The following is a 139,468-nucleotide window of genomic DNA, read 5'->3' as shown; positions in this document are numbered from 1 at the left end:
GGAAGCACTGTAGGCTGGAGACCAGCTCAGGGGAAGGAGAGGAGGTACTGGGAGGCTAGAGGAGAGAAGCTCATGCCTGGAGTCTAACCCTCAGGAGGTGGGAAGTCCTTTTAAGGTGGCTTCTCTATCAGTCTGGGGGCTTTTCTCCTGCAATTTCCCATTCATTGCCTACAAAAGTTACACCACTCTCCCTGAGGCCCTCTCTGCCTGTCAACAGATGACCTTACCTGCTTGCCTCCCATCTCCCATAACTTACCTGTGACAGTCCACTTCTTTGCTTTTTCCCTTCTCGCTGGAGGTGAAGCTCTCTGCCAGGGTTTTCTGTCTCCTTCCTTCAGTTTCCGAGACCTCTTGCCACCAACCATCTTCTCTTTCTTCAAGATCTTCAATCTATTCCTTCTTTGGCATCTTTTTGTCCTCTCAGCAAACAAGTTCCCTCAATATAAGACAATTTTCCTTTTGTCCTGTCATCCACCAAAGCAAATGTTTTCTTTCTTTTCCCAACAATAGACCTTTTTTTGGGGGGTGGGGGGTTACTGGGAATTACCCAGGGGCACTCAACCACTGAGCCACATCCCCAGCCACACACCCCCCCTTTTTTTTAGTTGAACATGGACACAATATCTTTGTTTTACTTATTTATTTATTTTATGTGGTGCTGAGGATTGAACCCAGTGCCTCATGTGTGCAAGGCAAACAAGCACTCTACCACTGAGCCACAACCCCAGCCCCTCCCCAGCCCCTTTTTATGTTTTATTTTGAGGCAGGGTCTTGCTAAATTGCTTCAGGCCTCCCTAAGTTGCTAAGGCTGGCTTTGAACTTGCTAACCTCCTGCCTGAGCCTCTGGGATTACAGCCATGTGCTACCTCACCTGGCCCAACAACAGACTTTTGAAATAGTAATCACAGGCCAGGCATGTAGCTCAGTGTTAGCTTGCCTAGCATGTGTGAGGCCCAGGGTATAATCTCTGCAAAGAAGAAGAACAACAAAACCCCACAGTAATCAGCATTTATTATGTCCAGGTTTTTTTTAAGGTCCCAGCGATTGAACTCAGGGGCACTCAACTACTGAGCCACATCTCCAGCCCTATTTTGTATTTTATTTAGAGACAGGGTCTCACTGAGTTGCTTAGGGCCTCGCTATTGTTGAGGTTGGCTTTGAACTCATGATCCTCCTGCCTCAGCCTCCCGAGTTGCTGAGATTAGAGGCCTGCGCCACCATGCCTGGCTTATATCCAGTTTTTAAATTATTCTTCCTCCTTATCATCTGACTTTTGTCTCCTGCCACTTTATTTAAAACTGAAGTTGCCCTATCTTCACTCCCTCCCACCTTGTAAACCTATTGCTCTTGAGCTTGCCTAGCATGCAAGAAGCCCTGGGTTCATTCTGCAGCCCTGCAAAGACAAAACAAAACTAAAAAACCGGCCAACAACAACTACAGAACTCATTGCTTTTTACAAAGAGCTACAGCTGTAAGCATTCAATTATCCTTTCTTCTCAAGGCAGGAGTTCAGCTCCCTGGTTCTTTTGCAGATTTTTGTCCGTTCCTGATCACTGCTTCTTGTCTCCTTCACAATCTTCCTCCACCCATCTCTGAAATATCCATGAGGCAGAATCCATTCTGGCACCACCTCTCTTGTTCCTCTCAGCTCCTCCTTTGGCAAGCTGACCTTGTCCTGGGGAGCCAAGTCCTGTCTGGGTTCTGAATCAGACTGTCTCCTGAATCCAAGCTTTGAACGCTGCCCATCTAATCATGGTGCCACATCTGATCGTGCTCCTGATGCTACATCCATAATCTTTCAAACAGGGAGTCAGAGTCATCCACAGAGACTCCCGCTGTCTAACTGGTATGCAAGTACTGTTGGCTACAAGTACTGTTAATTCTCTCCCTCAGATGCCAACCCCTTCTCCTTCTCTGTCTCTCTTTCCCTTTCTTTCTGGTCTCATCCCCCACCATTGCCTTTACTCCAGCCACACCGTCCTCTGTGTGCCATGTCTGCCCACATCCCTGTTTTCCTGCTGCACTTTTTAAACCGGCACCGACTTCACGTTAGGTACTCTGCTAGATAATGCAAGTATGGTGACAGGACTCCCTCCGAGCTTGTAGACTGAGTGTATAGGCAATTACCCAATTGCCGTGTGTGGTATGCTATAGACTATACAGGTAAAGGGAGAAAGCAGAGCATTTGTTTGTTTGTTTGTTTTGCAAATACTTATGGAGCACCCACCTTGTTCCAGACACTGCTCTGGGAGTTGAGAATACAGCAGTGAACAAGAGAGATCCCCCACCAACAACCACAAAAAAGAAAGAAAGAAATTCCTGGGGCTGGAGATGTGGCTCAAGCGGTAGCGCGCTCGCCTGGCATGCATGCGTGCGGCCCGGGTTCGATCCTCAGCACCACATACAAAGATGTTGTGTCTGCCAAATATTAAAAAAAATAAATAAATAAAGTCAATTGTTTAAAAAAATAAAAAAAAAAAATAAAAGTATTTAAAAAAAAAAGAAATTCCTAATTTAACCACCAGGAAGCTGGGGAAGCTCCAGTGCTTCTTGGGGCAGAGACAGGGCAGGTGCAACAAACCCAGACCTGAGGGAGTCAGATCAGAGTAGTGTCTCAACCCTGGCTGCCCATCCTCATCACATGGGGCTTTATAACACCCTGAGGCTGGTTCCCCCCACCTCCCCAGTACTTAAATCTGAATCTCTGGTAGTGACGGGCCGTGGGGTGCCCCCCTGACCCCCTCCAGTGCCTGGAATGGAACCCAGGGCCCTGCACAGGCCAGGCAAATGCTCTACTACTGAGCTGCATCCCTAGCATATCAGTATTTTTTAAAGCTCCCCGGGTAGTTGTAAGCTGCCATGCTAGAGGAACTGAAGCGTATCAAAGCTGAAAGTGGAGATCATAGATAAGGTTTGAGAGGTGATCAGAGGCCCGCCCACCAAGGGCCTAATAAATCCTGTAGGACATTTGGCTTAATCTTGAAGGCACTGGAACTCCTGAAGGATTTAATGTGACAGCATCACATTAGTGTGCCTTTTCCCCCCTTTAACACAGGATCAGCCCAGATGCTGTGTGCAGTGTGTTCACAGGGAGCAAAAGCAAACCGATGCCAGGTAGAGGCCGTTGCAGGAGCCAGGGAGAAATGGCAGGAGCTGGCTACAGTGAGGGAAGCCAGGAGAGAGAAGGGAGGGGGGATGTCTGAGATTTGGAAGGAGACTAGACAGGACTCAGTGTTTAATTGGGTGTAAGAGGCGAACAAGGCCCAGGCTGTGGTGCCTGCTAGGAGAAGCTGGTGGATCTGTTTTGAAGTGCTACCTGGTCCCTTATTCTTCTTCCTGTGATTCCATTCCTCATATCCACATGATAAGACTTATTATATACATCTCCTTTTCTAGTGAGCTTTTCTGGGTTCTGCCCTCTATTAGCTCAGGTATTATCAGTGGTAAAGTCAGTGTCTGTTTACAGATATTATTAATGCAATTGGGTTGCTCTAATCCAGGGATATATTTTATTTTATTTTTATTTATTTGGGTTGTTTGTTTTGGTATAAGAGCTTAATCCCAAGAATATTTGACCACTGAGCTATATCCTTAGCCCATTTTATTTTTATTTTGAAGCAGGATCTTTCTAAGTTACTGAGGCTAGCCTAAAACTTGCACTCTTCCTGCTTCAGCCCCCCAAATCACTGGGATTTGTTTTAGTCTATTCTGTATCACTCACACAGCACCTGGGATGCAGCGAGTACACCAGTGCTTGTTAAATAGATGTGTTAATGGATGAAGAGCTGGCCCAGAACCAAGATCTTTCCTCAGAGGGAGATAAGAAGTGGGTTGAGGGCTTATTCCCATTTCTAGGGTAAGGACAGGAAGAGTCAGAGCAGGGAAGGTGTTTGTTGAGGCCTAGTTAAAGACCTTTTAATCCTGTTACAGTGAAATACATTCAGCTATGTAAATTTGTTTCAAATTCCTTTCATGTTAAAAAACATAAATTTCTTAAAATGTTTCTGCACCTGTTCTTTCTCTCAAATCTCTCCTGATCAGTGAGGTATGGTGATGGTAATAAATGGACAGACCTGAGCTTAAATTCTGATTAGTTGTGTGACACTGGGAAGCAGGATCTTTCTAAGTTGCTAGGCTGGCTGTATGACATTGGGCATGATACTTAACCTCATTGAGCTAGTTTCCTCCAGCTTTTAAGTGCGTACAAAGAAACATGTTTTTCCCCCCAGGTTATTGTGATGTTGAATAAAGTACCATGTGGAAAAGTACCAGCTGTTGAGCCAGAACTATCCTAAGCCCTTGGTAATCACCAGGTTCCTCTGCCTTCAGTAACTTTGATCTTCATTCCTTTGCCCTTCCCATCCCTCAAGGTCAGTTGTAGAGCCAGAATTTGGTCTGGGCTCAATACCTTCTCAGAAATGGCCTTTGAAGGATTGATTCTCCTATGACAGGTCCCCAGGCTTTCTGTAATTCTGGCAGAATTTATATGTAAAGAGTGCTGCAAAAGAAAAACCAGACAATCCTGAAATGTAGAGCTGGGTAAACCCTGAAATTCCTTAATACCAGGAAGAAAATTAATTAGTATATAATAGAAGGAAAAAATGAGAACATGCAGTGACTGTGTGTGTGTGTGTGTGTGTGTGTGTGTGTGTGTGTGTTGAATGCAAGGACGCTTTACTGCTGAGCCACACCCTCAGCCCTTTTTATTTTTAAAAAATTTTTAAAAATATTTTTTAGTTATAGTTGGAAGTAATACTTGATTTTGTTTATTTTTATGTGGTGCTGAGGATTGAACCCAGTACCCCATACCTGGGAGGCAAGCACTCCACCACTGAGCCACAACCCTAGTCCTCAGCCCTTTTTATTTTTTATTTTGAGATAGATTATTTAAAAGAAACAGCCAAACTTTAATTACCAAACACATTAGTTTTTAATACAGATTAGGAGGAGGATTACTTTTTGTTTCAGTTTCTTAATATAAAAGGAAAAATGACCTACAAGGTTTTTAAATACTTTAAAAGCTTTTGTATAAATGCTCATTCACAGAGATTAAATGATTTTTAAAGTGTCCTGGCAGTTGAATGTTAAATAAGAAGCAAAAATATAATTAGTCCTCTTCAACTTTTCTGCCTAGAAGTTTTAAGTTTCTTTAGGTAGGATTTCATTGTTTGATGTGAGATGTCACTTTTCTTTGAAATTCCATAAACTGGTGTTTCTAAATTTGCAGATACCAGCTCAGTGACATCATGAAATCCATTTAGTGATGCAGTTTGCATTTAAAAAAAAATCATCCAGGGCTGGGGGTGTGGCTCAAGCATGCGCGCTCGCCTGGCATGCGTGTGGCCCGGGTTCGATCCTCAGCACCACATACAAACAAAATGTTGTGTCCGCCAAAAACTAAAAAAAAAAAAAAAAAAAAAAATCATACAGGGCTGGAGTTATAGCTCAGTAGTAGACTAATTGCCTAGAACACATGAGGCAGTGGGTTTGATCCTCAGCATCACATTAAAAAAGTAACTAAATAAAAGTATTGTGTCCATCTACAACCAAAAAAAAAAAAAAAAATCATCTGAGTGTGGTGTGGCATATACCTGTTTTTACAGCAGCTCAGGAGGCTGATGCAGGAGGACCCACGTTTGAGGCCAGCCTCAGCAACTTAGTAAGGCCTTAAGTAACATAGTGAGACCCTGTCTCAAAAATAAAAAATAAAAAGGGATAGTGATGTAATTCAATGATAAAGCACTCATGAGTTCAATCCCCAATACAATATATATATATATATATATATATATATATATATATATATATATATATATTTCATCTATAATCCCAGCTACTTCAGAGACTGAGACAGGAGAATCATTGAGCCCAGGAGTTTGGGAATAGCATAGCAACATATTGAGATCCCATGTCAAAACCAAAAAATCTTAAAAGCCACGTTCGTATGTGTGTGTATATGATGTGTGTATGTTATTTATATTATAAAATATAAATGTATTTTACTTGTGGATTTTTTTTTTTTTCTGTTTTTGAAATGGAGTCTCATTAAGTTTGGCCTCAAATTCCTGGGCCCAAGTGATGTTCTGCCTCAGTCTCTGAGTGTAGCTAGGTCTACCACACCTGACTCTGTATGTCTTTTTTAGGTTATAATTTAAAAAGTTTGGAGCTGGTTGTGTAGCTTAGTGGTACCACATCCTTACTGCATTTATTATGTGTAAGACCCTGGATTTTTTTTTTTTAATGGTTGAAAAGCAGTGTTGTGAATGTAATGCAATATGCCTTGGATATTATAGAGTGCAAAAGGTTTGTCAAATGGATAAAGAGATACCTTTTATGTCCTTTTGGCTTGATAGCAATAAGGAAATATGGATGGTAAGCCAATTCCTGTAAAATATCTTGTTAAGTGGTAGCCTGTTTGTGCTGCTGAGATTCTTCCCTCTTTTGGTTTGAGAGAATAATGAATGTTTGCTTATAAAAAGTGAAAGATGCTGACTTGGAGTGGGGGACAATGGGACATAAAGTTCAAGAATGTGAGTATGCAACAGACCTATGGTCTAAGCACTTGTGGCTCTAACAATTGTGTGCTCTCTCTGAGGGGATCCCAGTGTTCATGATGTGTAGAAATTTGAAATTTGCTGAGGCACAAATTCAAGCATATCCTAGGAGGCCTGTGGAGAGGGAGATGGTTATTTAGCTAGTGAGCAAGCTGGGCCCCCCGTCCTTCATCTGCATTGAATTATGGCATGCTATTTTTCCATTCTTTTTATTTTTTAAAAATTTTTTTTGGAGTTGTAGATGGACAGCTTGCCTTTATTTTATTTGTTTATTTGGGATTAAGTATCGAATCTATTACCTCACATGTGCTAAGCAAGTGCTCTGCCCCAGTCCCTGTTTTTCTATTCTTTGTGTTAGAAGCTTAGGTCCCTTAAAGTAATTCTCGTTCTGTCTAAAGAATAACTGAAATGAAAAGTGGAGCAAGTAAAACTTGTAATGGGAAGATAAACTAAGGAAGGGAGTCTCTCAGCTGGGGTCTTCCTGAATCCTGCAGGTGGGTGGTGCCCGCAGCTCTCCTGCAGGTAACTCTAGAGGTGGTCAGAGCTCTGTGCCATATTCTTTGCTGCTTTTTTAGAACCTGTGGAGGAGGCGAGCATTGATTTGAGGCAGTATTGATTTATTGTGTAGCCTCTGCTTAGTCTCTAGAAATTGTGTTTGTATAAAAAGAGGAGAAAACAAATATTGGGAAGGGTTGCTTTTTTTTGTTAATTGCAACACTTGTGTGTGTGTGTGTGTGTGTGTGTGTGTGTGTGTGGCTGGGGATTGAACCCAGGGCCTTGTGCATGTGAGGCAAGTGCTCTATCAACTGAGCTATATCCCCAGCAATACTTTTGATCAACTGCTTTAGGAATGACTTTGTACAATTCTCTGATATCTGATTGGTCACACTCTTTAGAATTCTGTGTGTGTGTGTGTGTGTGTGTGTGTGTGTGTGTGAGAGAGAGAGAGAGAGAGAGAGAGAGAGAGAGAGTCTAGCGACTGACCTCAGGGTCTCACATGCTAGGCAAGCATTCTACTACTGAGCCACATCCCCAGCCCTTTTTATATTTTTTTAGAGACAAAGTTTCACTAAGTTACTTAGGGTCTTGGTAAATTGCTGAGGATGGCTTTGAACTCACAATCCTCCTGCCCCCATCCTCTAAGTAGCCAGGATTACAGGTGTCTGCCATTGCACCATATGTCCTCTGCCTGAGATTTGCCCAGAGCTAGGACCTTTTCACAAGTCAGTGGGATAGGAAGGGAGAAGAATTGCCAGGACAAGAATTGCCAGTGGACGAATCGGGACCAAATTTTACTGCTATCCGCCCATGTTGGCTGTTTTCAGAGAACTACTCACTTGTGAATTGAGCCACATGCCCATTTTCTAGAACATATAAACTAGTTATGGGAAGCTTACCCCATCCCATTCTTCAGTATTTGTTTCCCTAAAGCTAGCATTATTGTAATTATAGAAAGAGGGAGAAAGAGAGAACCAGGTTGGTTTTCAGGATGTGAGAAATTATGCCTCCTGTTTTTGTTTGGGGGCGGGGGAAGTTATGCTGAGAGATTCATGTGTTGCTGCATCATGGACGGCACCATGAACTTGATTCAGTGCCCTCTTGGCACCACACACACATAGAGGCTCAGGTGGGTGTCTCACCTGAATATCCCTGGGTCCCGGGAGCACTTCTCTGGGCTATCCCTGCTGCCTGTAACTAAGTCAATGTCCATTTGTTGAGTATCCTCCATCCATTGCCAGCCAGGTGCCTTGACATAGTACGACTTAGTAAACACTCGTTTAACATACTGATACAAGATGCTGAAGTTGGCTTTGGGGTAAGGGGATTTAAAAATAAGCCAAATATGGTCCTTATCTCCTGGGGACTCACAATCTAGGGACAGATATGAAGACAACTAATTATTAGTCACAGTGATAGTGATGTGTATTATCAAGGAGGAAGTTCTACGGAAGTACAAGGGGCAGGAGAGAGAAGAAAATGAGCAGTGGGGAGAGGTGCTCAGAGGAAAGAAATGGCAGGCAATGAGAAAAATAGGACAGAGCGGGACAGCACTGGTTGCCTTTGAGAAGCTTGGAGGAGTATCACCTGGCAGTAGTGGAGTGTGGAGGAGGTGTGCTGGAGGGTGGAACTGGAGCCTGCCGTCATTTTGAGGCTCTGGGGACCCATCAGATTTGTGTTTTAGGACAAGGTGAAGAGGATGGATTAGAGTAGGGGCAGTACCATTAAGAGGCTGTTGTCATGGTTCATTGGATAAGTGACAGGGCTTGGCTGAGGGCAGTGGAAATGAAATGGAGGTTACTCTAGAATGATTTGTAGTCTAAGGCCAATCTGTGAATTTATAATAGGCATGAATTTAACCAACCACTGAAATGATTAGGTCATCTGGCCAGAACACAACTTTTAAAATTGAAGTGCATTAATAATCAAAGGATTAGTCAGTGAAAATGGCATTAAGGTGAAAGAAGCTGGATGATCTGAAAGGACCTTTACTCACTCTATAGCAGTTTTGCATAGCACTAATAATAAAGCATGGTCTCTGGTGAGCTGTTAGTCTCCTCCAGAGAGATACTTGGCCTACAGGAGGTCTGCTTCCTTGGCCAGCACTGGAGAGAAGCTGGCTGGCATGTTTGGGTTGTAAGAAAGGAAACTCACCCAGATGAGCAGGTGAAATGAGGGACAATTACAGGGAAAGGGAATTTCACAACCCCAAAGTTAGAGAGGCAGTCGAGTCTCAGGGAGCCTAGAATATCATCATCACCCTCCTCCCCCTCCCCCTCCCCCTCCCCTCCCCTCCCCCCCTCCTCCTCCCCCTCCCCCTCCCCCTCCTCCCCCTCCCCCTTCTCCCCCTCCCCCTTCTCCCCCTACCCCTCCTCCTCCTCCTCCTCCTCCTCCTCCTCCTTTCTATTTATTTATTTATTTGGTACTAAGGATTGAGCCCAGAGGTGCTTTACCACTGAGCTATACCCCCTAGCTCTTGTATTTATTTATTTTTTATTTTGAGGCAGGATCTCACTAAGTTGCTGAGGCTGGCCCTGAAATTGCAGGGAATTACTGGCAGTTCAGGCTACATGAGCCACTATGCCTGACATGGGGCTTAGAATATCATCAGTTGTTTTCTCCTCCCTCCCTCCTTTCTCCACATCCAAAGGATCTGCTTTCCTCTCCCTCCCAGGATAGCTCCTCTGAGTCCATGAACTTGCCAGGGCCCCAGTATAGCTCCTCCGAAACAGTAGCTTTGAGCCCTAGTCTTCCCAGTCTTACAGTCTGCTCCTCACAGCTGCCCCAGTTTCTGTGTCCCAAGTACTAATGTCCAGAAGAGTGGATCTGATCCGTTCAGGTTGGGGCAGATGCCATGTCCTAATCTGGATAGACTGAAAATGTAACAGATTCTTTGAGAAAAAAACAAAATAGTAGTAAATGGTGGGTACCTCCAGTGTACTTTAAACTCTTCTAGAATTCATGTTGACTCAGTGTATTGGCTAACTGTTGCTATATAACAAAGTGCTCCAACATGTAGCAGCTGAAAACAACAAGCATTTATCATCTCACAGTTTTGTGGGTCAATAATCCAGGAACAGCTTAGTTGAGTGTTTCTGCCTCAGGGTCTCTTGTGAGGTTACCATGGAGTTGTTCCCTGGGTCTGTGGCCATGTGAGACTGGGAGATGGTCACCATCCAAGCTCACCTATCTCATGGTCTGGTGGTCAGCAGGAAGCAGTTTTCTCACTGGTTATTGGCTAGAGACCTCAGGTCCTTACCTTGTGGGTCTCTCCACAGACTGAGTGTCCTCACTACATGGCAACCAGCTTCCCCAAAGCAGGTGAACCAGTGAGCACCCAGGATGGAAACTGAAGCCTTTTGTTATCTAATCTGAAAGAAAATACAACCACTTCTGTCCTGTTCTGTTGGTTGCATAGACCAACTTTGGTGCATTGTGGGAAAGGGGATGCACATTGGTGAGGAAACCAGGAGGTGAAGCTCAGTGGGGTCATCTGTACCCACATTCAGTCAACAAACATTTATTTAGTGCCTACTGCAAGTTCCAGGTGTCAAGCGCAAGTTGTACAGCACAGTTTGTGCCCTTGAGGAGCTCCTCCCTCGATGGTGTGGGGAAGCCTTAAACAAGCACAGTACCCTGTGTCCTCAGCCTTCACCGCTGTCCAGTCACCCATTGTTCACATTATGGCCATGTGTGTCCTCATGAAGTTTAGATATGTGGGTAGGACTATCTTTTTGGATCCTTTTTGCCTTGACTTATTTTGTTTGAATTTTTTTTTTTTAATATTTAGTTGTAGATGAACACATAGTATCTTTATTTATTTTTATATGGTGCTAGGGCTTGAACCAGGTGCCTCACACATGGAAGGCAAGCACTTTACCACTGAGCTACAGCCTCAGCCCTGTTTGAAAATTTTTTAATCACCACCACATAAGAAATATGTTTTTGCAACTTAGTGGTAGAGCATTGCCTAGCATGCAACTGCTGTACCACTGAGCTATACAGCTACACCCCTCGGCCCAAGAGATGAATTTTCTATCCCACAAATCAGCACATGCACAAATAGACGAATTCACAACTGAAACAAACTTCACAAGGGTTACAACCATCTCTATCTGTGGTGTATTCTGATATTTTCTAATCTAGGCTATTTCTTTTCTTTCTTTCTTTTTAAATAAAAGTTGGTTAGTCTCTTGAACTTCACACCCTGTAGCATTGTTATCTGCCCTGTGGCAAGCTGCAGCCCCAGGATCATCCATTTCCTGCGACAATCTAGGAAACCTTTCACCTTCTCCTTGGCCTTAGTTACCCTGCTGTTTAGGACATCCAGCCTGCACTCTTAGGCTCCTCTTCCTGAAGCTCTCTCCCATAATTCTTAGAGAACTCTTACTCATCCCTAAAAACCCAGCTTTAAAGTCTCTGCCCTTCCTTCTCTCCTCGAACTCCCAGAGCATTTCACTGACTCTTAGTGACAGTCCAGTCCCCGCTCCTAGCCAGCTGTGCAATGTCTTTCCATTGAATCATTCACTCATTTAAGAACGTTTACAAGGACGTTGAGCAAATGAGCATCACACAAATGATGATGCTGCAAATGAGCGGTGTGCAGAGTTAGGGGGTGTTGCAGGCAGGTTTCCTGTTGGAGCCACGTGCTGCAGAAAAAGGATCTCCCCCCCCCCCCCCCCTCGCGCCGCGGCAGTGCTCTCGCGCCGCGGCAGTGCTCTCGCGCATCCTTCCATCACAGGTACCCTTCTCTCCGGAACTTGCCGCCCGGGTTCATTGCCGCGGTTCTTTTGGCTGCTCTGGTTTCCTTTTGCTTTTCCTACTTTTTGCATCTGTGTGTGGTGATGGGGACAGCCTAGTGAGAAGTGGAGCTTTAGGCATGAGGGATAGAGAGGCCTCTGTCTGCACCCACCCAGCAGGGGCTTTCCTCTCTGAAGTGGTACGGAAGCAGGAGGGTTTTGAGGTTTTTAAATATTTGCTTCTAAGTATCTAAGTGAGAGATTTGTTTGCCCACATTTGCACTATCTTGTCAAACTAGCAACCCCACGAGATATTTCCTGGTTGGTTTTGTGTGTGTGTGTGTGTGGTTTTTATTTTTGAAAAGGAAAATAATTTACACCTTAGTGATATTGTGCTGAAATATGATGACTTTTCTTCTTCTTCTTCTTCTTTTTTAATTGCTGTTAACTTCAGGGTTGAAACTAAGTAATTCCCAGGCCTAGCCTCTGGGGAGTTGCCAATAGATTATGCTGTGAACTGCAAGCAGATACAAGGGGGGAGGAGATTGGACCTGAGCAAAAGCAATTAAAATATTACTTCCTCAATATCCTCATTTCTGCATTTGTCAACAGCTGTGCAACTGCCAAAGATGTGCTGACTTAATTGTGGCATGTGTAGATTTCCAGGAGGGAGGTGGAGGTGAAAACAGACCATAAAGGGATCATTACTGTAGAGTGTGATAAATGGGATAATGGAGGTGTGTCTGTATCAGATGTGAAGAGAAAGGAGTCATTCACTCATTTTAAGCAGTGTTTCAAGTGGGAGTCACCTCCATCAGCAGATCATGAAACCCTTTTACAAGGTGTCTTTAAAACATTTGTAAAACTGAGATAGCATGGAATGAAACTATCCAATTGTGTCCTCCAGAGTAAATTTGGACATTGTTTTTGAAGGCCTTTGTTTCAGTTACATATCTATTGCATTGCAACATGAAATATTTTTTTTTTGGGGGGGGGTGGAATCTCAGGCAAGGATGTTGGAAAACCACTGATGTGGGAGTGGAAGAAGGCTTCCCAAGGAGCAGTGTTGGACCTGGGACTTGGAGAATGGAAGATTTGCCCTGAGGAAGAAGGGTATATCAGGCATAGGGAAAGGGAAGCCTAAAATGGGACATGTTTGTTCAGGACACAGTATACTAGGAGAGGTGTGGCCAGAGATACATCTGGGGCAGCAGGAAGGGCCAGTTAATGAACCAGTTGAAAGTACTCTTCAGGGCTGAGGGTGTAGCTCAGTGGTAGAGGGTATACTTAGCATTCATGAGACATTGGGTTCAATCCCCAGCACCAAAACAATAAAATTAAGTTTAAAAACAGGAAAGTATATATGGTTGAGCCTTACTTTTCCCAGAAAGTCTCATTTTCTGGTTATGGGTTTTGGGCTTGGGAATCTGTGTTTTATTTTATTTTGTAGTGCTGGGGATGAAAACTCATCTATGCTAAGCATGAGTTTTACCACTGAGCTACACCCCAAGCCAAGAAATCTATATTTTTAATAAGCTTCCCCAGGCAGTGAGGTGCTGATGGAGGTATGACTCAACTAACTTTGGGATTTACAAAAATGTTTTTTGCAGTTGTTTAAAGAGAAGATTGATGGATGGCCAGGCAAGGGAGAGGACTTGAGAGTGGTGGTGGGTAAATGGTGGCAAAGAGAGACTGGGTTTGAGGGAGATTTTAGAGGTTGGTTATGTGGTTTGAGGGATAAGAAGGAATGAAGAGGAATCATAGACAATCCTAAAATATCCAGGGGGATAATCTAGGGGAAAGGTAGGTGCTACAAACAGTGGAGAGAAAGCAAATTCAGAAGAGATAATCCATTATGAGTTTCAGTGTATGGGACAGGAATAACTCATCAAGTTTTGACCAGGCCTATACTAGAACTATTACTCCAAAGCACCTATGTCCTTTGCTCTGTCGATCTCTGAACAACCTCCTGATTGTCTTAGATCTGACTCAAGTCAACTTAACTCCCAAGAGACTGAATAAATATGCCCAACTGGTTGATTGGTATGATTCATACTGAGAGAAACGTATAAACATTTTGAGGTGTGAGAGTATTTGTCTTTTTGCTCATGGCGTCAACTATACAATATTAGGGTACCTGGGGACTAGTAATTGGAAGATTTAGGAAAGAGAGAATTATATAGTCTGAGGGCTCTAAAAGTACCTAACAACAATAATTATTAAATATCTTTTAACTATTCTGTGCTCAAATAAGAATGTGACTTTTTAGTGATTAAAATACTTGTGGAAGCTGAGCACAGTGGTGCATGCCTGTAATCCCAGAAGCTCTGGAGGCCGAAGCAGGAGAATAGCAAATTCAAAGCCAGACTCAGCAACTTAGTGAGGCCCTTAAGCAACTGAGAACCAGTCACAAAATAAAAAATGGGATATGCATGTGGCTCAGTGGTTGAACCCCCCTGGGTTCAATCTCTGCTTTTAAAAAAAAGCTATATAGTGTCTCCACTCCACTCCCTCAGTTTTTTCTTCAGTGTGGAGAATTTCCTGGTGTTTTCTTAGCCAACTATTTTCCTTGTCTTCAACTTATCTTTATAAGTCATCTATTGGGGGTGGTTCTTTCTAAAGCTGTTTTAGCTCTCAATAGTTTCATTTTCAGAAAGGACATGACATTTGTTGAGCAAGACCCCTCACATATCAATCCTATCTTCAAGGCTGGCCGTCTCACCAGGTGGTCCCCCAAAGCCTGATTATGTGACCTCCATTCTGTTTTCCTCTACAATCCGCCACTCTCCTGGATGTGTCACCTGGAAGGACGTTGTGTTTAGGAGAGTCCTGGTGGAAGACCAGGGTCCCTGGGAGGAGTAATGCTACAGAGCCCCGCCTTCCAGCAGCAAGTGGTGCCCTCCTAACCAGAGGGCTGATGGTTGTCCTCCCCCTCACTTCTCTGTCGGGAAACAGGCGAGATGTGTAAGACAGGAAGGCCAGTGGGAGTGCTGAATGTCTTTTTTTTTTTTCTCTCCCAACAGTTCTGCTGTGTTGTATTAACTCCTTATCCTTGTACTGGAAACTTGTAGGAGTTCAGATTTTTTTTTTTTTTTTAAATGTCTGTCAGAGAAAATAACCAGCTTAAAATATGTTATGACTGGAATAGCCTTAGTCTATACAAAGATGACTTAAAGCATTCATAGTCATATATCAAACAAAATAATAACACAGGCAAGATATTGAAAACATTTGTAATCACTCCAATATAGTGATATTGGAAAACAGATATTTGAAAACAGTTCCACATTCCTTTTAATAATGGCAACAACCACAACAGCAATGGGAACTATTATTGAATATTTACTACATGCCAGGCACAGGTTGGATGTAGGGCAGTGGCATTTGGTAGGGCACTTGCCTAGCATGTGTGAGCCCCTATTTTTTTTTAATATCTTTATTTTGTTTATTTATTTTTATGTGCTGTTGAGGATTGAACCCAGTGCCTCACATGTGCAAGGCAAGCACTCTACCTCTGAGCCACAACCCCAGCCCCGAGCCCCTGGGTTTAATTCCCAGTACCATCAAAAATTTTTTTAAATAAAAAATACACTTTAAAAAAGTTATATAATAAATACAAAAGGATTTTGTAGACCTATTATTTGATCCTCCCTTGATATATGGGTCTCAAGATAGAGATATAATCATTATTTCTTCTCCTCCTTCCTTCTTCATATACTCTGTAGCATGACTTTTTCCACTTGGGGCTAAGAATTGAATGCAGGATCTCATATGTACTATGCATGTGTTTTATCACTAGCTATACTCCAGCCACACCTCCTTTTTTTAAATCAGGGGTTCAATGGGTCACTTAACCACTCTACACATACCTAGTCCCTTTTTATGTTTTTTTTTTTTTTTTTTACTTTTTTTTTTTAAGTTGTAGAGGGCACGATACCTTTATTTTCTTTATTTATGTAGTGCTGAGAATTGAACCCACTGCCTCAAGCATGTGAGACAAGCGCTCTACCACTGAGTCACAACCCCAGCCCCTTATGTTTTCTTTTGAGACAGGGTCTCTCTAAGCTGTTGAGGCTGGCCTTGAAATTGTGATCCTCCTGCCTCAGACTTCAAATCACTAGGATGACAGGCCATGGTGCCTAGGCCCTAGCCCTTTGTTAAATTTTATTTTGAGACAAGATCTCCCTAAATTGCCCAGGCTAGCCTCAAACTTGAAATCCTCAATCCTCCTGCCTCAGCCTCTCTAATAGCTGGGATTACAGATATGTGCCCTTGAGTCAGCCCCAGCTCTCATTTCTTGTATTCTTATAGATGTCATGAAGTGGGCTGTTTCTCCTTTAACCCAAAAATATTGATTGTGAGCTAATTATATACAAAGTATGCTGCTAGGCCCTTTGAGAATCTAAAGCTGGAGATGATGACTCATTGCCCTGGAGGAGCTCCCTAGCCAGGAAGGAAGTAAGGGAGATATATTAGACTCAATCATAGGAGGTGGCCATTTGTTATTCATATGGGGAGATTTCACAGGACTCAACCTGAAATGTATCTAAAATAAGGTAATACAATGTTAGCTGAATGTATGGGACTGTTATTATGTTTCAGGTACCATGCTAAACATTGTACATGCACTAGTTCCTGAATCCTTAAAATATCTCTGGGAGCTGGGCACTATAATTATCCCCATTTTGTAGATGAGGAAGTTGAGATTCCAAGGGGCAAAATGACTTGTTCAAAACCAGAAGCCTGTGAGAAAGAAAGGTGGAATTTGAACCTAAATTAGACTGATTACAGAGCAGTAAGCTTAAGCCCCAGAATCTAAGTGCCTCTAAAGATAAAAGTAAAGGTATGTCCCTGGTGCATATTGAATTTTTCATTTTTTATCCCACAAACACTGTGTAGAACACTTACTAACTCATTGGTATATTTTGGTATTTCTGTGGTGGACACATCTGATCATGCATATCACTATTTAATCTCTACTATGCATTTTTTTCTAACAAGAATGTTCTAACAACCAATGGAACATTTGGAAAAACGGCGGGAAGTAAACCACTTTAAATATGACCCTCAGATTTAGGGGATCAGTTCTAGGGTCTTGAGCATGCTAGGCAAGAGTTGTACATTGAGCTATATTCCCAGCCTCTTTTTTTTTTTTTTTTTTTCTTTTTTGTACCAGAGATTGAACCCAAAGGCGCTTAGCTACTGAGCCACATCTCCAGTCCTTTTAAAATTTTTAAATTTTGAGACAGGGTCTTGCTAAACTGCTTAGGCCTTACTATGTTGCTAAGGTTGGCTTTGAACTGGGATCATCCTGCCTTAGCCTCCTGAGCCACTGGCATTACAGGCATGCACCACTGTGCCCAGCTCCCAGTCCCACTTTCATTTTTCATTGTATGTGGACATTGAGCCTGTTTATTCAGAGGCCCAAACACATGCTAGAACATTTCAGTTGTAATTACATCGTGTATGTGTGTGTGTGTGTGTGTGTGTGTGTGTGTGTGTGTCCAGTTGACCTTTCTAGGTCACAGACATGGGTGGGAGTCATAGGAATGACCACTTAGTTGTATATAATTAAATCATAGACAATACAATTGAATAGGAATGACCACTTAGTTGTATATAATTAAATCATAGACAATACAATTGAAATAATCTGCATACAGGAAAGCTATTTTAAGAACTTTTCTCTTAAAAAATTTTCTAATCTTATTCAATACCAAATCCTGTGTATCTACAAGACTGTTGTAAATTTTACATAGAAAATCACCCCTCTTATTTAAAATATTAAATTTTGGGAGCCAGAGAAATGGCTTAGGTGCAGAGTGCTTGCCTAGTATGTGCAACACCCCAAGTTCCATCTGTAGAACAAATAAAATCAAATTAAAATTAAATGTTAAATTTTGTAATCTTATGGGGGAAATTAAGAAGTTGTTTTTGTTTTGCCATATTATAAATTGATTATAATTTTGGTGATACCTGAGAAAGCTGAGATTCTCCACTGCTGTTTCACTATTTTTCAAACCATTCCTCCAGATTTAAAATTAGATTTGACAACTGGCATTCTCAAAGTAGGTCTTGACTAATAACAAGGTTGTCTCCTCTGCCTGTGCCTCACCACTAGACTCTAAGGTTTACAGTGACGCAGCCAGACGGCTTGTTCCCAAGATACTTTTTACTGACAGAGGGCAAGTTTGGGAATTCATCAGACCAGGATCCTCACATCAGCCCTTATTAGACTGATGACCTTTGGCAGATTACTTGAAACCATTGGCAGCTTCATCTGAAAAATAACAGGATAACCAGACCTTATTCTATAGTTTTGAGTGAAGGCTCCTGGTAACATATGGAAGTATTTAGTATAATGCTTTGTGACACTTAGTAGGCTCCTGGTAAAAGTCAATGCTCTTATTATTTTCTAAAAAGACTGCAGTGTGCCAGGACCCATTTTATGAGTATACAGATTCAGCTTTGTTAGGTCATCCTTTTTTCCCCTTTTAAGAAATAATTATACATATTTATGGGGTACAATATGATTTCAGTACATGTAACATTGTGTAATAATCAAATCAGGAAGACAGTAGAATAAATCTAACAATTTTCTTATGTTTGCATATGAAATTATCTAAGTGAACCCCACCATCATGCCCACCCACAAGAATGGGGTTCTGATTAGAATAAGCTATATCCTATGCATGTATAATTTTATCAAAAGGGATTCTACTGTCATGTATTAACTAAGAAGAACCAATAAAATAAAATTAAAAAAAAAAAAACAGGGTCATTTTTAAAGTCAGATTTCTGGTTTCTGGGGGTTTTGGACAACCAAAGAGGATATTTTTCTGAAATCCATTAATATTTCATTGAAACTTTGGAACAACTTGCTTGGTGGGTCCTAATTGCAATGAATAATCCATGGACTCTTGAAATGTAATTCTTCCAAATGAGTATTATAATTAAATTCCAGCCAATCCAGAGGCACTTTTTAAAACATGCTTAAAATTTCCCCAAGCCACTGAGAAAACTGGTTGGTCCAATCATGGAGTGTAAAGGAATATGCTAATTTATGCAAAGACTACTGTTTTAGGAAGGCCTTGCCTGAATTTGAAGCAAACCATCTTCTGAGAAAAACACTTCAGTGATACTGTGGTACTAAGTCATTGAATTTTAAGGAGCTTTTAAATACAAAACATACATTGTGAATGATAAAGTGGCAGTTACTTGAACAAGATTATTTTTTTTTTTCAAAAGGATCTTCTGTGTTGAATATGACAACATTGTATGTCAGCCTTGACACATTTATTTTTGTGAAATTTAGTCTAGCAACAGTATCCTTATACAAGCAAGCAAAGAGGTGCACTACCATTGCTTTTTGTTTGTTTGTTTGTTTTGGTGCTGGGGATGGAACCCACCACATATTGCATGTAAACACATCTACCATGAGCTCTGCCCCTATCTGCACCATTAAGTTTTTTTAATACTAAGGGATTTAGAAACCAATTTTATTTAAACAATTTAAATCTAGGATAATTTTATCCTTTCTCTTTATTGACAGGACTCCTTCGGAACTCACAAACTAATTTAAAATAATTTTAGAACATTTTTGAGACTTACATATGTACTTTTAAAAATAATTGTTCTAATTATACATGAAAGCAGAATGCATTTTGATTCATTATACACAAATGGAGCACCACTTTTCATTTCTCTGGTTTTACACACTGTAGAGTCGCACCATTTGTGCAATTGTACATGTACCTAGGGTAATGATGTCCATCTCATTTCACCATCTTTCCTACTCCCATTTCCCCTCCTCTCCCCTCTATATGTATTATTTGAAGAGTTAGTTACATTCTTGGACATCCTTTACCTATCTTAGATTTTTTTTTTTTTTATATAAAGACAACAAAACTTGGGGCTGGGGATGTGGCTCAAGCTGTAGCGCAGCGCGCTCGCTTGGAATGTGTGCGGCCTGGATTCCATCCTTAGCACCACATACAAACAAAGATGTTGTGTCCGCCAAAAACTAAAAAATAAATAAATAAATATTAAAAATTAAACAAAAAACAACAACAAATGCCTACAAATGTGGGCATTTGTAGTTAATTTAGACTATAGGAACTCTATATATACTAACATAATTAACATTTACTTAAATGCTTTGGATACTAAATGGTTTAGAGAGAAGGTGCAACAATTTGAAATTTAAAACAGGTGGTAATTATACTTGGATCAAAGAGTTTTAAAAGGTTTTGTAGCTTCCTTTTTAAGAATGGGGGTTAAGACAAATTCCACAAATAGAAAAGTAAAAGCTATCTACATAAAGAGAAGACATAAGAGTTGGAGTGTGATTTACTCAGCTCCTCACCTTCATCTTAGTCGCTAGTTTTGTTTTCCTTTTTAATGTTGACATAAAAGTTTCACAGCATTTTGGAATGAAAAAAGGATGTTGCAAAGGAAAGTTTAGTACATTTAAAAGTTAGTATGTTATTTGCCAAATAACTAAGTTAAAAGCTGTGTTGTAGTTTTTAAAAGGTATATGCAAATAAGCATTTTTTTTTTGTCTTTACCCCCTCAACCGAATCAACTAAAACTATAGTGTGTGTGTGTGTGTGTGTGTGTGTGTGTCTGCGCGCGCGCGCGCGCGCAAGGCGCCTGCGGAGAATTAGTACGCATCTTGTACATCTTTAGGGGAAAAAAAAAAAAAAAAGACCAAATAACCTGTTTCTTAAATAAACCCCAATACCTTCCAAAGTTATAATCTCAAAGGAAACAGGAATTGGCAGTCTTGGAGCTTGATTTAAAAAAAATTTTTTTTTAATTAAAAAATTGTAATCTCCACATTTTTTGCCAGGCGAGAACCGAAGTTTGGAGGTAGACGAGCAGGCGAGCCGTTTGCCCGGGCGCAGAGCATGAAGGCCGGGCGGGCGCGGGGAGCGGGCGCCCGCCGCCCGGCGCGGGGGTGAGCGAGAGAGAGAGCGGAGCGCGTGTGGCCGGCGCCGCTCGGCCGGGAGCTCCCGCGCCCGCGCCCCGCGCCCCGCGCCTGCCGCCGCCGCCGCCGCCGCCCCTGGTGCGATGGCGCAGAAACCCCGTTGACAAGGCACTGCTTTTTCATGACGGTGAGTTTCCCTTTGAGTGTATTATAATTTTGTGATAAAAATTTCAAGGAGAAAAAAAAAAACACACAACCTCCTTCCTCTGCCTCTTTCCTTCGGGGAGGGAAAAAGCGAGAGAGGGGGGGCTGGAGATCTATCTCCAGACAGAAAAGAAAGAGGAGCAAATTAAACACCGAGTTGCCAAAACCAGGATATTAGGTTTCAGCCCAGAGAGCTATTGGCTAAGGCTGTGTTTTTTTTTTGGGGGGGGGGTGGGTTTGTGGGTGGGTGATGGTGGTGGTGGGTGGATGTTTAATGGACACGGAGAAAAGGGGAATCGAGTGTTTATGCCTTTCCCAGCGCCGGCGGGGCCCCGGGAAGACCAAGTTCAGTGTCGCGGGCGGGGGCGCAGGCGGGCAGGGGGCGGCGGGGCCGGGCCGGGGGCGCCTCGGCGGGGTGGGGGCCTCGGCGCTTTTTTCTTTTTTTTTTTCTCTCCTTTTCCGCGGATGCAAATTTCTGGATTGGGGAGAGGGAGAGGCCGGGAAGGGGGTGGCGTGGCGGTTGGTGGTGGGGAGGGGAGGGGAAGGAAGCCTTTTAATGACTCATTGATTGAGCCGGTTTAAAATTAGTTGTGTGCGCGAGTGTGAGTGTGTTTTCCGCCCCCCGGAGCCGCCGGGAGCTGGGAAGGAGGGAGCGGGGCTCGGAGAGGGGAGGACAGCGCGGCGGGGCCGCAAGCAGGGGGCAGGGAGGGCCTGGAGTGACGGCAGGCGAGCAAGAAAAATAAGCTTTTCCAATCTCCTCCCCTCGGTTTTTCCCCCCCTCGTTTCTTTTCTCTCTCGGAAGCTCTTGGGTGTGAATCGCATTTTCTTTCTTCTCAGCAAAATGGACCCCGCGTCGGGGGAGGGGAGAGAAGAGGGTGGGGAGGGAGGCGGCGGCGGCGGCTGGAACCGGGTTTATTTTTCATTCTGGCTTCCTCCTTCCCGCCGCATCTGAGGGCGGCCGCGGCACGGAGAGCAGGAGGGCCTCAGTCGGGCCGCGGCGTGGAGAGCTCAGGCCGGCCAACCACCCGGCCCCAGCCCGCGGCGCGCACCTGCCGGCGGGACTGCCCCTTCCCGGTCGCCTTGCTGCTTGGCCCCGAAGCACCGCCGAGACCCTGAGCCGGGCCGGGCCGGGCCGAGCCCCCGCGCCGCGCGGAGGACCCGCGGCCGACCCGCGGCCCAGGCAGGCGCCTCCTGCGCGGCCCACGCTGTCCGGCCGGCTGAAAGAGACCAGAGGCAGTGGCGGCGATTTTTTGGCCGAGAGTGCGCGAACCCGATGCCGCTCGCGCCTCGGAGTGGCCCAGAATGCGGGATCTTGGGGGTGGGGGGTGGGGGGTTGGAAGGCGCTAAGATGGCGCTGAGCCTGGCCTGTCGCCAGGGCTGGTGGCGCAGTTGCTCGGCGGGCGCCATCTTCCCTCGCGGCGCGGGCGGCGCCCTCCGTGGTCGCCTCACCTGCCCGGGCGCCGCGACGTCCGGGGCCAGGCGGAGCGGAGCTGCGCGCGGGGCGCTGAGTTCTGTAGATGGGACCGGGGCCACGCAGCCCTCGCCGTCCCCACACCCCTAGACCCAAAATACCAGGCCGCCTGCTGGCTGTGGGAAGGGGCTGGGGCGGCGACTTGCTCGATCCCACAGGTTCCTGAGGGGAAAAGTGACCCGAGGGCGACTTCGCGGCTGATGGGTTTCCTCCCTAATCTCCGCATCCCCCTGGTCAAATTGGAGGTGAAGAGTTCCTGCCTTCTCTCCTAAGGCCAGACACGGCGGCTTTGTTTTCTCTGGCCGGGCTGGAGGGCCGGGTATTAAAGCTTTTCCTTCATCCTTTTCCAGTTATTGAGAGTAGGCAAAGCCGGTTACAAAATTAAAAACAAACAGCAACAAAAGGACAGTTGGAGACAGTGCCTATCTGCTTTCCAGTAACACGCTGCTCATAGGTACCCTGTGTTTTCTTTTTTGGGTGATTGTAAAAATCCTGGAGATATATTTATTTGGTCAAAATATGGGAAGGTGATGGGTTTTATGATTTTAAACATGGTTTGCTTTGGTATTACTTCAAGTGATAGTGAATTAAAAGTTTCTTAGAACTCCCATCTGAAAACGTTAACTTGCTTTAAACCACTTTTTTCCTTTCCCTTTAAAAGAAGACTGTACCTGAAAGCATCCAAAAATAAGTATCCTTGGGGTAGTAGCTCTATAGTAAAAGGGGTGTATTTGAAGGTCTTAAATTGTTACTGAAAGCCTATAAAGCTCTTATCTCTGTAGAAGTCCGAAGAGTGAATAGTTAAATTCTCATGGAGAAAAGTAATAGTGGCACCAGTAGATGTGTCCATGAACAAGTAGTGAATGTTAGATACCCTTTAACAAAACCCACCATATATTAAACAATCTACTCTATGCCAGGAACTGTGTTTGGTGCTTTATATAATTCTGTTTATTACATCATCCCTGAAATATTGATCTTATTATCTGCTTATTAGGAAAGAAATTAATGTTCATAGAAATGGCCTGATTGTTCAAGTTCTTGCCATTTTAAGTGCTAAAATCCACATTGAATTCCAAAAGCTTTTGATTTACACCCATGATTTCCTAGTCTGACAGAATCAACTGGGGAGATGTTTTTAAAATATAGATTTGTATCATTATTTGCTAGGATCAGTTGTGTCCTTTTAATAATGTGTTAGGCAATCTCAGTTTTAACCTCTGACTCCCAACTTCATTACAACCCTAACCCCCTCCAGGACTGAAATTCTGCTCAGGACCCTCTAATTTGAATAGGAGCCTATTATCCAAAGCTTTTCAAGTGATTTCACTTGAAATGTATTTGTAATATACTGTATTGACTGTGTTCCTTTTTGAATTGGAACATGGGAATTAAGGTCTATATCATTTTGAGTTTTGCACAGTATACTTCACATTATTCTCATTTTTATTTTTCTCCTGGCTGTTTGTCAAGTCTTGAAATTATTATCTTGTAGAATAAGGCTTAGGTATTCTGCGATTTTAAAGTCAGTACATTTTAAAAAGTAGATTTTCTCATTCTTTTGAGAAGTTATATAACATATGGGTGTCTTGAGTCTAGCCAAACTATCTAGTCAAGACAACTGTGTAACTAAAATAGACTTGCATCCAAGATTTATACAGGAATTAGGAATAGAGTAGAAAAGACACTGAAATAAAGACCTAGAGATAAATCCTTATAGGAAAGGATTGTTTCCTGAATTTTGAATTGTAGACATATCTTTTGGGTTTTGGAAAGTAGGATGGGCAAATCATTCTAAACATGAAACCGAATAACAGTATGAATAAAAACAGTTCAGGAAGAAACACCTAGAACAGGTGATGACCTGACTAAAATGAGAACCTGGTCAAGTAATGGGGTCTAACTCCAGAGCAAAGATCATGTGTTTCCTTCTTTTGTGCTAGCTCTTCTTTTTTGTTCTCAAATTACAGTTACGTTTTATAATCATTAAGGAGAATGGATTTTCATTAGGGTAGTAGAATGTTTTGTTTTGGTTTGGGGTACTAGGGATTGAACCCAGTACCTCACATACATGCTAAGCAGCACAATACTGCTGAGTTACACTCCCAGCTCTTGTTTTTTCTTTTTTTCCCCTTCTCATTTGTTTAGACAGGGTGTTGCTATGTTACCTAGACTGATCTTGAACTCTTAAAATTAAAGTGATCCCCTACATTTTGGGGGTGTGGTGGCAGATCAGAAGTTCCAGGTCAGCTTGGGCAATTTAGGGAGGTCCTGGCTCAAAATAAAAAGATTTAAAATGGTGGAGGGAAATGGGAGTGTAATAGTGGTATAGTGCTTACCTAGCATGTGCAAGGTCTTGTATTTAATTCCCAATATGATAGAAATGGAAAAACCAACCTAAATTTTTCATGTAGATGTCAGAATTACACCATCTTAGTAGGTAGTATGTCCACATTGCTCTTTCCTGTTTGAAAATTTTTGTAAGGCACAACTGTTGAATGCCTATGTGCAGTCTACATCAGTCTGATCACTGAGTGGGTGGAGTGCCAGGTTTTTTTTAATTTTCTGGCATTTCCTCCCTTGTTTTTCATGGAAAATGCCAAAGTAATTGCAACCTTTGACTAAAATCCAATAAAGCTTGAAATAAGGCAGTGTAGAGGGGAAAAGCTGTATTTAAAAGTAGGCTTTAGAGGAATTCAAGACAGGATATCTGCACTTGGGATTTACAGCATAATTGGGAAGAGAGAAAACACAACCGAGGTAATTACAGATTAAGAAAAACTTAAGAAGTGCCTGGTGGATCTAAAAGAGTGTATTAGAACAGACCATTTTGGCTAGTAAGGGTCAAGAACAGTTTCTTAGAAGAGGTGACATTGGAGCTGAGACTTGAAACACAAGCTTGTGCTAACCATGTGAAAAACTGGGGCTGTCTTTCAGGCTCAGGCCTGTGAAAAGTGTAAAGACCTGAAGGCAGGGCATTAGACTGAAGGGAAGGCTCCTGGGAACAAGGGGAGAATGGAATGAGATGACTTTGGAAAGCTTCTGCAGGGTCTCTTGTATTAGGCCATAGAGGGATTTTTAGATTTTACTGGGATGACAATGAGATGCTATTGAAGGATTTTAATTAGGGTAGTGGTATGTTTTGTTTTGGTTTTGGGTACTAGGGATTGAACCCAGTACCTCACACACATGCTAAGCATCACAATACTGCTGAGTTACACTCCCAGCCCTTGTTTGTTTTCTTTCTTTTCTTCTCCTTCTCATTTGTTTAGACAGGGTGGTATTATGTCACCCAGGCTGATCTTAAACTCTTAAGAAGTTAAAGTGATCCCTGGCTTCAGCTTCCCTGGTGCTATGGGCAGGCACCACCTGTGGGCAAGCATCACCCACCCTGCTCCTGTTTTTGTTTTTCAAGTTTTAAGCTCCTGTTTTGCTCCTGTCTGCTGTGTGGAGGAAGAGAAGAAGCAGAGAGGGAAGTTAGGTTATTGCAACATTCAACCCCAAACCAATGGTATCTTAGGCAAGTAGAGTGGCAATGAAGATAGAGAAGAGTAGATGGCAGGTTTCAAATATACTTTAGAGATGGAATCAAAAGGCTTTACATAATGAGTTGGCTCTGGAAAAGAGGAAGAGGAATCAAGGATGCCTTTAGGCTTTTGTCTAAATCTAAGGTGACTGATGGTTCCATTTGCTGGTTGGAGAAAACTGGAAGAGGAATAGGTGGTTGGAGGTAGGTAAAAAGTTCTTGTGGAATCTGTTGTTTCAAATATTCTTGTGAATATCCAAAGGGAGAGTCAGGTGGACAGCGAATACTTGAGTTGAGCTGAGAGGAGAGGTCTAGACTGGACATAATGTTGGGAGTCTCTAGTGCGCAGATGGTATGATATGGAACTAGCTGAGATCACTTGTGAACATAGAGGCCTTAAGATCAAGCCCTAAACACTTTTAATGACTATAGGTTAAGTCAAGGAGATTGAAAAGGCTCAACCATTAAAGTGGGAGAATAAGTATTTTATCCTTCAAGAAAGAGGGAATAGTTACCTTCATAAAATGCTGCTGAAAAGTAAGGATAGGGAAATGTCCATTTGGCTTTGGCAATGTTGGGTGACTGTTTTAATAAATAGTGGTATATGAGGATGGAAGCCAGATTGGGATGTGTTAAAGAGAGAATGGGAAGTGAGGTGAATGCTGTGAGGAGAGAAATAGCACAGCAGTGATGAGGGATGGGTACAAAGAGATGGCTTTTTGTTGTTGTTTCCTTGTTTCTTTTTGTGGTGTTGGAGGATTGAACCCTGGCCTTGTGCATGCTAGGCATAGATAAGTGCTCTACCATTGAGCTATTCTTTCAACCCAAGGAAGAATACTTAAAAAAAAAAAATGGTGGGAGATAAAGGAACATTTTCAAATAGGCTAAGAATACCTAATAGGGAGATTAATGCAGAAGAGAGAGGAAAGTACCAAAATGCACAGAATTATTTCTTTTTAAATATTTATTTTTTAGTTATAGGTGGATACAATATCGTTATTTTTAAAAATTTTTATGTGGTGCTGAGGATCAAACCCAGTGCCTCACACATACTAGGCTCTACCTCTGAGCTACAACCCCAGCCCCAAATGCACAGAATTCTTAAGAAAGTGGAAAGAATTCAGAACGTAAGAAGAGGTTTTGCCTATGGTGGGTACAAGATGACTTACTGCATAGTAGGGGAGAAGGCAGAGAAATATGGGCAAAGTGCAAGGAGATCTATAAATGGAGGCAGAATATAGGACTTTACATTCTGATGGCTTCTGTTTTCTCAGTGAAGCTGGAGGCAAGGCCAGCAACTTAAAGTAAAGGAAGAAGGGGTAGTGACTGGTTTCAGGAGAAATGGACACCTCACCTTGGGCAGCAGGACAAGGAACTCAGTGGGAAGCAAGAAGGTAGGATTGTTGGGTGGTGTTGAATGTCTGGCTGTGTCTTGGAGTCATGAATTTGAAGTGGAACTAATCAGCCAAGCTATGTGTATAATTTTCCGTGAGCAATGTTCAGCTGTTGAAAAGGGCAGCAAAGAGCAGGCAGTTGATGGGTTTAACTAAGATTGGAGATTTTCCCTGCAGATGTGACAGAGGTAGGGAGGTGCTAGGGAATTGAGAGAGTTGCAGGAGGGTGACTTCAATGATGAGTCCTGGAATGTTAGGTGGGCAGCAAAACAGGAAGATATTGGGGATGGGGGCATTTGACCATGAAAATCACTGTGGTTAAAAATGAATTACTGGAGGGCTGGGGATGTGGCTCAAGTGGTATCGCACTTGCCTAGCATGCGCGAGGCACTGGGTTCGATTCTCAGCACACTTAAAAAAAATAAATTAAAAAAAAGAGTTACTGGATTTAACTCATTATTTTAGAGGTTTAATTTGGGATAATGAAAAAATTCTGGAGCTGGATAGTAGGTTACACAGCACAGTCAATGTACTTAATGCCTCTGAACTGTATGTTAAAGATGGTTAAAACAGTATTTTTTTTTTAGTTGTCAATGGACCTTTATTTTTTTTATATGCAGTGCTGAGAATCAATGTCTCAATGATTTTTGTTGTTGTTGTTGTTGTTACCATGTACTTCACACATGGTAGGCAAGAGCTATACTACTGAACCAAACCCCAGCCCCCACAGTAGTAGATTTTATGATATATTTTGTCACAATAAAAAGGAATTTACATTTTGTTTATTTTTGATGCTGGGGATTGAATCGAGGAGTGTTATACACTGAGCTATGTCCTCAACCTTTTTGGAAAAAAAAATTTTTTTTGGTACTGTAGATTGATCCCAGCAGTGCTTAATCACTGAGCCACATCCCCAGCCTTTTTTTATTTTTTTATTTTGAGACAGAGTCTTGCTAAGTTGCTTAGGGCCTCACTGAGTTGCTGTGGCTAGCTTTGAACTTGTGTTCCTACTGCTCAGTCTCCCACACTGCTGGGATTACAGGTGTGTGCCCACTATGCCTGGCCCTTTTTTTAAATTTTTTTTTTCGAATTTTGATAACAGGGTTTCATAAAGTTCTGAGACTTGCCTTGAACTTACTTCCTTTCTTTTTTTTTTTTTTCCTATACTAGGGATTGAACCCAGGAGTTTTCTACCTCTGAGCTACATCCCTAGTTAGGGTATTTTTGTTTTTTCAGGTTTTATTTTGAGACAGGGTCTCACTGAATTGCCAGGGCTGGGATTACGGGCATGTGCCACCATACCTGGTTATGAATTACCTTTTAAGAATTTAGCACTTGCACTTTTATGGCAGATACAGATATTATTGCATAATACTTCATACTCATTATATAATACTGTATTTTCCACAGAAGACAGTTCATTTAGGAATCAAATCTCATAAACTACTGAGATGAAAGAGAAAGTGTCTCCTCTTATTATTTTACCAAACTTGAATGTGCTCTACAGTCATCTATAAACAGATTCTGGAATAGGGTGTGAACATCTTATATTATTTGTTTTCCTGTTTACTGATTTGTCTAAGCCTTTAGCATAGCATTTAAAACAAGCTGGGCACTCAGTAAACATTTGTGGACTGAATACCCTAGGGAACCTAGGTAGAGAAAAATGATGAGAACCAAAAGAAAAACAGTTTGTCTAGATAGGTGGAGATCAGCAATGCCTTCAATTAAAGGGATCTGTGAGGAAAAAAACTAGGAAGACCATTGGATGTGGCAGCTATTGTTAGTGTTTGACATTCTGACCTCTGCATATGATGGGGGAAAAAATCAGATTATAGGGCACAGAGGAAGTATGTTGAGAATTTTTTAAAAATTTGAGACAGGGTCCCATTAAATTGCTGAGACTGACCTTGAATTTGTAATCTTTCCAGAAGCCTCAGTCTCCTGAGTCTCTGGAATCACAGATATGTACCACCACACCCAGTTGAGAAAATAATTTTTTAAAGATCTGAATAATGCCAGGTGAAAGTGTCTAGTATTTGCCTTAGCTAACTTTCTCTTTCTTTCCTCTTTGAATCTGCAATTCACTTTTTCATGAAGTTCCTGTTCCCAGAATTGGCTACAAACTAATTGTAAAGTGAAATTAGGAGAATGGAGTAGCTGATAGAATTCAAAATAAATGTCTACAATGCTCACTGAAAAGATCCATTGTCATTTTAAAAGCAATTGTTTAAGGAGAGAGGAGCAAATCTGTGGAAAGTATCATATAGGTGTGGGTGGAATCGGGTAAAAGAAATGGTGCTTGGCTCAGTGAGGCAGCATGATTTAAGCACATTCCAAATCCATCTGCATGGCATGCTTCTCTCGATGGATAATGTTCTGTAGTAGAAGTGGGAAAGATGGAGAGTGAGGAAGCTGGCAAAAAGGTGATGGGGTTGGGGATGAGCATGAGAAGGGAGAGCTGACAGAAGAGGAGTGCCATTGTGAACTTGACCAGAGCCTCAAGGTGGAAGCACTGCAGCGGCACCTGGCTGGTTGGGGTGGAGCCCAGGGTGCGCTGTGCTGAGGTGGCTTGCCCCTGTAGTGTGTTTCAAGAGAGTTGCTGCTGTAGACAGAGGCTGCATAGGAAGGTGGAAGAAACCTGGAGCAACTAACTGGCTTTGGTCTGTTTTTCCCTCCCTGCCTCTTGTATTTTCATTCCCAGTACTGAGACTTCACTGTACCGCATCTACTTAATTATACCCAGATTCTCCTAAATCCTAACCAACTTTATAAAGTTGTGGCTTGTTTAATTATAAATTTCTGTTTAATAAAGCTGTGAAATTGAACATTTTCTGTTTTTGTGGGTTCTTTGACTCTCTCATTTGCAAACACATTAAATGCTTATATTATCTGAAATTAAAGTCCTGAACCTGAGTATACAAGGAAATAAGGAAATACATGTTCCCTTTCTAGAAATGGCTTTTATTGCAGTTCAACCAAAATTCAGATTGCTCTCTTGTATCATCAGGAATTAAACTTTGTGTCCTGACCTGCAATTGAAGCATTATCACAAGGAAGAAAGTGGAAGGAAAGAGAAATACTATCATTAAACTTTTACACTGTTTCAGAACCTGGTGGATATTTAATAAATAATTCTCACTGTTACCCTATAGAGTAAGTTTTAGCTTTAGTTTTATACATTAAGTAATAAGCTTAGAAAAAATAGGTTAATTTGTCTGAGGTCACATTACTAAAGGGCATACTTGGCATAAACCCAAAAAGCTTTTTTTTTTTTTGTTCGGGGGTGGCGGGGATACCAAGGATTGAATCCAGGGGCACTCAACCACTTAGCAACATCCCCAGCCATTTTAAAATAGTTTATTTAGAGACAGGGTCTCACCAAGTTGTTTAGGACCTCACTATGAGAATTTTATGATTTTAGAAATTGTGAAATTTCTCCAGGTGTGATTGCACAGACATGTACCACTACATATTTTCTATGGATTCTTTTTTAATATTTATTGTTTAGTTGTAACTGGACACAATAGGTTCATTTTTTATTTATTTTTATGTAATGCTGAGGATAGAACCCAGGGCCCCCGCACATGCTAGTCGAGCGCTCTACCAATGAGCCACAATCTTAAGCCCTCTATGGATTCTTGAATATACTGATGCTGACCACAGCTCTTGAGCATTATATGCTCCCTGAACTGTTGGAGGTAGTTCGTGAATGGTCCATGCACCACCACAAGAACTAACTTTAAGTTTACCTCCTTGCCAGATGAGGTCCAACTTTCTTTATTAGTTATTGCTAATAACTCTAATTTGGGAAGATGAGGAATTTCAAAATCTGGTGGGAAGCATAATATGGGAGAGAATTTAAATTTTTTTTATATAAATACAAACATTTTGGACATAGCCAAGGAGTATTGAGACTGCTATTTTATGTATTAAAGTGGACTATCCTGTGCCAGGCACAGTGGTGCATGCTTGTAATTCTATCTGCCCAGGAGAAGGATTGCAAGTTCAACGCTATCCTGGGTAATTAAGTTGAGACCCTGTCTCAATGATTTTTTGTTTGTTTTCCTTCACGGTGCTAGGGATCAAACACAGAGCCTCATACTTGGTAGAAAATCACATACCAATGAGGCCACATCCCCAGTCCAAGAGACCCTGTCTCAAAATAAAAAATAAAAATGTAGTTTAGTGGTAGAGTTGCCCCTGGATTTAATCCCCAATACAGGGGGTGGGGGGAATTTACTGCACTTTGTCATAGCTGGCTGGTATTCTACCAACTGAACATATTTGTGCATTAAAGTTGATTTCTTATGAGTTAGCTTGCTGTCCATACTGAATTTTAACCATTTTGAGCATGGTAAAAGATCTACAGTATCATACAATGATGATTTTAGATTACTTAATAAAAATGAATACTTATAAGAAAATATATGAATGTTCAAGTGAGAAAATAAAATGAACTACCTTTAAAAGCTGCCTGCAATACATTTCATATATGATCCCTTTTATTATAACTTAAAAAGATCAATTGGTCTATTTTCTTGGTAAAGTAAAAGTTGTTTTTGATTTTGTGTGTTTTGATTTAAAAGTACTTCTTGGATTTAAAATAAATGCTGCTATTCTAGATTTTTTAAAACTTTGATGTTTCCTAAGGAAACATATACTTAGAATATATATATATACTTAGTATATTGGAACTAAATATACTTAGAAATAGATTGATTTATTCTTATTTCCTATTTGTATTCTGATTCTCCAGATCTATGAGAATTTTATGATTTTAGAAATTGTGAAAGTCCAACCCCTTTTCTCAAGGTGTGATTGCACTTAAGATTTATAAATGGGACATGTTTAGAGCTGCTTATAGTAATCGGCTTAAAGGTAGCTTTTTTTTTTTTTTTTTAACTATTTTACTTTAGAAGCCTATGTCTGAAACAAAGTCTGACTTTTGTTTTTAGTTGTTGATGAACCTTTATTCATTTATTTATATTCGGTGCTGAGAATCGAACCCAGTGACTCACACATGCTAGGCAAGCATTCTACCCCTGAGCCACACCCCAGCACCCCCACACCTTTTTTTTTTTTTTTAAGTATTTTATTAGTTGTTGATGAACTTATTTTATTTGTTTGTATGTGGTGCTGAGAATCGAACCCAGTGCTAGGCAAGAGCTCTATCAGTGAGCCACAACCCCAGCCCCACCTTTTTTTTTTTTTTTTTTTTTTTTGACACAGGATTTTACAGAGTTGCCAAGGCTGGCTTAAACTTGTCATCCTCCTGCCTCCGTCTCCCAAGTGACTGGGATTACAGGCATGTGCCACCATACATGGATAACCATATTATTTGTAAAAGGCAGGGAGGGCCATAAGTAAATGTAAAATAGCATATTATATAAAATATGTAGAATGTATCACAGAAAATTTGATTATCTTTGTTATGTGATAAATTTTGAGTATAGTCAACCCTTCATATCTGTGGGTTCTGTGTCTGTGGATTCAGCCACAGCCCCAGCCCTTATTTTGAAGTTAATTTAGATGCATAATCAATTAAGAAAATGCATAAATCTTGGGGCTGGGGTTGTGGCTGTGTGGCAGAGCACTCGCCTAGCATGTGTGAGGCACTGGGTTCCATCCTCAGTACCACATATAAATAAATAAATAAATAATAAAGGTAATCAACAACTAAAAAAAATTTAAAAAAAAGAAAATGCATAAATCTTAAAGAGATATGCTTATTTATCTTTCCCTCACATAATTACTAAGAAAATAATGTATGAACTATAGACCAATGACTGAGAAGATTTGCATTTAATGTTACAATATTGACCAGTGTATTTTCTTTTTCTTTTTTTTTTAGTTGTAGGTGGACACAATCCCTTTATTTTATTTTTATGTAGTGCTGAGGATCAAACCCAGTGCTTCATGCATGCTAGGTGAGTGCTCTTCCACTGAGCCACAGCTCCAGCCCCTAGCCAGTATATTTTTTAAAAATATGCACTTTAGCCAGGAACAGTGGTGTGCAACTACACCCCCATCTACTTGGGAGGCTGATGCAGGAGGATCACTTGAACCCAGGAATTCAAAGCCTGTCTGGGCAACATAGTGAGACCTTGTCTCAAAACAACAACAACAACAACCACTTTGGTTATGCAGAACAAAATAAATATTAAAGAGATAAGCCAATGCCTTAATGTAAACAAAATAATCTTGTTTTATAAGTATGTGTGTAATATGAATTTAGAACAATTGTTTATTGGCACATAATTTCTCCAGTACAGTATATTTTCTCTGTTATAGTTAGAAGCGTCCCCACTAAACTTTATCTTATTTTGTTTTATTTTTTATTTACTTTTGTAATATTGGGGATTAAACTTACTGATGCCCTCTATCCCTGAGCTACATCCCAGCCCTTTTTATTATTTTGAGACAGTCTCACTAAGTTCCCAGGATGGCCTCAAATTTGTGATCTTCCTGCCTCAAAATCCCAAGTTGTTGGGATTACAAGTGTGCACCACCATGCCCAACTGAAGTTTATGCTATTTTAGATTAAAAAGTGACATAAAATCTATTTGATATTAACCTTATTTTTGTCATGCTACATAAATCTCCAATTCATAATTGTTATTTAATATATAGTCTGTGTTTCAAATGTTCTAATTTTTCTGAATGTTATACTGCTTCCCAGAATACTTCTTTGCTGGTTTTTGATTTTGCTCTTGGTGCTGGGGATCAAACTCAGAGCTGCATGCATGCAAGGCATACACTCTACCACTGAATTATACCTGAGCTCAGAATGCTGCTTTTCTAAGTGGAGTGTCTCATTTTGAAACAGTATTACTGTAGCTGTCAGTTCTGAAAGAAAAAGGCGCTGAACTGATATTTCATCATCAAATATATATTTATCTATTTTGTGGTGCTGGAGCTGGAACCCAGGGTATCACATATACTAAGCAAGTACTGTACCATTGAACCATACTACCATTTTCATCAAATATTTATTCAATATTAATTTTTTTTAATATTTAAGGTGGACACAGTATCTTTATTTTATTTTTATGTGGCGCTGAGAATCGAACCCAGTGCCTCATGCATACTAGGTGATCGCGCTACCACTTGAGCCACATCCCCAGCCCCTTCAATATTAATTTTATGCACAGCACTTAGTACAGGGGTACATAATCTAGGTAGGCGGATAACATGTACCCAGAAAACTCAATATATAATGAGTACTAAATGAATGATACAGGTGAAAACAAAAGAGAAAGACTTGACTGAAGTGGTGTTAGGGCATCCATCCATCCATCCCCTCAGCAAATATTATTAAGTAACTCATGTGTGCCACATGTCTCTACAGATAAGCCTCCCAGGATACACTACCCTGCTCTCATGGGGAAAACAGAGTAAACCTAAGTAAACCTTGTAATATGCTATAGGTTTGAAAATAAAGCAAAAAAACCAACAACAACAAAAAAAAAAAACAGGGAACTCTAGTAGTTAAGAAGATAGTCACAGTAGATCTTTCAGCAGAGTGTTAAAGGAAGTCATGGGCAAGCCTGAGAATATCTGGAAGAATGACATTCCAGGCAGAGAGCAACCAGTAAAAGGTTGGAAACTTGCCAGGCGTGGTGGCGCATGCCTGTTAATCCCAGTGGTTAGGGAGTCTGAGGCAGGAGGTTTGGGAGTTCAAAGTCAGCCCCAGCAAAAGTGAGGCACTAAGCAACTCAATGAGACCCTGTCTTTAAAAAAAAATACAAAATAGTGCTGGGGATGTGGCTCAGTGGTTGAGTGCCCCTGAGTTCAATCCCCGGTAATCCTGCCCCCATAAAAAGAACTGGAAACTTGATCAAGTCTAGTAAGTTCTGGGTGTGACAACTCAGAATGGCTGGAAAAGGGCAGACAGCATTTATGTAGGCTGATACAGGTACTCACAGTTGAGCATAGAAAAGGAATTTGCCTTTTTACAATGAGGGACATGTTGATTCATTAAAAGGTTTTGATTATGTTTTAAAAGGTCACGCTGTAGATTGGGTTGAGGATAGATTGTAGGAAAAAAGAACAAAAGCAGGGACCCCAAGTAAGAAATGACAATGACTTGAACTAGAGAGGTCAGATACTGGTTGGATATGTGGTTGGATATTGGTTCTATTTTGAAAGGCCAGCCAGTGGCATTTCCTGATGAGCTGCTGCAGGATATAAGGGAATGAGCCATTGAGATAGATTACATATAGGGAATGGAATAGGAACTGAGTCCAAAGGAGAAAGAGGGTGTATTGACCAGAAGAAGATGGCAGAAGCAGAAGAATTTAGATGAGAAAGACCACAGTTAGGTGATGATTATATGAGAGGGGATGACAATGAGAAAGTTTCTTAGCATTCAGTGAAGTTCATTAAAAAAAAAAAAGGGGGGGGGGGAGCAGGGAAAGTAAGCCAGGCATAGTGGAAGCACACCTGGGTTTAATTCTCAGTGGAAGAGAGGGGTGGGGTTGGGGGGAGGCCAGGAAGGGAGGGATATTGGAATTAGTTTGTGAAATGCCTTGAACATAAACAGATTTGAAATTTTCCTCATGTATTAAAAAAAATCATGAAGATTTCCAATTGAGGCAATGATTTGACTTAAAAAAACACATTTGTAGTTAATAGTAGCTTTGAAGTTGGTTATAGTAGTTTGAGACTACTCTGCTAAGGAGGCTGAGGTTAGAGGATTATTTGAGCCCAGGAGTTTGAGGTCAGCCTGGGCAATGTGGCAAAACTCCATGTCTTAAAAAACAAGAAAGATTTTTAGATAGAGTAGTGAGGTTTTTCACTATATAAGAAAGTGTTTTAGGATTCATAGTTGCTATCTTTGGGCATGGGAAATGTTTATAGAAATCAAACTTCCAAAAATTATGTTCCTACCTCAGAAATGGGAATTAGCCTGGGCTCAGAGCCTTAAGTTCATACCTGTATCTTGCTACTTATAAACTCTGCAGTGTTGAACAAGAGTCTTACATTCTCCACAAAATAGGAGTAATGATATATGCTTAGCAAAGTTGCATTAGAAGGATTTGGACTGTGTAAAGGGCTTGGTAGCAGGTGAATACTTAGTAATGTTAACTGCTGTTAACAGTGTTTATCACCTCATGTATGTTAATATATCAATTAATAGCAAAAGGGCCTTAATATTACTCTAAGTATCCATATTAGTGTGTATTTATTTTCATGCACATTAATAAAGCTTTCTGCAGCTTAGAAAACCGTTTCAGATGCATCTCTTGTCTTTCTATGATGATAACCAGATATTTGAGAGCAGTGATGTATTTTATACTTTTGTATGTTTTTGTGGTTCTTTTAATCCTTTAAACTGTCCTTCTAACACAGACATAATAAATAATCATTTGGTAGAGTTCACACTATCATTAGTGTGATAAATTATGATGGTACTGCTTTCATGCTATTTTAATGTATTAAAAATTATAATGCAAATGTTAAGAAAGTTAACAAAAGATGTAAGCTATCATTAAAGAAAAAGTTAATGATAAGAAATCTAATTCTTATTAGATTTCTAATCATAGAAAAATAGAAAAATAATTTTACCAAGTGAAGCAAAAATCTAAGAATTTGAATATTTAGAGAGGGAAATAAGGTGTTCTTACAGTGACACTATGAAATCATAATGAAACGAGAGAATTACCTTAATTTGTTCAGAAAGGTGTTACTCAATAACAGTGATAGTGGAACTACCAGTCTGTTCTATTTAAATGACCCAAAAGTGATAGAAGATAAAGTTGCACTAAATGAAAAGTCTTTATCTCCTTCCCAAGGGATCAACATTTTGGTGTAGATAAGATCTCAGAAGATGGGATTGTGTTCTAAAACAGGTATATGTTTCCCCTAATTGCATTGCCAAAAGGACATCAAAACTATTGAAATGACCACTGTGTGCTTAGAGTATAAAAATATCTTGGAAATTATATTCAAATGTTTAGAATTCCATTATGTTTTTTAATGGATTGAGTTTATTCACTTCATGTTTAACAATCACCTTGGACCCCAGTAGCATAAGCGTTCCTTGGACTTAACTCTTAAAAGATCTGTAGATAGAATTTGGGAAAGGGGGATTCTGTACATTTGGATTTTTTAAAAAAAATGTATTTTTTGTAGTTGTAATAACTTTATTTATTTATATGTGTACTGAGGATCAAACCCAGGGCCTTACATCTGTGAGGTGAGTATTCTACCACTGAGCCATAACCCCAGCCCCCATAAATTTGGATTTTTAAAACATTTTTTTGCATCTTTATTTTTTTCCTTCGTGGTGCTGGGGATTGAACCTAGGGCCTGTGCATGCGAGGCAAGCACTCTACCAACTGAGCTATATTTCCAGCCCTACATCTTTATTTTCTCAAGACTATAACTGAAATTTATCAATTCCTAAAGCGATGGAAGAAGGTCACAAAGAGAATAGTATATAATGCCTGGGAATTCATTACAGAATAAAAAGATTCTTAAAATTTTTGAAATTTTTGTAGTTGTATTTAAAATTAATGTAGTTGTATTAATTTTTGTAGTTGTATTATTTTATTTGTTTTATTTTCTTGAGGTCCTAAGGCTCGAACCCATGCTAGGAAGATGCTCTGCAAATGAGCGATAGCCCCATACCTAGAAAGATATTTTTATATCACATTATAATTGCATATATCTTGAGAGATTACTCTCTTCCAAATGTTAGTGGTTACTAGATATTCCATTAAATCTTCTATTTTAATGCATCCATGAAAAATCACATACATAACAGAATTACAATTTTAAAAGGCTTTATAACTGTATTTCAATAAAATCCTATATTCATCTTAAAAATGTCATTCTGAGAAGGGATATGTGCCAGACTATAAAAGACACAGAAAGAGTTAAGAATACTTCTCAGTCATCAGGAATATTTCTTTTTCTTTTTTCTTTGTTTTTTTTTTTTGGTACCAGGGTTTGAACCCAAGGGTACATAACCACTGAGCCACATCTCCAGCCCTTTTTTATATTTTATTCTGAGACCAGGTATCTCTGAGTTGCTTAGGGCCTTGCTAAGTCACTGAGGCTGCCTTAGCCTCCTGAACTGCTGGGATTAAGTGTGTGCCCACCATGCCTGGCGTCATAGCTTCTGAACACAGCTGCATGTGGTGCTTTTCTCTGAGTTGCAAAGTGAACTGTCTCAACCTCTTTCCCCCATTGCTTGCTGGGGTTGATGGTCATTCCCTTCAGTGACCATCTACCCTAAAGCTTGTTGAAGGAAAAGTATACTTTTCCAGAAATATATTTTTTGAGGGAAGATGTAGGACTAGTTATATGCAAACAAGTTCTGATGAACTTTGTACAAAAATAAGAATATTCATAAATGCTTTAATTTTTATTGTGTTAAAATATACATAACATAAAAGTTACAATTTTGCCCATTTTTAATTTGAAAAGTAAATATATTTGCAACAATATAGATTAAACTTATATTAGGTGACATTTCACAATATTTTCTCTATTTAATGATTATAATGTCTTCTACTTTGTCTAACTTACTGTAGGTTCCACAGAGAATTTTTTCTGGTCTGGTCCTTTCTTATTCTCAGGATTTTCACTATGATAGCTGTGTTTCCTGGTTTAATCTCAAGTTATACCTATTCTCCTGGCATCTAGAGCAGATTAGTGCCTTTCTTGAAATTATTATAATTGTTTCTTACAGTATTATTTGAATAGAATTATTTTATATGTTTATTTTTTAAATTTATTTTTATTAGGTATATATATGACAGCAGAATGCATTTGATTCATTGTACATAGTTGCGGCACTTTTCATATCTGACTGTACATGATGTAGCTGATTGTACACGATGTATCGATGTATTGTGCACTCATACATGTACCTAGGATAATGATGTCCATTGCATTCCACCATCTTTCCTGCCCCCATACCCCTCCCCTTTTCTCCCTGTCTATTACCCAAAGTTCCTCCATTTTTCCCATGCCCTACCCCCCACATTATGGATTAGCATCCACTTACCAGAGAGATCATTTGGCCTTTGTTTTTTGGGGGATTGGCTTACTTCACATAGCATGATGTTCTCCAACTCTATCCAGTTACCTGCGAATGCCATAATTCTATTCTCTTTTAATGCTGAGTAATATTCCATTGTGTATATATACCACAGTTTCTTTATCCAGTCATCTATTGAAGGGCATCTAGGTTGGTTTAGCTATTGTGAATTGAGCTGCTGTAAACATTGATGTGGCCTTGTCACTGTAGTATACTGATTTTAAATCCTTTGGATAGAGACCAAGGAGTGGAATAGCTGGGTCAAATGGTGGTTCCATCCCAAGTTTTCTAAGGAATCTCCATACTGCTTTCCGCATTAGTTGCACAAATTTGCAGTCCCACTAGCAATGTATAAATGTACCTTTTCCCCAACATCCTTGCCAACTCTTATTGTTGTTTGTATTCTTGATAATTGCCATTCTGACTGGCATGAAATGAAATCTTTTGATTTGTATTTCTCTAATTACTGGAGATGTTGAACATTTTGTCATATTTATTTATTGATTGTACATCTTCTGATAAGTATCTGTTTAAACTCCTTAGCCTATTTATTGATTGGGTTGTTTGGTTTTTTGGTGTTAAGTTTTTTTTTGAGTTCTTTATATAGTGTTCTATCTGCCATGCATGTGGCAAAAATTTGCTTCTAAAATGTAGGCTCTCTCTTCACCTCATTGTTTCTTTTGCTGAGAAGAAACTTTTTAGTTTGAATCCACTCCATTTACTAATTCTTGATTTTATTTCTTGTGCTTTAGGAGACTTGTTAAGGAAGTTGGAGCCTAATCTGACACGATGAAAATTTGGGCCCACTTTTTTTTGCCCATTTTTTAAAAAATATTTTTTGTAGTTGTAGATATACAGCATGCCTTTATTTCATTTGTTTATTTTTATGTGGTGCTAAGGATTGAATCCAGTGTCTCACATGTGCCAGGCAAGCACTCTGCCACTGGCTACAGTCCCAGCCCCCGATTTTCCCATTTTTAAGTATACAGTTTTGTAGCATTAAGTACATTAACATAGTTTTTCAACCACCACAATCATCTTTTTCTAAAATTTTTTCATCTTCTCCAGCTAAAACTCTGTTACCTTATGGTCTTTTGGTAGCAATAACCACAAAAACAAATTCCAGCTCACATAACATTTATGAGAGTTTATAAAAGATGTTTACAATAGATAGTCTGTCTCGAAAAGAGAGTTTTGAGAAATAATTCAGTATCTTTAAAATCTTTGTAGAAACCTATTGTGAAATCTTTGCTTACAGTAGCAGTCTACTTTATGTATTGGTTTATATTCTTTGTTAAATCATTTTTAAGCTTAAAAAACAGTCTTCTTATTTTTCCTCCTTAAAAAGTTGATTTTATCACAGATCCTCCTTTTGAGTCTGGCTTTTGAGTCTGGGAATCCCCAGCATCTCCTCCTTGATAATGTCACTGCCTTTGCAAATGGAATTTTGTTTGTTTACATTGTTGGTTGTTTCCAAAGGACTCATTTTTCTTGAAACATGCTGCAAAACCAAAATATTTTGAATGTTACTCATTGACAGAACAGTAGAGTCAAGAGTTTGCATAATTACTTTAACTAGACCCCTGATAATAACACTAGAAAAAATATACGTATATTTATAATTACTATCATTTCCAAACATTTTAAAAACATTTTCATATATGGGGACAATGCCACATATAAAATACACTGAGCAATGGTAGAGAAAGATTAGCAGTTTTTATTTTAATCATTTAATTTTTACAGTACTGTATTTCAGTTAATTTGTGACTATGGGGTAGAAATGCAAATAAGTTTTCCCTTTTATAAGTAGAAAAGGTCACATTGGTAGCATTATGGCTTTTGCTTCATTTAAAATGTTCTCTAGCCAGGCACAGTAGACATGCCTGTGATCCCAGCGACTAGGGGAAGCTGAGGCAAGAAGATCACAAATTTTAAGTCAGCCTGGGCTATTAAGCTGAACTCTGTCTCAAAATAAAAAAATTTAAAAAGGGATATAGCTCAGTGGCAAAGCGTCTCTGGGTTCAATCAATCCCCAGAACTGCCAAAAAAAAAATTCTCTATAATAAGTAAATAAATTAATCCCTTTTAGAGACAGACATTATATGCGTATATGATTACACTGAACTATGTACAGCCAGAGGAATGAGAAGTTGTGTTCCATTTGTGTACAGTATGTCAAAATATATTCTAGCTGTGTGCGGTGGCGCACGCCTGTATTCCCAGTGGCTTGGGAGGCTGAGACAGGAAAATCATTAGTTCAAAGCCAGGCTTAGCAACTTCGAGGCACTAAGCAACTCAGTGAGACCTTGTCTCTAAATAAAATACAAAATAGGGCTGGGATGTGGTTCAGTGTTAAGTACCCCTGAGTTCAATCCCTGGTACCAAAATAAATAAATAAATGACTTAGATAAATCTCCATTTCATTGAATAAAATATATCATTTTTCTGAATAAACCTAGAAATCAGAAAAGTGTCAAAGCAGCTCTTTAGTATTCAGGTCATTTGAAGATAAAAGTTAAGTTTGCTGTTGTACTTATTTATTTTTATTTCTAAAATTTTTACTAGTGTGCTATTGGTTGATACATGAGCAGACTCATCTTTATGAATGGCTAGTTTCAGTATTGGCATACTGTTGACTTTTGTGGCTTAAGTCAGCTTATCATTGAGAAGTGATTCTCTTAACTGGTTAATTTTTTTTTAAGTTGTTGATAGACCTTTAGTTTTTATTTATTTATATATGGTACTGAGAATCAAACCCAGTGCCTCACACATGCCAGGCAAGTGTGCTACCATTGAACCACAGCCTCAGCCCTGGTTAATTCTTGGAAAAAAATAATTAATGTGGCAATCAATGATTAAGACAGGAATTCAACTTCTATTTGGAAGTATAATACAAAAATTCTTTAATAGAAATTTGATATTATAAGTGAAGAATTGACATTCTGTGTACCAAAGAATTATGAATTATCATAAAAATAGTTTCAGCTTAATTTTGCTTAACATTTAAAGGAAATCAGCTGGTTACAGTGGGGTACACCTGTAGTCCCTGCTACTTGGGAGGCTGGGAGGATTGCTTAAGTTCACACGTTCAAGTCCAGCATGAGCAACAAAGCAAGGTCCAATTGCAAAAAGCAAAAATGAAATTGGGATAGTAACATTTTTTTGTATCATTTCTCAATAATTTTCCATGTATTGTTTTTAAACATAGTCATTAAAATGCCCTCTATTTCTTAGAAGACACAATAAAGAAACTATAAAAATATTTTTGTTGGGACATCTGTTTTTTTTTTCCTATAAAGTTGTGTATTTCTTTTTAACATCTAATGTTGGTGCCCTCAAAAAGCCATATATGGCTGTGTCAGATATTCTTCAACTTAGATATTTACTTCTAAACATTTTAATGAACATAACTATTATTAATAAATTACTATGCTAAACACTTGGTAACTTAAATGAATTATAATTATGTTCAGTATATAAAATCCCTGTTTTCAGGTGGTTTATTAAGTATTAAATGGTTTATCTTATCTTTTGTCCTGTGGATCTTACAAAATTATTATTTCCTTATACTTGAAAGAGTTGGACTCTCTGATCGGGAGCAGAGATGGGAAATCTGTGGCTCCTCATGGCTTTTCTTACACGACAAGGATCCTGTTAGACAATAAGAATCCAGAATAAGCCAATGTGGAACTGTGAAATGGTGAGCAGCATTAGGCGTTACATATGTAAAAAATCTGTAATATGTCTCCTAGCTGAATATTCTTAGAAACTAAATGAAAAGCAACTGACATTACCCTTGATAAAGTTAGTCCTTTGGAGACCAAAATCTTATGAAAGCAATTCAAAAGAATAAACATTTAGTGGTCACGTACATATCAAGTATTGCACAGAGATGAAGCAAAACTGACCTAGCTTTCATGGAACTTGTAAACTGATGGGGGAATCAGAAAAACAAGCATTTTCATCTGTGTCAGGCCTTGCTGGTGTGTCAGGCATGCTCTAGGGATGCAGTTAAGAGAGCAATTAATTTTGTTTGGGAAGTTAAAAAAAAAAAAAAGCTACAGAAGGACAATATCATTTTACTCCAGGCCTTAAAGAATAAGTAGGTATTGTCACTTGACCACTAGGAGACATGTGGGAAGGTCTTTTATCTTCTAAGTAGAAGGACAAGTACAAAGAATTGTTTAAAATGATAAATATTCTATCAAGGTGGCCAAGCCAAGGATTCCTTATAGGGACAGTGGGCTGGAAAGAGGCACAAAATGAAGACTTACTGTAAGAGGCCAGTGTATTCAATTTGCAGATGCAAAATACCATAGAGACTAAAAGTTGCCTGGCTTTGAGATGGGAAATATTATTGCTCCCGTAAGTACTCTCATAACACTTGATGATGTATTTATTTAAATTTGGGCTCTGCCTTAGTTGGAAGAAAGGCATGATAACAAAGATAAACTGGGCACAGTAGCAAAAGCCTATAATCCCTGTAGCTTGGGAGGCTGAGGAAGGAGGATCACAAGTTCAAAGCCAGCCTCAGCAAGTTGGCAAGGCTCTGAGCAACTTAGCAAGACCCTGTCTCAAAATAAATAAAAAGGGATGGGAAAGTGGTAAAGCACTCCTTCGTTCAATACCCAGTACCGAAAAGAAACCCCCAAAAAACAAAAAGATGTTACTGCAAAGCAGGATCTAAGCAGTGTTCAAAGACATCATTGTTGCTTTTGGCATTCTTGTTTAGAATTCTAAAGATAGCCCATCTGAGAAGAACTCACAGAGGTGGGCTTCAGGCTGGGTTGGAATAATAGTTGGAATTTCGGTAGGTGTAGAATAAGAGGAAGAACATTTTAGATATGGAAATTATCACCTGGGCAAGGGCAGTTACTAGAAATAATGCCTTGTGTCTAGGGGCTAGGTGGGTGGCATTGACCAGTGTAGGGAATAGTGGGGAATAATTTGCTCCATTCCACACTTTTTTTTTTTTAATATTCTTTTAGTTTTTTCTAAATATTCTTTTAGGTGGACACAATACCTTTATTTTATTTTTATGGGGTGCTGAGGATCAAACCCAGTGCCTTCCACATGCAAGGCAAGCACTCTACTGCTGAGCTACAACCCAGCCCTCCATTACACATTCTTTACTTGTTCTCCCATAGGAATAATCTGGTCTCCAAAGAAAATACATATGTTCTTGAAAAACTGAAGTAGGTTTCAAGGAAAAGGGAATAAGCACACTCTCCCTGGCATGGCTGATTTTGTGGCAGGTTTGCCATTTTGTGGTCCACCTTGGAAAGGGTGATAAGCTCATTTTTAAAAATGTTCACTGAGCTTCAATTTTATGTCAGGTACTGTTCTTGGCCAACATTCATCAGTAAATAGACATAAACTTCAACCTGGTGGAGCTAAGGTTCTAATGTAAATATAGTAAAGAGGAAAAAGGAGAAACAGAGGGATTATTAGTGGGAAAGGGTGAAAAGAGAACAATCCTGAAGGTAGTCTAGGACAACACATCCCAAATAAGATTTCAACCACAGCATCTTCTTCAGTCAGATGCCCAAGCTTGAGTTTGGAGAGGTGGAGCCTCAATTTGTATTTCTGAGCCAACCAGAGGTTCTTGTTGGCAGGTCCCACCTGACTCTATTCCACTTAGGACAGGTTTCCTAATTTGCCTGAAATTTTCCCAAGGGTAACGAATAACTTCACATTCCTGGTAAATCAAAATATCCAAGGAATGGGTTTGGGGGTAGACAGGATTTTATGTTTTGTTTTATTTTGTTTTTAACATTTTTTTAGTTGTAGATGGACACTATCTTTGTTTATTTATTTTTTTATGTGGTGCTGAGAATCGAACCCAGTGCCTCACGCATGCGAGGTAAGCACTCAACCATTGAGCTACAACCCCAGCCCAGGATTCCATGTTTTTAATAATCAACTCCTGTATCTATTATCTTGAAACAAATCTCAACCATTATGTTTTTTCATTTATACCTATTTCAGTGTGGATCTCTAAAAGATAAAGGTTCTTATTAAAAATATAAACCCAACTTCATTATTACATCTAAAAACATTAGCAGAATGTAATATACTTACAATTCATCAGAAATTGCAACATTTCAATGCCAAAAGATTGTAAGAAATCATATGTTTCGGGGGGCTGGGGTTATGACTAAGTGGTAGGGCGCGCGCCTTGCACGTGTGAGGTACTGGGTTTGATCCTTAGTACCACATAAAAATAAAGGTGTTGTGTCCATCTACAACTAAAAAAAATATTTTTAAAAAACAATTTGTACATTTTTGTGTCAGAATTAGAATTATATGAGTCTAGTTACATGAAGTCTTTGGGAGCACACACTACATAAAATGCAGCTGGCCTACATTTAAGCCCTAGATATTTGTTCAGAATTTATTGTACCTGTTTATATGTTATTTACTGAGGACATAAAGATGAATATGACAAGATTCCTGCTTATGAGTATAGCACTATAATATTGTTTTTAACTGTTAATGTCTAGATGATAGTCTATTAGTAATATTTGTTTTGTTTTGGTACTGGAGATTGAACCCAGGGACACTTAACCAATAAGCCATATCCTTAGCCCTTTTTTAAAATTTTATTTTGAAACAGATTCTTGTGAAGTCACTTAGAATCTTGCTAAGTTGCTGAGGCTGGTTTTGAACTCAAGATCTTCCTGCCTCAGCTTCTTGAGTAGCTGGGATTACAGGTGTGCACCACTGTGCCTGGCTTTCTATTAGTAATATTTGAAGTCAGTTCTATTAGTAATATTTGAAGTCAGTGTTTTAATCTGTTATAATCGAGCTTTGCTCAGTTCTTTCCACTCTCAGCTGTGTGGTATGGGAGAGTGGGCAGTAAAAAGCATTCTGCAATGCTGAGGGCTTTAGAACTTTCAGTTTTGTATCTCTTGAACCATCTTAAATGTATATCCAGATCCACTCAAGACTTGAGATTCAACCAATAGTTTCTTTTGATACCCTCCTTCATTGAGAGTTGAGGCCACCCCTCCACCCAAACTGGTACAGAATTAGCGGTTGAAATATGTTCACTCCAGGGCCATCTTTGCATCAGTCAGAAGATGTGTACACAGATCTTCTGTCAGTAGATTCTTAGTGACTTTCAAAATTTTGAGGAACTGAGGTGTAGCTCAAAGATAGGACACTTGCTTAGCATGTACAAGACCCTGGATTCAATTCCCAGCATCACAAAGTTTTTAAAAGATCAAAATTTAAAATAAATAAATAAATATATATATATATATATATATATATATATATATATATATATATGTATGTTTTGAGTAGTCTAGCAAACATGTTAAGCAGAATTTATTTTACTTTTTAATTGTACACCGACACAATATCTTTATTTTGTATATTTATTTTTATGTGGTGCTGAGGATCGAACCCAGTGCCTCACATGTGCTAGGCAAGCACTCTGCCACTAAGGCACAACTTAGTCCCTTAAGCAGAATTTTTATCGGCTCCAAAGTTTATTTATTTATTTTAGTCAATGGACCTTTATTTTATTTATAGTAGTGCTGAGAATCGAACCCAGTGATTCACATATGCTAAGCAAGCGCTCTACCACTGAGCCACAACCCCAGCCCTAAAGTTTTTTAGCATGTGTATTTCTAGATAATTTTAGAATCTGTTGTTTCTCAAACATAACTTAGGGCACCTAAGATTATTTCCTCAGACACCAGAGTTTGAGAAACAATGATTTGTGTGGTTAATGATTCTTATAGTCATTAAACTCAAGATCATTAGTACTATGTTGGAGTGAGTTTATCTTCTTTCTTTTCTTTTGTACAGTAGAATGAACCCAGGGGTGCTTAACTATTGAGCCACATCCCCAGACTTTTCTATTTTTGAGACCGGGACTCACCAAGTTGCTTAGGGCCTTGCCAAGACGCGGAGGCTGGCTTTGAACTTGCAATCCTCCTGCCTCTGCTTTCCAAGTTGCTGGAATTACAGACATGCCCACCATACCTGGCTGGAATTTATCTTAATTAGGTTTGGGCCCTATATTTATTATTATTCTCTTGCTGAAATAATAATAAATTCTTGAATTTCATGGATTCCTGTGTTTCCATTTTTAGTTAATCACTGTTGTTAGTCCATTCCTTGCAAACCATTGAGTTCTGGTGGTCCTAGATGCTGAAGAACTTAAATGGTTTTCAAACTTTTTTCTTCCAGTTAAGTAAGAGTTTAACCACTCAGTTGAAGGATATGTATGATTACAAGTGAGGTGTCAGAGTGCCTCCACCAACAACCTTTGTAGGCTTCCAGAACAGCTCCTGGATGCCTCAAAGAATCCTAGGCCCTGGGAACAAAGTTTAAAATTTACTAATGTGGTCTATTAACTTCATTTAGAGATGGGAATAAAGGGGCCCCAAGAGGTTGGGGCTTGTTAATCACAAGTGTTCATCTAAAACAACTCCTAAGACTTCCAAATTCATCATTTCCCCCATGTCCCTAGCCTCTGTGAAGCCTTGGCAGATTTTGTCCCCAGACCTCTAGCATTGTTGCTGTGCTGCCCCACATTACAGCCCATTGTGTTTGCCAACTGGAATGCTTGATATTAGGCACATTTATTTTTTTTCTTTTTTTTTCTTTAGAGAGAGAGAGAGAGAGGGAGAGAGAGAGAGAGAATTTTTAATATTTATTTTTTAGTTATCGGCGGACACAACATCTTTGTTTGTATGTGGTGCTGAGGATCGAACCCGGGCTGCACGCATGCCAGGTGAGCGCACTACCACTTGAGCCACATCCCCAGCCCATTCAGGCGCATTTCTACTCACATCATTCTAAGTTGGAATTAAAGTTTAAAGCGGGGAGGTATTTATTAGAGACTGAAATTGATCAAGTTATGTTATATGCATGTATAAATATGCCACAATTAAGCCCATTATTCTGTATAATTAAGATGCACCAATTAAAAAGGAAAAAACCCCAAAAGTTTAAAGGTCTTCAAATTTTGCATTTCTTGAGATGCATCAAGGTTTTAGTACATTAATAGTCATCTTTTCTGACTTTGAGGGAAGTTTTTAATAGCTGAATTTTTCTCCTAGTAATTTTTCTTCGTCTTTCCTACCTTCCCTTTGCTACTAGAAACCCTTGGTGACAAAACAAATGAAGTTTTTTGTTGAAAAATAACTGAAAAACTCAGAACCAGTCATGTTGCTTTTGATACCTTCTTTTTATTGCAAATCAATACAATCAGGAAAATAGTCATGTTTTCTTCTAGCACAAGGTCATTTATTTCACAAAAAGTACTCTTCTATGCTGCCTGATATTCAGTGTCTAAAGCCCATTGTTTCATAAAATTTATCCAATTGTTAATCTTTTATCCAATTGTTAATCTTTTTTAAAGAATATAATGTAAGAAGATAAAAGTAGTCCCAATTATTCTATCATGACCTTATAATCATTTTAATTTTTTTGAAATCACTTTAAGAAATAAGAACAATTTAATGAGTTCAACAGCCTGAATTATATAGACTCAATGTACCCTGTAAGAGGGAAGAAAAGCAAAAAGGAGGAGGAAGGAGGACAGACATTTAAATCGTACAGTTTTCTCCTGTGCCTCCTTTGTTTTCTACCCTGAAGAACAGCTTAGGAAAGAGGAGCCAGCTTTTTACTTCTATTTTTAATCAAGTTTACCTGAAGAAGCTTGGGAACCCCTGCAAAAATTTCTATCACTTCTCACTTTGCAGGTGTGATAAATTTTTTTCACATCCTTCTTCCAAAAGAGTAAGTTCTCTTATAAGCAGAAACCATGCCAGAAATTGAGGTCTTAGAATTATAAAATTTAACAGCCCAGAACAATTACACCCTGGTAAAAGGAATAAGATAACAGTACTTTATATCCTGAATGACATAAATAATTACTTAGCCTGAGTAAATGGTTATTCGTGACAAATTTTTTTGATCATGACACTCCTTGGAAAATTGTCTACATACGTTAGTTCATTTTTTTTTTTTTTTTTTTTTGTTATCAGGGATTGAACCCAGGACACTTAACCACTGAGTCACATCCCCAGCCCTTTTTTTTTTTTTTTTTTAAAGAATCTTTTTTTTTTTTTTTTTTTTTTTTTTTTTTAGAGAGAGAGAGAGAGAGGAGAGAGAGAGAAATTTTTAATATTTTATTTTTTAGTTCTTGGCGGACACAACATCTTTGTATGTGGTACTGAGGATCGAACCCAGGCCCCACGCATGCCAGGCAAGCGCGCTACTGCTTGAGCCACATCCTCAGCCCCCCAGCCCTTTTTATATTTTATTTAGAGACAGGGTCTTGCTAAGTTACTTAGGACCTCACTAAGTTGCTGAGGCTGACCTTGAACTCACAATCCTCCTGCCTTAGCCTTCTGAGCCACTAGGCTTAGAGGTGTGGGCCACCACACTTAGTCTCATTAGTTCACTTTTCAGCCTTGCTTTTCTGATGTTCAGGGTATTTACATTTGTTATTACTCTGTATGTGTGTGTGTGTGTGTGTGTGTGTGTGTGTGTGTGTTTGTGTGTGTGTGTTGGGGATTGAACCCAGGGAATAATCTACCACTGAACTATAGCTCCAGTCCTTTATGTTTTTTCTTTTGAGACAGGGTCTCACTGGGTTGCCCAGGTTGGCCTCAAACTTGTGAGATCTTCTCCTATCTCAGCCTCCTGAGTAGCTGGGATTACATGGGGCGCCATCTTGTCCTGCTTATTATTATATTTTATGTAACATTCACTTGATATCCCCAGTCCCTATCATAGTACCTTGCATATAATATGTGCAAGGTACTGATATTCTTTATACTCCCTAAACTTGATTAAAGACAAATAAAGAAGCAGGCTCTCCCATTTTCTAAGCTGTTCTTCAGTGTAGAAAACAAAAGGAAGCACAGGAGAAAATTGAACAAACAATTTAAATTTCTGCTCTTCCTTCTCCCTTTCTCTTCTTCCTCTTATAGGGCACTTTAACCCTGTAAGTCGTACTGATGAACTCTTAATTGAAACAAAAACTTAGAATTAATTCTTGTAAGGCTATGGTGGAATAATTTACATTTGAACAAAATATATGAAATAGTAGGGGTTAGACATTGGATATCAGGCAGCACTGAATAATGACTCTTCACCCATCTCCCCACACACATACACACACCAAAAGAAAACAAACAACATGAGCTATATCAGTGTCCCTGCCCACTGGAAGGTCATAGCAGAGGGAGTCGACCCAGATGGAGTCTGGCAGTCTTACTTAGTTGAGCTAATAAAGCTGGAAGGTGAAAATGGCTAAAGTTCACAGGTGGGGCGAGAAGAGAGGTGCACAAAGAGAACACTCTTGAAACCTACACACCTTCCTCAAGATAATTGATCAGTCCATGTGTATGAGGAAACTACCAAGTCCTAGAAAAGGACCACCTGAAAGGATTAGAGGAAAGAAGACTTGGAACTCGTACAAAAGTTTGTTCCCACCTATAAGTGTGCAAAGCTCCTTGTAATTCATGGGACATCAAGTGGAGTAACCAGAAGGATACTGCCTCAGTACAGGGCAAAATTGACCCTCTACTGAAGATTGACAAAGTTTAAAAGAATCAAACCGTAGCTGGGTGTGGTGGCCCACACCTGTAATTCCAGTGAGTTGGGAGGCTGAGTCAGGAGGATCATACAAGTTTTAGGCCAGCCTGGACAACCTAGTGAGAATCTGTCTCAAAATAAAAAATAAAAGGGGTAGGGTTGTAGCTTAGTGGTAGTATCCCTCGGCTCAATCCCTAGGATCACACTTATCAAATGGCCAATGAGGTGTGATGGTGCATACCTCAGTCTGGAGACTGAGGCAGGAGAATCACTTGAGCCTAGAAGTTTGAGGCCAGCTTGGGCAAACTTAGCAAGACCCCATTCTCCCTACACATATACACACCCCAAAAGAAGGAAATGTCTGGCATCCAATGAAAAATGACCAGAAAAATATCACTCATAATAAAGAGTGGGAAAAAAATGAATAAAGGCCCAACAATGACAGAGGAAGCATTAAAATGTTAACCTTTTTCAGCTTATGCAAAATAGTGATAAGGAAACATAGGGCATATTAAATGAAGACATGAAAGATATAAAAAAGACCTAAATTGAACTCTAGAGAAGAAAATAGTGTTTGAAAATAACACACTGGCGGGATTACCAATTAAAAGCAAATTAGACTCTACAGAAGAGAAGAATACAAGTAAGCTTTAAGATACAGCAATAGAGTCTATCCAAATGAAAACCAGAGAGATAAAAAGACTGAAACCTCCCTACCCCCAAAAAAGAAATACACACGCACACCAATTAGCAGCCTAATAATGCACTTATAATTGGGTTCTCAGAAGGAGAGGGAAGAGCATAAAATATTTGAAAACATTATAACTGAGATTTTTCTAAATTGAAGGAAAACTGGAAACCTGCATCCTATATGCCTAATGAACCCCAAGCACAAAAGTATGAAGAAAACTATATCAAGGCATATTATAATCATATAGCCTAAAACTAGTGGTAAAGATAAAATTACAGAATTCAAATGGAAAAGATATTATGAATAAAAGAAACAAAGAAAGAAAACAGATTTCTCTTTGGAAATAATGAGTAACAATGCAGCAATACCTTTAAAAACGCGGGGGGCTCTAATCTTGAACAATATGCCCAATGAAAATATATTTCAAAGATAAAGGTAGGAGCCAGACATAGTGGTGCACTTCTATAATCCCAGTGAGTGGTAGCTCAGGCAGGGTAATTGCAAATTGGAAGCCAGCCTTGGCAACTGAGTGAAACACTGTCTTCAAATAAAAAAATAAGAAGGGCTGGGGTATTTATTTTTTTCTAAATGTCAATACAGATATAAAATAATTTTTTTTTGAAAAAAAAAAAAGGCTGGGGATGTAGATCAGTAGTAGAGTATCCCTGGGTTCAGTCCCTAGGACTGTAAAATAAAATAAAATAATAATAATAATTGAGTTGGGATGTAACTCTGTGGCAGAATACTTGCCTACCGTGTGTGAGGCCCTGGGTTTAATCCTCATCACTGCAAAAAATAACTATTTGTTTTTTAAGGCATAATAAATACTTTTTAAAGACATGAAAGTGCTGGGCATGGTGGCACATATCTGTATTCTCAGTTATTTGGGAGGCTGAGGGAGAAGGATTGCAAGTTCAAAGCCAATATTAGCAAAACACTGTCTCCAAAAAAATAAGGTGGCAGGTAACTGGAGATGTAGCTCAGTAGTAAAACACTGCTGGATTCAATCTCTAGTAAAAAGTATTTATCACTAGAAGACCTGTTATAAAAATAAAAAGAACCTCAGGAGGGGGCTGGGCTGGGATTGTGCTCAGCGGTAGAGCGCTTGCCTAGCATGGGCGGGACCCGGGTTTGATCCTCAGCACCACATAAAAATAAAATGCATTGTGTTGTGTCCATCTACACCAAAAAATAAATAATTAAAAAAAAAAAAAAAAAAAGAACCTCAGGAGGCTGAGGCAGGAGAATTGAGAGTTCAAAGCCAGCCTCAGCAATGGTGAGTTGCTAAGCAACTCAGTGAGACTCTGTCTCTAAATAAAATACAAAATAGGACTGGGGATGTGGCACAGTAGTCAAGTACCCCCAAGTTCAATTTCCAGTCCAAAATAATAATGATAATAATAATAATAAAGAAAATACTTTAGGAGAAGGAAAATAATGCCAGATGAAACCTGAGTTTACTCAAAGAAATAAAGAACACTAGAAATGGTATGTATGTGAATAAAAATAAAAATGACTATAGCTCGAAAAAAACATTCTGAAGACTGCAATCATTCCTAGTTCATGATTCCTTAAAGTCCCAATGTGATTCTGTGCTACCCTTGAACACCTTTTAGAGGTGGATTTGTAAGTGACTGGGAAATTATGTCATGTACTGATGCTATACTATAATTAATTCAGATAAAGAAAATGTCAGTCATTTTTCATACTTTAGTAAGTCCTTGATAGCCTTTTAAAATTTCAGTTTCTTGGCCATCATCTTCAGTATGCCATATTTTTGGAAGAATAAGAAGTCAAGAAAACACTAAACTAGTGCTCACATGCCAAAGTTCAGTTTGTGAAGGATTTGAAATCCTGTTTTCTGGCTCTCAAAAGTCAAGCTTAGTTTTTTCCCATTGCCACTATCTTAGAGCATCTTAAAGAACCAGAGCTCAGCTGGCTTTGCTGAAATACATCTTCCTGATACCAATAGGTTTCTTGTTACTAGAGCTTTCCTTCATGTGAAAATAATTTAAATAGTCATTTTTTTCATATCTCTGTGTGAGAACTCTTTGATATTCTTCCTGACCCTAACGAAAATCAAATTGTTTTTAAGATATTTCCTTACGAAGCGGATGTAACCATGCACATTGGTGTATACCTGTAATCCCAATGACTTGGGAGACTGAACAGGAGGATTGCAAGTTTGATGTCAGCCTTAGCAACATAGTGAGACACTCAGCAACTTAGTGAGAACCTGTCTTAAAATAAAAAGAATGGGGTGGGGGGAGGTGTGGGGGGGTGCTGGTGTTGTGACTCAGCAGTAGAGTGCTTGCCTAGCACATGCAAGGCCCTGGGTTCTATCCTCAGCACCACATAAAAATAAATAAATAAGATAAAGGTATTGTGTCCAACTACAACTAAAAAATAAATATTAAAAAGAAACAACCGGGGATATAGTTCAGTGGTAAAGCACTCTTGTGTTCAATCCCCAGCTTAAAAAAAAAAAAAGGCTGATACAGAGTATTCTTTGTTTTGCTTTGTTTTGTTTTTGCAGTTCTGGGGATTGAATCCAGAAGTGCTCTGCCACTGAGCTATACCCCAGCCCCCTATATTTTTAAATTTTGAGACTGGGTCTCACTAAGTTGCAGAGGCTGGCCTTGAACTTGCAATCCTTCTGCCTCAGCCTTCCAAGTCACTGGGATTGCAGGTATGCATCACTATGCCAGACTATTGTGCAGAATTTTAAAATGTTTGGCATGAAATTTGTCAATTTTTTGTGACTTCTGTATTATGTGACATACTTGGACTTCCCTGTGCCAGGATTTTTTTCTTTAATTCTCCCATGTGTCATTTAAGGACTTTAAGCTTCTCACTCCCTCATTTAACTCTTAGATCCATTTGGAATTTATTTTTGGGTAAGGTGAGGTATGGGTCCACATATTTTCCATATGATTGCCATTTCTCCACTGTTTTGAAACATCACTTTTACACTGTATCCTCTTGATTAAAAGCTATTATTCAAGATATTTATTGATTCTATTAAGAATAATTTTAAATGTTAGTTTTAATATATTCAAGGATGTTTCTAGTGTCCATGGTAGTGATTCTGAACTTGCGGGGTGACCTAGTTCCCCTTCCCTCCCTGACAAACCTTGCTGTCAAGAGCTGCTGTTTCTGAGTGACTGTGGCTTGGTGATAGCTGTTGCCAAGAAATAGTTTCCAACCATTGATCTAGGGAGTCTCGCCTTGGACAAGGACCATCTTTCACACAGCTGTAGAAAACTCACCTGGTGTCATACATCTATCCAGTGACTCCAGGCTTATTACTTGAATGAAAAAAAAAAAATAGAGCCTTAATTAGAATTTAGAATTGAGTGAGAATCCAAAAAAACTCCTCCTTTTTTAGTCTGATCCTGGAATTGTCTTCCCATTTTAGAATTGTAGTCTTTTTTTTTTTTTTCTTTTTTCTTTTTTTTTTGGTGATACCTAGGATTGAACTCAAGGGCACTCGACCACTGAGCCACATCCCCAGCTCATTGGATTTTATTTAGAGACGGGGTCTCATTGAGTTGCTTAACGCCTCACTTTTGCTGAGGCTGGCTTTGAACTCATGATCCTCCTTTCTCAGCCTCCCAAGCTGCTGGGATTATAGGCATACACCACTGAACCCGGCTAGAATTGTAGTCAAATTTTATAATTTACTTTAATGAGCCATATATCATTCTGGGGAAAGGATTAAACTGCATTTCGGCACAATTTAAAGCCAGGGATGCAGGGGTAAGGTCCATCTCCTGTAATTTGAAACTGTTTAAAGCCAGAAAAGAGTGTGGTCCTTTAAAAAGTAGAATTCTCAGGGTGCCCTTGACTGTGAAGACTCTTAAGAGTTCTATCTGCAGGGGACTGAGGAGGCCGCCTGCCTGGTAGGGTCCCCAATACACTCATAGGCTGGATATCCTCAGGGAGGCTCTTTTAAGTCAAGTGTTTGAGCAGCCTCCTTGGTTTGATAGAGAATGATGCATGTGGCTTTAATTTAATCCAATATTATAAAATTATTTTATTTAGATTATTTAAGGAGTAGCTTTCACTTTGAATTTTGGCACAGCAAACATTCTGTACGCTTGCAAGTCCTCGTGGCAGTGACGCCTCTGGCCTTTGCTGACCTCCTTTCTCGGAGTATCAGAAATAGGGAAAGGGCACCAAGTAGGGAGGAAAGCTGAAAGAGTTGTATAAGTGATTTTCTTTGGTGTAGGCTCTTTTTTTACTTATTTTTTTTAATTAATTAGTTTGTATCAGAGACTGTTAGGTATTTTATTTGCTTGTTTTAGGTATTTTATTTGCTTGTTTATTTTTTATGGAGCTGGGGATCAAACCCCAGGGCCTCCCACATGTTCAGATGTGTCATACTGCTAAACTAAATCCCCAGCCCAGACATTAAAAAAAATAAACTTAGGAAGGATACACTAGAACTCCTTTTTAATGTTCACGATGAAGTAAAGAAATAATATCCACTTTATAGGTTTAACTAGACATCACAATTGACTGATTTATTCCATGCGATTGTGATGTCTGCAGAGCAGGCCCCTGGGATAGTAATACTAAACTCTAGCTAACATGGTTCTACCACAGTAAATATCTTCAGGATTTAAGGGGAGCCCTTCACACAGATTTTTCTATATCCATTTGATGATAGCTTTCCTGATTTCCCTTCCAGTCCCAATTCACTGCTCAAAACTCACACTGTACTAGTACATTCATGCCAGCATGCCTGTGAGTAACTCGGTCTGGGTCCTAAAGGCAGATTTCACTTAGCTGGCTGCTCTTCTTAGTTTCAGCTATAGATGTCACCTTTTGGCAAACTTTTCCCACTTTTTCTTCTTCCTTTCTCACCCATCATTTCTGCTCTCCACTTCGTTCTATCTCAGATGGATTGTAATCACCCAGATCACCCAACAACTGCACAGATTCATCCACCAATGGGAAGGTTCCACATTGGGAGGACTTACCCTTCCAGACTCTTCCTGAGTGCCCTTCCATGTGACAGGAATGAATTTTGTATTTGTTTGGCCTTGTGACTGACAGAATGGCAAATTGGGGGGAACTGGAGAGGAGATGGCAATTTCAACAGTGAAAAAAACATTTAGTAGAGACTATCTCTTCTGCCTTCTTCGGGCGTGTCCCTCTTCTGGGCATCTCTTCAGGATTTCATTCCTCCGTCCAACTGCCGTTCACAACTGCCCTTTCCAACTGCTCCAGAACCCTTGGCCCTGGCATTCCGTGATGTAAATTATTCCACGCATGGTTCAAAATGGGTGCGAAGCAGTGTTGCCAGGTGTCGGATCACTAGTGTAAGTTGACTAGATCTCGGGAGAGAACTGCTCTTGGAATTTGTACAGTTGTTATGGTTTCAGCCAGAGCACAGTCGTTGTGCTGGCTGAGCCTGAAGCTGCCGCTGGTGGGGGAGAGAGGGAGTCAGATCCTGGAGTGGGGTTGAACTTCTGGTTAAGATTTTCTACTTCAAACATTCTAGTATTGGGATATGGATTGTTTGGAATCAAACAGTGGCAGTGCCTCTGCAGGGGGAAGAACCCCAGCCTTGCAGGCCAGAGCCCATAGCAAAGCCTGCGGCCAGAGGGCCTCCTCTTCTGTCTTAAAATGCAGAGAACCTACTTTTTTTATTCCTAAAGATAGCCAAAATATGGCAAGAAATCCAGATTGCTCTCCATGTTTAGAAACATCCAGTCACCAAATGAAAAACTTCTGTATCTATGAGGTCTTTTCTAAAACAAAAATGCTATTTCTCTCCTGTTCATTCTACATTTGAGGAAATGAACTGTTCTTCGTTTATAGTCCCTTTGGGGAATTTGCATGAGGGAGAAGTTGCTGCCAACTATGTTTGTTTTTTTCCCAATCTTTCTTGACTTATAAGTTGAGGGTTTGTTTTCAATAAACACAATTGAAACAATATTTTCTTGAATGGCCACATAATTTTATTTTACTTACTATTTTTATTTATTTATTTTGAGATATGGTCTTGCTGTGTTACACAGGCTGACCTCAAATTTCTGGGCTCAATCTCCTGGGCTCAAGTGATCCTCCTGCCTCAGTCTCCCAAGTAGATGGTACTACAGGTATGCACCACCATGTCCAGAGACCACAAAAAAAATTTAAATCTCATTACTAATAAGCAATTAGAGGGCTATCTCATGAAATACACAGTTATTTATCTAAAAAAGCGTAAGGTATGTTCTTGCATTGCACTGATACCACTGGCTTTTCAATCTGCTTGACTGAAACATGCTTTCCTCTTCCTGTCTTTACAGTTGTCATGGATGATGATGATGACTCGTGTCTCCTTGATCTTATTGGGTAAGGTGCTTATTTTAAACTCAGGATGAATTAAATGTGTGGCATTTACTGAACAAAAACAGCCTAAAAGAATATTGAAACCTGCTCAATTTTTTAGTAAAAATTAAATGATCATCATAGTTATAGCAGGAAGAGAAAGAGATATATCAACATGGGGGTTATAATTTAGTAATTGCTTACTAAACTTTTTTTTTAACAAATCCCAGGAGGAAAGGCTGCAGGTGTAGCTCAATGGTAGAGCGCATGTTGAGCATGCACAGGTCCCAGGGTTCGATCCCCAGTACTATAAAAAAGAAAAGAAAATTCTAGGAGGCAGAAAGGAATGATAATTGGAACTGGAACAACGTAAATAAAAAAAATTAGCCAGGACTGTTGTCACACACCTTTAATCCCAGCAATGCAAAAGGCTGAGGCAGGAGGATTGCAACTTCAAGGCCAGCTTTGGCAATTTAGCAAGAGCTTCAGCAACTTAGTGTCTCAAAAAAAAAAAAAAAAAAAAAAAGAAGAAGAAGTAAAAAGAGCTGCAGATGTAGCTCAATGGTAAAGCACCCTAGGGTCCAATTCCTGGTGCCAATAAACAAACAAAACAAAGAATTTCTAAGAAAATGGCCTTAAAATAAGGAGATTTTCTCAGGCTAATGTCATTTTCTTTTTGCCCTAGTAAATATATAGCTATATACTCATTATATTTAAATTAAGTGAAGGTAATTGTTTATTTGTTGTTCCCCTCTTTCTTTCTTTCTTTTCTAGAGACCCACAAGCATTGAACTATTTTCTACATGGACCTAGTAATAAATCTGTAAGTATTACCTAGAACATCATAGACATAAAAATCTGTTCCTTCTCACAGTTGAAGCAATTTCTTTATTGAATTTCCTCTTTGCAGAGTAATGATGACTTGACTAATGCAGGATATTCTGCAGCCAATTCAAATTCGATTTTCGCCAACTCTACTGTGAGTATTGGAAACAAAATGTAACGCTCAAGTACTTTTGTCTCAAGGATGCCTTGTGAATTGAAGATTTATTTGTTGGGTGTGTGTGGGGGGCTTTTTTGTCTGTTTTTTTGTGGTGCTGGTGATCAAACTCTTATACATTGTAGGAAAATACTACTGAGCTACATCCCCAGCCCCTGTTTGTTTTTGTTTGAGACAGAGGTCTCACTGTGTTGCCCAGGCTGGTCTCAAACTCCTGGTCTCAAGTCATCCTCCTTCCTCAGCCTTGTGAGTAGCTGGGACTATAGGCAGGCACCATTAATTGAAGTTTTTAATAGTCTTTGTATCATGATCAGAATCTTTGTCTTTTGTAATTTATGTGGGAAGAAAATCTATTGAATTATGTTGACATATTTTTTACTTTTAGTCACAGATGACAAGGTATATGAGCCAGGCATTGGTGATACATGCCTATAATCCCAGCAACTCAGGAGGCTGAGGCAAGAGAGTCATAAATTCAAGGCCAGCCTCTGCAACTTAGCAAGACCCTGTCTCAAAAATTTTAACCCTAACCCTAACCCTAACCCTAACCCTAATCCTAACCTAATAAGGACAGAGGATGTAGTGTAGCTCAGTGGTTTAATCCCCAACACCATTAAAAAAAAAAAAAAAAGATTACCATGTTTGTACTATACATAGTTATATGTATAGTTATATGTATAGTATTGTAGGCTGGCCTCAAATTTGTGATCCTCCTACCTCAACCTCCCGAGTAGCTGGGATTATGGACATGTGCCACCAAACCCAGAAATTTTCTTGCTTTCTCCACTTCCTTTCAAATGATTCTCCAAGTCCAAAGATGATGTCCACCTGACTTGGTGGATATGTTAGTCCTATTTCAATTGTTAATTGGATGTGAAATGAATCAGTCAGCTTTTCTATCTAGGTCTTCTCATAATTTAGCACCTAACACCACCTTAGTTTAAGGCAAATTGGCATACTCATTCTTGAATACTTTTAACTTTTCTCTTTACACCCCCCCTTTCTTTTTCAATCTCTCTCTCTCTCTCTAATTGTAGTAAATACATACAACAGAATTTGTCATCTTGGTGCTAGGCATGACATAGCTTAGTTGAAGAGCACTTGCCTAACATACATGAGGCCTAGGTTTGATCCCCAGCACTATAAAAAGCAAAACAAAAACATCTTGCCGGGTACAAAGGCATGTACCTGTAATCCCAGTGGCTCGGAAGGCTGAGGCAGGAAAATTGTAAGTTCAAAGCTTGCCTTAGCAACTTAGTGAGGTCCTAAGCAACTCAGCAAGACCCTGTCTCTAAATAAAATACAAAAAAAAATTGGCTGGAGATGTGGCTCAGTGGTTAAGTACCTCTGGGTTCAATCCCTGGTACCAAAAAAAAAATCTTACCTATTTTCAAGTGTAAGGTTCAGTAGTGTGTACACCCATATTGTCTTCACTTTATTTTAAATGACTGTTGTTGCTTCTTTATTATTTCCTTTTACAATATTTGGCATGTTCCATAAAAGACTACTAGACAGTGGAGTGTGTCTTATTTATCACTGTGTTCAGTTCTCTTCTTACCCTGTGCTATTATCTCTAGTTGAAATGCCTATTTCCTAATAGCTCCTTGAGGACAGAAACTAACCTACAAGTGAGCTTAGTAAATGTTTTACTTGAATAAAATGTTTTACTTTTTTTTAAACATTTTTTTTTTAGATGTTGATGGATTTTTAGTCATTTATTTAAATGCGATGCTGAGAATCGAACCCAGGGCCTCACACATGCTCTACCACTGAGCCACAACCCCAGCCCCAATAAAATGTTTTACTTTTAAAAAGAACACTTAAGTGGAGTTTTCTCAGGTTTTTTTTTTTTTTTTTTTTTAGGTTTTTTTGTTGTTGTCGTTGTTAATTTAAAGAAATGTTGTTAAAAACATTAGTGGTTTTAAAAACATGTTAATATGTTGATTACTTTGAAGAAATTAAATGGCTAGGTATGGTGCATACCTTTTAATCCCAGCTGCTCAGGAGGCTAAGGTAGAAGGATTACAAGTTTGAGGATAGCCTTCACAAACCTATATCAACAAAAATTTAAAAAGTGTCAGGGATGCAGTTCAGTAGAAGAATGCCTCTGGGTTCAATCACCAGTACCACCAAGGAGGAAAAAAAAAAAAAAAATCAATGACCATTCACTCATTTTGTTAGAACCTTGTTTTATCTGGACTGTTCTTGCTGGCACACCTTGTAGACCCCTTGTAGAATAACATCCTTCACTTGGACTTCTGGGGTACAAAGGACTAGAAAGAAAAACTGTCTCCTAATACATAACAACTCTAGATTTGAGTCCCACTCCCTTGGACTGGAAGCCATTTTATTTATATGTGGTGCTGAGAATTGAACCTAGTGCCTCACACATGCTAGATAAACGCTCTACCACTGAGCCACACCCCAGCCCCTGGAAGCCACTTTAAAAAAATAAAATCTTAGGTGCTTGGAGTGTAGCTCAGTGGTAGAGCATGTACTTAGCATGCACAAGGCCTGGGTTCTATCCCCAGCTCCAAAAAATAAAAATAAAAATAACTAAAGTCTATGTCAGTATCTCAAAATCATGGAGCTGAACTACAGGTATTATTCAGCACTCATGTTGTTTATCTGTTCCTTACAAAATAATTTACCAGAGCAATGAAAGTATAGACTTACAGTGTTTAGAAAACAAAGTGAGTAGTTTAAAGACTTGTACCTGAAAAATAGATTGTTATGCTTTATTTGTATTCAAAAGTGAGATTAATTTTTGTACATTTCTTTCAAAGGCTGGATATGCCATATAATACCTTCTTATTTTTTCAGAATGCTGATCCTAAATCATCCCTCAAAGGTGTAAGCAACCAGCTTGGAGAAGGGCCCAGTGATGGACTGCCACTTTCAAGTAGCCTTCAGTTTCTTGAAGATGAACTTGAGTCTTCTCCTCTTCCTGATCTCAGTGAGGACCAACCTTTTGACATTCTTCAGAAATCCTTGCAGGAGGCTAATATCACTGAACAGACATTGGCAGAAGAGGCATATTTAGATGCCAGTATAGGTTCAAGCCAACAGTTTGCACAAGCTCAGCTTCATCCTTCTTCATCAGCATCCTTTACTCAGGCTTCTAATGTTTCTAATTACTCAGGTCAGACGCTGCAGCCTATAGGGGTGACTCACGTGCCTGTTGGTGCATCATTTGCAAGCAATACAGTAGGTGTGCAACATGGCTTTATGCAACACGTGGGGATCAGTGTTCCCAGCCAGCATTTGTCAAATAGCAGTCAGATTAGTGGTTCTGGTCAAATACAATTAATTGGGTCATTTGGTAATCAACCTTCCATGATGACTATTAATAATCTAGATGGATCTCAAATTATATTAAAGGGCAGTGGACAGCAAGCCCCATCAAATGTGAGTGGAGGGCTTCTGGTTCATAGACAGACTCCTAATGGCAACTCTTTGTTTGGGAACTCCAGTTCCAGTCCAGTAGCACAGCCTGTTACCGTTCCATTTAACAGCACAAATTTTCAAACATCTTTACCTGTGCATAACATCATCATACAAAGGGGTCTTGCACCAAACTCAAATAAAGTCCCAATTAATATACAGCCAAAGCCTATCCAGATGGGTCAGCAAAATACATACAATGTGAACAATTTGGGAATTCAGCAGCATCATGTACAACAAGGGATCTCTTTTGCCTCTGCAAGCTCACCCCAGGGCTCAGTAGTTGGTCCACACATGTCTGTGAACATTGTCAACCAACAGAACACAAGAAAGCCCGTCACCTCACAGGCAGTGAGCAGCACTGGGGGTAGTATCGTTATTCATTCCCCCATGGGCCAGCCTCATACACCCCAAAGTCAGTTCCTCATACCTACAAGCCTTTCCGTCAGTTCCAACTCGGTACACCATGTCCAGACCATTAATGGGCAACTTCTTCAGACTCAACCTTCTCAGCTCATTTCTGGCCAAGTGGCCTCGGAGCATGTCATGTTGAATAGGAATTCTTCTAACATGCTCAGGACCAACCAACCATATTCTGGACAGATGATAAACAACCAGAATACTGCCGTCCAGTTAGTGTCGGGGCAGACATTCGCCACCTCTGGAAGTCCAGTGATAGTCAATCATGCCTCTCCTCAGATTGTTGGTGGGCAGATGCCCTTGCAGCAAGCGTCACCAACTGTATTACACCTGTCACCTGGGCAGAGCAGCGTTTCCCAAGGAAGACCAGGCTTCACTACCATGCCCTCTGCAACAAGCATGTCAGGACCTAGTCGGTTCCCTGCTGTTAGTTCAGGCAACACTGCCCATCCTAGCCTTGGGTCTGTGGTTCAATCTGGTGCATCAGGATCAAACTTTACGGGAGACCCGCTGACCCAGCCAAACAGGACTCCAATACCAGTCAGCGTGTCTCATCGTCTTCCAGTTTCTTCTTCCAAATCTACCAGCACCTTCAGTAACACACCTGGAACAGGAACCCAGCAACAGTTCTTCTGTCAGGTAATGCTTTTTTTTTTTTTCTTCAAATAAATGTCTGACAGATTATAGAATGAAAGAATAGAATGCATACTCAAATATAATTTTTATCTTAGGCTCCCAATTTGTTAACTTAAAATGCTCGGTTTATGATCAATTGTGTTTTATCTTCATGATTAAAATATTTTATCCAGCATAACATTTTGGTTTAGAGTTTCTGGAGACAGACTCTGGCATCTGAATCTAGATTTTCTGATGTGGAGTCAGTTAATTAACTTTCTTCTTCAGTGAAATGGGTATATAACCACTTTACCATCCCATGGTGTTATTGGCAGGATTCAATAAGATAATCCCCACAAAGCATTTGCATAGTCTTGGTAGATAGAAGTACTCAGCAGGGGCCAGTATTTATATTTGTACGTACTTGATGAAATGCATTATGGGCATTTAAGAAGAAAGATTATTTTAGATTATTTATATATATCACATAGCAGGCCACTCAGTCTTTGACAATGAACTAGGTAGAATGTTTTAGCTGCTTCTTGGATGCCAACCAGAAAGGCTCAGGGATTCAGTAGGACTCAACAGTGGCCCCACACTAGAGGGAAGCACTTAGAGGGAGAGAATCTGGGCATTCTCATTTGACCAGGTACCTGAGCCTGCTCTTACCATGCCATTGTGCAGGTAAATTACTATGGTAATTGGTGACACCACACAAGGATTAGTTTCTTAAAAGGGACTGATCATCAGCTTCAGTCCTTCATTGTCATTAACTGACCCTTTTACTCCTCTGCTTTCATTTCCCACTCATTTGGAGCATACTCTGTATTTCCAGCTCCTTTCCTTCCCAGCTGGGAGGCCCTTTTCTATACTCCACTTCTACCCTCCTCAGTTCTCCATTTCCACTGCCTTTCTCTTCCACATTCAGAAATTTCAAGAATTTTATATATAATGAATGGATATTATTCAGCAGTAAAAGAGAATAAAATCATGGCATTTGCAGGTAAATGGATGGCATTGGAGAAGATAATGATAAGTGAAGTAAGCCAATCCCAATAGTTCCCAATAGTTCTGCTATAAACATTGATGTGGCTGTGTCCCTGTAATATGCTGGTTTTAAGTCCTTTGAATATAGTACGAGGAGAGGGATAGCTGGGTCAAATGGTGGTTCCATTCCCAGTTTCCAAGGAATCTCCATACTGCTTTCCATATTGGCTTCACCAATTTGCAGTCCCACCAGCAATGTATGAGTATGCCTTTTCCCCCACATCCTTGCCAACACTTATTATTGTTTGTCTTCATAATAGCTGCCATTCTGACTGGAGTGAGATGGTATCTTAGAGTAGTTTTGATTTGCATTTCCTTAATTGCTAGAGATGATGATCATTTTTTCATATATTTCTTGATTGATTGTATATCCTCTTCTGAGAAGTGTCTGTTCAGGTCCTTGGCCCATTTATTAACTGGATTATTTGTTTTCTTGGTGCTTAGCTTTTTGAGTTCTTTATATACCCTAGAGATTAGTGCTGTATCTGATGTGTGAGGGGTAAAAATTTGCTCCCAAGATGTAGGCTTTCTGTTCACTTCACAGATTGTTTCTTTTGCTGAGAAGAAACTTTATACTTTGAATCCATCCCATTTATTGATTCTTGGTTTTAATTCTTGTGCTATAGGGGTCTTATTAAGGAAGTTGGGGCGTAATCCCACAGGATAAAGATTAGGGCCTACTTTTTCTTCTATTAGACGCAGAATCTCTGGTTTAATTCCTAGGTTCTTGATCCACTTTGAGTTGAGTTTTGTGCATGGTGAAAGATAGGGGTTTAATTTCATTTTGTTGCATATGGATTTCCAGTTTTCCTAGCACCATTTGTTGAAGGCTATCTTTTCTCCAATGCATGTTTTTGTCACCTTTATCTAATATAAGATAATTGTAATTTTGTGGGTTAGTCTCTGTGTCCTCTATTCTGTATCATCCATCTACCAGTCTGTTTTGGTGCCAATACCATGCTGTTTTTGTTACTATTGCTCTGTAGTATAGTTTAAGGTCTGGTATAGTGATGCCACCGCTTCACTCTTCCTGCTATGGATTGGTTTAGCTATTCTGGGTCTCTTATTTTTCCAGATGAATTTCATGATTGCTTTTTCTATTTCTATGGGGAATGCCATTGGGATTTTGATCAGAATTAAAAAGTTCCACCAGAAAACTTCTAGAACTAGTAAATGAATTCAGCAAAGTAGCAGGATATAAAATCAACACCCATAAATCAAAGGCATTTCTGTATACAGTGAAAAATCCTCTGAGAGGGAAATGAGGAAAACTACCCCATTTGCAATAGCTCAAAAAAAAAAAAATACTTAAGAATCAACTTAATGAAAGAGGTGAAAGATCTATACAATGAAAACTACAGAACTCTAAAGAAAGAAATCAAAGAAGACCTTAGAAGATGGAAAGATGTACCTTGCTTTTGGATAGGCAGAGTTAATATCATCACTATTCTACTCTAAGGAAGAGATTTTTCCTTCTCTTCCCTTTACATGTTTGTTTGTTTATATCAGTTGAGCACATAGATTCTTACTCATGGATTTTACTCAGTGAGTTATAAACTGTTGTAATCATTTATTTTGAGGCTCAAATTAACCCAAATTTGGCCAAAGGGCACCCCTCCAAATTGGCTGCTGATCTTTCTGACATGTTTCTGTGGTGCTTTGAGCACTTACTTTGATTTCTGGCAAAACAAAATGTTCCCTGTTATCTGGGCATGGTGGTACTTGCCTGCAATCCCAACAACTTGGAAAGCTGAGGCAGGAGGATTGCAAATTTGAGACTAGCCTTAGCAACTTAGCAAGACCCTGTCTCAAAATAAAAAATAAAAAAAAGAAAAAGATGTTCCATATTCATCTTTTAAATTCTGTGACCCTTTCCTAGAATCAACAATTTCTACAAGGAGATTTACTCCTCCTTCTGGAGAATAATATTTAGAAAGCAAGGTCTGAGCACTCTGTAAGTTCAAAGCTACTGAGGTCATCTCAACTGGTAAATACGTTTATTTATACATATGCAATACTCAATATTCATATGTATTTATCAATGTATAATTATTAGCTATGAGTTTATGTTGATACTTCTAATTGTATCCTACAACTACTGGATTCACTCAAGCCTCTTTCTTTTTTGTACTCGTAGCTTCCTTTTCTAAAAGCAATAAAGACAGGTCCACAATATATTTGTTTGCTCAATCCTAGAATTGTAGTAAGTAGCTTTAGAATTGTTATTTTTTTAAAAAAAATATATCTTTTATAACTTTATTTTATTTATTTATTTTGTATGTGGTGCTGAGAGTTAAACTCAGGGCCTCACACTTGCTAAGCAAGCATTCCTACCACTGAGCCACAACCCCAGCCCCTAGAATTGTTAATCCATGTTTTTCATCATTATGAGTATAGATCTACTAATTAGACTTCAATATTGTTTCATAGTGCTGTCTTTAGCTTAAGAATTTATAGTGAAAATACTGTATTCAAAGTTATTTGGGTTCATTGTTTTGGAGTTTTTTTGTTTTGGTTTGTTTTTTTGGGTACTGGGAATTGAACCCAGGGCCTTGCACCATGTGCTAGGCAAAGTGCTGTACCACTGAGCTACATTTCCAGCATATTTTTTTTCTCTTTTTTTTTTTTTTTTGAGACAAAGTCTCACTAAGTTGCATAGGCTGATCTTGAATTTTCAATCTTCCTTCCTCAGCCTCTGGAATAATGGGTTTACAGGAGTGTCCCACCACACCTGGCTACTTAATTCCTTGGAACACATCAGCCATTAGCATGGTGGCACAGTTGGGGCTGCGCAGAACATAGACCTGGACTGAACTCCCTCCTCCCCTATGTTAGTTAGCTTTTTGCCTTTGGGAGAAAAGTCATCGCAGAGGAAGAAAGATTTATTTTGACTCAAAGTCTCTGACATCTGAGTCCATAGTCAGCTGATTCTGTTTGTAGTTTCTAGGCCTGAGGCAAGGCAGAAAAGATTCCAATGAAAGAACTTGGCAGAGCAAAGCTGCTCACCTCAGGGTAGCTGGGAAGCAGAAAGATGAAGGGGCTAGGAACAAGAACTGTCCTTCTTCCTGGGCATACCCCCAGTAACCTACTTCCTCCACTAGACTCCATCTTTTACGGTTTACACCATCTCCCAATAATGCCATCAGCTATGAGACCATGGAAATGATCTATGGATTAGTCCACTAATGAGGTCAGATCCCTCATGATTCAGTCACATCTCGAGACCCTCACCTCTGATTATTGCTGCATTAGGGACCAAACTGTCAATTCATGAGTCTTTAGAGGGCATTTCAGACCTAAACCCTAACATACACCATGCCTGCCTTCCCTGTCACTTTGCACCCTCCCCCGAATTAACTTTTCTTCCTGTTTTCACACACATAAGCAGATCCATATATATCTTTTATTTCCCCTTCTTTCTTATTCAAAATGAAGCATAACATAGATACTCTTAAATTGCAGAAAATTTTCTAAAAATCCCGTATGTCCAATAATAAGGGAATGATTTGAAATGATAAAATACTATGTAGCCATTTAACAGGTTTCCAAATAAATTTGGGTACAGGTTTAAAAATAATTTTCGATGATAAATGCACATGTAATTGTAAAATATTTTTAAAAATGGTTTACTCTTTTAGAAAAATGGTGAAGAAAGCCAGGTGTGGTGGTACACACTTTAATCCCAGAGAATGGGGAGACTGAGGCAGGAGGATGGCAAGTTTGAAGCTAGCTTGGGCAATTTAGTGAGACCCTATTTCAAAATAAAAAAGGCTGAGGATGTGGCTCAGTGGAAGAGTGCCTCTGGGCTCAATCCCTAGTTCCACAAAAAGCAAATAAGAAAATTGATGAGGATAGACAATGTAGTGAACTAGAAAACTGAAAACGCTCTTACTTAAGAAACACTGAGAACTTGATTAGGAGAAAGTATACAAAACCTTAACTGCAATGTCCTGTGGCAGGATATAAGTTAGCTAAATTTCCTTCTAATTTTAAAAACTTATCCCTCACAGAGAAAATGATTCCCAGACAGCATTTATCAAACTTATTTATTTATTTATTTTGGTACCAGGAATTCAGGGGCACTCAACCCACTGAGCCACATCCCCAGCCCTATTTTATATTTTCTTTAGAGATAGGGTCTCACTGAGTTGCTTAAAACCTTGTTGTTGCTGAGGCTGGCTTTGAACTCGTCATCCTCCTGCCTCAGCCTCCAAAGCCCCTGGGATTACAGGCGTGAGCAACCATGCCTGGCGCATTTCTTAAAAATAAGTAAACCATGCAGTTGGTAAAAATGTGAAAAAGTTGCTAAATAGTTCAGTAAAAAAGTAGGTCTTCCCTCCAGTCCCACAGTTTCTTCCTGAAGTCTCCTGGTTTTAGGTTATTTCTATTTTTCCCAGACATAGCCTCTGCTTTTGTTGTACAGAGGACATGGGGGGGGGGAATATATATATATATATAATATAATCTGTAATATACCATAGATATTTTCACTCACTTGAGTATCATTTTCTATCAGTATGTATTGATTTGCTTTATTGTTATTATGATTAATTATACTAATCAGCTACAGTATGGTCCTCCCCCCCCCCCCTTTTTTTTGGCCAGATAATAATGCTTCAAAGGGGAAAAACCTCATACTCACAAAAGTTTCAGTTGTTCAAAGCTAATAAGAAATCTACACAGGCAGCTTCAAAGTAATTTTTTGTGACTTTTTAATACCAAAAAAGTACCAGAAACTAGGCCAGTGGTATTATTTCAAGTGTGCTCCTACTGTCACTTTTGGGGAACAGGTGTATTGATGAAAGGGAAAGCCTTGGAGGTGGCATGAATTGGAAGAGTAGTATGTAGATCACAACCCCCACAGCATCTGAAACACCAATAGGGACTCTTTATAATTTGTGTGTAAATTTTTGTATGAATTATAAGTGTGGCAATGAACTAAAGTACCATTATCAGAGACCTTTGGTGTTTATCTCTTTGAGGAAATTGAATTCAGCAAGTTTTAATACTATAAAGGGCTAATATTAGGGCCAAGTTTTTACATGTAATTATTATTTGTTTTCAATATTAATATATATTAACTTGATTCCAAAAATCGCATGTTATAGAAAAGTGCCTACCCAGCCACCCAGTTACTTGCAGACAACCAGTGTAACCGGTTTCTTGGGGTGTGAACCTAAGTCTCCTCCCTATCTTTGTAATGGGAAAACTTTCAAACACTTGGGAATTTGGAACAATACAGTGAGCCCACTTACCTAGAGTCATTAGTGGTTTATATTAGATTTCTTTGATTTGAGCCAGTAATGTTGTCTATGCCAGTTTTGCACTATAGAATCCAATCAGAGAGCACTGGTTTCATTTAGTTGTCACCTCTCTTTAGTGTATAACAGCCCCATCAATAGTGTAGAGTAGCCCTCAATAGGGAGTTTTCTAATTGTTTCCTCCTCATTAAAGCCCCTCTGGTATAATAGCTTGGGCAAGACACATAATGTCAGTTTGTCCCATTGTTGGTGATGCTGAATATTGGTGATGCCTTGCCCAGTTTCTCCTCAAGGTGCTTGCTCCTTTTGTGAAGAAATGATCTCTAGGATTGTGCTTTGAGACCAAGTGACTATCATGTGTCTTATGTCTCAGGGTAATAAGACATCTTTTTTTTCCTGGTACTGGGGATTGAACTCAGGGGTGCCCTAGCCCTTTTGATTTTTTATTTTAAGACAAGATCTCACTAAATTGATTAGTCTGGCACTGAATTTGCTATTCTCCTGCCCCAGCCTCCCAAGCAGCTAAGCAGTGCCACCATGCCCTCCTTATGTCAACTTTGATGGCCTTCAATAAATATTATAATTGATGGTTTCAAAAATGGTGATTTTTTAAATTGTACTACCCTATCTACATTTATTGACTGAGATTTTACCATAAAGAGAATCTTTTTTTACCAGGTGGCTTGGAATCCCAGTGCCTTGGGAGAATGAGGCAAGAGATCGCAAGTTCAAAGCCAGCCTCAGCAAAAGCAAGGCACTAAGCAACTCAGTGAAACCTGTCTCTAAATAAAATACAAAATAGGGCTGGGGATGTGGCTCAGTGTCAAGTGCCCCTGAATTCAATCCCTTGTACAAAAAAGCTTTTTCTTTTCCTTTCTTTCTTTCTTTTTTTTTAAAAAAAAGTAACATTATGAACTCACACATTTGCTTTTAGGAATTTTGCATTCATTTTAAATTTTTTTTATTATGAAAAATTCTAACATGAACAGAGTAGTTAAAACAGTATAATGAGCCCCACACTCAATCAGCTACAGCACTTACTAGCCCATGGCTGCTCTTGTCTCATCCCTACTCTACCCATTGTCCCCCTGTGCAGTGCTATTTTGAAGCTAATCCTGACATACTGGTTCATCTGTAACAGTTTAATGTGTATTTCTAAAAGTTCATATGTTCTTTTATATATGAATGTCTTGTAATCTATTGCTTTCCTTTTAGATACTCAAATTGTCCCAAATTTGATCATGGAGGCCTGTTGGCTCCTGTACTTTTTCTCTGTACATGACTCCTTCTCTGAGCACTTTCTTGCTTTTTGGCACAAGATATTGTAGGCTTACCTTGAGATCCCCTTGCCTGGAACCTAGAATCACCCATTCTCCAAGGAACCCAGTGAACTTAAGTCTTAATGCTGAGAGTAACTATGTTTTACACTCTCTTATAAATGGATTAAAAATTTAATGTGGGCTGGGGTTGTGGCTCAGCCGTAGAGCACTCGCCTAGCATGTGTGAGGCCCTGGGTTTAATCCTCAGCACTACATAAAGATAAATAAATAAAAACAAAGGTATTGTGTACAACTAAAAGAAATAAATTTTTAAAAAATTTAAAGTCAATGATTAAAGCATAACTTACAAGAATTTAGCCTATCAAACAAAAGTAAACCCATTATTACAGATCCAAAACTCTTTAGATCTATAAATTTAAAATTCTTTGAGATTAGCTGAGCCCGTGTTGCCTACAGCACCTACAGCACAGTGGGTATGGGAGTGCAGGAGGGAGTAAGGCTAAATTCTCTACTCAAGTCTGCAGCCCCGCCTGCGCCTCCCCAATTGCCTGTCTCCCTCCAACCCCACCTGCCTGGCTTACTATGGAATTTCATATATTCAGACATATTTCAAAATTTAAATGTTCTTGTTGGGTGTGATGCACACATCTGTAATCCCAGGTACTTGAGAGGCTGAGGCACAATGATTGCCAAGTTCAAGACCAGCCTTGGCAACTTAGAAAGACTCTGTTTCAAATAAAAATAAAAAGGGCTGGGGATGTAGCTCAGTGGCATCCCTGAATTCAGTCCCCAGCACCACACACACAAAAAATCTAGATGTTCTTATTTTCTTCTCCCACATTTTTTCTTTTTTTGAGGGGGCTAGGTTGGGGGTAGGGACTGCCTGAGATTGGGGGGGGGGGGCTGCCTGAGATTGAACCCAGGGGCACTTAACCACTGAGCCACATCTTCAGTCCTTTTTATTTTTTGAGACAGGATCTCACTAAGTTGCTGAAGCTAGTCTCAAACTTGCAATCCTCTTGCCTTAGCCTCCCAATTTTCTGGGCTTATAGGTATGCACCACCACACCTGACTCTCCTATACTTTTATAAATTACCAAGTCTTATAAAATTCTTTGAAAATATCTCACATCCATTCTTTCCAATAATAGTGAAAATAATCATTTTATTAACAATGACAGAGACAGTGCTGGAGCTGTACATGTTCTTTCTAAACCTTTCCTCTTCTTTCTATAAGTAGTGATGTTAGTCCCATGTCATAAGAGAGAAGGTAGAGGTTCAGAGCATGGATGATTTAAGGAAGTCTTTAAGAGGGAATGAAATGTATTGGAAAAACGAGTTGGCTCAGTAGTCAGAGCTGAGTTGTTGATTCTGCTCTGCCAGTGAGTGGTTCTGTGGGCTAAGCTCTTAAACTTGCTGAGCCCTGATTTTCTCTTCTCTAAAATGAGGAACTCTAGCTGAGCAATAGAATACTCAGGGAGCTTTAAAAATATATGGATCCCAGAACCTCACCCCTGTAACTTCTGATTTAAACAGCCTGGAGGAAAGGTTAATGCCTTTCCTCAGCATTTTCCAAAAGCTTCCCAAGTGATTCTCAGTTGCAGCCAGGGTAGAGAACCAGCAGTCTAGATGATCTCCACAGTCCACTACATTCCTACCATCCCCTAATTAGACAACTGTAGTAATTGTCTAGGTGATAAATCTTCTTTCATGGATTTACACCACATTAGTCTCTTAAAACATTTGCTTGGTGACTGAACCAAATCATCTGGGAGCTTCCTGTTCCTACCTGCAGTCAGATTTCACTGGTCAAAGCCCTCCATTCAGCATGGTCCCCTAAATAGGCCAGGCACATTGTGAGTTCAAACCTTTACTGACTGGTATCCACTGTGTGTTCTTTTCCATCTTATCTCAATTTTTCTTTCCTTCAGGGCCTTACCCCTGACCTTGTGATTGCTTGGCCACAGAGAAATAATAAGGATGACACACAGGATCCTGACAGACACATTCAGGTTCACTGAAGTAAAAAAAATGGGAAGAGATTTTAACTTCAGTGGAAGTTATTGAGTTTGGTTTGGGATGCGGTTGTCAAGTATGAGGTTCCTGAAGGACAACCAGGTTGGATGACAAAAATAGCTATGTATGCTAAAGTTTAAGGACATAAATATGGGCTAAAATGGGATTGATCAGTATATAAATTGTAATCCTGGCAGTGGGAATAGATGAGGTAGACCAGAGTTAGTATATCAATAGATAATATAGTCAACCAGAAGAGAAACCCCAGAACATCTTAACATGTTAGGGGGTGGACACAGAAAGAGAGTGAGGAAGAGTAAAGCCAGTAGGGATCAGACTCTTGGGTGATGAGAAAAAAGAATAGTGCAGGTGGGAGGGAAGAAGAGTAGGGCATCATTGAGATAAGGACTGGAAGGTTTCTAATAGATTTAGCAACTAACTTGGAAACTGCTGGTGTCCTTGGTAAGACAATTTCCAAGGAATTGTAGCCGCAGAAGCCAGACTGCAAGTAATGAGCATAGGCACCTTTCAGAGAAACGGAGGTTACGGATGGTGTAGTAGCTATGAGGATGTGTGGGATCAAGGGGAAAAAAAAATTCAAATGAGAAACACTTGAAGTTTTCTTCAAAGCTGATGGGTAGGAAAACATGCATTCTAGAGCATTGGCAGGATTCTCTGTAGACCATGGGAAGTATGCCTCTTCCATCGTAAAGAGAGGGAAGGAAAAGATGTCTGTGGCCATGCAGTTTATAGTTTGTTAGCAGAAAATCTCATCTTTCTCCTAGGCTTGAAGATAATGAAATAGTATTCAAAGCAAAACTGACTAGGAGGACGAAAAGTTTCCTAGATGGTCATGAGGCTCGGCTAATCCTGAATACCATAATTTTGATACGCTACTGATCCGTTGTTTCAAGGGCCTGTGTGTTTTCTGGATGGTAAATTTTCAGAGGGAAGGGCTGTGATTGGTACCCTTTGGCTGCCTTCCCTGTAATCACCACAATGGTGTGGACACTGTAAATAGTCAGATGTCTTATGAAAGTATTGCAGCTATCAGAAACATACCCTGATGTGTTTATGAGAATATGTTCTATGAATAAGCTCAGGTCCAGGAAATATAGTGCAATTTTTTTTAATATTTATTAGTTGTTGTTGGACCTTTATTTATTTTTATGTGGTGATGAGAATCAAACCCAGTGCCTCACGCATGCTAGGCAAGCACTGTACCACTGAGCCACAACTCCATCCCTAGTACAATTCTTTATAAGGGTCAGAAACCAGACTCTCCTGCTCTCTGGGACCCTTTAGTATAACATGGCCTCTTCTCTGTTCTTTATTATTTTCTCTGACCAATTTCCTAGACCAATTACCACCCAAAGCTGTCTACATTATTTCAAGTAAAGCATTTAACAGTCACTGTCAAGTACAGTGATTTTCAAGACTTAACAATGCATCAGAATCAACTGGAGAGCTTTTAAAAACTGTAAATTCCTAAGCATAACATTGAATTCTGAATCAATTTTTGTGGTTAGAACCCAGAAAGTCCATTTTTTCAGAAGCTCCTTGGGTAATCTTGATGTAACTCACATTTGAGAACCACTGCCCTTTTAAGTCCACCTTTCACCCCAGTTCTCAGAGAGTGTGATGTGACCTTTAGTGTTTTAGTTAGCCATGGCCAGAGGCAGCACAAGGAAGCAGCTTTCTAGGGCCTCTGCTGCTCTTTACAAAGGCCTTTGTATAAGTTAGGGGAAAGTGCCCTTTTGAATTAAAATACAAAAAAGATACCCCTCTGGGTAATAAACTGCTCTATTGGCATGCTTGACAATTTTAGATGGAGACAAGGTATCCCTTCCATAGATTTTAACTCTTAACTACCCTCTGGAGGTAATCAACCGGGTGGGTTTTGTTTTCTTATATTGCATTAGCTAGAACTTCCTGGTTGATGTTGAAAGCAGTGGTAAGAGGGGACATTCTTGCTTTGTTCTTGATCTTAGCAGGAAAGCTTCGTTTCTCACCATTAAATATGTTAGCTGGGCATGGTGGGATGTGCCTGTAGTCACAGCTTCTCTGGATGCTTAGGCAGGAGGATCACTTGAGCCCAGGAGATCAAGGCCAGCCTGGGCAACACATCAAGAGCCATCTCAAAAAACAAACAAGTAAGTCCTGATGGGCTGTGGGTGTAGCTCAGTGGTAAAGCACTTGCCTTGCATGTACAAGGCCCTGGGTTCAGTCCCAAGCACCTAAAAATAATAAGAAGTAGGTTAACTGTAACTTTTATTGTAGATATTTGTATCAAGTTGGAAGAGTTCCCATCTATCCTTAGTTTGCTAACATTTGTTGTTTTTGTTTTCATGAATGAGTGTTGTATTTTGTCAAATACTTTTTCTGCATCTGTTGATACACCTTGTGATTTTTCTTTGTTAGCCTATTGAGATACATACTTTTTGTGTGTGTGTGTGTGTGTGTGTGTGTGTGATACCACAGACCAAGCCCAGGGTCTTACCCTTGCCAGGAAAGTGCTCTACCACTGAACCACATCCCCAGCCCATCTTCCTCCTTCTTCCTTCCTTCCTTCCTTCCTTCCTTCCTTCCTTCCTTCCTTCCTTCCTTTGTTTCTTCCTTCCTTTCTACTTATTTTTGCTACCAGAGATTAAGCCCAGGGACATTTTACTACTGAGCTACATCCCCAGCCCTTTTTTTAATATTCTGTATTTTGACACAGGGTCTTGCTAAGTTGCTTAGGGCCTCACTAAGTTGCTGAGGCTAGTTTTGAACTTGCAATCCTCCTGCCTCAGTCTCTAAAGCCGTTGGGATCACAGGGTGTGCACCACCATACCCAGCTTCTTTAGCCTATTTATATGATAGTTTATATTAATTGAGTCCCTTTTTGTTTGTACTGGAGGTTGAACTCAGGAGTGTTTTACCCCCAGCTCCTTTTTATTTTTTCACCAGGTTGCTAAGACTGACCTTAAACTTGCTATCCTCCTATCTCAGGCTCCCATGTAGCTAGGATTACAGGCCTGCACCACTGTGCTTAGCCATTAAATTGATTCTTAAATAAGCCAACTTTGCATGTCTTGCATAAGTTCCAGTTGGTGATATGTCATTCTTTTTTATATGATACTAAATTTTATTTGCTAACATTTTGTTGAAGATCTTTGCATCTATATTTAAGAGAAATACTGGTCTGTATTTTTATGTTCTTATAAAATCTTTTTCTGGTTTTGGTATTAGGGTAATGCTGACCTCATAAAATAAGTTATGAAGTTTTCCCTTTGTTTCTGGAAGAGATTATAGAGAATTAGATTTCTTCCTTAAATATTTGGTAGAATTCACCTATGAACCCCTTTGAGCATGGTGCTTTCTATTTTAGAGGTTAATTTTGATTAAATTTATTTAATGCATATAAGCCTATTAAAATTATCTTATTTCTTATGTGAGTTTTGGCAGATTATCTCTCTCAAGGAATTAGTCAATTTCATCTTAGTTATCAGATTCATGAATTCGTTTTTTTTTTTTTTTTTTCCTTTTTGTGGTGCTGGGGATTGAACCCAGGACCTCACAGATGTTAGTCAAGCACTCTACCACTAAGCTATACACCCCATCCTATTATTATTTTAATATCCATGGAATATGAGGTGATGTCCCCTCTTTCATTTCTAATGTGATTAATTTGTGTCTTCCGTCTTTTTTCTTAGCTTGGCTAGAGGCCAATTTTATTGACCTTTTCAAAGAATCAGCTTTTAATTTCATTGATTTTCAGTGTCAGTTTCCTTTCTTCAGTTTCATTGATTTTTGCTATAATTTTTATTATTTCTTTTCTGCTACTTTCTTTGGATTTTTTCTCTTCTTTTTATAGTTTCTTAAGGTGACTGATTTTAGATTGTCTTTTCTAATATATACATTAAATGCTATAGCTTTCCATCTAAGTACTGCATTTGCTACATTCTACCAATTTGTTTGTTTGTATGATAGGGGTCTTACCATGTTGTGGAGGCTGGCCTCGAACTTCACATTCTTCCTGTCTCAGCCTCTCAGATAATTGGGATTACAGGCATGTGCCTGCCACTGCATCCAGCTTCACCCCCCAAATTTGTCAAATTGTATTTTCATTTCCAGTACTTAAAAATATTTTAAAATTTCTTTTGAGAAATTGAGGAAGGACAAGAAAATACTCATGAGAAATGGAAGGAGGCCAAAGTCATCCTTTTGTGAAAAATTCACTCTCTCAATAGTGGCATTAATCCATTCATGTAGACAAAGCCCTCATGACCTCATTGCCCTTTGAATGGGAACTTTGACATTCAAACCAAAGAATCCCACCCCATGGCCCCCAGAATTTATGTCCTTCTCACATTTATTCCATCCCAAACAGCCCAAAACTCTTTTAACTTACTCCAGCACCAACTTAAAAGTGAAAAATGCAGAACCTTACCTGAGTCAGATATGCCTGACACTAAAGGCATAATTCATCCTGAGGCAAATTCCTTTCAAGCTGTGAGTCTGTAAAATTAAACAAGTAATATGCTTCCAAAATACAGTGGTACAACGGACATAGAATAAACATTCCCATTCCAAAAGAGAAATAGAAAAGGGAAAAGGGTGACTGGTTACAAGTAAGTCCAGAACCCAACAAGGACGACATTAAACCTTAAAGCTGCAAGAGTCGTAATTACTTTGTATGCTTCTTCCTGTCTCCCTTGAGTAGAAGTTGGGTCATCTAAGGCTTGGGCTGCCCCACCTATAACTTTACAAGGCTCAACCCATGAAGCAGCTCTCAAGGGTTGGAGCCTCTTGTCTTCAACTCTCCTAGCCGGCAGCTTTATAGTTCTGGAATCTTGGAGGGAGGTTTCACCTGGGGCTTCCGGGCTATCCAGTACATCCTTTGAAATCTAGGTGGAGGCTGGCTTGGACCCACAGTCTGTATACTCTGGGTGCCGGAATTAACACCACATAGACACCACCAAAGCTCACCACTTGTGCCTTGTACAGTGGCTACATGAGATATATCCTTCCTGATTGAGCCATTGCTGGGACAACAGAGAAGTACTGCACTGGAAGGCAGGAACAAAGTCCCAAGGTAGCCTTGGGCAGCAAGTCTTTGAGGGCATTCCACGACAACCCCCACCACCACCAAGTCACTACCATCCTAGAACTCTGGGTCTGTGATAGGGAGGGTAGCCTCAGAGATGTCTGAAATGAGGAAGTAGGGTGTGCAGCTCAGTGACAGAGAATGCTTAGTATACAGGAGCCCTGGGTTCCATCTCCAGCACCACCACCAAGAACAAAAAGGTCTCTGAAATTCCTTCAAGTTCATCCTCTATTGATTCAATGACTAGCCTCTGGCCTGGTACCCTTGCACAACAATTTTTTGTTCTTTACAAGGCCAGGCTGAACATTTTCCAAATTTTTACATCATGCTTCCCTTTTAATTATTAATTTAATCTTTTATTTATTTCTTTCTTCTTTCACTTTTGTTATGCACAATTAAAAGAAGCAACATAGATTCTTTAATATTTTTGCTTAGAAACGTCTTCCTCCAAATATCCTAGTTCATTGCTCTTCTCTAAAGAGAACATGCCCTGTTGTACATGTACTCTGCCTTCTCTAAAGCCTTCAGGCATGGACACAATCAGCCAAGTTCTTTTGCTACTTTATTACAACCATGACCTTTATTCTAGTTTCTAGTACCTGGTTTCTCATTTTTGTCCAAGATCTCATGAGACTTGCCCTTGTTGTCCTTGTTTCTACCAGCATTATGGTCCTGACCACTTACATAATCTCTAAGATTCAGAATTTCCTAGAAGGGCCCTTCTTCCTATCTCTCAGCAAAATTGCCCTTAACATCCCCATTATGGCAATAGAGGTTTCTTTTTCTAGTTTGCTCCTCCAAAATCTTCAGCTTCTGTCCCATTATTCAGTTCTAAAGCCACTTTGACATTTTCAGGCACTTTTCACAGTAGTACCCCACTTCTCTGGGTCAATTGTGTGTCTTAGTCCATTTTGGCTACTGTAATAAAATACCAAGAGTGGGTAATTTATAAAGAATAGAAATTTATTTCCTCTCAGTTTTCACGACTAAAAAGTCCAAGGTCAAGGCCACCTTCTGGTGAAGACGTTCTTATTACATCATTCTATAGCAAATGGGTGGGAGGGCAAGAGATTGAATGCATAATTTCAGGAAGGGGACTGACATTCTTTTGTAAAGAACATACTCCTGCAGAATGTTTTCTGAGCTCATATCTTGTTGTGTTGCCAAGGCTGGTCTCAATCTCACTTGGCTCAAGCAATCCTCCCACCTCAGTTTCCCTACTAGGTGGGAGTACAGGTGTGCATTCCCATGCCCAGATAATGGCATTCTTGAGGGCAAAGCCCTTATGACCTAATCACCTCTTAAAGGTCCCAACTGTCAATACTGTTATATTACAGATTAAGATTCCAGTACATGAATATTGGGGGCTAGAATTGGATATTTCTTCTTGTTCTGCATAAAAAGCTAGAAGTTGGTTATTTCTCTTCCTCTGAATTAACCCCATCAGATTAGGCTTTTTAAAAATAGTGTCTCCTAGGGCAGGCCTTGTTAAGAACAGAATGCTCTGGCATATTTCAAAATGCTTCCTTTTCCCTCCCCCTGCAGGAAGCACGAGGAGATTTTTCTCCGATATTCACTATGAGGACCTGGTAGAACTCCTGGAGGTAAAACTCACAAAAGTGTGAGGGTCCCCTCTGACTAGGTCCCCCTGGAGTTTGTATCTCTCAGGCAGGCCACACTGAGCCTCCAGCAGTTTGTTAGTTACAGCCATTTCCCTGGTTTCTGACCTGGTAGATCCTGACTCTCCATCTCTGTCCGCCTGTCTGTTGCCCTGTTGTACATGGCAGTGGTTTGCCCTATGGCCTCACTCCTTTGACAGAATCTAGAATTCTTTTTTTTTTTTTTTTTTGGTGCTGGGGATTGAACCCAGATCCTTGTACATGCAAAACAAGTACTCTACCAACTGAGCTATATCCCCAGCCCTCTGGGGAGAATCCTTGACTTTTCAGTTTGTTTAGCCTTTAGCTGTTAGAATAAAGACCTGTGAAACTTCCTTAAATGTCAGACCAGAAACCTGAAGTCCTTGGGTATTTTCCAATCTTGCTGGCCCCAACCAATTCTTATGGCAGTGGGCAGGTACCAGAGATTTGCTAGGTAAATTCTAGATGGTCTGCTTCATTAATGAAATGCTTGTTGTCTGATGAATATCATCTTGCTAGCGTGTAATTGGCTTTTTTTAAAGTATAGGATGGAGGGAGAGAATTGATAATTTGAGTACATTGGGATATTTCTGTAGATCCACATGTTGCCAAAATCATGGGTCTACAGAGTTAAAATTGTCCATTTATATTAGTAGAACTCTTGGAGCTACATCCTCAACAAAATGCAGATGGTCACCACTTAAAGTGGTTCAGCTGAATGATTTTTTTTTTTTTTTTACTTTAGAAAGGGTTTATCGGGCTGGGGTTGTGGCTCAGAGGTAGAGCATTCACCTAGCACGTACAAGACCCTAGGTTCAATTCTCAGTATCACATAAAAATAAATAAAATAAATAAAGGTATTGTGTCCAACTACAACTAAAAAATAAACATTAAAAAAAAATGTCTTTATTATCCTAAAATGAGGAATATGTATATACTTAAGTAGTTTTTATATTTGTGAAGGGGAAACAAATTCTTTTTTCTTTTTTCTTTTTGAAGTACAGATCAATTCCCACTGAGTTACATCCCCTTTTTACTTTTTATTTTGAGACAGAGTCTCATTAAGTTACTGAGGCTGGCCTCAAACTTGCCAGTAGCCTCAGCCTTCCAAGTAGTTGTGATTACAGGCATGTGCTACCATTCCTGGGGAAGAAATGTATTTCAAGAGCAAGTTTTCTCTAAAAGTTCATGAAATCAAGATGATGACAAATTTTATTTCTGGAAAAGATAGTTCGCTGGGGCAACTTAAAATTTGGGGAAATGGGAAGAAATTGATGGCTTCTGGGGAGGTTGGGGCTGGGAGGAGGCACAGATCCCTGTGACTTATGCCTCAGTGATATTCATTTATTTCTATTTAACAGCCTTTTACTGTGTGCCTACCATGGTGCCAGGGCCTGCTCTGGGATATGGCAGTGAACAAGACAGACCCAAGTCCTGCCTTCATGAGAGGACTGGGGGTGAACAGTTCACCAGTGAAATTCTATAGGCAGTATAGACCTGACAGCAGAACTTTCTAAACATACTGTCCTGGTCCATCAAGGAGATTCCAATGTAGGAGACAGACCAAGATCCCCAGTAGATGATGATTACTGCCACCATATCCCTACTGGAGCCACCCGCAGCCTCTACCTCACAGTGTAACAATTGGAATGAGTATTCTAGTCCCAAGGAAAGGGGTACAGTCCAGCCATGGCAGTAGTTAGAAGATGAAAATGCACCAGTATCGATGTTCAATACCCACACAAGCAGATAAGGAGATTTTAAAAACACTTGTCCTGAAACATACTCCCAGAGGAATCATTCTGGTTTTTTTTGTTGTTGTTGTTGTTGTTGTTAATATTTATTTTTTAGTTGTAGTTGGACACAATAACTTATTTTATTTATTTATTTATGGTGCTGAGGATTGAACCCAGGGCCTCACACATGCTAGGAGGGTGCTCTGCCACTGAGCCACAACCCCAGCCCCTCATCTTGTTTTTTTTTGTTTTGTTTTATTTTGTTTTTTGTACTGGGGATTGAACTTGGGCACTCAACCACTGAGTCACATCCCCAGCCCTATTTTGTATTTTATTTATATCTTTTTTTTTTTTTTAAAGAAAGAGGGAGACAGGCAGAGAGAGGGAGAGAGGAAGAGAGAGAGAAAGAGAATTTTAATATTTATTTTTTAGTTTTTTTGGCGAACACAACATCTTTGTTTGTATGTGGTGCTGAGGATCGAACCCAGGCCGCATGCATGCCAGGCAAGCGCGCTACCGCTTGAGCCACATCCCCAGCCCCTTGTATTTTATTTAGAGACAAGGTCTCACTGAGTTGACTAGAGTCTTGCCACTGCTACAGCTGACTTTGACCTAGCAGTCCTTCAGCCTCCTGAGCCGCTGGGATTATAGGCGTGTGCCACCTCACCAGACTCATCCTATTTTAATAGGCTGTACACTACTGTATAAAAATATCCTCAAATTATAGAAAATTCTTAGGCTTTGATGCTAGATTATTCTTTTGTTTTCTTTTAATCTTTTGTATTCTGAAATAGAAAACACTTAGAAAAATGCATAAAACATAAAGGCATTAGGTTGGGGATGTGGCTATGGCACAGTGGTAGAATGCTTGCCTTGCCCACAGCCTGACCTTGGGTTTGATCCCCAGCACCACAAAAACAACCAAACAAAAAAGCATAAAAGATAGTTAAATACTAGAGCAAATACCCCTGGAAAGCACCACTCAGCTCAAGAAAGTGGATACAGCCAGGCGCAGTGGCACACACCTATAATTCTAGGAACTCGAGAGTTTGGGAAAAAAGGATAGCAAGCTCCCGGGCAGCCTCAGCAATTTAGTGAGACCCTGTCTCAAAATAAAAAATAAAAAGGACTGGGAATATAGTTTAGTGGTAAAGCGTCCCTGAATTTAATTCCAGTACAAAAGGAAGAGAATGAAAGGGGAAGGAAGGATTTTTTTTCTTTCCAGCCTCAGTCCTCCTGGCTTTTGTGGAGATCTTGTGTTTGCTTTTCTTGCAGTTGTACTACATGTTCATGCAGGGGTTTTGTTTCATTTGGTTTTGATAATCAGGAGTCATTCCAGGTTGTATCTGATAAATTAGGTGAGAGATGAAGCTGCCTAATACCATTTTTATCAAAAAATAATGTAATAATATAAGCTAGGCATGGTGTGGTGCACACCTATAATTTCAGCAACTAGGAGGCAGGAGGATTGCAAGTTCAAGGCCAGCCTTAGTAACTTAATAAGACCCTCTCAAAAAAAAAACACACACTAAGGATGTAGCTCAGTGGTACAATACCCCTTGGCTTAATGTCCATTACAAAAGAAGGGAGGAGGTCTTTGCTCTAAAGTCATGAGGATGACTTTCTTCTATTCAATATGAACCAGCCGTTGAAAGAAATTCCTAATCTTTGTGCAATGGCAACACACTGTAAGGACTTTTGGTCATTTGAGCATATTAATTCTGGTTCATTTATTTGTCTTTTGATCTCTTTTTTTTTTTTTTTTTTCAGAATCCCACCAGCCTTGCCCTGGTAAACTTTATTTTTCTACCTTTTACCTGGTTAGGTGTTTCTTCAAGGTGATCCTCAGTGTTCGTGACCTGGACATATTTGTGGGAAGGGCATATGGTTACTGATTGCCCCAGGCCTTCTATAATAGGGGTGTCCTCCAGATGGAGAGATTCCCTGTAGCAAAAGGTGAGGGATCTTCTAGGGGAAATGCAGTGGAAACTGGAAGGTTTTGACATTGACCTTTCCATTTGTGGTTTTCTTCCCAAGAATTTGTTGATTATCTGCTTAGGGTAGTATAGATTTGTCCTTCCTTGTCAATGGAAGAATGAAAAAAGTGATTATTTGTGACTCTTTAATGATCTCCTCTAGTCTTGCTTAGGTAATGTTAGAATCTTTCCCATTTTTATATTAGAAAATAAAACCAAATGAATAATTAATTGTTTGAACAGAAATAATAACACAAGTAGACCACAGCCAGGGTGGCTCTGTGTGAGCGCCCACATGTGAATGGAGAGTGAAAATATTTTGCTTGAGCCAAGATCATTAGTTTAAGCCCCCTGTGGGGATGGTCAGACTAAACTCTAGATCCACTGATAGAATTTATAGAATTTATAATATGAAACCAAAGAAAAGCTCTGAAAAACCAACTGTCCTATGAAGTAGTAGTGTCACAGCTAAGTGAAGTTTGATGGTACTTTTAAAATCTTTTGTCTTCTTATTTAAGAATGCATTATAAACCGAGCTTGGTAGCACATTCCTGTAATCCCAGTTGAGACAGGAGGATCAAAAGTTAGAGACCAGCGTTGGCCCCTTAGCAAGACCCTTTTTCAAAAAGTAAAAAGATCTGGGAGAGGGCTGGGATTGTGGCTCAGTGGCAGAGTGCTTGCCTCACATGTGTGAAGCACTGGATACAACACCACATAAAAATAAATAAATAAATAAAAGTATTGTGCCCATCTACAACTAAAAAAAAAATTAAAAGATCTGGGGAAACGTCCCCTGTGTCCAATCCCAAGTACCCTCAAAAAAATGCATTGTAAAGAAACATACTTTTTTTTTTTTTTTTTAAGAACTAAAAGGAACTTATTAGTTTTTAAATACCATCCAGCTCAGTGGTACAGCACTTACCTAGCATGCATAAGGCCCTGGGTTTGATCTTCAGTACAGGAAAAAAAAAATTTTATTTATACCATCTAGTTCATCTCCCATGAACTTGTTGCCTCCAAACACAACAAACAATAGTCCCAGGTGTAAAAGATAGTCTGGTGTCAACTCAGCATTCTCTCTGAATGGTGTTGAGAAAATTCAGTGTGCCTATAAATTTTATGAGGATGCACTTTGCAAACTTCTCCCAATGTGATAAGAGAATAATGTTTTTAGTTATGTTTTGTTATATAATCTTAAAGTGGTGGCAGGTAGGCATTAAGAGACTTGTTTGGCATCTTAAGTAATCTATTAAAACTTTTAATAATGAAATTAATTTTTCCATCTTGGTTATATGTTTCACAGGCTCAGAAAAAATGTTTGAATCAGACCTCCCCCATGTCCACTTCCAAGACTGCAGACGGCCTGAGACAAACACAGATCCCTGGGCTCTTGAGCACAGCACTGCCAGGTCAGGAGCCTTTTTAAGCTCTCTGCAGGCCGTCCCTGTCCTCCCAACTCCAGGGGACACTCTCCCCTGCCTCGTTCTGCATGAAATCTTTGACTGAATCTCACCTCCACTCTGATTATTTCTTTTTTTCTATATCCATTCCACAACCAAATCTGGTATTATTTGGCACATGTGGCTTTGTGATTATACTCATGTTGCTTATATACATTTAGAATCCTCCCCCTTCCCAAAAGTAAAAATACTGTGGGTTATATCTGCCATTTTTTCTAAGGCTTTGAACACCTGTAACTACTCAATTAATACTAAAAAAGGAATGAAAGTTTGAGTATTCCTAGTCAGTTCCTTCTTTGGGACTCCTTTCCTTAAGTTTTATTTTGGGGTTCTGAAGTACTTAAGGCCTATTTCTCAGATCATAGATAATGTGAAGTTATAATGTTTATAGCTCCTGTTTATTACCGTTAGTTTAATTAGTTAGATTTATTACTTAAATAGGCTTTACCAACCCTAATATCTGCCTCTAAATTTTGTGAATAAATATACCACCCTACTCCCTTCATGAATCCACAATAAAGAAATTCCTTTCAGCCAGGTGTGGTGGTGCACCTATAATCCCAGTGACTCAGGAGGCTGAGGCAAGGGGAGCTCACGTCCAGAGCCAGCCTCAGCAATTTAGCATGACCCTGTGTCAAAATTTGAAAAATAAAAAGGGCTGGGGGTATAGCTCAGTGGTAGAGCACCTCTGAGTTCAATCCCCAGTATAACACACACACACACACACAAACAGGACTCCCTTTCAGAATGTGTGATCACCTGCATATGCTGGGCTGTAGGACTATACAGAGGACCTGACTTAACATTTCTGTTGAACATTATCTTCTGTATTAATTCCAATAGGACAGGATTCTGGAAACAAAGTTATGCCGGCATCTTTAGGAACTGCACAGCCACAACAAGAAAAAGCAGTTGGATCATCTCCTGGCCAGCCAGCTGTGCAGGTAGAAAACTATTTGCATAGCTCCTTCTTCATAATTTGCATAACTGAACATGAGTGTGGTTGTGTCATCTGGTTTGTGGTTACTATCCTGCATTGTGTGCACAGCCAGCCTGCCCCTATATGTCACACAGTGTGGTCACTGAAGACCTTCCTGGTAGGCCATGCTTGGTTACATTTATGTTTCTAACATTAATGTGTCTAGTGTATTTCTGACATGTTCACAATGCTTCATGAATCCATCATCTCCTCATCAATTAATACCAGCGGGGACTTTGGGTGTAGCTCCGGGGTAGAGCACAGGTCAAATGTGTGCAAATCTGTGTTAATACCTAGTAGCACAAAAAGAAAAGAAAACACACATATACCCATCATCAAATCAAAGCAGATCTGTTTTTAGTGTACTGAGAGGGTTTTTTTGTTTGTTTGGTTAGTTAATTTTTCTTTTTTGCAGTATTAAGGATGTAAGCTCTTTCTCCATCCCTTTTTATTTTTTATTTTGAGACAGAGTCTCAGTGAGTTACTCTTCCTGGCCTCAAATTTACAATCCTCCTGCCTCAGCCTCCTAAATCACTGGAATTATAGGTATGCACCACTGCACCCTGCTGAGAGATTTTTTTTTGTAGTAATAAACAGACATGTACGAAGTAGGTAGTCCCTTTAGTCTTTTAAATCTAAAACATTTCAAACCAAAGAAGGGAAAAAAAATGTTTTTTGTCTTCAGCTTTACTATGGCCTTCATTCCATCTGCATGAAGTTTACCAATTAATAGTTTGATAAAACTTGCTGCAGTCTAGGTCTGCCCTGGAATACCCAGTAAAGGATCTGTTCATTTCTCAGGTTCTCACATAAGGTGTCTTTGTTTCCTTAATGATGTAAGAAATGTCTATTATACCTCAACTTCTTGTAACAGGAGCTTCAAAGTGTTTGCTCCCTCGTTTACCACTGAGAAAATGGATTAAGTAGTATCTACTGAGTTTTCAGGTGTTCATGATATTGGCACCCAAACACATTTCTTCCAAAATATAAAGATGCTTTTTGTAGAAGAAGTTTGAGTGTTTAGGCTTTAAAGTACATACCGAGCCAAGCAGGATGGCAGGTGTCTGTAGTCCCAGCTCTACTTGGAAGGCTGAGGAGGAGGATCACTTGAACCCAGAAGTTCAAGGTCTGATTAGGCAACAAAGCAAGACCTCATTTCTTTAAAAAAAAAAAAAAAGTACAAACTGAGTTCTTTTTAAGGAACTGACAGTACAGCTTTCTTTCTATACTCCCAACAGAGTACAGCTTTGCTACATGGAGTTTGTGGACTTGTTTATTTTGTATTGTAGCAGGGCACATTCTGGAGCCTTACAATATGCTCTTCTTCTTCTTCTTTTTTTAATGTTAAATACCATGGGACAGGATTGTAAGGATGAAAAATTCAGTCAACAACTGCCTTGGGATAAGAAAAGTTCTGCCATGATATTAGCAAAGGTAGAGGGAACTTTACACTAAGAGGCACCACTTCCTACAGAACACCTCTTGGCACTTCCTGAATGAGTGGGATTAGCAATCTAAACAAATCATGTTTCCAGAGGCAACAGCAACAGATAAAATTTAAAGGGATTATTAAAATAAGATTTATAAGACTTGTAACTGCCACAGTCTGGTTGGGCACAAAATAATCGAGCCACCACAAAAGCCTTGTAGATTCGAGCAGCAATTCTTTATTTCCGAACTCTCACCTACACTCTTCACGCACGTTCTGGGAAAATACACTCCCTCCACCGGGCTCTTCCGTACCAATACTCTCAGAACCCCGCGAGAACTCAACGGGAACTCAAGGAGCGGGCACCTGAGGCAGCAGGATAGGCCCTATTCCCAGCAGGATCCACCCTAAACCTGGAGCCACCCTAATCCCTGAGCAGGGTCACCTTTCTACCAAAAATGCCATGCATCATTCCTACTTGGCTATGGCTCTCAGCAGTAACAATTCTTAAACTCTTATTAAAACCACAAGAAAAAACAACTCTTTGTTTATGAATTTCATAAAGGACTGCATATGCAACTGACATCTGCTAGTGTTGATCTGGTAATCTGGTATGTGCAATTTGTCCAGTAGCCGAGCAGTTTGTTTTTATTATGTTTTCTAACTGTAAGAGATCATTAAAGGCAAAGCCTATATGATGTTGTACACAGAAAAAAAATGGTCATCGTGGGCCATACTACTACAACATGCTCTTAATAAGTAATTGAAAAATATTTGAGTGCTCGCTTTGGCAGCACATATACTAAAATTGGAACGATACAGAGAGGATTAGCATGGCCCCTGTGCAAGGATGACATGCAAATTCTTGAAGTGTTCCATATGAAAAGAAAAGAAAGATATTTGAAACAGTGAACTTTATGTGTATCTGTATTCTGCTTCTTTTTTCTACAAAAGGGAATAATAAGAGGTGTTTTTTATCTCTAGGTGGACGGTCATTCAGGAGGACAAAAAAGGCCTGCTGCAAAACAGCTAACTAAAGGAGCTTTGTGAGTCACCTTTGGAAATGACAAATTAAATTTTAACATTTCTCCAGGTTCCTAACCTTCAATATATATACCACAGAAGTCAGGTTATTATGATTAGTTTCTTAGCCTTTTGAAAAAGTACTTTGAAAATCTTTTTCTGCACTTTGATTTGTAGCTTGAGCGTACTTACTGTTTGCTCTGTTCTTAAGGAGAAAAGTACTTTGTCTCTTTAGAAATAGGAAGTCTCTGAGGAGAAGCACAATTTGATAAGTTTCTGCATTTAAAAGCATGAGTTTATTTGGTCAGTAGTCAATGTGGCCAAAATCTCTGTGAGTGCCCACATGCAAATGGATGGTGGAGACACTGCTTCTGAGGTCAGGGTCATAGCAGTGATACACAAAGTATAAAACTGAAGAAAAAACCTGCTGAGCTATGAAAATAGTATTCCTGTGTATCTTATTTTCTTTGCATGTAAATAAGCACCATGATTAGATTTGATATTCAGACATGTCTGACATGATATCAACACTGGCATTTCTCTCTTAAAGCATTCTCCAGCAGTTACAGAGGGACCAAGCCCATGCTGTGACACCTGACAAAAGCCAGTTCCGATCACTGAGTGATGCGGTGCAGAGACTGCTCTCCTACCATGTGTGCCAGGGCTCCATGCCCACCGAGGAAGACCTGAGGAAAGGTAAACAGGCTGCAGCCCTTAGAGGGCCACCCTGACACCAGGTGCCCTCCCATGCTACCCACAGAAGAGCAAGAGCTACATCACCCCCAGCTGGTAGACAAGTTGTTATTTTTCATCACAGGCCTACCTGTTCCCTTTGTACTCAATTTCTCAGGCCATGTATAGGGTTGTGACTTATTCTTCCCAATAATCTATGAAGAGGATCCCAAAATACCATAGTATTTTATTGACACACTGGGGAGCAGTGAATTGAAAGCATTGTTTAGGCTGCTGACTACACATGGGATGGCCTTGGACTAAATCTCACTTGAGCTTAGTCCTTGCCCTTAGTTGTGTCACCAGTTCTATTAACTAGATAGCGACTTTAAACCCTACCTGAAGCATTCCCTAAGGCCCCACAGTGACTCTAGAGCATTGGCCAAACTTCAGGAAACTTGACAAAAATGTTAAGGATCAGGGCCCATTCTCCCACCCTAGAACTCAGCCCATTTTGTTGCCTGGCCCTGCTGCCTCTCCCAGTTGTGACTTAGTTCTATCCCTCCTTCCCACCCCCACTGCCAAGCCCTGACTTGTCCTCTACCACTCTAGTTCCTTCCTCAACTGCCACAAGTTTTGCTCTTCCTGGTGGGATCTCTGATAGCAGAGTACAGTGACCTCTGTCAGTCCAGTGAATGCTTCCCTGGGAGATCTAGGGAATAGGATAAAGATCCAGCATTAAACAGAGATGACTCTGAGAAGAAGGGTAAATTAGGAAATGTAAAGCCTTTGGAGACTGAAAGATAAAAGAACAGACCTACAGAGACTATACCTGCAAGGTGTCACGGACTAGATTGTATCTTTGTATTAACCTGGTCTGCCCAGCACAGACAGCTGGATTTCATCTTTCCTATTGTTTTAGTTTTACCCACTGTTGGAAAGGAGTGCAGGTTTAGGTCATCTAAACTAGCAGATCATTATCTATTCACTGATATTTGTTCCTGGTCTCTTATATGATTTTATTTGTAGGTGATATTTAAAGGTATTTTGTTTTGGTTTCCTAATTAAAGTTGAAATAAGCTATATTAATATGAGTTTCCATGACCACGTGGACAGTGAGGGAAAACAGTACAGAAGCATGATGCTTATCAAGGAAAAGTTAATCTAAGGAAAGACTGCCACAGACATGCACTGTTTGAATTATGGAAGAGTAGTGTATTTCAGTCTTAAGAAATAAAAGTCTTAGGGCCTGGGATGTAGTTCAGTGGTAGAGCATTTGCCTAGTATGTGTGAGGCCCTAGGTTCTATCTTCAATACTGCCCAAAAAATAAGTGAAACAAAGACTGAGTGGTGGCAGGTGCAGTGGTACATGCCTATAATCCCACTTGGGTGGCTGAGGCAGGAGGATCACAAGTTTAAGACCAACTGGGGTAACTTGCAAGACCCTGTCTCAAAATTTAAAAATAAAACAAAAAATTAAAAATAAATAAAAAATAAAAAGTTCTGGGTATACAGCTCAGTGGTAGAGTCCCCCTGAATTCAATCCCCAGTACCATTAAAAAAAAAAAAAAAAAAAAAAAAAAAGACCTAGTGGTTGAATTACACTCTCTTACTATTTCCTTTCTCTCTCTCTCTCTCTCTCTCTCTCTCTCTCTCTCTCTCTCATTTCCTCCCTCTCTCTCTTTTTTTTCTCTCTTTTTAAAGTGGACAATGAATTTGAAACAGTTGCCACTCAGCTCCTAAAGAGGACCCAAGCTATGCTTAACAAATACAGATGCCTGCTCCTAGAAGACGCCATGGTAAAAGTTGTGCTATCAAGCACATTTGTTTTTACAGCTCCACAGGTCACAGCTACTAAATCAGAAAATGTTCAAGGAATTACATTTTCAAAACATAGTTTAAAAAACATGGGTATTTAAGATTGTAGAAAAATTCACACTTACCCATTAATACAAATGACAACATCCAATATTTGCTGAACTATACATGGTGGATCAGTACCATTTTCTTGTTTAACAAATAAGGAGTCATTATGTTACGTGAAATAAGTCATGCACAGAAAAACAAGTACTGCGTGGTCCCACTCATATGTGGAATCTAAAAAAGTTGATCTCAGAGCTAAGTTGAGAGTAGAATGGTAGATACCAGAGGCTAGTGAGAATAGTGGGGAAGAAGACAGGGGAAAAGTTGATACATGGGTTCTAAGTTGCAATGAAGAGTATGAAATTCTAGTGTGCTGTTGTATAGTAGGGTGACTAAGAGTGATTACATGCTATATATCTCACAAAGCTAAAAGAGCGGTGTGCAGTGGCACACACCTATGATCCCAGCTACCTTGGAGACTGAGGCATTTTAGCAAGACCTGTCTCTAAATAATAAATAATTAGGGCTGGGATGTGAAGTTTAGTGCACCTGGGTTCAGTCTCCAGTGCCACAAAAAGAGGGAAGAAAATCGAGAATAAAGGATTTTTGAGTATTTTCACCAGAAAGAAGAGATAAATGTTTAAAGAGATAATATTTAATGTGATCACACAATGTATGTATATATTAAGACATCACATAGATTTCAATTAACATGTGATTTTTATTTATGTATCAGTTAAAAATTAATTTGTTTAATTACCAGAAATACAGCTTTGGTAAAGTAACTCCCCCAAGATCACATAGATAGTAAGTTTGCAGAATCATGAGCAGAAGCTGGGCGCAGTGGCATATGCCTGTAATCCCAGCAACTCTGGGGGCTGAGGCAGGAGGATCATGAGTTCAAAGCCAGCCTCAGCAACTTAGCAAGGCCCTAAGCAGCTTAGAAAAACCTTGTCTCAAATTAAAATATTTTTTTAAAAGCGGGGCTTGGGGATGTGGCTTAGAGGTTAAGCATCCTGAGTTCAATTCCCAGTACAAAAAAAACAAAAACAAAAACAGTCATGAGCAGAGCTCAGGCACAGACCAGGACTGTTTCAGAGCAGTCCCTACTCTGCTGCTGTCCACACTCTGCTGCTGTCCACTGCCTTTCACCAATCCAGAGATGTAGGAGGAGGACTAGAAGCACCTGTAGTGACAATTGTTCAGAATAACATTTGGAAAGATTAACTGATGACAAGATGTTAAAATTAGTTTTGTTTTGTTTTAATTTTTTTTTACTACCTTTATTTTGTTTATTTTTATGTGGTGCAGGGATCAAACCCAATGCCTCATGCATGCTAGGCAAGCGCTCTACCACTGAGACACAGCCCCGTCCCTGGTTTTGTTTTTAAGAGATCAGTAACATGCCACAAAGTTCATATTTTAATTTAAAGTGTACACTTGATAGATTTCAATGTATTCACAAAGTTGTGCGACCATCACCACTATCTAATTCCAGAATATTTTCATACCCCAAATGGAAGCTTTTAAATTTAGTTATGAAGCACCAGTTAATTGGAGAAAGGAATAAGACATTTAGGAGCCCAGGGTCAAATGGGACAAATGTCTGGCACTTGTAGACCGTGGTAAGAAATATTGGTGTACGGGCTGGGGATGTGACTCAAGCAGTAGCGCGCTCGCCTGGCATGCGTGCAGCCTGGGTTCAATCCTCAGCACCACATACAGACAAAGATGTTGTGTCCGCCGATAACTAAAAAATAAATATTTTTTTAAAAAAAAGAAAGAAATACTGGTGTACAAGTAAGGGAGGGTTACTGCCATGGTAGCCTATAATCCCACTACTGGGGAGACTGAGGTAGGAGTATCCCAAGTTCAAGGCCAGCCTGGGCAACCTAGCCAGACCTGCCCAAAAAAATTGTACTACCAATGTCTAAAATAGTTGTTCTCATTGACAACCATTTCTGAAATAAAACTCTTTGACACATCAAAAAGAGTAGCTCTAGGGCTGGAGTTGTGGCTCAGTGGTAGAGTGTGAGGTAACATGTGTGAAGCACTGGGTTCGATCTTCAGCGCCGCATATAAATAAATAAAAGTCCATTGACAACTAAAAAAAAAAGGGCATATATATATATATATATATATATATATATATATATATGCCACCAGCTCTATAATTTGTGAGAAAGGGAATACTTATTTGGTTTAATTATCTTATTTATGCCAAAATATGTTAAGATTTGATTTTGAATATCCAAAGCCTTAATAAAAAGGAAAGCCTTCATAAAAACACAAAGCATAACAATATAAAGTAAAAGGTCATTCTAATGAGAAGATTTCTAAGACACATTATTAAGTTAGAGTAAGAAAAGAAAGGTACAGAACAGCATTGCTATCATTTGGTGCAAAAATAAATATATGCTGTGTGTGCCTGAACTATATCTGGAAGAATATTTTTATTTTTAAATGTGTTCTATGGAATTTGGTTTTTTGTTTTTTTTTTGGTACTGGGGATTGAACTCAGGGGCACTCAACCACTGAGCCACATCTCAAGCCCTGTTTTGTTTTTATTTAGAGACAGGGCCTCACTGAGTTGCTTAGCACCTTGCCATTGCTAAGGCTGGCTTTGAACTTTCGATGCTCCTGTCTCAGCCTCCCAAGCTGCTGGGATTACAGGCATGCACCACCATGTCCAGCCTAGAAGAATATTTTAAACTGCTGGGCAATTGATATTTCCAGGGAGAGGTACTTGGTTGTGGTGGGTATGCAGGGGAAACAAAGAAGGAAGGATTATTTTTTATATGCCCTGTAGCATCTTTTGAACTTTGTACCAGTGTGTCAATTACCTTTCCTTAAAAAAAAAAAAAAAAAAATTCTAGCTGGGCACAGTGGCACATGCCTGTAATCCCAGTGGCTTGGATGGCTGAGGCAGGAGGATCAAAAGTTCAAAGCCAACCTCAGCAACTTAGAGAGGCTCTAAACAATTTAGTGAGGCTCTAAGCAACTTAGTGAGACCCTGACTCAAAATTTAAAAATTAAGAAAAGGGCTGGGAATGTGGCTCAATGGTTAAGTGCCCCTGGGTTCAATCGCTGGTAACAAAAAAATTCAGTGTTAAAAAAATTCATCCTATGTGACCAGGGCATGACCAGAACCTAAACACACAATTCTCATTTCTGATTGTTTCATTTGTTCCAAAGATGCAGTGAGTTGTTTGCACTTCATAAAAGGCCTCTAAAATGACTGACTTATCTCATTTTCAGCGGATCAATCCCTCTGCTGAAATGGTGATGATTGATAGAATGTTCAACCAGGAGGAAAGAGCTTCCCTATCCCGGGACAAACGTCTGGCACTTGTAGACCCTGGTAAGAAACGTTGGTGTACAAGTAGGGGAGGGTTACTGCCATGGTCCAGGGACCTAAGAGTCTTTGGGGAATCTGTGTGGATGACCTCTGGGTAAGTCCAGAAGGTATGAATTCTGGGAAGGAAAAAAGAAAAAACAGAACTGAGAGACATATGAATCCTCTTTTTTTTTAATACCTGTATTTTTTTATTATTTATTTTTATGTGGTGCTGAGGATTGAACCTAGTGCCTCACACGCACTAGGCAAGTGCTGTACCACTGAGCCACAATCTCAGCCCCATATATGAATATTCTTAGAAGTCTCTATTCTACGGAATTCAGATTGGAATTCTACATTTAGTTAAATGAGTCTTTTTTTTTTTTTTTTTTGGATACTGGTGATTGAACCCAGGGGTACTTAACCACTGAATTATATCCCTTTTTTGTTTTATTTTTGAGACAGGATCCTTTTTATTTTGAGACAGTCTCCCTAAGGTGCCAAAGCTGGACTGGTACTTACAATCATCTTGCCTCAGCCTCCTGAGCCACTGGGATTACAGGCTGCATTACTGCACCCTGCTAATTGAATGCATATTAGATTTGTTCCATATTCTGCCTTTTGAAAATGAGTCTGGAGCCAGGCATAGTAGCACAAACCTCTAATCCCAGATACTTAGGCAGTTGAGGCAAGAGGATCCCAAGTTCAAGGCCAGCCTCAGCAATTAGCCAGACTCTGTCTCAAAATAAATGAAAAACTATCCCAGTGACTCAGGAGGTTAAAACAGGAGGACCACAATTTCAAGGTCAGCCTTAGCCATTTAGTGAGGTCCTAAGCATCTTAGTGAAACCCTGTCTCAAAATATAAAACCAAAAGGATATAGTTCAGCAGCAAAACGCCCCTGGGTTAATCCCCAGTACCAAAAAAGAAAAAGAAAGAAAGAAAAGAAACTAAAAACAAAGATGTTGACGATGTAGCTCAGTGGTAGATTCCTTGTCTAGCATATGCAAGGTCTTGGGTTCAATTCCCAATACCACTAAAAATAATTTTTAAAAGAATAGTAATGAGTTCTGGGCTGGGAGCGTAACTCTGTGGTAAAACACAGGCTTGGTATGCAGGAGGCCAACACCAAAAAAGAAAGAGTTCTCTTTATTTTTTTCTAACTTCTAAAATTTTGTTTTGTTTTTGTTTGGTTTGGTTTTTTGAGACAGGCTCTCACTATGTTACATAGGCTAGTCTTGAACTTCTATGCTGAAGGAATCCTCCCATATCAGCCTCCCAAGTAACTAGGAGTACAGGCTAAATACTTTTAAATCAAATAACACTGTGATAATACACAGAATGTAAATTTTACCTTTATAATACCACCTATAAAAGAGATGTTTTAGTTCTTTGCTGTTCTTCTAGTTCTGGTTCCCATTTGCATTCTTTATATATAGTTATAACCATTTGTCTTATGCTAGATATTATTTTGTATTCTATATTTTTTCATTTAACACATCTGAAGTTTTATCATGTTATCATTTCAAAAATAATTTTTAATACATTTGAAGACATTAGCATAATGCATTTCCCCTGCTGTTAGACTGTTATCTTCCTATGGCTTTCATTCCACTGATGTCTTTCTGATACTTACATATTAAGGTTCTGCCTTGGGTTTGATGTGACTCAAGAATATTTTACAAATAGAATATATGATCCTCACACTCACACTAATGGGAAAGTCTGAAAGAAACATTATGAACCTAGCAAGAGCCAAAAAGGAAAAGAATAATATAGTATATATTTCTGTCCCTTTTTCTTAGAACTTGATGTCTCCTATTGCCTTTTGGTGAATTTGGCTTGTTCATAAACCCTCATACTTTGTCATAGGACCCTGTCATGAGCACCACTTGTGCTGGACCGTGTTTCCTTGTCTCCTGTGTGGTGTCTGCACAGCCAGTCTTTGTTGGTAGAATCAACTTTTTAGATTTCAAACTACATTCCCTGGATCTCATATTTTGGGCTTCAGTGAACAATTCATGTTCATCGTATACATACTCTTTGTGGTTTTGTAGATGTCATCAAAGCCCTACTTCAGTTTCGTTACTTCCAGAGTTAACACTTTTTGTTTCCTTCCCACCACCAGCTGTACTATTGACACACCAAGTCCTCATTTGTCTTGCCACCCACTGGCTCCTCCAGCCTTGCACAGTTCCGTGCTCACCCACAGACACAGTTCCTCCCCATCCCACTGTTCTTCTAAGCAGATACCATTTTGGATGTGTGTTAGCTATTCATTTGTGATCTTCAAAGTAATTGGTCCCTCATATGTGATCAGAGGGACTGAAGTCCATCCCCTTCCTCACAAAGCCCCATCAGGAAGAAACCAAGCTGATACCAACAAGAAATTTCTGATTTCAGACTGTTTCAAAGCATTCATTAGCAGAAAGCTAATTTAAAACATTGAGAGGTGCTGGCTCAGGGGGACAATGCATGCTTAGCGTACACCAGGCTTGGGTCTCCTCCCGAGTATGGTAAAAAGATGATAACAACGGGGCTGGGGACCATAACTCAGTTTAAAGCACTAGCCTGGCATGTGTGAGGCCCTGAGTTCAATCCCCAGCACCACAAAAACAAACAAACAAATCCTATTAAATTATGCGTATATCTTTGAAATAATAATAATAATGCCACCAAGAAATCTGGATCTAATGGAGCTTTCTGCCCATCAGATTTTCCCATTGATCTCAAGCAGCTGCCTTTTCAAAGAGGCTAGGCTTCCTTCGTGGAATCTGTGACTTCAGAGCCTTGTTACCTTTTTAGGATGCCCTGTCAGTACCACATTGTGCTGAAACATTGACTCAGGGTGGGGCGGGGCTGAGTGGTACAGTCAGGGTCGCCCTCAGCACCCGACCACTGGAGTTGGCTACCTATTCCTTGATCTTCCACTCACTCATTAATGTTCTTTCCATCCCCATTTCCAGAGGGGTTTCAGGCCGATTTCTGTTGTTCCTTCAAACTTGATAAAGCTGCTCATGAGACACAGTTTGGCAGGAATGACCAGCATGGCAGTAAAACAACCAGTTCTCTACATCTGGCAGCCAAGGCCCAAAGCAGAGACCGAGCCAAAGCAGGCGTGACCGAACCAACGAATCATGACCAATTTCATCTAGTGCCTAATCACATCGTGGTCTCTGCAGAGGGAAACATTTCTAAAAAAACGGAATGCCTCGGCAGAGCCCTGAAATTTGACAAAGTGGGCTTAGTTCAATACCGGAGCTCGTCTGAAGAGAAAGGCAACCGGAGAGACCCCATGAAGACCAGTGAGTGCTCTCCGGGCCCTGAAGGCCACCGAAAAACCTTGTCCAGACCAGATCATGGTACTGAGAACAAACTCTCCGGTATCCTAGTAGACTCCCACTTGGAGATGTCATGTAACGATTCCTTCCAGGACAAAACTCGGAGGAATTCTCCAAAGAATGAAGTTTTACACACAGACATCATGAAAGGGTCAGGTGAACCCCAGCAAGATCTCCAGCTCACCAAGAGTTTAGAAACAACATTTAAGAACATCTTGGAACTCAAGAAGGCTGGGCGGCAACCGCAGAGTGACCCCACGGTTAGCGGCTCTGTTGAATTAGATTTCCCCAACTTTTCTCCAATGGCTTCGCAGGAAAACTGCCTAGAAAAGTTTATCCCGGACCACAGTGAAGGCGTTGTAGAAACGGACTCCATTTTAGAAGCAGCTGTAAATAGTATCCTAGAGTGTTAATAGCAGCAGTCCCTCCCCAGCCCCCAGCCCTTGCCCCGGACAAGTTACATTTTCTCCTGGCAAAAGCAAATGGAAACGGTCTCCTGTCTCCAGCCTGCTTGGTCTTTCATCATAGGTTATTCTTTTTAATCTCAGTCCTGTTCTTTGTTTAAGAGCAATACTTGTCGTGGTTACAGGGAGATCCTTTAGTAAAATTCATCCTTGTTAGAGAGCAGTCTGGTAGGCCCTACACATTTCAAGTGTTATGAAAGTGCTTATGGTCATTTTTTGTTTGTTTTACTTTTTCTTTTAACACTGTCTCTCCATGAGCCCACAGTACACTTGACCCTGAGTAAAGTTTTGACAATCATAAGTCATTTGAAAAGAACAGACTTATTAAAGAAAATCAAACAGGACTGATAGAAGCTACTTTTTAAAGAATATCTCACTGCAGCTCCAAATTAGTGTTTTTTCTGTTTTGTTTTTGTTTTGCGGGGGTATTATTCGGGGAAGATCACCTCGTTCCTCCCCGCTCAGCCCTCTCTGAGCAGTAAGTTGCTGACTGCTCTGCCAAGGACTCTACAGCCCTGGTGTCAGAAGTCAGTAGCACATAAGCAGGGCATTTGCAGGCTTCCCTGTTGATCATTCAAGTGCTTTTCCAATGCTCCTGGAGCAAAACCTCATGCTGTTCAGCATATCCATGTCAAATTTCATCTAGGGAATGCTCTGTTCTTAGTTGTAATAGCATGACTTGAAATAATTTCACCAGGCTGAATAAAGGAAAATGGAAACCAGTTAAGTGGCACAGTGTACAGGGGAGGCCGGGATAGAGCCATGAGGATTATAATATGTATATATGTAAAAGCATATATATGTTAACTATGAAAAAAAACAGAGTTTTGCATTTTATAATTGGGTATAGTCAACATACAATGTATGTTTTGTTTGTTGCTGGGTTTGGTTTTATTTAACCTCTCTGTGTACCCTCTCCCACAACAAATAGCCAAGCATCAAAAGCACTTTCATTTGAAAACTAAGTTGCAATTTTTCAGTTCATACTTTAAGGGGACTTTGGCCTTGTTTCTGCTTCTTGTTGTCTGAGAACAGTAGTCACTCCTGTCAGCAATCATTACCAAAACACAGACAAACCAAAGGTAACCAGCCAGCCCATCACTGAAAGGAAAGAGCTGAGACACAGGATTCCCACTTGAGAGCCAAAGGGTATGCCCTGTCATAGTTTGTGTTTGGCCTGTGTTCATATCAGTGAACATGACTTATTGCTTTATTTATTTATATTTCTTTTCAGGGAGCATTCCCCATTTTCCTTTCTTGTATAGCTATCCCAGATCATCCCATTTCTGTTGTTTCTTTCATTTTCCATGTCATTGTAACCACCAATGGGAAGGCTACACACTGGTAGGTTATATGCATTCTTCTCTCACAGGGCATGCACATGTATCTGAGCTGTTGGGATCCAAGGTCATTTTGGTTTCAGTGTGTGCACACTTGCTTACTTATTCTGCTCATCTCCTTGTCCATAGAGATGTACCCATTGGTCTCCACTCTAACATATTCCCAGAGTGGGGATGATCCCCATTGTCATCATGTTGGGCATTTCTTTTGCAGATTGGCCTGCAATGGAAAAGAAGGCTTCTGATCATTCAGTACACAGCAACAGAAGACCTATATCTTCCCTGCCCCTCTGTCCCTCCTTACAAAGAAATCCCATGAGATACCCAGTCTGCATAAGAGCAAAGTACCTTCTCCCTACCCCCAAGCCCTGGCCAATTGAAATAGGAAAATGTGGGCCATCTAGGGTTTCCATTTTTTCCTTATTTGTGCCAATGTCCAAGTTGCAGATTTCCCCTTCTTACTGTATTGTAACATGTTAGAAAGATAAGTTGGTATTGCCAGTTGGACCTTTCTGTTTGGGCAGCCCTGGGTTAACAGCCCACCCTGAACCCATAATTTCAAAGGCTCTTCTTCTGTTAGGGCTCACACTCCCCTAATTCAAGATGGTCCCTCCTGATCAAATTCTTCTCATTGTGGAACTTTATACCTGGAAGCCTTCATGTGGGCTGCTAATGAATTACATTAATTACTGCGAATCAGTGGAATTCTTAAGAGATAAGCTTCATGTACATTCGTCACCTCTCTTTCTGCCCTCTCCTGCCCTCCTACCCCACTTCAAGCTTTTCTATATGCCATCTTCAAGGGTTTTTAAGCCCTAATACTTGTCAGCAAATGGAGAGCCTAATTTACCAAAATGAAACTTGTAAATTTTTGTGTCCTTGTATGTAAATTTACTTTTTATGGAGGAAAGATTCTAGATAATGACAAATGAAGATTACAAAATGTATTTTACTCCTGTGATTAGGTTACGTGCACATGGGTCATGACTCGCATGTCGAGCCCCTCTGGCGAAGGATAAGAGAGCTCAGCCTTGGACGCCAACATTCAGTTGTTCAGGTTCATTAGTCAAAGTTAAGTTTTAGAACTACTTGTACTCAGTAACAAAAATCATTTTCTTTTCTTTTTTTTCTGTTTGTTGTTGTGAAAAAAGTGTGAATTTGTTATTACGCATTTGATTTTCTGTGTCCTTAAGTACTGCCTAAAGATAAAGCAAATTTTAAACTGGCAATTACGAGAAAGAACTATTTTAGCTCTGAAGAATTTAGTAGACTCTGTTAGATTAGGGAGGCCTTACAGACTGACTTGACCTAAAGAGGACGCGTCACTCGCTGTCAGTGTGGTGTGGCTTTATTTGCTTAAATACCTTCATTTGTATAGTATGTCTCACTTGAAATTGCTTTGTATACATTTTGTAAAAATATTTATAAAATGTTTTGTAAAAAAAAGTATAACAAATTGCAGTTTATTTTGTTATGTTGGATAAATACTGTTAAAAGAAACCAGTCAGTAACTATATTGTTAATCCATGGTTAGGAAATGTTTAGTTGGAGATTACAAAATGAAACAACCATTGCAATACAGCCAAAGATTTGGGAAAATGTGCAACTGTGATTGTCTTGATTTTGCAAAGAGGAAAGGCTGCTTTCCACCCAAAAAAGGGTAAGTATTCAGTGGGAGTTCTATTTCAATATTACCATTCCCAAAAATGTAATCTAACCAGCTGAGGAGACAAGATTTGACTTGATTGGCCTTTCCAAACAGTGACAAATGAAAGAAACAAAGTTGGTCAGTGAGGAATTTTAGTCACAAATGTATGAGGCCTCCATCCCTAGTCCCATCACTTGGATCCTTAGTAAGAAAGGGAAAATGGGGGTCATTTGAAAAGTTACATAAGTGAATCATATTCTGCAGGAAGTTTTCTTTAATCTTTGTTTGTTTCTACAAAGACAACAAGAAAGCTAAAGGATAAAGGAAAATATTTTACATAGACTTATTCCAGAATTAATGTTTCTCTTTGGATTCCCATATTTGACCAAGATGTATGGAGAAATACCTCTGTAACCACATCTGTAAAATCAGCCCCAAGAGATCCATTTGTGACTTCCTACCTTCACAAGTGTGACTCAACCCAAAGTGTTTATTGGGGAAACTTCCAGAGGGTAAAATGTGTTTTAGGAAGGAAATTTTTTCTTTTGAGATCCACAATTTATACTTGCACTCCTTTATAGTCTAACTGCTTCTCCTTACCCTAATAGTGGTTGAAAAATCAAGATTCTGTAGTAATTAATGTAAACTAGATGTCATTCTCATAATACTGATAGAAGTTAAAATAATTATATCAGTGGATGAATGGATCCTTTGATGTCATTTGCAGTGTTGCCCTGAGATCACACTTTTCTTCTTGCAAAGGATAAATGTCTGTCCAGCAGGACTTCTTGCCCTGTTCAGGCCACTTGCAATGGAAATGCCCGAGAAATGGAGTTAGAAGGAAGGACTACCTGGCTGCCTGGGTTAGAATCAAGGTCTCTGCATTCCCCACGGGGCATGCACAGAGCAAAGACCAGACATCTTCTCTTAGAACAATGAAAACCCTCAGCCCTGTGTATAGGAGGTCATGTTCCAGGAAAGGGGGCCTAGCTGACACAGAAAAAGCAGTCTGTGGGTTATTGGGGGAAATGTAAGGGAAAAGAAAGAAACCCCCATAGCTGGGGGCACTGAAACAGCATTGCTCAGATTAAGTTCTAGCTGTGCTATCTTCAAGAGGCTAGGACCTGGGCTGTATGGTCTGGCTTGACTCAGCCTCATGTGTCCTCTTCAGCATAGAGAAGACCTCTTGGAATCCAGCATTGACTAGACTACCAAACCGTTCCTGAGGAGTTGACTTTGTGACAAGCACTGTGCTAGACTTTGGGATAGGTGGACAATACAGGAGTGATTTCTTCTCTCAAGGAGCCCACAGTCTTGCCAGGCATGGTGGTACACACCTGTAATCCCAGACAGAGGCCCTGGAAGCTGAGGCAGGAGGACCACAAGCTCAAAACCAGCCTCAGCAACTTAGTGAGGTCTTAAGCAACTTTGCAAGACCCTGTCTCAAAAAATAAAAAGTGCTGGGGATATGGTTCAGTGGTTAAGAACCCATAGTCTAGGGTCTGGGATTGTGGCTCAGTGGTAGAACGCTCGCCTAGCACATGCGAGGCCCTGGGTTCGATCCTCAGAATAAGTGAAATAAAGATAGTGTGACCAACTACAACTAAAAATAAATAAATAAACATTAAAAAGAAGAAGAAGAAACCTTAGTCTTGATAGGGAAGAACAAATACACAAGTACTTTTGAGAACTGCCTAGAGTCCAGGAGAGAGGAAAATGGGATGTTGAAACTCCTTCTGAACTGTCACTTGGTAGAGAGCTGCCATCTATTTCCATGCTCTGGCTCTTCAGAGTTATGTCTGAGAAAAAAGTATGATACTTTCTACAGGAATGAAAAGAATGGATTTTTGTCATTATAATGTTAAATATGCAGAGATCTGATTCAGCATACATACAATTAGTAGGAGCACATTCAGATTATGAAGTGGATTCTTACTTGCCTAGCATGAAGGAGGCCCTGGGTTCCATTCCTAGCATGGTGCTCGCCTGCGTGTGCATACTCACTCACTCACACACACACTGAATTGTGTAAATATAAATAGCCTGTCCACATTGCTGCAGGTGAAAGACCTTTATGAGAAACCCTGATCTGCATTCCTCTGGAGCATGTGCTGGTGTTGCATGGCCTTTGAAAACACTTGTGAAGGTTCAAGATCCTTGGGGGAAAAATCACTTCTTTTCAAGGTCAGAGAAAAGCAGTGCAACTCAAGGGACAGGAAGTGCAGCAGGAATGGGTTCCAGTACCTCATCTAACACATAATCAAATACACCTTTCTATAAGTTACTCTTAATCTAAGTTGCTTTGCTTGTAAAGTAAGAAGATTCATCCTGGCCCTCTACTTATGGGTAAGAAATAACGTTCCATTGTCCCTGAAATAATTCAGAAAAGGTTTGGTGTTTTCTGTATGGCTTTTGGTCCTTCCTGATATGCACTATATTTCTTAAGCTCATTTTCTTTATCTATCTTCAACCCTCAAAAGACTGCTGCCCTCACCTCTTATCTCCCATTTCTTTCCACTTAAGCATGTTTTTCATCAAGATCAAAAGCTGTTTTTCACGTTGTCTTCCCCAACTCCAGGTTTATCTGTTCATCTCTCCTTCCTTCTGTCTAATAACCCCTTGCCACTCTGCAGATGCCCAAGCTGCTCCCTGAGGCAGGAGAACTGCACTTTGAAGGCCACCCTCAACAACTTGGGGAGGCCCTATTCAACTTAGCAAAAAACCTGTCTCAAAGTAAAAAATAAAAAGGACTGGGGATGAGTCTCAATGGTTAAGTGCCTCTGAGTTGAATTCCCAGTATCAAAAACAAAAAGACTGCAAGGAGAGTTATAATCCAAGAAAGAAAATTGGGGCAGAAAAGAACCTGCAGATGGTTCCCCATTTAGGGTATGTCAGGGGTGGCAGTTTTGCCTGTTTGAGAAGGCATTGCTTAACTATCTCAAGTTTAAAAAAAAAAAAAAAAAAAAAAAAAAAGGATTCCAAATAATCCAGAAATGCAGCAATACTGAAATAATTTACTCAGAGATATTAGGAAACGAATCCCTGGAGTTAAATAACTACAAAATACTGGTCCTAAAGAGTAAAAACGCTGGGTGTGGTGGTACATGTCTATAATTCCAGCAACTGGGGAGGCTAAGGCAGAAGGATTGCGAGTTTTGAGGCCAGTCTCAGCAAGTTAATGAGACCCTGTCTCAAAATAAAAATAAAAAAGACTGGGGATGTAGCTCAGTAAAGCACCTCTGGGTTCAATTCCCAGTACAAGGTGGGGAAAAAGTCTAAAAACATCATCACTGGGTATGGTAGGTGCACCTGTAATCCCAACTATTCTGGAGGCTAAAGCAGGAGAATCCCAAGTCAAGGTCAGCCTGGGCAATTTAGCAATTTCTCAAAAAAAAAAAAAAAATTTTTTTTTTTTTTTCAAAAAGGGCTGGGAATGGGGGCTGGGGCTATAGCTCAGTGGCAGAATGCTTGCCTAACATGTGTGAGGCACTGGGTTCAATCTTCAGCAGTACCACATTAAAAAATAAATAAAAAGTTTTTCATCCATCTACAACAACAACAACAAATGTTTTTAAAAAAGGAGTGGGAGTGAGGCTTAGTGGTAGAAGGCTTGTCTAACATACATGAAGCCCTGAGTTCCACCCAAGTACTACAGAAAATAAACAAAAACATAGCCAAGTGATTTCTAAATCTGAAGAATATAATTACTCAACAAGCTTTATCATTCATATGTGATAAACAAAAAGCATACAACAAAATCATGGCTTCCCCTCCATTCTAGATTCAATTCCCACTTCCCCAAATAACAAATAACTTCTATCGGCTCCACTGTATATTGTTCTAAAAGTGTTACATACCAATATAAATAAAAACAAAAAAACCTGGAAAGATTCTGTTCTACCCTATTCTGTATCTCAAGTTTTATAACCAATTATCTGGGACTATTATAGTCAGGTTTCTTTGGCTGTAAGCAACAGAAACCAATTTTGATGATTAGCATAAGGGATTTTATAGGGAAGATAAAGATTGAAAAGAAGGTAGAAGAAACACCAAAAGGTCCTGGTAGGTGGAAATCCTTAAAAAGTCTTTTCCAGAACCTCCTACTTTGTTCTATAATCACTTTGCCCAAGATTCAAAATCTGGGGCTGGGATTTGTGGCTCAGTGGTAGAGCACTTGTCTAGCACATGTGAGGCCCTGGGTTTGAATGCTCAGCACCACATAAAAATAAATAAAATAAAGGTATTGTTTCCAACAACTTCCAAAAAATAAAAAATGTTTAAAAAAAGATTCAAAATCCCAGAGAAGTCTCATACCCCATTCTGGTAAAGTGAAAAAGTTTTAAAAATCTTGCACTGACCCTTTAAAACTTAAGTATTGAGAGGACAAACATTTGGATTTGATATCCCCCACCACTGCCAAGATTGTACTCAGTAAGAGAGAGAAACCATTTCACAAAAGGAATGGGATACTGTTGGAAATGAGAATGGATGTTGGCAAGCCAAAAGGGTAAAAAACAACTACATCATCTGCCACAATTTATTTAGCCATTCTCTAACAATGAACAACTGAAGCAGCTAGAAGAGAACAAAGCCTATGAGGATAGACTAAAAAGAGTTAAGACTTTATTTTATTTTTTCTTTTGTGGTGCTGGGGATCTAACTCAGGGCCTTGCACACGTTACAGGAGTGCTGTCCCACGGAGCTACATCCCAGCCCCAAGAGTAAGGTGCTTAAGGCTGTGGGAAGCCATGCTACATCCATTCATTAACTTCTTAAGGGGAAAAACCTTCCATCTCCCCAGTGCTAAGACACACAGTCAATGCTCAATAAACACAAATGCATTTAGTGAATGACTTTTCCTCTGGGTCAGTCCAGTACAATGATGGCTTTGCACTTTCTCCTAGCACCATCTACTGGCAGGGGTAAGCTACTTCCTGAATCCTGACTCAGAATTCCATTCATAACACTCCTTCCCTTCATATTGTCAGTTATCACAGAATCTACCATTTATCCATACACAAGGGAGGTTACAAAATATTGATTTATCTTTGTCACTTATTTACTATTTAATGGATGTCTTACACTTTGGTGACCCTTCTGTTTTGCCTCTTTACAAAGTAAGACACATGGCAAAATGCTGAGTGAGAATGACCATGACCTTCAGGCTAGTGATTCTGAACATTGTGTTGTCCTTTTACATTTATTTATTGGTTAAGTAGTGAGCAGCTCAGTTCATGGCAATGTTCTTTCTGGTGGACTTACTTAGCACACACTAATATGCCTTGCATTTCTAAATCAACCACTCATTGAATAAGTCCCTGCAGAAACTCATTGTAATAGGTGTTGTAGAAAATAAAGTATGATCAAATCCCCAACTCTCAAAGAGTACTCACCTTAGTTAGAGAAATAATAAGCCAAAGTACAGGATAAAGTCTGTGGTGATATCTTTATGTGTGTGGGGCACGATATGAAGACTGAACCCAGATGTGCTCTACCACTGAAATATGTCCCCCTGATTTATTTATCAGTACTAGAGACTGAACCCGAGGCGCTGAACCACTGAGCCGCCCCTGGTTCAAAATGTTGAAAGTGCCAAGATTGGGAAACTGGGGACTGGGGAATATAGCTCAATTGGCAGAGTGCTTGCCTCTTGTGCACAAGGACTTGGGTTCAACCCCCAGCGCCACAAAAAAGAAAGGAAAAAAAAAAAGATTGAGAAAACTGGTTGGACCCTTAGAATCATGGGGTGAGGGAATAAATACACCTACAACCAAAACATATAAAACACAACTTGGGCCACTCTCTGGTTTTTTGCTTGCCTCATTTTTTGAGACAGGGTTTCACTATGTTGCCTAAGTTGGTTTGGAATTTCTGGACGCAAGCGACCGTCCCAGCAGCTCAGACTACAGGCGTGAGTCACGGAGCCATGCTGGGACTATCCTTTTACACTCTAAAAGAAACTTAGAGAAAGAAAAGAGCCTTGCTAGGTCAAGTGTAGCCAATAGACCAGCAGCACTGATCTGTAGAACTTATTAAAAATGAAAAATATTGATCTACCTCAGCGGCCTCCTGAATAAAAATCGGCATTTTAACAAGATGCTCAAGTGACTCTCACACAAATGAATGTTTGAGAAGGGATTTGATGGTCTCCAGAGATGAATCGACTTGAGTTGATGAATCGACTTGAGTTACTTTTCAGGATTTTATGTAGACAGGGAAAGATGAGAGCATATTCCAGGCGATGAGAGATACACAAGGGAAGGATGAGGTGGCGAGGAGGTACCCGAACTAGAAAGTTCGGGTACTTACAGTAATAAATAATATAATGTTGACTGCTTACTCTTAGGCATTGTGCTATAAACACGTCATCGAGTGCCATAACCCTCACAAGTTATCAGTGTTACCACCCTAGCGCATTTTTCCTTTTTCCCTCATTTGCCTATTTCTTATGCGGGCAGGAGCACGAATCCGGCCAGCCCAGGATCTAGGGAGGGTCCTCACCTCATGAATAAGGAAACCGAAGTACAAAGGGGTTTAATAACTGGCTTAGGGAGTCACTGTGGAACCGAGCTGATGGGAGCTACCTTCTTTAACACTCTACGTCGTCCACAAACAACTCCACCCGTACGTAAGAGCCAAAGCAAGCCCGCCAGCTCTCTGCGGAGGAAAAACACCACCCCCAAACTTCCTTCGCAGAGCCACGCAGAGCCACGCAGAGCCACGCAGACGCCGCTGCACGGCGCAAGTCGGAAGGGCGGGGGCGGCGCCACAGCGGAAGCCGAGTGCATTGTGGGAAGCGCTTTATAATTCACCGCGAAGTTACCGGGAGCCAGGAGAAGTAGCTTAAAGGAGAATGAGTGGACGTTGGAAATGTCATAGACTGTAAAAAGCTTGAGTTCGCACCCAGGCATCACGGGGTTTTTAAGGCTTTGGATACGAGCGAATATTAGGGATACATTTTTGAAGACTGGTGTCAAAAACTTAAGTTTGAGGCAGCAGTGTTCCCCAAAGCCCAAGTTTTGAATTAGTTTAGAAATTTGTTGAACATTTGTCTCCTAAATGTTATTATCGCTGACCTCAATTTTCTGTATCCAGAAAATATATATATATATTATATATATTATTATATATATAAAATCTCCATCCCTTTGGTTCTAGAAAAATTAATTCCTGAAAAAGGAAGTTTATCATACCCTCAAAGCTACCCAGACAAAGCAGGCACTTTGGGGAAAGAAATGGTACTGCTGGGGAAACAGGAGGCTTTGTGCAGCTTTTGGAAGTAACCAGGGTTAGCAAATCTCCATTCGGGCTGCTATGAAGTTCAATCTATCTACTTATTTTCCTTTGTTACTTGTGTTCTTGGCATTCTAAGAACCATTTTCAAATTCAATATCATGAACATTTATTCCTATGTTGTCTTCTAAAAGTTTTTTTAAGACTTTATTTTTTTATAATAGTTCTAGGTTCACAGAAAATTTGGGTGGAATATACAAAAATTTCCTATAAACTCCCTACCTCCACATAGATCTGCTAAAGTGGGCTTTGGCAGCCCGAGTCATCCAGCGTGAGCTAGAAGAGACGTCTCTATGATCAATTAAACATAGAGTGGGTCCTCTCTTCCCCGCCTGGCGGACGTGCACACGAGCTGTAATTGCAGCACTGGAAAGATGGCGGAGGAAGAGTAAGTGTTTGCGTCTTTGAGTTTTTCGAGGGGAGAGGGAACTTGAATATCCGATGCCATCCACGGTGTTTATGCTGTGCTGTTAGGAAGGAAGGCACGTGTGGACTGTAGGAAGAGAAAACAAAAGGCTTCAGATTACAGAGAGTAGGAGTGAGGTCCTGTAGGGCTGGGGCTAGCGGAGGGGGCCGCGTTAGTTCTGGTTACCTAGAACAGCGAGGATTGATTTTCAGGCAGGCGGTTAGGAAACACAGGTATGAAGGGGACAGCAGCTGAAGAGTGCCAGAGTTGAGTTCACCCAGCCTGACTTTCATTATTTGCCCTGTAAGTAGACTTCCACTCGCCCCAACCCCACGGGTTCTTTCTAGGATCTCATCGCTGTGAGTTGATGAAAGCCTATGGTAGTAAAAGTTCTGTTGTAATCGAACCAAGAGGTTCTTGAGATTTTAAGGCTTTGGATACGAGTGAATGTTAGGGCTTCATTTTGAATATTAGTGAGAAACCATCGGTTTTAGGAGAAACTCGGTGCTCAGAAGTTTGAAGGCAGCAGTGTTCCCAGGAGTTTGTAGAGTGGTTTGGAAACCCATTGAACTTTCATTTCCTAAATGTTATTATCACTGATCAATTTTCTCTATTAGGCAAAGAAAAAAGATCCCTTTGGTTCCAGAAAATCTCCTGAAAAAGAGGAAGGCTTATCAGGCCCTCAAAGCTACCCAGGCAAAGCAGGCACTTTTGGCAAAGAAGGAGGTAATATTGGGGAACCAGGAGGACGGTGTTAGAATTTGTATTGCGTGAACTAGATTTGGTATTGTCAAGCCTCTCTCCCAGTTTTGTTTTTAATGTTTTTGTGGTTTGGGGTTTTTTTAGTTGTAGTTGGATACAATACTTTTATGTATTTGTATGTGGTGCTGAGGATGGAACCCAGTGGCTTGCAAGTGCTAGGTAGGCACTCTGAGCCACAACCCCAGCTCCCCCCTCCCCAGTTTTTTAATATACAAGGTATCTGGTTTGTGTCTTCACTTAGCAAAGATTTGTCCAACATCTGTGCAAGCAAAACTCTGGAATGCAGCTTAAGAAAAAAGTGGAGTGTGAAGTGGAAAGTGCTCCTTCTAGATTCATATTGAATGATTTTATTTTAGAGAACAAACCTGGCAAAAAGTGTATACAACAGCTTTTGTTGTTTACTAAATGTGTGGTGTTTTTTGTTTGTTTGGGTACCAGAGCAAAAACCAGGAGCATTTAACCATTGAACAACATCCCCACCCTTTTTTTTTTTTTTTTTTTTTTTGGTGGTGTTGGGAATTGAACCCAGGGCCTTGTGCATGTGAGGCAAGCATTCTAACCAACTAAGCTATATCCCCAGCCCTTTATTTTTATTTTGAGACAGGGTCTTGCTAAGTTGCTGAGGCTGGACTTTAACTTAGGATCTTCCTGCTTCAGCTGGGATTAGAGGCATGTACCACCATGCCCAGCCACTAAATGTCTCTGAATATATGTGTATTTTGGAGACAAGGAAACAAATGCTCAGTTTGTACCTAACATAATGTTGGTAAACATTGGTTAACAGCATGTAAACTAATTTTTTGTTTGAGTATAAGGAACTTCTCTAAATAGCCAGGTGCTGTGGAGCTTCTCTTTCATTCTGTCAATTCAGGAACCTGAGGCAGGAGAATCTCAATTTTAAGAATCAGCCTCAGCAACTTAGCAAGACCCAGTCTCAAGTAAAAAATTTAAAAGGCTGAGGGATGTCACTTTATAGCAAAACACCCCCCAGTGAAATCCCAGTGCCAAAAAAAGAAAGGAACTTCTCCCAGTAATTCTAGAATTTTCTCAACTCCCTGTACTTGGGTTTTTCATTTTTCATTGTATAACAGTCAGCTAGGTGTGGTGGCATATGCCTGAAATCCCAGTCAATTGGGAGACTCAGGCAGGAAGATCACAAGTTTGAGGCTGGCCTGAGCAACATAGCAATACCCTGTTTAAAAAAGATATAGAAATATGCTTATTTGCTTTCCTTTGAAGAACATGAAACTCATGAATTACTGTTTTGGAATTAAAGATGAGTGTAGGCACAGAGTGGTGATGATGGTCTGTCTTCTCTGGAACAGAGAAAAGGAAAAGAATTCAGATTTAAGCGACTGGAATCATTCCTACATGATTCTTGGCGGCAGAAACGTGACGACGTGCGCATCAGACGACTAGAAGTGAAACCTCATGCTTTGGAAGTACCTGATAAACATTCCTTGGCCTTTGTTGTACGCATCCAAAGGTATAGTACTGGTGTCTTTTCAGATTCCCTGAGGTTGGGAGTTCTTTTAGGTCCCTTTCTAGGGAGATACAAAGATAGTAAGGGCCTAAGCCACTATGGAAAATTATGCAAAGAATTCAGGGATGAACCCAACAAATATGGTCTTTGTCTGCAACATTAGGAAAATAGATTTACTAATAGTGTTATTAGAGTAAATTGCAGGATTGGAGATGGTGCTTGAGGACACTTTCTCTAAAGCAAGAACTTAAATCTGCAACTGGAAAGACATGGATGGCATTCACCAGTGTTGGGAAATGGCTTTCCAGCCATATATATAATGTTCTGAAATGAAGGGATTGAGACATCTTTCTAGGAACTAAAGCAAGGCTGAGTGGATGGAGCATATTTGATGCTATAAAGAAACTTATACATTCAATGGTATTTCCCTTATGTCCCTACCCTTACATACAATAGTGTACTTCTTACTGTGGAGTCTGTGAGTTTTAAATATTTACAAGCTCTGTCTTTAACCCTCCTACCATGGCCTATAATCACTTTCATGACTGGATTTCTATGCAATCTCAGATCTGACCTGTAGGCTGCCTCTAGTAATGGTCAGAGATAAAACAGGTCATCTCCTTTTTGCTCAAAATTTTCAGTAGCTTTTGCTGCCCATAGAACAAGTCTAAGTTCCTTAGCCAGACATGCAAAATCCTATGTACTCCTTTCTTCACAAATTCATGGACCATCTCTGTTGTTCCATAGCACCTTAGGCACTGTTCCACATAACAGGAAAACCATCAATTTATAAACCATCTTCCACTAAACTGAACTCTCCCACCAACTTGGAAGGCTGAAGCACGAGCATCACAAGCACAATGCCAGCCTCAGCAACTTAGCAAGGCCCTGTCTCAAAATAAATATAGGGGGCTGGGGTTATGGCTCAGTGGTAGAATGTTAACCTGCAACATGTGAGGCACTGACTTCATGCCTCAGCACCACATTAAAAAAAATAATAACAAAAGTTATAAAAATAAATATAGGGCTGGGGATATAGCCCAGTGGTAAAGTGCCCCTGGATTCAATCCCCAGAACGGACAGACATACGTACATACGTACATACGTACATACATACATACATACATAAGCAAACAAACTGAGAACTTTAAGGCATGGTCTCTTTCCTCTGCCAGTGTGGTGGCACTGATTTCATAAGTGCTTACTGAAGTGACATAAACTGTAGAGGGTCTGATTTCTGTTACCATTTGTTTCAGGATTGATGGGGTGAGTTTACTGGTGCAGAGGACCATTGCAAGACTTCGTCTGAAGAAAATATTTAGTGGTGTCTTTGTTAAAGTCACCCCCAAAAGCCTAAAAATGCTACGGATAGTAGAACCTTACGTGACCTGGGGGTAAGTAAGGTTTTCTCTGTGAATTCACAATAGCTTGTATTTCAGTGTATGAGTGTGCACAAGATATTACTTTCATGTTACTATGTTGGACATTGAGTGTGATCATAGTCACCAGAAATCAAGAACTTTGGCACATAGGACAGGCCGAGGGAGGAGATCAGTGATGCTAATAATGGTCTGACATTACCATATCAGGGCTTAGGCTGAGTAAGATGAATAAAAGAGCTGGATACAGTGGCACATGACAGTAGACAGGGAGGATGATTTCAAATTGAAGCCAGCCTGGGCAAATTAGTGAAATCCTATCACTAATTTTAAAAAGGGGTAGGGATGTTGACTCAGTTGTTAGGCACTTGCCTAGCATGCAGAGGCCCTGGGTTTAATCCCCAGAACCCACCCCCCCGCCAAAAAAAAAAAAAGAGAGACAGAGAGACCACTTGGAGTCTTGAAACTGAACTAGTAGCACTGCTTATAGTATTCCTCAAACATTAAAATCCAACAGAAAGGTAGTGAATACTTTAATTCCAGATACTTGAGAGGATTGTGAGTTTGAGGCCAGCTTGGGAGAACAGTGAGAACTGGTTTCAAAAACAAAATAAGCTGTACGACACTGTACCACCTGTAATCCCAGCAGCTGGGAGGCTGAGAGAGAAAAGAGTCACGAGTTCAAACTAGCCTCAGCAAAAATGAGGTGCTAAACAACCCGGTTAGACCCTATCTCTAATACAAAATAGGGCTGAGGATGTGGCTCAGTGGTCAAGTGCCCCTGAATTCAATCCTGGTACCAATAAAATAAAATAAAACCCCCAAAAGGCTTAGGTTTAATTTCTAACTCTTGCACCATCTTGAGTAAACTGTAAGCCAGGTAGTGGTTTTGTTTTATCTGGGTGTTTTTATCACCCACTCCACTTTCTACCAGGTATACACTACTAGTGAGCTGCACCTACAGCCCTGTAGAGAGAGTGGAGAGAGAGAGAGAATTTTTTTTTAATATTTATTTTTAGTTTTTCGGCAGGCACAACATCTTTGTTTGTATGTGGTGCTGAGGATCGAACCTGGGCTGCACGCATGCCAGGCGAGCGCGCTACCGCTTGAGCCACATCCCCAGCCCAAACCCTGTCTTTTTTTTTTTTTTTTTTTTAATACCTTCATTTCATTTATTTATTTTCATGTGGTGCTGAGAATGAAACCCAGTGCCTCATACATATAAGGCAAGCACTCTGCCACTAAGCCACAATCCTAGCCACCCCGCCCCCTTTATTTTGAGGCAGGATCTTGCTAGGTTGCTCAGGCTGACTTTGTAATGATCCTGCCTCAGCCTCCTGAGTAGCTGGGATTATAGGCATGTGCTGTTGCACCTTGCTGGAAACAATTTTTTTGTTTGATGAACACCTATATCTATAAATTTAAATTTCTGGTTTCCCTTTCCTAGCCAGGGCTACTCTGGTTAGTTGTTTTGTTGTTGTTTTTGTTTATTTGGTTTTACTTTTTTTTTTTTTAATTCTAATTAGTTATACGTGACAATAGAATGCATTTTGACATATTGTACACAAATGGAACACAACTTCTCATTCCACTGGCTATACTTGGTGCAGAGTCACTCCAGTAGTGTAATCATACCTGTATATAGAGTAATAATGTCTCTCATTCTACCGTCCTTCCCATCCCCACAGCCCCATTCCTCCCCTCACTCACCTGCACAAACCAAAGTTCATTCATTCTTCTCTACCCCCTCACCCCCCACCCTGCCCTGCCCCACCCCACTATGGATCAGCATCTGCTTCTCGGAAAACATTAAGCTTTTGTTTTTTGGGGTTTGCCTTGTTTCACTTAGCATGATATTTTCTAGTTCCATCCATTTACTTGCAAATGCTATCATTTCATGTTTTAAGGTGGAGTAATATTCTGTTGTGTATGTGTACCACATTTTCTTTATCCATTCATCTGTTGAAGGGCATCTAGGTTGGTTCCATAGTTTAGCTATTGTGAATTGAGCTGCTGTAAGCATTGATGTGGCTGCATTACTATAGTATGCTGATTTTAAGTCCTTCGGGTATAGACTAAAGAGTGGGATAGCTGGGTCAAATGGTGGTATCATTCCAAGTTTTCTAAGGAATCTCCAAACTGCTTTTCAGATTGGTTGCACCAGTTTGCAGTCCTACCAGCAATGTATGAGTCTACCTTTTTCCCCACATCCTTGCCAACATTTATTATTGCTTGTATTTTTTTTTTAATTCCTTTTTTAAAATTTATTTTTTACATACATGACAATAGTGGAATGTCTTACACTCATTATTACCCATTTACAGCACAATTTTTCAAAGTATATAATATAAAGTATGTTCACACCAAAATTATGCCATTATACATGTACTGCTTGTATTCTTGATAATTGCCATTTTGACTGGAGTGAAATGAAATCTTAAGAGTACTTTTGACTTGCATTTCTGTAATTGCTAGAGATGTTGAACATTTTTTCATACATTTGTTGATTTTGTACTTTTTATATTTCTTCTTCTGTTAAGTATTTGTTCAGTTCCTTAGCCTATTTATTGATTGGGTTATTTGTTTTAAGTTTTTTGAGTTCTTTATTTATCCTGGAGATTAGTGCTCTGCCATTCTGGTTTTTTATCCCCTCCTTCATTTGTGTATTCACAAGCATTTCAGCCTCTGATGATAAAATACTTCCTGGTGAGGGGATAGGCAGGATCACTTCTCCCACCTTTTCTTCTCAGACTGCAGAACTGAGTAGCCACTGTAATGCAGTATGCCAGGTGCCAGTTAAGGCTGTGCTTTATTCTGCCTCACATAGATTTCCAAATCTGAAGTCTGTCCGGGAACTCATCTTGAAACGCGGACAAGCAAGGGTCAAGAATAAGATCATCCCCCTGACAGACAACACAATGATTGAGGAGCATCTGGGTGAGTGCTGCAGTTTAAGGATCAGTGGGAGCAAAAAGCAAGCATCTTCAGTGGCTTTGATTTGGGGGTCCTAACAACATGCCAGGGTGCCCAGCTCTGGCATATAAAAGCTTGGTATATGCTGAACAAATGGTGAATAAAGGAATATATGCCTTTATGTATTTTAGGGAAGTTTGATGTCATTTGTCTGGAAGACCTCATTCATGAAATTGCCTTCCCGGGGAAGCATTTTTGGGAGATCTCTGGATTCTTGTGCCCTTTCCACCTCTCTGTTGCTCGTCATGCTACCAAAAATAGAGTGGGTTTCCTCAAGGAGATGGGCTTACCTGGCTATCGGGGTGAACGCATCAATCAGCTCATCCGCCAGCTGAACTAAACCCAGGTGAGGCAGGGCTGAAAACTGCTCTAGGTCTGACTTTTAGTGAGCCATGCTTTGTCACTTGGTAGAGGTCTTGCCTAGCATGCATAAAGCCTTGGGTTTAGTCCCCAGGGCCACATACACAAAAAATTACAGGCTAGAAAACTTCTCTCTTGCTGTGGTTGTTTAACTGAAGTAGGGAGAAACTAATTCAAAAAAGAACTTTTTCTTTCTAATTATTTTATTGGTGCATTATTATAGTTGTTACCAAAAGATTTTTTAAAATATTTTTATTAGTTGTTCATGGACCTTTATTTTATTTACTTATTTATATGTGGTGCTGAGAATCAAACCCAGTTCCTTGCACATGCTAGACAAGCACTCTACCACTGAGCCACAACCCCGGCCCCCAAAAGATTTTGAAGATTTAAGTCATCTGTTATTGTTTAATCTTTTTTTTTAAGTTGTTGATGGACCTTTATTTTATTCATTTATTAATATTTGGTTCTGAGAATCAAATCCAGTGCCTCACACATGCTAGGCAAGAGCTCTACTACTGAGCCATAACCCCAGCCCAAGTCATTTGTTTTGTGGAAGGAATCTTAACTGTTTGAAAATGCTTTTTATTGCTGCAGATATTACTATTAGGTGTCAGATTTCAGTGAATTTGTATTGATGCAGTTGTATTTTTCTCCCTCAGAATATCTGAAAACAGTGTATCAGAAGCATGTGTTCTGTTGGTTGGAATTGTTGTCAAGTATCTTCACAGAAGATTATTTTCTGCCTTCAGAAACTGGAAGGAAGGAATTGGGGAAGAGACAGTAGGTTATGATCATGGCAGGCACCTCTCATCACAGCCCAGTTCCAAGGAAAATTGTTTTCCACGTTGACCACCTCTGCTCTGCGGTTTAATATTGGTGAATGAATAACCCAGGCATGTGTACAAGTCTCCCTAAGCCTCTTGCAGCAGTGGACCAAGTCCAGGAGCATACTTGAATCTAGAGGTCCCAAGAGCCTTGTTTTGAAAAGACTTAAAATACTTGGGAAGAAAGCACAAAAACCAAGTACTCGTATGTCTCTGTTGTTCTGCCTGACAGTTTTTTGAACTATCATACTTGCCTTGGCTCTAAGGTATGGGGAGCTTTTCTATCCTATCCTGCAACAGACTTAAGTTCCCTTCACTAGCTCAGAGGTTGAGAAAGGAAGAACCTTTCACCCTGAACACAACGTACTCAAAATTTTGCTTAGAATTTCAGGGTGTTCATAGACCCTTCTCTTTCAGGATTTACACATCTTCTCTGAGGAAGTCTTGTTCTTATTAGCATGTGGTCACTCAGGCCGTGATCTTGCTAGTCTTCTGGTTCCATGACTTGCAGAATACCAAAGTTCACCCAGCCAATTGTGTTTCTATAAAGAATACAGTGGCAGGCCAGGTGCAATGGCACACACCTGTAATTTCAACAACTCAGGAGGCTGAGGCAGGAGGATTGCAAATTTGAGGCCAGCCTCAGTAATTTAGTAAGATCCTGTCTCAAAAATGTAAAAAAAGTGTGTGGGGGGATGTAGCTTAGTGATAAAGCACCCCTGGGTTCAATCTTCAGTGCCAAAAAAAGAATAGAGTGACGGATTTTTCATTTTCTATGTCATCTATAATTACATTACTGCCTATTTTCTCCCCTGGGATTTAGGATGCAATTTCCAGGTTTTCCTGATCAGCATTCTGCTTAAAATCCAGATTAGGAAGAAGGGAGCCATTTTCTTGTTTTGGCATGAATGAAATTAGCACTATTTTGACTTTTTTAGGACCCAGGCAGGCAACTCAGTTGGATTTTTTTCCCCCTTATTCTGGACTTAGGAAGTATTGTCCTTTATCTTTCTAGTAATGAGGGAGATCAACAAAGCTTCTAGGGATGCTAATCCTTAAAAAAGTGGATACTATTTATCTTCATCAGTGTCTACCTTAAAAGTGGTACTTCCCTCTATTCCCTCTTGATTGTTTTAGTGTTGCATTCCACAACTAAACACTCAAGGTCACTCCAGGTGAACTGGGCTGACAAATAATCACACAGCAGAAATGCCTTTTTAGGAGTCTGAGGAAAGTGAGCGAGGAGCATGTGCTGAACCCTTTTATTGGGGATAAACAATTCAAATGAGGCAAGGGATCAGGTTTCAGGGAAGGTTAAGTCTAGCTTTGTGATGTCTGCTCTTGGCATATTGACTGACTTTTGGGAAGGCCATGCCCATCTCATGAACTGTGTGGGTGTTTAGAACCACACAAGATAAACAAAACAGCTCCTCAGGGAAAAACCCTCAGAGCCCAACTGCCACCACCGGCTTCCCACAAGCCACAGGCACCAACCCAGCCTCTTCCTCCCACAATCCTCCTGCTCTTGAGGCCAATTGGCTGGGTCGCATGGGCGGAGCCAAAAAAGTCCCCCAATGAGCAGCTCTGTGGTCTGAAAGGGCAGGGAAATGTGGGGATCATGGCAGAACAAGTAAAAAGACCAGAGTGAGGCCCTCCCAGAGAAGCAACATCAGCTCAGTCCACTTTGTGCGCTCAATGCTCAATAGTTCACACACACACAGCCATGGCTGGCTTGCCACATCCCACATTTTTATCACTCAGGGCTAAAGGGCACTTAGTTCCCATATGGCAGCTCCCAACACTTCAGCTTACCATCTAAGAGCCCAGTTAAACTGAGAACATGCTTAACCATGTTCCTTTGGGATCAGCTCTGCAGCAGTTTTGGCTCTTAAAACCCTCGAGTACAGCTATGAAAATTGAGTGAAAGGGATAGGAATGCCTTAAAATGTGCCAGGTTATGAGGTAATTAATTGGGTTTGGTTCCAGAGTTTAACCTGCCAGAAACAGATATTATTATAAATGTTACTTTTTAATATTGGAGAGCATTGTGAAATCGGATTATTTTTAAATAATGTATTGCAAAGTCATGGAGAAATAGGTGTAGGAAGGGAAGCCTTGGATTTATATCCCAGATCTCTTACTAAATATGGAAACAGGCTGGGCTATAGCTCAGTGGTAGAGTGCTTGCCTAATATGCGCGAGGCCCTAGGTTTAGTCTGCAGCACTGCAAAAATAGAGCTGATATCCTCTAGCTTGTTTGCCTCGCATGGTTGTTAAAACAAAAATGTTGTAGTTGTACACAATATCTTTATTTTTATTTTTATGTGGTGCTGAGGATCAAACCCAGGGCCTCACATGTGCACGCAGGCGCTTTACCACTGAGCCCCAGCCCCAACAAAAATGGTTTTAAATTTATAATCCTACATGAATAAACAGTTGTCATAAATTGTGCCCTTACCTCTGTGATTCATGCTGTAACATTACTGAGCAAGTTGTGGGACTATATTTCAGGGAAAACCTGTATTGTCTAACCATGATATGCTACTATGGGCTTTGAGCCCTCCTGTTTCTTTGTTTTGCCCCTTTTGAGACAGTCTCACTAAATTGTCGAGGCCAGCCTCAAATTTTGAATCCTCAGGCTTCCCAAGTTACTGGAATTAGGTTTGTGCCCCACACATGTCCTCTTCAGAAGGTGATTCTGTGAACTTTTCCTCTGCTATAATCCTCTAGCCCCTTACCTGACCCAGCTGGCTCTAAGAACCAAGGTTTTGTTTTTAATGCTTTGGAGTTATATTTAGTATTCTTCAAAGTAATTCTGAGGCCAAGTTTTATCATCAATTTTAATTGCCCTCTGGAAAATGAGTGTCACTTTAATTATTCTGTTACTACAAGAATAACGGGATCAGGTTCTGCACGTTACTAACAGGTCAGACCCATTAGTGTTTTCAGGTGCTGGGATAAGCACCCTGGCCCTTGCAGGAGCTAGGCAGGGGCTCTGCAAGTGAGCTATACAGCCACCCACACCCTACCCCCTTTGGTATTTTGGAACTGAAAACAGCGTCGCAGGTAGTAAAGTAGGAGACTTGAGCCGACAAAATTTTTTAGAACTGATAAACATGGTCCAGAAATACCAATACAGAGCAACCAACCCCTACGAGGCTCCTGAGAGAATCAGGTCCAGCTGAGACAGGTCAGGGCTTTGTTGGGAATCCAGGGTCGCAAGTTCGTGCCAGGCGCAGGCCCCAGCTGCAAAGGACCTCGAGTCACAGACGCCTGCCGAGTCACAGTCTCCGCCGAGCTGGGCTTTTCCGGGGCCGTTCTTCTACCCGAGGGTCTGCGAAGCGGATGGCAGGGGCTCCGGGGCCGCGGTGGCTCTGGTAGAGTTTGCGGAACCCGCGGCTTCCCAGGGCTTGGGCCTCCGCGGGAGCTGGGACGCCGTGGGGTCGCCGTGAGTCGCCGTGATGTGGCGTTTCTCCAGGCCCGGAAGCTCCCGGCCGTTCTGAACCAGATAGAAGAGCTGCGCCAGGGTCACCGAGGCCGGGGCTGCTTCAGCAGGTTGGCGGGGTCTGCCACAGCTGCCCGAACTGCCACGCCGCTCCATCCTCGGCCACGAACCCTGGTTACAGTAACAAGAAAGCACTTCCGGGTGTGGTGGGTGCAACCACCATGGGCGGAAACGAAGGGGAGGACTTCGTAGACCACACCAAGCTGCCAAGACGGGCGGGGTGGGGGCACTGGGGAACGCTGACCAATTCCGCGCAGAAACGTTTCAAACGCAAAATTTTAGCGCACCCCGGAGTCCTCAACGTGTAATGTATTTCAGAATAAAAAGTAAAAGACGCACCAAAATTTGAAGGCTTGCCCAGAATGGAACGTGCAATCGGACACATCCCTGCAAAGATGCAGAGGCACCACGCACACGCAGGCGCGCTTCGCTTCCTTTTCTTTTTGCAGTGGTGATATTTGTTTTGTTTTGCAGAGCTTCTTGCGTGTCTGGCAAGCCTCTACAACTGAGCTACACCTCCAACCCCTAGTGAATTTTTTAATCTGAGGATTGTGGGGACCCCCGAATTTGTAGCAGACGAATGGGTGACTTAGGGACTCTAAATTTACAGCTGGCACCTGAAGTAAAAGCTGCCTTGTTGGGAACAGTGCCTTTTAACTTGCAGGCTCTTCACTAACTGGATGGTGAGTGCCAGGAATTGCCGCACACCATTTGGTATTTAACAGAATACTGAATGAAGTGGGAACTCAGCCCTCTCTCTGTGGCCAGGGTCAGTTGCCTGGGCAAACTCCTGCTGTTCTTGCCTCAGAATTCCTTCCTCACTCAGGTTCACTTTCTTCCTCAGAAGAGGTCATGGCTCCGCTCCCACCACCCTTACTTAGAAGCTCTGGTTTTCTGCTTCCTTATTACCATATGTCTACTAATCGAGTGCAGGATGGTCACATCTCCGTGAGGTTAAAACTAACCTCGGGTGTCCTTGAAGGCACAATAAATATGGAATTTGCTCAAAGATAAGGAGAGTACAATATATGAGTTTGGGAAATGGGAGTCATCTCAGCATTATCATACTTTCATTTTGTCCCCAAGCAGGACAAGGCAACGAATTATGGATTATCAGGAGGGACCTCAAACACCACTAGTGCAACCCCCCTTAATACAATAAACTAAGCCCAGGAAAGGAATAACCGAGCTGGGTTTGGATCATAAGCCTCCTGACTTTTAACCCGGTGCTGTCTCCGTGTAACAGCTGCATCTTCCTTGTTGGGGCCCAGCGGCCCCTGTCCTGTGGACAGTCATCCATGTGCATGAAGAAGGCAGGGAAACAAAACAAATATAATTGAGCTGGGTGCAATGACGCACACCTATAATCCCAGCAGGTCCGGAGGCTGAGGCAGAAGAATCAAGAGTTCAAAGCAAGCCTCAGCAAAAGTGTGGAGCACCCCTGAGTTCAATCCTGGGTGAAAAAAAAAAAAAAAAAAAAAAAACAAGGATAACTGAATAAAGCAAAGACGGAGACACAGATAAACCTCATCCAGGTGTGTCCAGAGCCTTTCTATGTATCAACCAAGACCACAAAGGCTTAGATGTTATTTCAGCAGAAAGTAGCAAGCAGAGGCATCAACCTCCATGATTTAATATTTTTCTTTTTTGGTCCTGGCAATCAAACCCAGAGTTTTGCACATGCTAGACAAGCACTACCACTGAGCTACATCCCCAGTCTCATGATTTATTTATTTTTTATAGACACAATATCATTATTTATTTTTATGTGGTGCTGAAGATTGAACCCAGTGCCTCACACATAGAAGGCAAACGCTCTACTACTGAGCTACAGCCCAGCCCCCCCATGATTTATTTATATTTATTGTTATTATACTTTAAAAAAAATTTTTTTGTAGTTGTAGATGGAAAGCATGCCTCCATTCCATTTGTTTATTTTTATGTGGTGCTGAGGATTGAACCTAGTGCCTCACACATGCCAGGCAAGCACTATGCCACTGAGCCACATCCCCAGCCCCCAGCCCCTATTTTTATTTATTATTATTCTAGGGACTGTGTTCAATGATCCTCAGCACAGGGAGAAAAGGAAAAATCTATCACAGAAGGAAATGCCTTTCTGCTCCCTTGTTGTACCTTAGTTCATCCTTCAAAGGCTTTCCCTCAATGAGCCCGCAATTTCCCACAATCCCTGGCTCATCTCACTATGACCACAAACCTCTAATCTTACTCTAATCTATCTACATGTGCTTAGACCAGCACCTGTAAAGACCTAGGGGTGACTGTCAGCTGAAGTCAGAATGTGTCCTCTAAAGCTCATGTGCTTGAAAATCATCAATGCAACGGTTTTGAGAGATAGGACTTTTAAGATTTGATTAGCCCTCATGAATGGATTTATCCTGTTATCAGGAGAGTGGTTCATTATGCAAGAGTCTTTTTTTATTAATTTATATCTGGATGCTGGTCATGAAAATGAGTTCAGGTCTCTACCCTGTTATGATGCAACAAGAAGACCCTCACAGATGCAGCCCCTTGATCTTGGACTTCCCAGCCTCCAGAATTATTTTTTAATTTATATCTTTATTTTTATGTGGTGCTGAGGATCAAACCCAGGACCTCACGCATGAGAGGCAAGCGCTCTACTACGGAGTTACAACCCCCAGCCTCCAGCTCCCAACCTCCAGAATTATAAGAAGCAATTTTTTTTCTTTATAAATTGCCTAACCTCACCTATAGGTGGTGCTCACCTATAATCCCAGCAGCTCAAGAGGCTGAGACTTGAAGATCACTAGTTCAAAGCAAGCCTCAGCAAAAATGAGGCACTAAGCAACTCAGTGAGACTCTTTCTATAAATAAAATACAAAACAGGGCTAGGGATGTGACTCAGTGGTTGAGTGCCCCTAAGATCAACCCCCAGTAACCCCCCCAAAAAAATTACCTAGTCTCGGAATTCTGTTAAAGCAGCACAAAACAGAATAAGACACTGACTGATTGAGTGGGTTTGTTTTGTTTTGATTTGATTTGCAGTGCTGGGGATTGAACCCAGGGGCATTCTACCACTGAGCTACATCCCCAGCCCTTTTTATTTTCTATTTTGAGACAAGGCCTCTCTAAGTTGCTGAGACTGGCCTTAAACTTGAGATCCTGCCTCTGCCTGAGATGTATCACCATGGCAGGCCAGATATTTTCTTATAATAGATTCAAGTGGGCTGGGGTTGTGGCTCAGTGGTAAAGCACTTGCCTCATATGTGTGAGGCACTGGGTTTGAATCTCAGTATCGCATATAAATAAATGAATAAAATAAAGGTCCTTCAACAACTGAAAAAATGTTTAAAAAATATAATAGATTCAAGTGCAGATTCAAGTCATGACTGAATGCAACTCCAAGCAAGCTTGATGGAGAGCATTTGGCCATACACAGTGCCAAGTGCTGGCATACAGATCCCCAGTCTCAGGGGCTCACAGCCTACCAAGGGAAAACATTACAGAAGTAAGTCATTATGATGATTATGATCTACATACCTCATAGAATTTATTAAATAAATAATACAGTGCAATACTGAGTGTGGTAACAGTGTTATATGCCAAGCGAAATAAGGGGCTCATACATTATACCGGTTTTAAGGTGTATTTGATTTTCTCCACACACAAAATGTTCTTATGGTCACTTCCTAGCCTGTAGGGCTGGCCCAAGTCTGACTTGGAAGCCAGACCAAGCCCCAGTCCTATTCCACTTCTAAGCTGTGAGATTTGGGGCATGTTCTCCCACTTATCTCCGCTTCACTTTTCCTATCTGCAAAATGAGTGGGATAATGGCATCTCCCCCGTAGGACTGTCCGCTGGGTAATTGGGATAATGAGTGATGTTCAACAAAGGCAGTTATTAAGATCCTTCTCAGAGGGGCAATTAAACCAGTCTCCTCCTTGGCCCCCTCAGGCCCTCTCTACCCTTGCCCATTCAGCCTCCTGGATACCAGCATCCTCAGGTGCCTTCAGTAGGCTCATTGCCCCCTGGTTTGGAGGCTTGGGGGGTTGGCCAAGGGGAGGGGGAGAGCAATAGAAGGAGGGAGGAGAAAGATGCCAGTGTATTTCTTCCTCAGTTTCCCTCCCTGCAGGGTCACCATGGGCAGCAGGGTCCTCCGCAGTCACTGCTTCCTCCCCTCACTCCTTCAGGCAAGTTTCTAGACCCAGACATTACACTCTTAGGGTCTCCCTTTGCCCTGTCCACACCTCTGTAAATAGATCCTTTATTAAACTCTCCTCAAATTACCCAATGTCAGTGTATCATCTGTTTCTTGCTCATATTCACCCATAAAGAAGTTGACTCCAGGAGCAGCCCCAGACCAGGTACTGGGATTGTATCAATTATAAATTCAAGGAGTACAGGAGAAGCCTTCCTGTGGACGGGGAAATGCACCCAGGCGACTCATGACATGTGGAGATGATATCATTAGTCAAATTATCTTTGGGGATAGCAGGGACTGATGCATAGGGAAAGTGGGGAGATAGGAGACGAAGTGACTGGTTCTTTTTTTTAAAATATTTTTAGTTGTAGATGGACACAATACCTTTATTGTATTTATTTTTATGCGGTGCTGAGGATTTTTTTAAAGAGAGAGAGAGAGAGAATTTTTTTTTAATATTTATTTTTTAGTTATCGGCGGACACAACATCTTTGTTTGTATGTGGTGCTGAGGATCGAACCCGGGCCGCACGCATGCCAGGCGAGCGCGCTACCACCTGAGCCACATCCCCAGCCCCCGGTGCTGAGGATTGAACCCAGTGCTCCACACATAGTAGGCAAGCGCTCTACCACTGAGCCACAACCCCAGCCCCGTGACTGGTTCTTTGTGGCATGGAGTTAGTCACTGGCTTCTTCTGATGGCCACAGGGAACACAGAGAGGGGAAAGGAGAACCAAAAGTTATTTTACAGAGTTGTGAGCAAGCACCAGAGCACCTCGATGGTAGCATGGGGGAGTCCCCTTCTACACACACAGGACATAATGCAGCTGAGGACTGGCCAGGGAGGTCATCATAGGTTCCCCAAGTTTCAGCTCCCCAGGTTTAAGTAATGGTCTGTGAGGGTAGGAGCCCTAAGATGGGACAGAGACTTCTGAGTGTGTGTGTGTGTGTGTGCTGGGGATTGAACCCAAGTTCTTGTTCTTGCAAGGCAAGCCCTCTACCAGCTGAGCTATACCCCCATCCCAGGACAGAGACATTTGAGCAGCCATGAACAAGGCCAAGAACTTTGAATTCTCAAATTTCTTGTCTATGAAGATAACCGCCTGCTCCCTACTTCCAGGACATCAGAATGTCATCCTCAGAACCCTGCCTGCCCCTATCCCCCCTGGGTTCCAGGACCTTCATGAGTTGGATCCCTGCAGAAGCTGGATAGACAAACACAAGCCCATGCTGAGAGGAGGCTGCCCAGGCTGAAGGAGCTACAGGCCTTGCCTGTCTGCTGCTGGGCAGGCGCCTCGGGGGCATGTATGGAGTGGGTTCTAAGCGAACTAGACCCAGGAGGGTGGAATGTAAGGTTCAGCTGAGCCAAACTCATTGTCATTGCTCATCCAAGACTTGGTATTTAATGTGTTGGCTCAAGCACCTGGGAAAGGCAGTAATAGTCTGCTAGGTTGGTTAATTAAAGCCTGGATTTAGTGGTAGCCTACAGTTAATGGGCATGAAATGCCAGAATGTTGCTGGCATGTTATAGAATGAATCAGAATTCAGAGATGAGTGTGCCGGATTGGGTTTATTATGTGCCACCCCAGCCACCTATTTTTAGGGGGTCCAGAAAACGCTTGCTTTACTAGATCATTAAGAAACGCAGGGCTGGGGATGTGGCTCAAGAGGTAGCGCACTCACCTGGCTTGCGTGCTGCCCGGGTTCGATCCTCAGCACCACATACAAACAAAGATGTTGTGTCCGCCGAGAACTAAAAAAATAAATATTAAAATTCTCTCTCTCTCTCTCTCTCTCTCTCTCTCTTTAAAAAGAAAAAAAGAAACACAGTGGGGGGTGCTTGCTGGAATGGTGGGTTCAAATCTCAGTACTGCACATAAATAAAATAAAGATCCTTCAACAACTAAAAAAAAAAAAAATGTTTAAAAAAATGTAATAGATTCAAGTGCAGAGTCAAGTCATGACTGAATGCAACTTCAGGCAAGCCTGATGGAGAGCATTTGGCCATACACAGTGCCAGGTTAAATTAGCTGTGCGGTCAGGCCTGGGACATTGTCTTGTCTAGTAGCCTCGGGCGAGTTCCTTGCTAGCCCCAGTCTTGGTACGGTGCTTGGATTGTAGCTATGTCCGTGTGTTCTGATGCCATCTCGCACTAATCTCGCTACTGGACTCCCCAGTAGTAAAGTAAAATACTCAAGGCACTCCAGCACAGATAATGGCTACATTGATCTTCAATTTAAGAAAAGCCCGCCTAAGATCCCTTATAAGGCCATTGCACTTGTCAATGTGCTGTTTTTGATTGGCACTTTTCTCATTATCATAGACTCCCTCCTGCTGTCAGGCTACATTAGCAAACAGTGGGGCAGACCTGTCCTGATCATGGTCATTCTGGTGGTCCTACCAGGATTTTACCATCTGTGCATTGCCCACTATGCATCTAAAGGCTACCGGGGTTACTCCTATGTGACATTCCAGACTTGGATGACTAACACTTCATTCCTGAGACAAGTCACAGTGGAACTGAGCCCAGGTTAAAGATACTGAACAGAAACTATGGCAAAGGGCTGATGAATTATGCACTTTGCAGGTGTTTGACAAAACAATGGCCAGAGTTTATGGGTCCATCCCAAAAATATTCATTGAGCTTAATTAGCTAATTACAAAACACTGTGTTTTTCACCTGGCCCTGGCAAAACTCAACAAGTTTTTCCATATAAATGTGTATCATGGGAGTCATGGCTCAGTGGCAGAGAACTTGCCTGACATGGGTGAGGTTCTGGGTTCAATTCTCAGCACCACATAAAAATAAATAAATAAATTTAATATAATTTGTATCATGAAGGAATAGCAATGCTAATCAGGAAAGCAGGAGGTTATTTTGTTGTAGAAAGTGTTACCATTCCCTCCCTCTTTAGATTGAGCATTTCTTTTAAATAGTCTTCTTTGTCAATTTGTTATCATAGAAAAATGGAAGAGTGTGATATGTCTAATTTCTTAGTTACTAAGTAATTTCTTTTTAAAATATCAAAAGATCTTATCCCCTACACTTAACTCTACCTTCAACATTCTGGTGGAAGACCTCTGTAAAATCACATGTTAGTGTGGATCCATCAGTAATATTTTTTACTTTGTTTCTTAGTGACAGGAACCAGGAATTTTTTAAGCCACAGAGTAAGTTTTCAAAGTATAAGCACTGTCTCTGATAACCAATCCTTGGCCAGCTCTGATCTTATTTCCCAATAGGTTGGCCTGCTTATAATTTGGGTCATTCTATCCTTTGTAGATCAAGATGTTCTATATATCATGCCTTTAAAGACTGGACTTTTGGCTGTTGCCTAATGAAAAATGAAGATAAGTGGTTGCTATTTAGAGTGTCTAACCCCATTGTTAGCACCTGGTACTATAGTGTCATTCTGCTGAAGAAATCAAGACTTGGCTTGGATCCTTGGAAGACCACATCCTTAGGTTGATTCTGTTTCTTTGCTTGAAAAAAAAAGTGACTTATATTCAAAAGAAATTAAAATGTTGGAATCCAAATCCTGGACTTAACATGAGTTAACTTTAGACATAATTCAGAAAACATTTTATAAGGCATACAGGAATAATTTTGTATTGGGGTAACTGGCAGCATGAGTCAGACTCTACTTTCCTGTCATTCATTTACTCTGAGGTTATATATTTGAACAACTATCAGCTTGGAGGTAACTATTCACAGCCTTCCAAATTTCAGTTGCTGAAATCTGGAAGGCTGTGAATAGGGCAAATTTGGGGGTAGAGATGAGTTCATTTTTGGACATGTAAATGCAGATGTCTCCTTGACATCCAGGGAGTGCTGTGGAGGCTCAGGAGTGCACAAGAGAGGGTTCAAGCTTGACAGAAATGTGACGTTATCTTCAGAAACTTGGGGATGGATGAGATCACAGGTGGAGTTAGTGAAGAGGACTCAGGAATAAGCGCAGGCTCCAAGTTTGGGTGCATTTAGTAATGGGAAAGGAGCCTAGGGAATCTGGCATTTTCTAAAGTTGTTGGGCCTTGTCAGTGAAAATGTGAGGCTAAGTATACAAAACTTTGTGTTGGTCAATGCTTGCAAAGCTCACACAAGGTAGTTTTAGCCAAATTAAATTATTTGGTCTTTTTTCCTTGTAAGGGAAAATCAAGATGAAACAGAAAAAAGTATAAAGTCAAAAGTAAACATTTGCTCTCCCAATTCACCTCCAAAGGTTGTCTCCTTATATGGTTTACAGAAATGTTCTAAGCATATAAACATGGATATCTTTTTTTTTTTTCTTTTTTCTTTTTTTTTGAAGAGAGAGAGGTAGAGAGAGGTAGGTAGAGAGAGAGAATTTTAATATTTATTTTTTAGTTTTCGGTGGACACAGCATCTTTATTTGTATGTGGTGCTGAGGATCGAACCTGGGCCGCACGCATGCCAGGCGAGCCCGCTACCACTTGAGCCACATCCGCAGCCCCTCTTTTTTTCTTTTTTAAGAAAAAAAAAGAAACACAGTGAGGAGGGCCACCAGGGTCCTTACCTTGATCTGAAAACTAGAGTCATTAGATCAAACAGTGGAACTGGATTCTCTCATTTCGGTGAGAATAATGGCAAGCTGGAAGCATGGAGGCCAAATGGTGATGCTTAAGAGTCAAAGGCTGGGGTCGAGGCTGGGGCTCAGTGGCAGAGCACTTGCCTAGCACGCTTGAGGCATGGGTTTGATCCTTAGCACCATATTGAAAAAAATAAAATAAGTAAACAAATAAAATAAAGGCATTCTGCCCATCTACAGTTACTAAAAAAAAATAAAAAAGAGTCAAAGGCAAGGGTGGTACATACCTGTAATTCCAGCTACTCAGGAGGCTGAGTAAGAGGATTGAAAGTTCAAGGCGAGCCTGGGCAATTTAGCAAGACCCTGTCTTAAAAAATAAAAAAGACTGGGAATGTTCTCAGCGGTAAAGCTTCCCTGGGTTCAAATCCCTATACCAGGGAAAAAAAAGCAAGATTGGGGCCTGAAATGCATGAGACCCTGGGTTTGACCCCCAGTACTACTATAAATAAATAAATAAGCAATGTTCCACAGTAAAGCAAAAGACAAAGTGATCATCAGGTAGACAATATGATAGCCCTGTGGATATTTCTTTTCACAGTGCCCCTTCCCTAGGGCTCCTTCAGTGTAGCTATGTATAGATGGTAGGCATGGAATGTCAGACACGGAAGCCCTGCTTTGGCTCAGTCACTACTGACTGATGTGGTAAGGCCAATGTCAAATGTCCAACCCCCCAAGCCCTTGTGCATGCAAGGCAAGCACTCTACCAACTGAGCTATTTCCCCAACCCCACCAATGGCCGACCTTTTTGAAGCCAATGCTTCTACCATGCGGCCAGCGCAATGGTTTCATTAATGAGGTTCTTGGCATAAAAGTTAGCTAGCAGAGATCAAAATAAACACACAGACTCAGTTACCTTTTTCTATGACCAGGTCCGAGACGGCTCCCCTCTCTGGTTCCCTCCTCTAACCGCCCGGCAGGGCAGCAAGGATTACTCAGGGCTGGCAGGAGAGAGCGAGCGAGCACCCCAGGGAGTAGCCTTTTATTGGGGAGCAAGAAACTCAGGGGATAATTCCATCCAATGAAGGTTGAAGGGGGGTCCACACTCCAAGGTCAGGGTCAGTGATTGGGCCTCTGGGGTCAGTGGTCAGTTACACCCCCACACGGACAGGTTCTGTCATCAGGAGAGGGCCGGGAAAGCTCTGACACAGCCAGAGCGCCTCAGACCCTGACCGGGAGTCACCCAGTCACGTGTGAGAATGGCTCCCGACAAATGCTAGACCCTGATGGGGCACCAATCTCACCTGGTTATAGATTGCCATACAACGTGACTACCATAACATTGGGACTGTACCTCATCCTTGCAAGAGCAGGCACATAGTTCAGATATGAATCTACTTTCTTTTCCTATGGCCCTATTGTTAGCACTGTTTATGAGCTTTCAGAATGCCATACCCATCACCATAACATTCCACATCAAATAACTTCCATTCAGGTCACAACTGCTACAGCCAAGGGAATGTACAGATGAGCCCATGCCCATAGAATTCACTGGCCTTACTACTGCCTCATGACCCAGAAGCAGTTGGCTGGATCAAATGGTGGGCCAGCCTCACTAGGAAAACTAGGAAGCTAATTCCTAGAAGTTGGGATGCTATCCTGCAGGCTGCTGTAGAGTATTTAAGTCATAACTAAAATTATATGTAACCTCAAGAGGTAGGAGTGGCAATGGCCTCCTTGCTATTACACTATAGAAGTTTATGACTCACTAGAAGAATTTTTGCCATCCATTCCCATAACCTTTTTCCTTGTAAGGGGAAAATCAAGATGGAACAGAAAAGCCATCCATTTCCATAACCTTTTGAGTTTTCAATAGCTCACTGCCAAAACTGATCCTAAAACACATACTGTTCCAGGGTCCTAGAAAGGACCTCAGGGGATTTGGAGAGCCCAGTGTTTCAGGGGGAAGCATTTCTACCATAAACGATCATAGTACCAGTGACTTAGAAGCTGAACTAATCCTCAGCCATTTTGGTTTCTCATGATACCGAACCAACAGGTAAAAAAAGTGATCACTGTTATATCTGGGTTGATGAATACCAGAGGACAGTTAGTTGCTTCTCTGTAAGGGAGGTAGAGATGAGATCTGAGCCCCTAGATTCAATCCTCTGCACCACATAAAATAAATAAATAAAATAAAGGTATTGTATCCATATATATATATATATATATATATATATATTTTTTTTTTTTTTTTTTTTTTTTTTTTTTTTAAATCCTTTATCCAGTTGCCTTGTCAACAGAAAATTTCAAGGTGTGTAGCTCAAGTGGTAGAGCACTTGCCTGAAATGCATGAGACAGAACACTTGGTGGCAGAACACTTTTCTGTCATGGGATCTGGTTTCCAAAAACCACACACACACAAAAAAAAAAAAAAAAAAAAAAAAAACCAGAAAAATTTCATCAGCCCAACAAAGTCAGGACCACCAAAGACTCAGACCCTCCAGGAATAAAGGTTTAAGTCACCCACCAGGTAAAGAACCTTGTCCAGCCACAGTGCTGGTAAAGGACATGCGGGTACTGAGGGGCTTCGTGACCCTCCAAATCTGGCCTCCCCACGTGACACCAACAGGCCCTGGGCTCCAGGAAGCCAAGCTGCATCCAATTACCACCACACTGCTCCTCTTGAATTCAGGCAAAAGAGGAGAGGATGGTGAGGTCAGGGAATTTATTCTGCTTTCCTCTGCGGAGTCACCACCACAGCAATGTCAGACACTCTTCCACAGTTTTCTCTGGCTCCGGGTTTCTGTAAATGCTTCCTCCTTCCCCTCTTCGGACCTCAGTGCTGACACCCCACAGCCCCTGTGTTTTTTCTCTATCTTTATAAGCAGTCCCTTTATTAAACTCTCTTCAAATAACCCATCTGTTTTCCTTTCTAGGACCCTGAAACACTATATGTTTTAGGATCAGTTTTGGCAGTGAGCTGTTGAAAACTCAAAATAACAGTAGCTTACACAAGATAAAAATTTTTGTGTTTCTTATATAAATTAAAGTAGGTATTGCGTAAGTCAAGGCTGGTGCAGTGACACTATGAACATTATATTATACTGCATGTGCTGTCATGTGTCAGTGGTGAGGACAATTCTCTCACAAATGAAATGTGTGGTTAGATTAGGTGATTCCTTCATTCTGCAAATGTCAGAGAATATACATACAGAAATTTAGATGGTCTAGCCTAGGCTATGAGGCATGGCATATTACCGTGCCACATTGCCCTGATTTGCTCTGCCAGGTTGCTCTTGCTGGATTTGCTCAGGCAAGTAACTTTGCTCCACAATCAGCTTAGGTAGGGTTTCCAAAAATTCTTCAGCTGCCTTGACATCAGCATGCACATATTCACCACTTACTTTCACATGATGTAAGAATGAAGAACAATGCTTGAATCGTTGAAGCCACCCAGAGATGCCTGTAAATTCAACAGCATAGTTAGTTCCAGTCTTTTCTTTCAACATCACAAGCAAGCTTTCTGCTTTGGCCGTGATCATTGTGGTGCTGGGAAGTATGTGCTTTTTGGACTGGTCTTTAACCGGGGTCATTAGAAGTTTACCCATGTTCAATAAAGGTCCTTCTCAAATTTGTATTAGTCTTGTTGCTTTTGATGAAGTAGATCCTCTAACAGCTTCTGTCACTTTGTTATTGCTCTTCAAGAGAGTAACAATGGTGGAACTGGATATGCCTGAGTGGGGAGCAATAACCACTGATTTTCCACCATCATAGTCCTGAATCACTTTTCATTTCCAAGTGTTCCATGTGGCCTCTTATTGGCAACATTAGCAATGGAGTTTGCACACTTAGGGGTCATGTTGAACAAAACAACAGGAGATTAGAGCAAACACAAGAGAAAATGATGTAATCAGATACTGCTGCCAGAGTAACAGGACATAGTGTTTTGGGGGATTTTGCTTTTTGCTTTTTTTTTTTTTTTTTTTTTTTAACCTTTTGTTTTTATATTGCCAGGGTAATCTCAAACTCATGGGCTCAAGTGATATTCCTACCTCAGCCTCCCCAGTAAATGGGATCACAGGCATATGCCACCACAACCCAATGGCAGCACATTGTTTCACAATAATCTTTCTTTTTTATCAGTACAAGAAGTGCACTCTAAAGTAATGATAAAAAGTAACTGCTTTCTGATGACTGTGTCTGCTTTCCTCTACCACATGCTTCCCCCATGATGTTCTGCCTCATCTTGGACCCAGAGCAATGGAGTTGGCCGTCTAGAACTGAGACCTCTGAAACCATGAGCTCCAAATAAACAATTCTTCCTCTAAAATTGTTTTTGTTAGGTCTTTTGGTCACAGCAGTGAAATAACTAACTAAAATAGAAATTGGTATTAGCAGTGGGGCCACTGCCATGGATTCAGAAGCTTTTGGAGGTTTTTGGAATTAGTGGGAGGAAATTTGGAGAGTTTAGAGATGCAAGCTGGAAAGGTTTTAAATTGTTGTAAGTGGAACTTAATAAGCAATTCTGGTGGGAGTCCAAAAGACCAGAATGCCAATAGGATTATGAACAGTAAAGACTGGGTTCATGAGGTTTCAGAAGAGGAGGACTCTATTGAAAATTGGAATAGAGGTCATTTGTGTTATGTTCTGGCTAAGAAATTGTCTATATTTTGCCCATGTCCAGAGACTTTTTGTGAGGTTGAATTTTATATATATATATATATATATATATATATATATATATATATATATATGTATGTATATGTATGTATGTATATATATATATACACAAAGAATTCTTTTTTAATTTTATTTTTATTTTTTATTTTTTTAGGTGTGGATGGACACAACACTATGCCTTTATTTTTATGTGGTGCTGAGGATCAAACCCAGGTCCCACCCGTGCTAGGTGAGCACTCTACCACTGAGCCACAATCCCAGCTGTGAGGTTGAATTAAAACGTGATATACTAATTAATATCACAGAGGAAATTTCAAGGCAGCATAGCATTTGGATGGTGGCATGGGTATTGCTGACAGCTTTTAGCCAATTTTACTGTGATAATCAGGAGTAGAAAGCAGAGCAAAAAGATTCAGAAAAAAACTTGAAGTTTGGCTAGAAAAATCAAGAGTAAAACTGAGGTAAGGAAGTTGTGGTTATTATTAAAGACTACAGGCACTAAAGAGATGCTAACTATGTTACCCACAGACAATAGGAAAGAAACCTTGAAAGCATTTCAGGAATTGGCAAGATCATACCCAAGTCAAGGCTCAAGGGTATAAAAGTAAAACTTCCTTTGAGAAGAGACCAATGGGGATGCCCTGCTTACACAGGGGTCCAGGAAGTTGCTTCACCATGCTTAACCACCCAGGCACTCACAGGCTGCTACAGCTGTGATCCCAGGAGGCTTGGCTACAGCTCAAGATGGTGGCAGACCTTGGTGCTGGTTCTGCAGAAATGTAGGGGATTGTGGAGGCTCTGCCAAGATTTCAAAGGAAAGACTTGAAGGCCCAATAATGTGCAGCTGAATCAGAGTTCCTGTGGGTTGCTTCTGAGAGGGCAATACTTAGAGAAGTGAAAAGGAAGCCAAAGCTGCAGGGGTGACTGAGATTAAAATACGCCAGTACCATGGCATGTATGCAAAGGAAAGCCACAGGAATAGAGCGGAAATAAGCCAAGAGAGAGGCTATGTGGACTTCAACCAGAAAGGCCATGGGGCAGAGTTACACAAGCCAGTTGGAGATAACCTCACAATGCCAAGTGCCCCAGATGCTGGAAAGGGAGTTACAGGATTTGTTTGCCCAACTGGATTTCAGATTTGCTTTGGTCCTGTCCCTTCTTTATATGCCCCTATTTCTCTGCCTGGAAATGCTTACTCTGTGCCTTTATATATTGGATATACATAACTTGCTTTGATTTTTACAGGGGCTCACACTGAGAGTTTGCCTTGAGTCTCAGGAGATTTTGGAGTTGGATTTTTGAATAGTGCAGGAACTGTTAAGACTATGGGGACTCTACCAGGCATGGTGGCACACACCTATAATCCTAGCAACTCAGGAGGCTAAGGCACAGGGTCACAAGTTTGAGGCCAGCCTCAGCAACTTAGCAAGGCCCTAGTGAGATCCTGTCTCAAGATAAAAAAATAAAAAGGGCTGGGGATGTGGCTCAGTGATAAAGCACCCTTGGGTTCAATCTCCAGTAACCTTCCTCCCAAAAAGAAGATTATGGGGACTCTTGAAAATAGATCAGATGGGGCTGGGGTTGTGGCTTAGCAGTAGAGCACTCACCTAGCACGTGCAAGGCCCTGGATTCAATCCTCAGCACCACATACAAATAACTAAAATAAAGGTGTTGTGTCCAACTACAAAGGAATTTTAAATATTAAAATATTTTTTTTTAAAAAAGAAAATGGATCAGATGTATTTTGCATTGTGAGATCAGCATGGCAATTTTTCAGTTCCATTATAATCTCATGGGACCACAGCTGTATATGCAGCTGGTCATTGACTGCAATGTTATCATGTGCATGCAACTGTATTTTTTCTTTATCTTTTTAACATTCACATAACATAGACATTTTTCCAGGTCATTATGCACTCATTAGAAATAATCAAGGCTTGGCTCAGTATTATTTTCCAAAGAACTTTTCAGAATCTCTACCCCAAGGTTCATACTCTGCCTCTACACACACACACACACACACACACACACACACACTCAGATGCACACACTTTTGCTCAGTTACTCCAAGTCACCTTCCTGTCATCCTCCCACTAACTGCTAAAAGTATCCCTTGTTTTAATATCCCCAACCCCAATTCCTGGCTTAAAACAGAGATCAATAAATGGTTTAGAATGAAAAAAAAAAATGGATATGGGCTGAGGTTGTGGCTCAGTGGTAGAGTGCTTGCCTAGCACATGTGAGGCACTGAGTTTGATCCTCAGCACCACATTAAAGTAGATAGATAGGGCTGGGGATGTGGCTCAAGTGGTAGCGCCCCTGCCTGGTATGCGTGCGGCCTGGGTTCGATCCTCAGCACCACATACAAACAAAGATGTTGTGTCTGCCAAAAACTAAAAAATAAATATTAAAATTCTCTCACTCACTCTCTCTTTAATAAATAAATAAAGTAGATAGATAAATAAATAAATAAATAAATATGGATATTTAATGGGGCTGGGGTTGTGGCTCAGCAGTAGAGCACCTGCCTAGCATGTGTGAGGCTCTGGGTTCAATTCTCAGCACTGCACATAAATAAATGAAATAAAGGTCTACCAACAACTAAAAAAAATTTTTTAATGCATATTTGACTGCATAATATTTCCTCATGTAGATGCACCATAATTCATTCAGCCATTTTCTTATCTTTGAACATGTAAATGATTTTTTTTTTAATTGTAAGTAACAGTGTAGGATTTCCTTTTTCCAGTGCTGGGGACTGAACCCAGAACCTGGCACAGTGCCACTGAGCTACATCCCCAGCCTTAATTAACACTGTAGGATTTTTACTTGGTAAATGGAATGGCACCCTGTCAGAATTCCTGGAAGAAACTTCTATTTGACATTTCAGTACATACATAGGCTGGTCCCTGCTCGTCCTTTTGGTTATATTCTTTTAATTGGTATATCAGATTCGAAATCCATAATTATTTGGTAAAATTGGCAATCTTCTCTAACACACAGTTACTTTTCCCTGATTTTCCTTTTCACATCCCATGTGTCTCATATCAGCTTAATAAGGGTCTTTGGTTTTCTACCTGTACATATGGAAGAGGGAAAGGAAGGAATGACAGAGTGAGCACCTACCAGGTGGCAAGTGCTTGAATATGTACTCCTGTCCTGTCTTCAACCAGTCATAAACTGGGGAGGAACCCAGGATCTCCTTGCTACGCAGGTGCTCTACCCTTGAGCTACAAGTCTAGCCCTTTTATTTATTTTTTTAAAATATTTATTTTTTAGTTGGACACAATATCTTTATTTATTTTTATGTGGTGCTGAGGATGGAACCCAGGGTCTCGCACGTGCAAGGCAAGCGCTCTACGGCTGAGCCCCAGCCGCAGCCCCAGCCCCAGCCCCAGCCCTTTTATTTTGAGACAAGGTCTTACTAAATTGCCCAAACTGCTCTTGAATTTGGGATCGTCTTGCCTTAGTCTCCTGAGTAGCTGAGATAATAGGCCTGTGCCACCACAGCTTGCCGGTGTACTTAAAACTCTCCCAACAACCTTTGGGAGCTTTGGGGAGAGCGACCTGCAAACACATCGCCCTAGTGCATCCAAGGTTCACCATTGACTGCTGGAATATCTTCAGGGATGTAACTTGGTGTTTCTACAAGTAGGAGGCTCCAGGGGTGGAGCTCAAAGGTAGCTGTGCGTGTGCATCCCTACCCATCCGGGAAAGCCCTTCAGAATCCGCAAGACTGTGGGGGCAGAGGAAAATTCCCGGGGTCCTAGAAGGCGGGAACCAATGTGGGCAGCAGATAGAAAGCTTCCAGACAGACCCTGGGCCAGGGTCGCCTGAGCTGCCTTGGCAACTGGAAGTGTGTAAAAGATAGGGGAGCTTTGGCACAAGGAGGCGACCGAAGCAGGCAGCTGGGAGGGAGGCGAGGCGCCCTGGGGAGGTCCTGAAACCTAGGAGTCCAGGGGGCTTTTCCCCCATCTGTAATGTGGTAACGGAGCTGGGAGGCACCTCCCCGGGCTGGAGGACTGGAGAGTCGTTAGGGACACCTGCCTCCTCTCTTCCCCCTCCCGGCGGGAACCCACCACCACAGCGCACCTGGGCGCGGCGGGGCCTGGGAACACGTGGAACCCGCGGCCTCCAGGCAGCAGTGGGAGGCAGGGTGGAGCGCAGCGGGCAGCCCAGGTTCCCTGGGGACGCAACGTGGTCATTAAAATAACCATCCCCAGGAGCTGGTGTTGTGGTCCACCGGTAGAGCGCTCGATCCTCAGCACCACATAAAAATAACAAATAAAATAAAGATATTGTGTCCAACTACAACTGAAAAATAAATATTAAAAAAAATGAATAAGGTCTGGGGATGTGGCTCCAGCGGTAGCGCGCTCACCTGGCATGCGCAGGGCGCTGGGTTCGATCCTCAGCACCACATACAAATAAAATAAAGATGTTGTGTCCACCGGAAACTAAATAATAATAATAATGATAATAATAATAATAACAACAACAACCATCCCGGCGCAAATGGATGAGGATGGCACCAGAATAAAGAAGTCAAAGGTTCAAGAAGAAATAAACCTGTCTATATAAAAGACATTAACATGTAAAAAGGAACATTTCAGAAATAATGGGATCAGGAAGGATTAATCAATAAATAATCATCCCGGGATAATGACTAGCTCTTTGGAATAAATATGTGCTTTAGATGCACAGCTTCTACCGTACACACACCTGGGGTGGGTAAGGTTAAGCCAAACATGCACAAAAATACAACAGAAATGAGAGTATGTTAATTCTCTAGAGGAAGGATTTCTAGGCTTAAAGGGGATGAGTAAATCCTACAGTGGATTGTTGGTTCATACAAAATAAAAAATTATAGGTTTGAAAAAATGGAAGTAGTTAATGAATTGGGAAACAGCTCCAGCAAGTGCAATAATACAAAGATTAAAATATGTAAAGTTGTGCTGTATGTGAAAATTTTATTCTGTATGTAAAAATTTTAACAAAACTAAGACAATGCAGTGCAGGAAATAACTAAATGGGGAAATGTTGTAATCAGGGAAATGAAATACTATTTTTATTTTTAACTGATTAAACTAGTTTGAGGTGGGGTGGGAGAAGGTACTGGGGTAATCTAGGGCTTTCTGCATGCTAGGCAAAGGCTCTACTTCTGAGCAACAAGATTTATTGATTTATTTTTTTTCCTTTTAAGGAATGAGAAATCTGTATAGGATTGAATCATTCATTACTGTGGAACATAATATAACAGACATGTAACGGAGAGCCTTAAAATACCTTACTGAAGCTTTAGATGCTCTGCATCACTAATCATTTAAGGAAGTACATATCAAAACCACAATTAGATACCACTTCATTCTATGAAGATAGCCAGTATCAAAAGGACCAGAAAATCAGATATGCTTGGCGACCCAAGACTGTAATCCTAACTACTTGGGAGGCGGAGGCAGGCGGATTGCAAGTTTGAGGCCAGCCTTAGCAATGCAGTGAGACCCTGTCTCAAAATAAAAAAGGCTGGGGATGTAGCTCAGTGGTAGAGCACTCCTGAGTTCCATCAGAAAAACCCAAAGCAAAACAAAATCACAAATATGGGTGAGAAAGTAGAGAAATTGGAATCTCTGTGCATAGACGGTAAGAATGGTAAAATGATGCAGCTGCTATAGCAAATGGTCTAGCTATTCCTCAAACAATTAAAATTAAAATTGCCATTGAAGGGAAAGTGAGGAACGGGAGACGGGTAAGAGAGAAATGAAAGACAGAGACCAGGCAGAGCTGACACATAAAGGCCATTTCTATATAGGAGGGAGAGGCCTGGAGATGTTCAGGTGTTGAGCCTTTGTGGGTTGAGGCTCTTGGAGTTGTAGCTGGGGTGCTATGGGATAGGATCTGGGGTGCTTGCCAGAGCTAGGCAGGTGGGAATAACATGGTATTGGCTTAGGTTGATGGCACCATGGGGCTTTCCAGAATCAAGGGTCGTGTCCTGGGATTGGCTTAGTGTTATGGTACCATGGGGTAGGTCACTAATCAGGGTGGGGAGAG

The 139,468-nt window shown here is 40.5% G+C and overlaps 2 protein-coding genes, 1 non-coding gene and 1 pseudogene across 6 annotated transcripts; all 4 read left to right on the top strand.

The window, feature by feature from the left end:
• Positions 1–20,832: 20,832 nt before the first annotated feature.
• Bicral (BICRA like chromatin remodeling complex associated protein) lies at positions 20,833–100,960 on the top strand. 4 transcript variants are annotated; one of them, XM_076858724.1, is made up of 12 exons: positions 20,833–20,907; positions 57,929–57,974; positions 58,725–58,773; positions 58,861–58,929; positions 61,774–63,453; positions 84,777–84,882; positions 85,777–85,877; positions 88,326–88,387; positions 88,915–89,060; positions 90,741–90,841; positions 94,158–94,260; positions 97,203–100,960. In XM_076858724.1, the coding sequence occupies exons 2-12, from the start codon at positions 57,934–57,936 to the stop codon at positions 97,988–97,990; spliced, it is 3,246 nt and encodes a 1,081-aa protein (XP_076714839.1). In that variant the 5' UTR covers positions 20,833–20,907; positions 57,929–57,933; the 3' UTR covers positions 97,991–100,960. The 4 variants fall into 4 exon arrangements, with proteins under 4 accessions (XP_076714839.1, XP_076714840.1, XP_076714838.1 ...); XM_076858725.1 differs by lacking the exon at positions 20,833–20,907 and adding an exon at positions 43,017–43,070; XM_076858723.1 differs by lacking the exon at positions 20,833–20,907 and adding an exon at positions 48,098–48,119 and having other exon boundaries at positions 90,741–90,835.
• LOC143402714 (U6 spliceosomal RNA) lies at positions 88,120–88,226 on the top strand. The gene has a single exon (XR_013091776.1). It is a non-coding gene; the product is annotated as a U6 spliceosomal RNA (small nuclear RNA).
• Positions 100,961–108,648: 7,688 nt separating the features above from the next.
• Rpl7l1 (ribosomal protein L7 like 1) lies at positions 108,649–118,958 on the top strand. The gene is made up of 7 exons (XM_076858721.1): positions 108,649–108,710; positions 109,346–109,454; positions 110,816–110,976; positions 112,230–112,367; positions 115,180–115,289; positions 115,457–115,671; positions 116,348–118,958. Exons 1-6 carry the CDS (start codon positions 108,697–108,699, stop codon positions 115,663–115,665), a joined length of 741 nt encoding a protein of 246 aa, XP_076714836.1. The 5' UTR covers positions 108,649–108,696; the 3' UTR covers positions 115,666–115,671; positions 116,348–118,958.
• A 7,377-nt stretch (positions 118,959–126,335) lies between these two features.
• On the top strand, positions 126,336–126,685 carry LOC143402588 (transmembrane protein 230 pseudogene; annotated as a pseudogene).
• The last annotated feature ends 12,783 nt before the right edge of the window (positions 126,686–139,468 follow it).

Source organism: Callospermophilus lateralis, chromosome 6 (genome assembly GCF_048772815.1).
Source record: "Callospermophilus lateralis isolate mCalLat2 chromosome 6, mCalLat2.hap1, whole genome shotgun sequence".
NCBI classification, from domain to species: Eukaryota; Metazoa; Chordata; class Mammalia; order Rodentia; family Sciuridae; genus Callospermophilus; species Callospermophilus lateralis.
This window is presented reverse-complemented; position numbering and strand designations above follow the sequence as displayed.

Bases quoted from the DNA above. Each gene is read 5' to 3' on its own strand.
- Bicral (XM_076858722.1), top strand. The intron at 58,930-61,773 runs GTGAGTATTGGA...TTATTTTTTCAG, and splicing joins CGATTTTCGCCAACTCTACT to AATGCTGATCCTAAATCATC. The intron at 63,454-84,776 runs GTAATGCTTTTT...TATGTTTCACAG, and splicing joins AGCAACAGTTCTTCTGTCAG to GCTCAGAAAAAATGTTTGAA.
- Rpl7l1 (XM_076858721.1), top strand. The intron at 110,977-112,229 runs GTATAGTACTGG...CATTTGTTTCAG, and splicing joins TTTGTTGTACGCATCCAAAG to GATTGATGGGGTGAGTTTAC. The intron at 115,290-115,456 runs GTGAGTGCTGCA...TATGTATTTTAG, and splicing joins AATGATTGAGGAGCATCTGG to GGAAGTTTGATGTCATTTGT.